This window comes from Trachypithecus francoisi, unplaced genomic scaffold (genome assembly GCF_009764315.1).
Source record: "Trachypithecus francoisi isolate TF-2019V2 unplaced genomic scaffold, Tfra_2.0 Lachesis_group0, whole genome shotgun sequence".
NCBI classification, from domain to species: domain Eukaryota; kingdom Metazoa; phylum Chordata; class Mammalia; order Primates; family Cercopithecidae; genus Trachypithecus; species Trachypithecus francoisi.
The window spans coordinates 108,843,711-108,987,889 of NW_022681453.1; the positions used below are offsets into that span (position 1 = coordinate 108,843,711).

Below are 144,179 nucleotides of genomic sequence, written 5' to 3' on the forward strand. Positions count from 1 at the left end.
CTTGTATCTGCAACCTACATTCACAGCTCTCTCTTGCCATATGAAAAAATTTAACATTCCTTCAATGCCTCATTCTTTTTCACATTTCTTCCTTTTACCTGTGTTGTTTGTTGTATCTCCCTAGATATCATTCAACATTCTTTAATTGAAAAAGAGGTTACTATTTTTACAAAATTATTACAAATGTTACCTGAAAGGCATCACCTCTATCCCCTTATATGATTACCTCACCTGATTTTCTATGGTAAGTTTTTTTTTTTTTGAGACGGAGTCTCGCTCTGTGGCCCAGGCTGGAGTGCAGTGGCCGGATCTCAGATCCCTGCAAGCTCCGCCCCCCGGGTTCCCGCCATTCTCCTGCCTCAGCCTCCCGAGGAGCTGGGACAACAGGCGCCGCCACCACGCCCGGCTAGTTTTTTGTATTTTTAGTAGAGACGGGGTTTCACCGTGTTCGCCAGGATGATCTCGATTTCCTGACCTCGTGATCCGCCCACCTCGGCCTCCCAAAGTGCTGGGATTACAGGCTTGAGCCACGGCGCCCGGCCTCCATGGTAAGTTTTATGTGAATATATTTATTTCGGGTGAAAGTGGCTGTTGTTCTAGCCAGACTCTCAAAGGAAATGTTGACCCTCCAAAACTTATAAATCATTCACTGGAAAGTAAATCTTTTACTGACAGAAATTGTATTCTGTTTGTTTATTACAAGAGTCTGAGAGGAAGGTATTCAGGACATACTTGTCAAAAGCAAAAAGAATTCATTAAATAATCATGTAGGTGTGAATCCATTACACATCAAAATGAGTTGTACTAAATAGACATTGTTTTATTGGCTCAAGGAAGAGGTGATTGTTGAGTTGGGGCACTCAGGTAAAAACTCAAAAGAGGCAGAACTTGAACAAGGCCTGAAGATACAGGCAGAAATAGAACATGAGGAGCTGACAACAAGTTGAATTACACGCAGAAGACAACAAAACCCAAAAAGACTGAAAGGCTGGAATGAACTTTAAATGCCCGTGGGAGTCAGTCTGGATAGATGTGGAGTGTTGATGTGTACTCCTTTAGAACAAATTGCATTTATTTTGACAATTCCTCAGTTTTGTGCATTATGAAGTCTTATGGAGCCCTCTCCTAAGTTAAATCATATAAAAATTGCATTTTTGGATGCGTAAACACCACTGATAGTCTTCTCAATTCTTTAACCTTTTTACAATTTTTATTTTCAAGACACTGACAGCATTGATGACCTATGTCTGTTCAGCACTTTTTTCATGAGACTGACATGTTGTCCCAGCGATCACATCTATCAACAGCTCTCTGATTTATCAGCTTAATAACAGGAAATCACTGGGTAGCCCAGCTCTACTTTGCTTGAACACTGACCTGTGACCTTAATCTGATGCCTTTCAAGCATCTTTGTTTTTCCATATAAGACCAATTAAATTGAAACATTTTTAAGAAATTATATAACAAAATATGTGATATTTAAACATTTAAAGTTAATTTTTCTCTCAAATGGGTAAAAAATAAAAGATCGATTTTATTCAAAAGAAATAAGCATAGATCACTTCAACAATAGAGTTATTAAAGCAGTTGACTTATGCTACCTAAGAGCCATTTTTAAAATCAATGTCATGGCTGGAGAAATGCACTAAGTCCAGTTTTTATTTGTTAATGTATCATGTATAGGTAGTAGGATGAGAACTGTAGTCGGCATTCCTTTGTGTAACAAATGTCTTTTACAAATCTGCACTTCTGTTTCTCAGAATAATATTATTTATTTTCAAATTCACTATTTAATTCTACTTCCTTTAGTATAAATGAAATTACACTAAAAACTCATAAGCTATTGAATTTTAAAAACAAAAATATTTGAGACTTTATATATAAGCACATATTATTTTAAATATTGCTGTATTACAATAAAAAATCACATAGGAAATAATCATTTTCATTTTTGCTGAATACATATTGCATATTTTTTTCTGTGACTTTAATGGTAGGAAATGCGGCTATAGATTTATGGAAGAAGTGATACACATGCGCACACGCGCACACACACGCACACACACACGCACACACACGTGCACACACACACACGCACACACACACACACACAATATCAAACCACAGAGAAATGTTGAAATGGTTTGACTGTGTCCTCTTCCAAATCTCATCTTGAATTGTAGTTCCCATAATCTCCACATGTCGTGGGAGGGACCTGATGGGAGGTAACTGAATCATGGGGGAGGTTACCTCCATGCTTTTCTCATGGTAGTGAATGAGTTCTCATGAGATCTGATGGCCTTTTCCCCCTTTGCTTGGCGCTTCTCCTTCCTACCATCGTGTGACGAAGGATGTGTTTGCTTCCCCTTCTGTCATGATTGTAAGTTTCCTGAGGCCTTCCCAGCCCTACGGAACTGTGAGTCAATTAAACCTCTTTCCTTTATGAATTACTCAGTCTCAGGCAATTCTTAATAACAGCACGAGAACAGACTAATACAAATGTTATACTTTTAGACACTCAATATCAATTTGATGAGAACTATTATATTACATAAATTGAAAATAGATTTGCTTTAATAATTTTTGAAAATTATGCAAAACTTCCATTTTGCATGTAATGACATGCAGTTTCACAAAACCGTGTGAAGAATCACAATCTTCAGATTTAAATATCTTTGTTGAAATTATACAGAACAGCCTTCATGTCAATCAAGGCAGTGTGTTATAGATAGTTATCAGGCTTCCCTTGTACTTTATGTGTAATTCACAGCTTATTGTTGAATCATTCAGAAAGGATATAGGCTCATAAAATGAAGGGATACATATACTGCAAAAGACTAGAAATTAAATCTACCAGAAGCAGCTCTAAAAGTGTGTCTAGTCTAGGAACAAAATAAGTGCTTCTTATCCAGTTATTCAGCAAGAAGTTATTTCTTGCCCTGTTACCTGCCATGACTTCTTCATATAAAATTGGCTAATAGCTGGTTGCTGCCCTCAAGTAATTTTAAATGATTACAGTGTCCAATGATACAAGTATTCACAGGTTGCAACAGGAATAGAAAGCAGCTGGAAGACTGTTAGAGCGGCTTCCCATAAAGGATGACAGCTTCTACGTTTATATTTTAGAGAATTAATAAAGTTAGAAAAACCTAGCAAATAAAAAACAAATACAAAACATCTTGTAGAAGAGCATATAAGAAAGTTTTATGGTGGCCTAAAACTACATTATTACTATACTCAGGAAACTAAATGCATGCAGCAAAGTGTATGTATAAATAGATGGGGTTGGAATAGGGGTCAAAGGTAAGACTACAGGTATAGGCAAAGGCAGGATTAGGAAATGCCATTGAAGTATATTACGTGAAATAACGTGGATTGTAGCAGTTAGTCTCCACAGATGGCCCCCAAAAGAACCATGACTCTCAGTATTAATATTCTTCTAGAGTTTCTTTCTATTAAATATAAGCTAATCCAGTGGTTCACTTGTAACCAAAGAAAATATAGTGAAAGCCATAACATGTTCCTTTTAAGGCTGCATTGTCAATAAATTTTGTGGCTTCTACCTCAGTCCCTTGAGGTAGTTGTTGGTATGCTTCTTCTTAGAACCCAGAAGCTCTGGTATGAGAAGCCCGAGTCATGTAGAGAGGCCACAAAAGGGGATTCAGTCAACAGCTTAAGCTAAGAGTCCAGCCACAGCAGTGAGTCATGTGTGAGCCACTTTGGGTTGTACACCTTCCTGAAGCCTTCAGATGACTATAATCCTGGTCAACATCTAACTGCAACCCTATAAAGGATCCCAAGCAAGAACTGATCAGAAGAGCTTTGTCAGTCCTTGGGAACAATGAGAAATAATAAATCTTTGTCCTAAGTCACTCAGCTTTAGAGAGATCTGCTTCATAGCAACAGGTAACTGAAATAGAATCCACTTATCAATTTTAAATCTGGACTGCACTTAGGAAAATCACTCCAGTTGTGATAACAATGATAAAACAAAGAAGACATCAAAGGCAGCCATACTAGTTATTGCAGAAACTTGGATAAATATGATGAGGGTTTGAATGTAAGACAATGGAATGGAGTAGATCTAAGAGATAATAAGACATATAATCCACAGGACCTGATGCCTTGATATCTCACAGGATCTTTGTGTAGAGGGAATGGTAAGCAAAAGTAAGGGTCCAAGCTGGCTTGCAGAACAGTATATTTTACTTCTTCCTTTTTCTTTATTTATTCATTTATCAGATGTGTATTGAATCCTGATATCTGTGAGAAAGGTAAGCGAAAAGAAGAAAGTTTACTGGATCTCGTGGTTCTTACAGTGTAGTGAGAGAAGACAAAATTTAATTACGTCATCTCCTAAAATCACTGAGGTTACTATTGTAGAGAAAAAGAAACCAGTAGAAGCAGATCAAGCCATAGGGGTGGGGGGTGGGGTAGAAAGTAGACAGAGGACTCTGTGACTAACTAGAGGGATTTCACAGATGATGAGCAGTTAACTGAACCAGTGGGAACAGTCATTCTACATTCTAGAAAGAAAAATACAATAAACACAGGGTGAAACACACTCAGGGAATTAAAAGAAGAAAAGGGACAATAAGTATTGCAAAGAGAGAGGTGTGGGGGGAGAGTATGAGTTAAAGCTCAAGTGAGTAGGCAGGGGTGAAATCTTCCAAGCCTTGCCAGCCTTTTAATAGACTTTGTATTTATTCTAATAGGATGTGGAACTCATCAAATGGGTTTGAGAAGAAGCTTGACACCAACTTTGCTCACCACTGTATCATTCTGGCTTTAGTGTAGAGGACAAATTGTGGAATGACAAGAGTTTATGTGAGGATTCTGGCGAGTGGTCATTAGAGTAAGAGTGTTACAGCACCTGACATATGCTAAGCAGTCAATAAGTCAATAAATGTTAGCAATCAGCATCGTGCTCATCATTGTCATCATCATCATTGTTGTCATCATTGTCATCTTCAATTAGATTCACGGAGAGCAGACAGATTCAAAACACATTCTGAGATAATATGAAAAACGATGGTCATTTGACTGTGGGGTCGGGGTATAAGAAGTAAAGAAGTAAAAAAAATGACTGCTTGGCTTCAGGTACATTCTACAGGATCAAAGGTGATAACCATTTGTAAGGGCAGATCATGATGAGTTCTGTTTGGAATATGATGAGTCAGAGTCTCCCTTTAGAAATAAAAGGGAAATGTCAAGTAGGATCTTGAATATCAGAAAGAGTAGAATGTGGCTAAAGAGAGAAATGTGTGGTGGCAGCTGGAGCTCTAGATATAAGTTTGTCTAAGTGGACGGTGAATGGTGAGGAAAAAGTTTAAGCTTGAGTTATTTGCAGGAAATCTAGAACTGAATGACAAATAGAACAGGCTTAACCTTGAAAGAGAGAGGACATGGGAGAGAAAAACTAGGTATATGGGCTGTCTGTAAAGAGAAGAGGTTTTCCGGGAGGAGGGTGCTATCTACACAGCAAGTATTGCGGAGAAATAAGGAGAGATATGATTATTGTTGAACATAGCAGGAAAATATTGGTTAAATAATAAGGACAAAGGCCACATTAGATAAAGGTAAGAATTGAGTCTGATATTAAAAAGTGGAGAGAGAAAGACTGAGGCTCTTTCCAGGTGTGTGGCTATAAAGGGGAGGGGCAAGAAGTTGAGTAAGAAAAATCTTGTTGTTGTTTTATCCTTTCATTGCTTTTGCACATTTCCAATATTGGAGAGTGTGCTTTAAGGTTGATAGAAAGGCTCTAAGTGAAAAGAGGCAATGAATAAACAGGAGACAGGATAATTAATTGCCAGTGTCCATATAAAGTATAGCTTTATTGTTTCCAATGTCAAATGCAGTTATTTGTTTAAAGTGCTGACAATGGATTCAATTCCCATATTTGAATCCTCACTTTGCCAGTTGCTATTCCAGTGTAGCCTTGGACAATTTACTCAACCCCTTTCATGCTGTAATTCCTCACATCCAAAACAGGGGCAATAACAGTTTCTGTAGGAGAGGAAGGTATGAGAAATAAATGAGTAATTCACAATTTAAATGATGACTTTAACACAGAACTTGGCATATGAGGGGCTTTTGTAAATGACAATTTCTATCATTATTTCTTCTTGCTAAAAACTGTCAGAGATATAACTTGCTATTTATTCCTCTTTGAGCTAAGCTCATAGTTAGAAGAAAATTTATTTTTTTAAATACTACTTATGACATCTCAAATATATTGCTACTGAACGCTCAAAATATTGTAAACATAGAGTCTAAGAAACTCTTAAATGCAACATGGTATCTCTTAAGACAAATCCCTATCAAACATTATTAACATTAACTCATACCACAAATTCTCTATCCACTACTAGTTGGAATACTATAATTTTGGTATTTTAATACACCTAAAAAAGTTGTTCTGTGTTTCTTACTAGTTCACATAAAGCCTGGTATACTCCAGGCTTCCTTCCTCCATCCTGTAATGACACCAGCTAGACAGAACTTATGGCAACCAGGGTCACTGTTGGAGTCGAAGAGAGGAACGGAGAAAACCAGCCGGCTGTTAAATTGTCTGGCTCAGAAATGGCACACGTGACTTCTAATGGTCTTTCCACCAAAACTAGTCACACAGTTCTGACTTGACATCAAGGGAAAATTGGGAATATAGGAAACACATAAAATATTTGGTGACCACCACCCCTTTCTGCCATATTTCTGAACATGTGTATTTTATTACTTCACATGTTATTTAAATGATAGAAACATGGAAATACTGGCGTAATTTTTGGATAGTTAAATCTTGTTTTCCTAGCTTTTCTATAAGAAACACACTTTATACTGTAATTATGAGTTTTTTAAAAATAATAATCACCCTTGGTTGTCTTATAATTAGAAATAAAAATGGCTGCATTATTATTTTCAACACTAAAGGACAAGTCTAGTGCCTCTTCTTTTTTATCTGCCATCCAATGGTTTGGTTAAAAAGAGTTGGTAGAATTTAGACATCTAACACAAGTTTTTTCTTGATATTTGTATATTATTAAACATGAACATTTAAAATATATGTCCTCATTTTGGTCCTTTTTACTGCACACAATTACATGAGGTAGTATATTGTTTTTCAGCTCTCCTGAAACTATTAATAGTTTATAACTGTCCTACTGTTCCATCTATTAAAATGTTATCATGACATGTCAGCATTATGCTTGTTTTCTAAACAGAAAAAAATTCATATCTGCACATACATAAAGCTTAGTGTTAAAGCAGATGTTATTTCATAATAGGAAACGGTGACAGGAGTGCAATACTATGAATTCAGGGGCTGATGGAGCGGTGAGAAAGGTCCCACACATGTATTCAGGGGATGATGGAGCAGTGAGAAAGGTCCCACACATGTATTCAGGGCTGATGGAGCAGTGAGAAAGGTCCCACACTCTATTCAGGGGATGATGGAGTGGTGAGAAAGGTCTCACACATGTATTCAGGGCTGATGGAGCGGTGAGAAAGGTCCCACACATGTATTGAGGTCTGATGGAGCAGTGAGAAAGGTCCTACACATGTATTGAGGTCTGATGGAGCAGTGAGAAAGGTCCCACACATGTATTCAGGGCTGATGGAGCAGTGAGAAAGGTCCCACACATGTATTCAGGGCTGATGGAGCAGTGAGAAAGGTCCCACACATGTATTCAGGGCTGATGGAGCAGTGAGAAAGGTCCAACACATGTATTCAGGGCTGATGGAGCAGTGAGAAAGGTCCTACACATGTATTCAGGGTTGATGGAGCAGTGAGAAAGGTCCCACACATGTATTCAGGGGATGGTGGAGCAGTGAGAAAGGTCCTACACATGTATTGAGGTCTGATGGAGCAGTGAGAAAGGTCCCACACATGTATTCAGGGCTGATGGAGCAGTGAGAAAGGTCCCACACATGTATTGAGGTGTGATGGAGCACTGAGAAAGGTCCCACACATGTATTGAGGTCTGATGGAGCAGTGAGAAAGGTCTCACACATGTATTCAGGGCTGATGGAGCAGTGAGAAAGGTCCTACACATGTATTCAGGGGATGATGGAGCAGTGAGAAAGGTCCCACACATGTATTCAGAGGCTGATGGAGCAGTGAGAAAGGTCCCACACATGTATTGAGATCTGATGGAGCAGTGAGAAAGGTCCCACACGTGTATTCAGGGGATGATGGAGCAGTGAGAAAGGTCCCACACATGTATTCAGGGGATGATGGAGCAGTGAGAAAGGTCCCACACATGTATTCAGGATGATGGAGCAGTGAGAAGGTCCCACACATGTATTCAGGGGATGATGGAGCAGTGAGAAAGGTCCCACACATGTATTGAGGGCTGATGGAGCAGTGAGAAAGGTCCCACACATGTATTCAGGGGGTGATGGAGCAGTGAGAAAGGTCCTACACATGTATTCAGGGGATGATGGAGCAGTGAGAAAGGTCCCACACATGTATGCAGGGGATGATGGAGCAGTGAGAAAGGCCCTACACATGTATTCAGGGGATGATGGAGCAGTGAGAAAGGTCCCACACATGTATTGAGGTCTGACGGAGCAGTGAGAAAGGTCCCACACATGTATTGAGGTCTGATGGAGCATTGAGAAAGGTCCCACACATGTATTCAGGGATGATGGAGCAGTGAGAAAGGTCCCACACATGTATTCAGGGGATGATGGAGCAGTGAGAAAGGTCCCACACATGTATTCAGGGCTGATGGAGCAGTGAGAAAGGTCCCACACATGTATTCAGGGGGTGATGGAGCAGTGAGAAAGGTCCTACACATGTATTCAGGGGATGATGGAGCAGTGAGAAAGGTCCCACACATGTATGCAGGGGATGATGGAGCAGTGAGAAAGGCCCTACACATGTATTCAGGGGATGATGGAGCAGTGAGAAAGGTCCCACACTTGTATTGAGGTCTGATGGAGCAGTGAGAAAGGTCCCACACATGTATTGAGGTCTGATGGAGCAGTGAGAAAGGTCCCACACATGTATTCAGGGGCTGATGGAGCAGTGAGAAAGATCCCACACATCTATTGAGGTCTGATGGAGCAGTGAGAAAGGTCCCAGACATGTATTGAGGTCTGATGGAGCAGTGAGAAAGGTCCCACACATGTATTCAGAGGATGATGGAGCAGTGAGAAAGGTCCCACACATGTATTGAGGTCTGATGGAGCAGTGAGAAAGGTCCCACACATGTATTCAGGGGATGATGGAGCAGTGAGAAAGGTCCCACACATGTATTCAGGGGATGATGGAGCAATGAGAAAGGTCCCACACATGTATTCAGGGGATGATGGAGCAGTGAGAAAGGTCCCACACATGTATTCAGGGGATGATGGAGCAGTGAGAAAGGCCCTACACATGTATTCAGGGGATGATGGAGCAGTGAGAAAGGTCCCACACATGTATTGAGGTCTGACGGAGCAGTGAGAAAGGTCCCACACATGTATTGAGGTCTGATGGAGCAGTGAGAAAGGTCCCACACATGTATTCAGGGGCTGATGGAGCAGTGAGAAAGATCCCACACATCTATTGAGGTCTGATGGAGCAGTGAGAAAGGTCCCACACATGTATTGAGGTCTGATGGAGCAGTGAGAAAGGTCCCACACATGTATTCAGGGCTGATGGAGCGGTGAGAAAGGTCCCACACATGTATTGAGGTCTGATGGAGCAGTGAGAAAGGTCCCAAACATGTATTCAGGGCTGATGGAGCAGTGAGAAAGGTCCCACACATGTATTCAGGGGATGATGGAGCAGTGAGAAAGGTCCCACACATGTATTGAGGTCTGATTGAGCAGTGAGAAAGGTCCCACACATGTATTGAGGTCTGATGGAGCAGTGAGAAAGGTCCCACACATGTATTCAGGGGATGATGGAGCAGTGAGAAAGGTCTCACACATGTATTCAGGGCTGATGGAGCATGAGAAAGGTCCCACACATGTATTGAGGGCTGATGGAGCAGTGAGAAGGTCCCACACATGTATTCAGGGGATGATGGAGCAGTGAGAAAGGTCCCACACATGTATTGAGGTCTGATGGAGCAGTGAGAAAGGTCCCACACATGTATTCAGGGCTGATGGAGCAGTGAGAAAGGTCCCACACATGTATTGAGGTCTGATGGAGCAGTGAGAAAGGTCCCACACATGTATTGAGGTCTGATGGAGAGGTGAGAAAGGTCCCACACATGTATTGAGGTCTGATGGAGCAGTGAGAAAGGTCCCACACATGTATTGAGGTCTGATGGAGCAGTGAGAAAGGTCTCACACATGTATTCAGGGGCTGATGGAGCAGTGAGAAAGGTCCCACACATGTATTGAGGGCTGATGGAGCAGTGAGAAAGGTCCCACGCATGTATTCAGGGCTGATGGAGCAGTGAGAAAGGTCCACACATGTATTGAGGTCTGATGGAGCAGTGAGAAAGGTCCACACATGTATTCAGGGCTGATGGAGCAGTGAGAAAGGTCCCCACATGTATTCAGGGGATGATGGAGCAGTGAGAAAGGTCCCACAGATGTATTGAGGTCTGATGGAGCAGTGAGAAAGGTCCCACACATGTATTGAGGTCTGATGGAGCAGTGAGAAAGGCCCCACACATGTATTCAGGGATGATGGAGCAGTGAGAAAGGTCCCACACATGTATTCAGGGGATGATGGAGCAGTGAGAAAGGTCCCACACATGTATTCAAAGGATGATGGAGCAGTGAGAAAGGTCCCACACATGTATTCAGGGGATGATGGAGCGGTGAGAAAGATCCCACACATGTATTCAGGGGATGATGGAGCGGTGAGAAAGTTCCCACACATATATTGAGGTCTGATGGAGCAGTGAGAAAGGTCCCACACTTGTATTCAGGGGATGATGGAGCGGTGAGAAAGGTCCCACACATCTAAGGATTAGTTGTCACAGACAGTCCCTGATGTTCTGAATGTACAAAATGCAGTGTTGGCGATAATATAACCTATATATCTGAGACGCACATTCTCAAAACGAAACATGCTGGAAGCTAGCCAGAGCTTTCTAATAGGAAATGATGGGTCACCAGAAAATAGTCTCTAGAAGCTTATATGAAAAAATCATAAGGAATATGAATAAAAATATTATCGGATGATAATATTTATGAGCAACAAGTGTTTCATTGTACACCATCATACATTCATATTATTTTTCCTCTTTAAAACATTTCCATGTAACAAAAAATAGAGCATTGCATATAATTTTTCTACTGAATAAAAAAGTGAATAGTATGTTTGATCTTGCTAAAAAGTTGTACTTTCTGATTGTCAAAACACTTTATTTTGAAAGTGTCATGAAACACTTACAATAAGATTGATGTAGGTGACCCCAAGGCTTGAATTAATGATTAATTTAGCTTATAAAAGAAAATGATAGAAATTATGAAGCCCAGGTATTAATAATTCCTCCTGGCAACAAATGAATTAATATTATAAATGCTTGTTCAGAATATAATTTTCTACCATGCTAAGCTAAAAATGAGTGACATCACATGTAGGTATACAGTTTGGTGTTCTAAGAGCTATTCAATGGTTCAGAATCATTATTGTGCATGCAATTTAGGTACTCTTTGCAAGAATTTTAAAAATTATGTACATCTTATACATAAAGTATATATGATATATGTTTTAGACAATTAAATTATATATATATATATATTACACACACACACACATCTATATTTTATCCAGGATATTTTAACTGGTATCAGAGTGAGGAGCACAGAGAGCGAAAGGAGAAAATGTATGGTAGGAAAAAAGGGCCAGTGTTGTTTTGTCTTTGCTTATCAAACTAAAAGCTCCTCACTTAGCCTGAGTACCAAAATAAGAGTAATTAAAATGTCTTGACCTCAGTCTCCCTTAGGCAGTGGTCTTCACAATATGTGAAGGTTAACAGTGTGACAGTAATACATCAAGCCATTCAAACAATATATCTTACAACAATGGACACTGTTCCTGTGAAATAGACTGGAAAAATACAATAGCATGCAGAAATTATATTAAAATAGTGGTTCTTCAACCCGACGAATATCAGGAGTGTTATTTTCTCAAAGACACCATCAAAATTAGAAACATCTATCTTCAGCCAACTCTCAGTTATCTACATGTAGATTATCCACTATGGATGATCTGCTGCAATTTTAAAATTTCAAATAATTTCTTCTTATCACCCATCATTTTTCTGAATTAATCATCCAGTGCTTCAGTAATAAATCAAAAATCTCACTAAAGCAAAATACAATGGCTTATGGGATGGCCGGGTATAAAATGCCTTATCCCAGATCCCAATTGATTTCAAACTTTAGTATAAATTATTTTTATTACCCACTATTTTGTAATATTTACAATATTTCTTCTATAATTGGTCAAATAATAAAATGTGAAATGCACTTAACATAACTCATGATACATGTATATACATTCACATATACTTTTGACTAACATGAACTAACTCTCCCAGTAGAAACATATCTTAAGATAGCTGGAGAAAACCTAATACAAAGGGAAGCCAGTTCCTGTAGGTGTCTTCTATCTTCAATAAACTTTGTTCTTATGCCTCAACAAAAATATAAAAATTGTGATGCATGTACTAAATATGTCTTGAGTTTTTCTGTGTGCCAAACATTAATCTAGGCATTAGGAATTCATGTGCTTGTTTATCAAACCAATAGAATACCTTCTCTTGATGAGTTTATTTTCTTTTTGAAAAAGACTAGAAACAAATAAATTAATAAATGAATGAATAAAGTTACAGACACTCATAAGGATTGTAAAGAAGATAGTACTTGGGATTGTATAGAGATGAATGGAAGAAACGGTTTATCTAGGAGAGTCATAGGATACTGAGGAATAATATTTCAAAAGGCCTAAAGGATTCGATAAGCCTAAGGATTTGTGTAGATGGTGATGTGTACAGCATTCCTTAGTTAAACTACAATATCCATTTAATCTTGAAAACTTGAAACTAAAATTATTGAAAACTAAATTTTCTTGGAAACTAAGCTTTCCCTCATTTCCACGGAAAAGTTAGTTTTTTTATATTTTGGCTATTTCGTTTCCACTAGAGAAAGGGTAAAGTTTATATTATTGTTATTTTAATTGTTATTTATTGTTATTTTTTGGGGGGGAACACTTTTTAAGATTTGTTAGGAGAATGCAAGTGACCGCTGTCTTTAAGGGTTGAAATTGTCTTCTCTTTCTAGGGAAGAAGTTAGGGTACCTTGAAAACTCAAATACCGTAAAAGGATGAAGGCATATCTGAGTGGCCAGGGGTGCGCAGTATCCTACCCAATCACAGGTCACCCCATACCACTTGATCCTGCCTATACCATTGAGCCTCAGGTGCTTTCCTTGTTTCCCCAGCTGGAGTAGTCTTGGATATAGGCCATGCTATTCCCATGGAAGTAAATTCCTGGTCACAGCCTCCACTTCCCTGCTGTCATAAGTGGAGTACAGCCATGTGATGTGGTGATGGGCAAAGTCAGTGGACCTGTGCACAGTTCAGACTGGGCCTGTGGATGCTAGGGCTGTAAACAACCATGAACTAGCCAATTTGCTTAAGCTAGGCAGTGTAAAACTTGTCCAAAGAGGGACAAAGGGTAGCTCTATGAAGAATTGCCAAAAACTGATTGAAAGAAGAAAAAGGGCTTTCTTCGAAGAAAATTCAACCAGTGACTTACAAACTTTTCTGACAATGACTGACAGTAACGCAGATAATTTACATCACACCGTAGTGTGAATACATAATACTTTCACACATACTTACATACATTTATGCATAAAGTACAGCTGAAATAAACAAACTATATTTCCTCTTACTCCCTGTGACGCACTCTGGTGTTTCCCTTTGTAGTATATCTTATTCTTTTTATTTAAAATAAAATTGCTGATCTTTGTAATCTATAACTGTATTATAAAATAAATTTAGTAAGTAATAACTAACATTAAAAAAACTCACTGCATCCCTGATGGTAATGCACATTACTTTGTGAATAATTTGTTTTAGTCATACACACGTCCATATACATGCATGTATGTGTATGTGTATATGTACTGAGTTTTCTTATAATATAAAATATCAAAAAATAGGTTGAATGTTTCTGCTCTAAACTGTGAAAATTCAAATTAGAAATTGAGGGGAAAGAACTCGGTGAGTAAGCCTGAAGACTTACACTTGAATGTAAAATTTTATCATGTTAGAATGAAAAATCGACATTTTGCAAATATTGATTATTATGCTTCTGCATTGTACTTATCCACTTATTTCTCCAATATTCTTTGATAAAATCACTTTTGAAAATTCCAAGTGGATTCAGCCAAGCTGAGAAAAGCAAAAAAGAGCTATTTGAGTCACATATAGACACAAAAAATGGCAGATATGATGTGTGTATTCAGGAGTTTAGATGTGATTGAGGTTGTTGGTGGGGATGGAAGAGGAAAGAGGATTAGATAAAGAAATGAAAAACCTGAAGGGACTTAATCTGGTCCTTTTATGCTTACTTTAAAGTTTTTGTTCTTATTCTCGCTCTTGTTACTTTTAAATAAAAAAGGCTTCTAAACAACTAAGGATGGCACAAATGTGCCACAGGGCACAAAAAGAAAAAAATACTTAAAAAGGATGGACTTAGGATTTGGGGCAACAATATTAATTTATTTACTTTAAAAATTTTTATTTACTTAGGTCTACATTGTTTTTCAAAGTATAGGTGATAAATTTCATTGCTTACCAAGAGCTTTGAAGAAATTGTAAAGAAATTGTTCTGAAATATTTGCAGATGAAGCTCAATTAAATAACACTTTTAGAAATATCATCTTTCTTAAGAATTTCTCTTTATCCCAAAGTCATAAAGACATTTTATTGCTTTTTTCTAAAGTTTTAAAGCTTCATTTTTTACCTTTAAATCTTTAAGCCACATAGATATTATTTTTTAGCATTGTATTACAGTAATTTTCTCTATTTTTCATCATAATTTTCCTAATACTCTTATTATTGTACTATAATAGTGGTTGATATAGACTAGATATTTGTCCCTGCCTAAATCTCGTGTTGAGTTCTAACCCCAGTGCTGGAGGTAGAGCCTGCTGGGAGATGTTCGGATCATAGGGGAGGATCCCTCATGTTTTGGTGCTGTCTTCATGATAGTGAGATCTTGTGAGATCTGACTGTTTAAAAGTATGTGACACCTCCCCTACACCCCCAACCTTGCTCCACTCAGGCCATGTGACATACCTGCTCCCCTACCTTCTGCCATGATTGGAAGTTTCCTGAGACCTCCCTAGAAGCCGCGAAGATGCCAACATCATGCTTCTTCTAAAGCCGGCATAACTGTGAGCCAATGAAACCTCCTTTCTTGATAAATTACCCAGTCTCAGGTATTTCTTTATAGCAATGCAAGAATGGCCTAATACAATGGTACTCTGACATATATTAAGATTTTATTGATGCATGGCTTTATGTCTGTATTGTCTATTCTTTTCCATAGTTCTATTTATTTATTAATCAACAGCTATCATAGTCTTAATCACTAGGACTTAACATGTCTTGGTATTTTTCTTAGATATCTACAGTTGCATCACAGATTACTCCAGGATTTAATGATTTAAAACAACAGTAAGCATGTATTCTCTCTCACATATTGGGCAGGTCAGAAACTCTGCAGTGGATTAGCTGTGCAGTTTTAGCTCAGAGTCACTTACGAAGTCAAGAAACTGGCTGGAGCTGTTGTCATCTGCAGGCTTAATTGGACCAGAGGATTTGCTTTCAACCTGGCTCACTCACATGGCAGGCAAGTTGTTCACTGTTGGTGAAGAGCCTCAATTCCTATCCAGTAGGTAATTTTCTCATGGTTGCGTGAATGTCCTTACAACATGTCAGCTGGTTGGTCCCATTGTATGCAACCAAGAGAGCAAGAGAGCCAGAAGAAAGCCCTTCATTTTATGACTTACCCTTAGCAGTCACAAAGCACCACTTGTCTATATTCTATCCATTCAAAGTGAGTCACTATGTCCAGCCTCCATTTACAAAGAATATTTACTGCACACGTATAGGTTTCCTGTTATTTTGAAATGATCATGTTTCTTTTTCTTTTGAATATGTTAATATAACGGCTTGCCTGGATAGGTTTTCTAATATTTCACTATTTATGGGTTTTTTCAGGTTTCCTTTTTTTTTTTTTACTGCTAAGTTTTGGTAAGTTAAATATTGGGGTAAATTATCCATATATTATTGCCACAAAGTGCAACTTTGTGCTCAGTTTTTTTTAAATAAATGTAAATACTCTTTATAAAACACCGTCATAAGAAAAATAAGCATAAACATAAGGCCCCAGAAATGGAGGATAGAGAACATTTTTCTTTGTGTTAAGAAAAAAATAAAGATATCTTTTCTTAGCTTTCTTCTTTTTATAGTAATATTCTTACACGCATATACTTCTCTTTGGGTGACAAAATGGCTTGACATGCTTTCTTCTTTTTTATTTGTTCATTTGTTAAACCACATATTTGGAGAAGTTATTATTTTTGCCATAGTATAGATGAGGAAACTGAACTTAAATGATACTTTTACAGCAATGAGTGATAAAAAGGCCTTCAAAATAAAACTATCTGGTGGGAATATGATGATGTTTTTATTACTTTTATTCATTATCTTTTATTTATTAACCACAAGATGAATTCCAATAATGTGACAATTTGTAGCTGCTCTTAAAGATCAATAGAGTGTATGTCTTATTACATTAAAGAACTTTTACAGAAAATTTAGGACCAATTCATGACTTCATACCAATGGCATTTAGTAACAATGCCATGTAGTACTAGTAGCTATTTGTTATACCATGCAATGCGATATGAACATTGGGGCTGAAAAAAGTCTACGGTAGTTACCATAACACCTAAAGGAAAAAGATGTAAGCAACTATACTACAGCCTCCAAAGGGTTTCATATAAATTAGGTACTTTGAAATAATTATTTGATACATGAATAGAAAGAAATATAGATTTTACAGGTAGATGTACTTTTTTTTTTTTTTTTGAGACAGACTCTCACTCTGTGGCCCAGGCTGGAGTGAGCGGCGCCATCTTGGCTCCCTGCAAGCTCCGCCCCCCGGGTTCCCGCCATTCTCCTGCCTCCGCCTCCCGAGGAGCTGGGACCATAGGCGACGCCACCACGCCCGGCTCATTTTTTTGTATTTTCAGTCTAGATGGGGTTTCACCGTGTTAGCCAGGACAGTCTCGATCCCCTGACCTCGTGATCCACCTGCCTCGGCCTCCCAAAGTGCTGTGATTACAGGCGTGAGCCACCGCGCCCAGCTGGTAGATGTATTTTAATAAATTATTTTTGCTATTCATCTTTCTAATGAATATTACACTGCTGAAATTTTATAAGTCTGCATCTGCATCTACATTTCTCTCTCTCTCTCTATATATATATATTTGTGTGTGTGTGTGTGTGTGTATATATATGTATAAATCACTAGGATATGGAAAATAAGTCAAATTTTACCCACATTGCATTGAGAGGTGTATTTTTTTATCTCTAGTCTCCATGTTATATCATAACCAAGTATATCTGAAAAGAAGTGTCCCAAACCAAACTCACAAACAAACGAAGAGGAGTAAGCCAAAAGGAAAGTGTTTTAATGCATGTATAAAATAACAAAGCCAGATATAAATTCAGGAATATTTATACATTTTGAGCTCCAACACAGAGTACATTGTATTCATCTCACAGATGGTATATACAGCACCAGCGCTATTTGAAGAAGCCTGATACGGTTTGGCTGTGTCTCCACCAAACCTAAACTTGAACTGTGTCTCCCAGAATTCCCACATGTTGTGAGAGGGACCCAGGGGAGGTAATTGAATCATGGGGGCTGGTCTTTCCTGTGCTTTTCTCATGATAGTGAACAAGTCTCATGAGATCTGATGGGTTTACCAGGGGTTTCCACTTTTGCTTCTTCCTCATTTTCTCTTGCCACTGCCATGTAAGAAGTGCCTTTTGCCTCCTACCATGATTCTGAGGCCACCCAGCCATGTGGAACTGTAAGTCCAATTAAACCTCTTTTTCTTCTCAGTCTTGGGTATGTCTTTATCAGCAGTGTGAAAACAGAATAATACAGTAAATTGGTACCAGTAGAGTGGGGTCCTGCTGAGAAGATACCCAAAAATGTGGAAGCAACTTTGGAACTGGGTAACAGGCAGAGGTTGGAACAGTTTGCAGGGCTTAGAAGAAGACAGGAAAATGTGGGAACGTTTTGAACTTCCTAGAGACATGATGAATGGCTTTGCCCAAAATGCTGATAGTGACACGGACAATAAGGTCCAGGCTGAGGCTGTCTCAGATGGAGGCGAGGAACTTGTTGGGAGCTGGAGTAAAGGTGACTCTTGTTAATGTTTTAGCAAAGAGACTGGTGGCATTTTGCCCCTGCCCTAGAGATTTGTGGAACTTTGAACTTGAGACAGATTATTTAGGGCATCTGGCAGAGAAATTTCTAAGCAGCAAAGCATTCAAAAGGCAACTTGGGTGCTGTTAAAGGCATTCAGTTTTATAAGGAAAGTAAGCACAAAAGTTTGGAAAACATGCGACCTGACTATTCGATAGAAAAGAAAAATTCATCTTCTGCCAAGAAATTCAAGCTGGCTGCAGAAATTTGCATAAGTAGCAAGGAGCCTAATGTGAATCCCCAAGACCATGGTGAAAATATCTCCAGGTCATGTCAGAGATGTTGACAGAAGCCCCTCCCATCACAGGCCTGGAGGCTCAGGAAGAAAAAGTGATTTCCTGGGCCAGGTCCAGGGTTCCCGAGCTGTATGCCTCTGAGGGACTTGGTACCCTGTGTCCCAGTCACCCCAGCCATGGCTGAAAGGGGCCAATATATAGCTTGGGCTGTGGCTGCAGAGGGTGGAAGTCCCAAGCCTTGGCGGCTTCCATGTGATGTTGAGCCTGCAGGTGCATAGAAGTCAACAATTGAGGTTTGGTAACTTCCTCCGCCTAGATTTCAGAAGATGTATGGAAATGCCTGGATGCTCAGGCAAAAGTTCCCTGCAGGGTCAGGGACCTCATGGAGAACCTCTGCTAGGGCAGTGTGGAAGGGCAGTGTGGGGTTGAGCCCCCACACAGTCTCTACTGAGGCACTGCCTAGTGGAGCTGTGAGAAGAGGGCCATCATCCTCCAGACCCCAGAATGGCAGATCCACTGACAGCTTGCACCGTGCACCCGGAAAAGCTGCAGACACTTGATGTCAGTCCAGGAAAGCTGCACCCTGCAAAGCCACAGGGGCAGAGCTGCCGAAGACCATGGGCACCCACCTCTTGCATTAGCATAACCTCGATGTGAGACCTGGAGTCAAAAGAGATCATTTTGGAGCTTTAAAGTTTGACTGCCCCGCTGGATTTCGGAATTGCATGGGCCTTGTAGCACCTTTGTTTTGGCCAATTTATCCCATTTGGAATGGCTGTATTTACCCCATATCCGTACCTCCATCGTATCTAGTAAGTAACTTGCTTGCTTCTGATTTTACAGGCTCATAAGCAGAAGGAACTTGACTTGTCTCAGATGAGACTTTGGACTGTGGACTTTTGAGTTAATGGTGAAATTAGTTAAGACTTTGGGGGACTACTGGGAAGGCATGGTTGGTTTTGAAATACGAGGACATGAGATTTGGATGGGCCAGGGGCGGAATGATATGGTTTCGCTGTGTCTCCACCAAATCTCATCTTGAATTGTGTCTCCCAGAATTCCCACATGTTATGGGAGGAACCCACAAGGAGGTAATTTGAGCATGGGGTCCAGTCTTCCCCCTGCTATTCTTGTGGTAGTGAATAAGTCTCATGAGAGCTGATGGGTTTATCATAGGTCTCCGCCTTTGCTTCTTTCTCATTTTCTCTTGCTGCCACCAAGTATGAAGCTCTTTTTGCCTCCCTCTATGATTTTGAGGCCTCCCCAGCCATGTGGAACTGTAAGTCCAATTAAATCTCTTTTTCTTCCCAGTCTTGGGTATGTCTTTACCAGCAGCATGAAAATGGACTGAAATGAAGGATATTCAGATTGGGCAAGATTATGTGAAAGCTCAGCCAAATGACAAACCTTTTTTTTTTTTTTTAACTTTTAAACATGCAGAATTTATTAGATGTGAGTTTGCATGTATTGATGGGGTTGTAATTTCTGCTGACAAACTTTTAAAAGCAGTATGTAAAGGCACCTTACTTGATGGATTTAGTATCACTCCATCATGTGATTCATATGCCAAGGAGCAACTGTGGAATCTGACCACTATCTTAAAGACACAGGCTCCGGAAACCTGCTCCCAGGTCTGAGTCACCGAAGCAAAGCACCTTCTGGTACTTTGATCTCATCTTGGCTGCCTTGTTCCCTCAACTTATTAATTAATTGCATTAGTCAGTTTGAGAAATCTGAGTTTTAGAACAGTGGTTATAATTCAATAACATACACAACTGGAATGAACTATGATTGATGATATAATTAGAACAATAAAAAATGACCAAAACCATAGAAGATCATTACATTTCTACCTGAATTTATCAAAATCAGTGTAACTATATAACTTCTCCTAGTTTAATGGGAGTTGTATCTTTGCAGTTGCAACATTTATCCAGCAACAGATTAATAGTGAACAAATTATGGCACTGCAGTTGGCAAGACTGGAACACCTACTGTTAGGTACTAGTCCATTTACTGAATGTCACATTTTCTCATAACTAACCCTCAAAGGAGGCATTGATAACTATCAATATACTGCATATGCTTATAACTTGTATGTAGTTTAAACATGCCAATGAGACATGCATTGTCTTATTTCCAGCACAAAGAGACTCCAGCCTTTTTGTATATTCACAGAGTCAAGCTGAAAAAATTACATCTCTGGGACTTCATTCCTCACATGCATAATGAATGATTTCTCTGTCAGCAATCAATCCAAAATAGAATTGGTATAATGTACACCACAGCCAGACATGACGTGCAGACAAATAAACACTAATATTCATTTATTTAATGAACTTATGAGTCAATGTGGACACTGGCATATTAGAATGAGATCATTCCTGTCTATGTGCTTACCATGTGTTTTCTTTCTTTATTTTTCCCTTCCGCTGAAAGGAATGTGCATGAAAAGTAGAACTGGTCAAAAAAAGTATGGGAATTTTAAATCTCCTTATAGGATTACAGTAATGCATAACATTTACTAGGATTACTGTAGAGGAAAGAAAAACTTTGTCTAATTTCTAAATTTTGGAATGACTAAATCAATAGGCAAATATATGAAGGATAATTAATTTTTGAATTGCTAACTATATATTGTTTCAGAAATTGGAATGAGAACCAATAAAAATGCATTATTTTATTCTTTTTATTTTTTCTAAGTGAAGATTCAAAATAAAAAAGAGCATGAAAATTATAAATTTAATTGAATGGATAACACTGACATCATATGAAAAAGAAACAATTATAAAACAAATAATGAGAATGAAGTATTTCTCTTTTCTATGGTGGTTAATTTTGGTGCTGTCAAATGCTATACATTCATTGGATAAAATGAAACATTTATGAAGTCTAGCTCAGTGCCAAACTAATTCTAGTTCAATTTTTTGAAAGTAACGAAGCTGGATAGCACTAAATGTCTAAGACATAATTTTCCAAAGTATTAGGCAACAAAAATGACATGAAATATCCTACAATGAAAACATTCCATGGTGAAATAGACTTGTGAAGCAGTGTATACTTGATGTTTTTCTTAAACACTGCAATATGTCATTTAGCCAAGAAAACACTTTAACTTTATTTTACCTAGTTGGACCACAATTTTTTTCCTTTTTATACCAATCAGCAATATCCTACCAAAGGAATATTCTTTTGAGTACATCCTATTTATTTTTTAAGTAGGTGTTTGAAGATAAGGTTACATCAAGGTTGTTTTCTAGAATGTTGAATAATTTTTGCCTGTTTAATAAATTCCTTAAACAAATAAATATGTACTGTTTCTGTATTTATTTATATACATATAACATATAGCAATGGTATTTACACATTCTATGTATATTCCTAAATTGTTGATCTCTTGTCATAGTGATAAAAGGCTTTTTCAATCTTTTAAAAAATTACTTAATATGTGCTTTCTGTGAGTCAGGCACTGGGCTAAATTCTGTATAATTACATTTAATTAATTCCTCACATTGAATACACTTGATGGGAAAGATAACACCATTTTACAATGAAGAAATTGGAACTTAGGGAAGTTAAATAGTTGTGCAAATTCAGCAGTCAGTAAAGGATGAAATTAGCGTTCAATCTGATCTTACCCCAACGTTCTAACCACTGTGCTCTCCTGATCTCCAACCTTCTTTTAATCTCACAGAGTTACAATCAGTTGAGGTTGAACAGATGCCTGGATTTCCTACATGTTTTCATCACGCACACTTCCATCTATGCTAATGATGCTTTCTTTGGCAAACGTCAACTTCAACTCCTTTCCAATTTTACAAAGTAAAATTACTCTTCTCTTGCTTAAAGTAAGTTTTGACCCAATAACTTTTGCAAAACTAACAAATTATTCCTATTTCTTTCCACTTTTCAGTTAGCACTTCAAACTTTTTAAAACAGCTCTGTTATGGTGTATGCTTTTGATAGCAGTAATAAAATTGACAGTTCTGGATTCCCAGAATTTGATTTCCAATAAGTACTCACAAAAGGTTTCTTAAGTAAATGAATGAACGGGTGAGATAATTAATAGATGAATAATATTAACCAAATTTGCTGAAAGACAATCTCTTCTGCATCAATTTTAGTGTCTTGGAGAAACAACCATGTATAAATTGCATAGAAATGAGCATGGCCCAGGCGACAACAGACAGGTACTCATGCACTTTTTGGGCTCTGCAACTCCACATAAATGTCGTTATTTCTCTAAGCCTTATTTTCTTTATCTGTAGTAGAGTCAATTCATACATTCATTCTGTTCAGGAATCAAGGTTTAATTGGGGAGCTATTTCCTACCAAGTACCAAATAGTAACTACTAAATGATATATTACAAAACACAGATACATTTTTTAGGGATAATTAGGGTAAGCTGTTTTTTAAAATTCAAAGGTGACTAATTGCATGCCCATGACATGTTTGGCAGGTCACATTACCAACTCAAAAGGTTTATTTGAATTTACGATATTTTAAAAATAAGCTGGAAGAGAAAATCAAAGTAATACAAATATTTCTTAGGTTTAATAGTATAACAATAAAATATTCTATCAACAAAGAATTAGGGGTTGAGGGGAATATTTAGAAAGACCAACCTTTGCAAGTTTTGATTTATATTCTCAGATACATTAGAATTCAGTCTCACACACACACACACACACACACACACACACAAACCAGAAACAACTTTGGTCTTTAACCTTACCAACATAAATCTAACATAAAGAAAGATAAATAATTGGTAGATATGAGTTTTCAAGGAAAAATTGCAAACAGGTCCTCCTCTTTCTTGATCATATTACAACCTTCTTGCAGCTAAGAGGAGCTTTTTCCAGTTTGTTAAGAAATCCTTTGCTCATCTTCCCTCTACTCATTTTCACACCCTATGATCCATAGGAAAGAATTTGCTCACTCATACATGCTTACACCTCTCTCCAACATTATTATTTTGACTTCAGTGAAATAGGGATTGAATCTAACAATTCAGAAACCCAAATGCCTATGGCATTACAATAACTTAATGATTTATAAAATGTCTTTCCCTAGCCTCAAAGTGCTTAATGGAAATAGAAATTCTTTGCAGAGTAGGAGGTCACATCATTGTCCCCCATTCACCTGGGGCAGCTGATAGAAGAGAAACAGCATTGCTTTTGCCCAGCAAAATTTTAAATAATTCAAAGAACAACACCTTAGGTCATGGTTTGATGAAATCTTCTATAGTAATTAATTTCACAGATGGCAAATATGGAATATTATTAGAAATTAATGATTGAACAGCTATGATAAGATTTCCTAGGAAAAGAGCAATCAAAATACATTTTCCAACTTGTCTAGATAAGTGGCATTAAGAATCAAAAGAGGGTTATGCTCCTGTCTAACCACTACAAAAACAGGAACAAATAATGCTGTTTGTGTTCATGTAAGTAGACATTGCTAGTATTTACCAATATTCAGTTATTTATCACTTATTAGTACAAAGAGACCTCATTCTCATCCTGTCTTGCAACTGGAAGAGTCCACGTGACTAGCCATGTGACAGATCTGATCAGCTGTATGACAAGTAACATGTGTCGCCTTCAGATGAAAGCAGTGAAGAACTTTGTGTTACTTCCCTAGTGTTCCATCCTGTTATATGACCTACTAAAGAGGCCTGGAACCCCGAATGGCAACATGGAGAACAACTTCCCTAGAAAGGCATCTGTGGCCATTGTAGACATTAAATGAGAGGTAAATTAACCTTTGTGATCCAAAGCCACTCAAATCTTGTGGTTGTATGCTACCACAGGACAACCTGGCTTATTATGAATCATATCACAGATATATTACAATTTTTTAAAACCTATCTCTAATAAAAATGCATTCACACAGTTTTTGAACATGTCAAAATATTTTTTAAAGTGCTGAAAATAAAAAAAAATATTTCAAATGCAAGCATTTGAAATTTGCAAATTTTTTTAGTGTTTCATCTTCTTTGTATGTCTTCATTAACAGGATAACTCAACATTGAATGCAAGAAATACTTTCAACAAATGTTAGTAATATTTAAAGTCATGTAACTTCATCACAAAGCCAATTGTTTAGAATTTTCATGAGCAGGGTGCAGTGGCATGTGCCTGTAATCCCAGCTACCGGAGAGGATACGGCTGGATCATCAATTGAGTGCAGGAGTTCGAGACTAGCCTGGGAAACATAGCAGGACTCCCACCTTTTCACACATAATAGAATAAATTACAATTTTCATCATCTTTTTCTGCCAGATTTAAAAATCTTTTACTTTAAAAATTTCAGAAACCATGTTAAGAAAAAAATAAGTTTTGATTAAAAGAGGAGATAAATTTTATGACTGAAAATTAGTTATGAAAGTTAAAATCTCAATTAGCTATAAAACTTTATTAAAGGTGAGAATTATCTTAAACATCACAGTTTCCTGAAATTTCTCACTCTTTTAATTGTTCACTTAGAGTTTATTGTAAACACCTATATTCTTAGGCAATTCTTTCTTCCAGAACCCATTTTTGCTTGGTTATCCAGTCTTCTACTTTTATCAGCATTGAAAAACTTAAAACCCCAGGGCTAAGAACACTTGTAAAGAGACCTACCTACCCTTTTCCCAAACATCTGATGTGTTGGGTATTTATATTATCTGGTATTACAATAGAAACAATGTTCTTGATGAAGATTGTTTCAATAAATGACTTTTCCAATTATCAGACTCCTTAACTTCACTTTTGTACTTAATGTAGTGTAAAGCTGTTTATTGCTTCTTTATTCCAGGGTCAAAAACATTTTTCCATCTCTATATTTGCAGCAAATATAAGCAGGTGGAATATTTACTATGTTGTAAATATCCAATATATGCAATAAACTCAACCTCTCTAAAATGTTTATTTGTGATTCCTTTATGAGCAACCTAATGATGCTGAACCAGTATTTAAAGACTCTCTTCAATGTAAATGCCCTATTTGGTGCTCCCTAATTTAGTTTCACTGATGCAGAAGTAAAATCTAAAGACTATATCATAGATAATGCAAAACACTTAAACACTGTTTTGAGGGGAACAAACGACTGATTTTTGATATGTATACAATTCTAACTGCAGGAACTGTAGCTAGAGAGTTGCCAATCAAGCATGCACATTCAGCAGCTCTAGGAAATCCTGCAAACCCCAGTTAAATCGAGTCTGGTTAAGATAACTCTTATGAAATATATAAATTTAGAGACCTACCCCCACCCCAGCATGTAGGGTAGCAAATCTCAGGCATGAATTTTTTCTTTACATTCACCCATGATTAGCATCTTTTTCCCATTAGAAAGCGTATTGTGAATGCTAAAAATCGATTCTAGTGTTCTACACAGTGGAGTATGTAAAATGGTCTAGTCTCTCTGTAAAATGAAGGAGAGAGAGAGAAAAAAATTCAACTTGGCTCATACACTGCATCCTTTTAATTTTCATTGTTGGATATAATTTATAAAAAATACATAACAGTACAACATGTACTGTATATCATTTATACATAGTTTTAAATACATATATTTGGTAAGATCAAAACACTTTTTCTACTAAGGGGACATTTCCATATGTTTTTGAGAACTCTGTTCATTACATGAATGAAAAAGTCAAAATATTCCTCTTTATTATTTGTGAATGAAAAAATCATTCAAAAATTGACTGTAACTGAAATTTGTATTTCCATTGTTCTTTACAATTTATAAATTGCTTTGGTAAGAATGTATCCCTTGTATGAAATGTAGTGTCTCAAAGCTGATGTTTCTTCTACGGTCCAGCTTGTTCACAAGGAATAGGGACACAGTGATTGAGACTTGCCTTTCACTAGTGATCCCACCACTTCTTACTAGCACAGCCATGGGTACTTTACCCTGGAGTTGAGCTCTCATCTGCAAAATGGGGGATAATTAGGTTTACCTTTTAGCATTATTGTGAGAAATGTATGGATTAACAAATGTAAAGTCTGGTTCAGAGTAAGGGTTTAATAAAACTTAGCTAGAAGCAAGTCTTAGTTGGTTCCAACAATTTTATGTACTTCTGAAAAATGTTTGGAAGGATTCTTGGAGCCTACATTTTATAATGGCTATGAAAGGAATATCCATGGAACTGTTTAGTGAGAGTTACAGAGATCACAAATAGATTAAGCAAATTATAAAATTGTGGGTAGATAACAACCTGCTGTCCATCAGCAGTCTCTCCTCATTGGGGTATCACAGAAGCCCTTAACCAGGAAGGACAAAAGTAGGGATTTTGCCCTTGGTGAACTGGCCTTGCTGCTCATTATCTCAGATATATCTTTTTCTCTCAGGAAACCAGGAGCACACTGCGGATGTTTTGGTCATTTCCTTGTATTAAAACTCATTATCAATTGCAAGATATATCAGATCTCTGCATTCGAAGTACAGAGAGCGGCTCTCAAGACAAACTCAGTGTGCATATTTACATTGACTATTCATATGAGTTTAAATTTGCTGCCCTCCATATTCGTGCACAAGATAATTTTCTGGAAAGTGGCTCATCTTGAAAGACTGTTTCAAAACCCCTTCAGCTTGGAAAATCATTTTTATCAAATAAAGGAGAGTATTTTGAAGCTGCCTTGGCTTTAAACAAAAAAGAATATCTATCTACTAAAATATTACTAAGTGCCTCAGCTTTGTTTCCTTCCCTAGTTTTGCTATAGCTTCATTTCTCTGTGCTTTCCATCTCAAGTGACGATACCATTTGACATTAGAAAATACACACTTTCCATTATATGTCGACAATTTGGAGTTTCTTCTATTTGATGGTTCATGCACACTTCCCTGTACAATTATACTTTTCAGAAAGTTAATTTTGAAATATGACTTATATAATCTACTTGGACTATGTAATAAATACGTTTATTCTATGGATTAACTACTTAGAAAATATATTTCCCTTCTTTTGCTAGTAAACTGAAGTCGTGATTGTAACATGGAATTGTAAAGAGAATATAATGATATTTTCATGGTTTTCAAGAGTAAAAGGATGTAATAAAGAATGTTGATTTGTCAGGGAAAAAACAAAAAAGCCTATCTAACAATGGTGTTTATTAAATGCCTGCATATAATTTTGAGGAAATGGCATAAAACCTTTAGAAATGTTGTGTGTGTGGGAAAATTTTTAGTAACATTGTAAATATTTACCATAGATTTTGAGTAAAAAAGGGGTAAAAACAACTGTAGGATTATTATAATCCCAGTTCAGTGAAAAAATGCAGATAAGCCTTGATACGGTTAGGCTTTGTGTTCCCACTCAAATCTCATCTTGAATTATAGAGTCCCTCACCCCACAATCCCCATGTGTCAAGGCAGAGGCCTGGTGGGAGCTCATTGAATCACGGAGGTGGTTCCCCGGGCTGTTCTCGCGGTAGTGACCGCACCCTCGCGAAATGTTCCCGCGGTAGTGGCCGCGCTCTCGCGAGGTGTTCCCGCGGTGGTAGTGGCTGCGCTCTCGCGAGGTGTTCCCGTGGTAGTGGCCGCGCCCTCGCGAAGTGTTCCCGCGGTAGTGGCCGCGCTCTCGCGAGGTGTTCCCGCGGTGGTAGTGGCCGCGCTCTCGCGAGGTGTTCCCGCGGTAGTGGCCGCGCTCTCGCGAGGTGTTCCCACGGTGGTAGTGGCCGCGCTCTCGCGAGGTGTTCCCACGGTGGTAGTGGCCGCGCTCTCGCGAGGTGTTCCCGCGGTGGTAGTGGCCGCGCCTCGCGAGGTGTTCCGTGGTAGTGGCCGCGCTCTCGCGAGGTGTTCCCGCGTGGTAGTGGCCGCGCTCTCGCGAGGTGTTCCCGCGTGGTAGTGGCCGCGCCTCGCGAGGTGTTCCCGCGGTAGTGGCTGCGCTCTCGCGAGTGTTCCCACGGTGGTAGTGGCCGCGCTCTCGCGAGGTGTTCCGCGGTGGTAGTGGCCGCGCTCTCGCGAGGTGTTCCCGCGGTAGTGGCTGCGCTCTCGCGAGGTGTTCCCACGGTGGTAGTGGCCGCGCTCTCGCGAGGTGTTCCCGCGGTGGTAGTGGCCGCGCTCTCGCGAGGTGTTCCCGCGGTAGTGGCTGCGCTCTCGCGAGGTGTTCCCACGGTGGTAGTGGCCGCGCTCTCGCGAGGTGTTCCCGCGGTGGTAGTGGCTGCGCTCTCGCGAGGTGTTCCCGTGGTAGTGGCCGCGCTCTCGCGAAGGCTGACGGTTTTATAAGGGGCTCTTTCCTCTTCACTGGGCACTTGTTACTGCCACCTTGTGAAGAAGATGTGAGAAGACGCCTTGCTTTCCCTTCACCTTCTGCCGTGATTGCAGGTTTCCTGAGGCCTCCCTAGCCATGCTGAACTGTAAGTCAGTTAAACCTCTTTCCTTTAAAATTATTCAGTCTTGGGCAGTTTTTTATAGCAGTATGAATATGGACTAATACAAACCTTTTGGTAAATATTTGGAATTATGAGTTACGTTGCATCTTGTGATTACTAGATTTTTAAAGATATTTAACAGTTTTTAAATATACATATAATTATCTTAAAATAATTTTTAGGACAGGCGCGGTGGCTCACGCCTATAATCCCACCACTTTCAGAGGCCGAAGTGGGCGGATCACTAGGTCATGAGCTTGAGACCAGCCTGACCAACATGGTGAACCCCGTCTCTACTAAAAATACAAAAATTAAAATACGAAAATTAGCCGGGCGTGGTGGCCCATGCCTGTAATCCCAGCTACTCAGGAGGCTGAGGCAGGAGAATGGCTTGAACTCAGGAGGCAGAAGTTGCAGTGAGCCGAGATCGTGCCACTGAACTCCAGCTTGGGAAACAGAGCAAGACTGCATATAAAATAATAATAATAATAATTTTAATAATATTTTCTAAAATCTAAAAACATTTGGAGAAATGTTTGACCGTTTCTGGTGTATGAACATTCTGCCACAAGTTCCATCAAAGTAGGTCAAAACCAGATGTGTAACTTTTCCAGAAAAGACCAGCAGAAGTTTTCAAATTTTCTACTCAACAAGAAATATCTGGAAAATTCGTTTAAATGGAAGATTCATAAGCCCCATTCCGGATTCTGATGAAGTCAGTCTAACATAGTTCCCAGTAAGTTGCCTTTTTTAAGAAGTACCTCAGATGATTCTGTTGCAGGTGGCCACTAAAGAAAACTGGACTGAAGCTGACATTTAAACTGTGCTTTCACTTTTCTAGTGATTATCTTGTACGTGGTAGACCCTGCAGCATTTGGAGAAAGGGCATTTTTAGCAGGGATATAAAGCATGCTGACCTAAGTGACTCTTACCTGAAGTTCTATAACACACTCAGATAATTTTTTACAGTAGTTGTGGTAGTAGCCATCATAGTAGGAGCAGTAGTAGCAGCAGCACTAGTAAAATAGTCCCTACTTACACTCAGTGGATACATCCTAAGACTCTCAGTGGATGCGTGAGACCATGGATGGAACCAAATCTGTATACACTATGTTTTTTCCTACACATACTGATACATTTTGGATTTTCACCCCCTCCAAATTTCATGTTGAAATATGACCTCCAGTGTTGGAGGTGGGGCCTGATGGGAGGTATTTGGATCATGGGGGTGGCTCTGTCATGAATGACTTACTGCTGTCTTGCAGGTAATGAGTGAGTTCTTGCTTGATTAGTTCCTGTGAGAACTGAATGTTAAAAAGAGTCTGGCACCTCCCTCCCTTCTCCTTCTTCTTTCCTCTCTCACCATGTGATGCTTGCTCCCCTTCTCTTTCCATTATGAGTGGAAGCTTCCTGAGGCCCTCACCAGAAGTAGATGTTGGTGCATGCTTCTTGTAAAGCCTGCAAAACTGTGAACCAAATAAACCTCTTTTCTTCATAAATTACCCAGCTTCGGTTCATGTTTTATAGCAACACAAACAGACTAAGACCCTTACCTATGAGAAAGCCGAATTTATAAATTAGGCATAGTGGAGAGTAACAGTAACTAATAATTCAGTTATTATTAGTAAAGTATTATTAATTAAAATAAAGGTTACTTGAACACAAACACTGAGATTCTGCAACAGTCGCTCTGATAACAAGAATGAGTGGGTAGTATATACAGTGTGGCTACGCTGGACAAAGGGGTGATTCACAAACTGGGCAGAATGGAGCAGGAAGATGAGAGATCTCATCATGCTACTCAGAAGAGCATGCAATTTGAAACTGAGGAATTCTTTATTTCTGAAATTTTCCACTTAATATTTTCTGACAGTAGTAGACTTCAGGTAACCAAAACACCAGAAAGTGAAACCATGGATAAAGGAGAACCACTGTAATGTGAGCTGCTTGTACTTCTACAGCGTTTGCTCTGGAAAAGGTACTGCCCTGAGCCACCGGTAAAGAGTCATCTCCATTAAAATAACAGAAAAGAATAACGCATGGTAGTTTTATGCTCTGCTGTCTTTCTGCTTGAGAAACAAAAAAACTAGAAATGTCTGAAGAAGTCTCTGGAGAGATTTATGGGACACATCCTTGAGAGCATCCTGATTAATTTAGGACATGGAGGGAGAAGTTACTGGGGTAGTTTTTGACACAGATGAACACAACATATCCCTAGGATTTTTTGTCCCATCATTCTTAAAAATATACCACTTCACAATAAGAAATGAATTGAGTTCTGAGGTATTCTCTATAACTCCTGAAAGTACTAGTAACTCAGGTCCTCAGTTTGTGGATTATCCAGAGCCTTTACTCATTTTCCTTCTGCCCTGTGAGAAAATGGTCTTTGGCCATTTTATTCACTGTATTTCTCCTGAAAGGCAAGTAAGGGGTGGACACCACTAAGGCAACTGCCATCTGCCCTATGTCCTGATCTCAGATCCTTTCTCTCTCTCGCTTCTTTCTTCCTTCCTCTGTCCCCTTAAATGTAGCACATTTACTAAACTAAAGCCAGATACTAACACAATTAAAGTTTTCTGTTAAGGAGTGAAAGTCAGGTTGTGTGGGACAAAGCCAGTCTAGCAGCTGTGACTGGATATTAGACAATCCAGCCTAGAGCAAGAAGTTTCAAGTTATTCCCCTTATGATTAACATGAAAATTGGCTTGACATTGAATTTGCATTTCTTCATCTAGTTAAAAGAGGTAAGGGGAGAATTGTCTCCCGATACAAATGGACTCCCTTGCTCTCTTCCAGGAGGATACACACTCACACAGTTTTTATTCAACTGCTGATGGAATGAACATGGACACACTGAATGTAACAACAAGGAAACGTAATAGCTCCACACTGAACCGAGCTTCATTTTGCAGGTGTTTAACTCTGGGGCTGTCAATCTGCTTCTCCTGAAAACTACCATTCTTCCCTCTGGTTTTGAATATACAACTTTTCAAGAATGAGGGGCTTTTCTCTTCTTCCAAATATCTGGTACTCTTTTGACCAACAGTTTCTTTATAAAAGCTTTGAATTAAAGACCAGGAAATGTTGGTCTTAAATTTCTGCCATTTCCATTTCAAGTAGTTCAAGTACTGAGACATATTATTCATGGGTTTACCAGAATGTTGGCAAAAGAAGAATAGTACAACAGATATTCTAGCCGCCTTAGAGACTCTTCTAGAACTTTTCTCTATCCAAGTAACTAAAATCGTGCCTTAATATTATATAAAACAGCCAAGCACCAGCTTTGTGAAAATGAGCACAAAATTTGTAGTTCTGGCAGGACAAGGGGATCTTGGTTGGCTTTTTTTTTTGGAACAGAATCAACATTTTCAATTTTATCCCAATGAGTTCTAGTATCTAATATTTACCAAGCCCATTGAGTATAACACATACCCTTTTTAGAAAAGTCAAATTTAACTGTTAATATTCACATTTTCAGCATGTTTTCAGCTGTATGTGCTGGGAGCTAGGCTAGAGATGGGATAATAGGCCAAATAAACATTGTCACATGCCACATGTCACATGAAGTTTGTGTTTCACAGTGAAGACAGCCTGCTCAGAGCTCTGTGATATTTAATCAGCACTCACCTACTAATCCTGGAAAGACTGTTTTCCTTAAATACCTGTGACTGCCTGCTCATGGAGTTCTGGTATGGAGGCACACTTGGCCCTTGTTAGGGCAAGCTGAAAGTGTCAGAGGGTTAGTGACTCCAGGAGCAGCCCTTCACCAATGATGTGTGGTGATTTGGTGGATGCAGAACACCTTTCTGCTCTTGGACGGGGTAACAGTGAGGTATTGTTCTACGCTGTTTCCCTGACCTATGAGAGGAATTGTATTTTACTTGCCTTCAATTAAATCTATTCAGTAAAGCACCCTTTACAGATTTCTTCCCTTCCTTTTTCTACTTCCTTATTCCCCTGACTATGCTTCCTAGACTCCCCTTTTCAAATAAAGTACTTTTTCTAAAATCCTTGCTTGGGACTTGATTGGGATTGTATATCCGGACCTCAGGTCTTGCTGTTTAGTGGAATTTCTTGCTTTTCCTCCACATCATTTCCCATCCTCTCCGTCTTCAAGTAGTCTCTCTAGCAGGAGAGACAGGATTCATCCATGGTAGTTCAGAGTTCCCCAGAATGCAAAAGTAGAAGCTGCCACTTCTTAAGGACAAGGACTGGAACTGGAAGCGTGTCACTCCTACCACATTCTGTTAGTTAAAACAATCCGTAGAACCTGCTCAGGCTTCAGGAGAGAGGATGACACAAGGGTGTGGATACGGGAAGGCAAGGTTCTCTGGGGCCACCGATACGATGAACTCCCCGTGGTGGGAGTGTGAAGAATACATCCCCCCAAGTCAACAGAATAAGAAAGAGGGTAGGAGGAAATTCTAATACTTAGCAAATGATTTAACTCACTCTTTCATCATGCATTGACAGGCAGATATTAAAAATAGGCCTAAGATAATTAACTACATTTTTCTAGCTCTTTCTTCAATTTCTTTACAAGAAATTGTAGACTATCTCACATCTGCATTATGCTAGGCACTCACCCTCATTGAGTACAAGCAACACAGTTGTTTTATTTTGTTGTTGCTTGGCATAATCCCTACAGCAAGAACACCTTTGTACATGCTTCTCTGCCTGAAGATCATTGAGCTTTTTGATTGATCATCATCTTCTACTTCCATAGTCCATATCAGTGTCAGTTCCTTCAGGGGCACCTTCTCTGGTCTTCCTGATTCAGCTCTCGTACCTCTTCTTTGTAATCTTCAGCAGAATCCCATTTTACATTTGTTTCTGTTTTCCCACTACTTCTAAACTCCTTGAGAGCAGTGACCTTTGTATCTTTTGATTCACAATTGCCTAGACCCTACCATAGTACTTGTCATGTAGTTGGCATTCCATGCATATTTACTAGATTAGTAGGTGGGTAAGTGAAATAAACAGGAATGGTGGTTCCCGCTAGTTACATGTTCTGTTTCTTCGTGGTTATTCTCTAGAAAAATACCTTTAAAAAGTTATCCTTTCTCCATTGTCATTTATGTAGCAACACACAATCACAAATAAATAGCCAGGAAGTGTAAAAAATCCCCGAATCCTGTTGTTCTCAAACCACAACTTTTAAAGACTCTCTGAGAATCCCTTTGCTTCCTCTTATCTTGTGACCTTTATGCCTTGAATTCAGGGCTTACTGCCACTTATCTGAAAATCTCATATGTTTTAGATAGATTCTAAATTTTTTTATTAATTGGATGTATATATTTAAATAAACCATAGTTAATAACTAAAAATTACAATAGAAATGACTCAAGATGTTTCTGCATTAACCATAAAATTAATAAATTTACATCCAATTATTCCTATAGGATATATATATACTTGAAAATGTAATTACAAGTATAATTACACTTATATAAATTACCCTGTGACACAATCTGGAATTTAATCTTTCAAACTAATTTTTACACGTCAGTTGCTCTCCACCAATAATCATATTTTGATTTGTTTAACTTGCTCAGTCTATGACTTTACCATATTAGGTAGAACAGTGAAAGATATCAGTATAATTTTTATAGGATTACTTTATGTAAAATACATGCTACCATTATATATGTGTGCATTGTGTGTGTGTGTGTGTGTGTGTGTGTGTGTGTGTGTCAACTGATTACCTTAAAAATTAAAAAGTCAAAGTGGCCCCAAGTTAGGTTATATATAAATTGATATGTATCATACATAGAATTCCACATACAATTTTCCAAATATAGCACAAATTAGTGCCTTCTAGAACTTTGTTGCAAAAATGTCAATTGAGGATGGCATATTTTAGATGAAATGTAAGTAGCCAATATTTACATACTTTTCAATTGATAGGCTCCCCTAACAAATCTCTGCTCAGCATTTGCCAGAGAATATAAATTTTTTCTCAAGAATGAATATTGCCTGTCTTATGAAAATGCTGTGGCTTGCACAAAATCTTGCAAATCCAACAAAGTTATAGTTCTTAGGAGACATAAAATTTGTCATTCCAATCCTGGAACTGTATATGCTTAACCTTTTGCAATGGGTCTTACATCCTTGAGAGAACTCAGCTCACTCAAGAGCACACTTACATTTTAGAGGGCAGCAGTGCCCTTCCCATGTAGTCATAATGAATTGCATGTCTGAAGGCTCAGAAGAAGTTAACTGGCATAATTATCTATCCAAGAGGCAGATATGTTGTTGGCATAATTAAACAACTGCTAATGACATGGAAAAAGGGTAGACGCCCAGCAGTAGCAGGCAATATTTTAGAAGCAATATCATCTTTTTTCTTTATTTTTCCGTTATTCACTGAAGTACAGCACAAGACTCACAGCATAAACAAAAGTGAAAAACACTGTCAAATCTTCCTCTTGGTTTACAAAGGGGAATTTCTGAGTTTTTAATATAACAAGTATGTATAATAATTTTCGGGCCGGGTGCGGTGGCTCAAGCCTGTAATCCCAGCACTTTGGGAGGCCGAGACGGGCGAATCACGAGGTCAGGAGATCGAGACCATCCTGGCTAATACGGTGAAACCCTGTCTCTACTTAAAAATACAAAAAACTAGCCGGGCGACGAGGCGGGCGCCTGTAGTCCCAGCTACTCGGAGGCTGAGGCAGGAGAATGGCATGAACCCGGGAGGCGGAGCTTGCAGTGAGCTGAGATCCGGCCACTGCGCTCCAGCCTGGGTGGCAGAGCAAGACTCCGTCTCAAAAAAAAAAAAAAAAAAAAAAAAAAAAAAAAATAATAATTTTCAAACATCCCTTTTTTGTTTTATTAAACCATCTGTCCAGAATTCAGAAGAACACTAATATTTTTCAATATGGTTTAAAATTCACATGCGACATTTTAATTGAAGGAACCAAAAATACTTCCCAAACCACTGGCAGGATTGGGGACAGTGTTTAAAATGATTTGAAAATTTTTCTTCCATGCCATCTGTTGGTTTTCTTTCCTTTATATAGCAATTTCCCTGCTTAGTACTAGAAAACTAGTATTGGTTTTTTCAAATATAGGAAACCCAGCTGGAGATGACCAACTCTAACTAGAGAGCAGTATACTGCTTAGTGTCTTTTCACTTAGCGCCTTTATCATTATTCATATGTGATTCTTTTATGTAAAATGTTTTTCCTTAAAATGCCAAATTCTAGCTCCATTCTATACCAAATTATTTGTATTTGAAATTTTTGGTGTTAATTAGGGTTTCAAAAGCTTCAGTGTACTACCGTCTCTTACATAAAGATTTTGGAATCCAAACTTCAAATCACAATGACTCATGTAGTCTTGTGCAAAGATTGAATCATTCTGTTAGACAAACTGAGCTTTGAGCTAGAGTTAAGTAAACAGCTGTTAAATATTTAAATGTTACAGTGATAGCATTTCACATATTTATTTGCGGCTTGGGGATATATTGCTAGATCGACGAGCATAGCTAACAAATTAGCCTTGCAGTTTAATATCAGTGATTCTGCGTATTGCTTATCTGAGCCAGCACACCCCACTTACGACCTCAACAGGAAAGTATGGTCAAGCTAAAGTTACCTTCCAGATTGGTTAAATGAACACTGTATAAAAAGCAACGTACGGGACACCTTCATGAATGATAACCTATATTGTGTTATTATTTGCTTGAGCTCAACTTCCTGGGATTTCTCTTAATTTTCTTCTAGACTGTATTGGAGTAGAATCTCAAGATGGGTAAATAAATTCAAGTCACAAATAGTCATGAGAAAAACAGCTTGCAAACTTCAAAGAAAATAGATAGACATGAATTCTAAAGTAGCAATTATGTCTTTAAGGTTTAAAGATTTCTAAAGCCTTAAAGTGGTTCAAATCAATCTATGGAACTGACTTTAGAATTGGAACTATTGTAGAAGTGGAAGCTGGGCTATTATGCGTGTTCTTGGACATGGACATCAACAATCTCACAAGTAAACACAGCAACGTATACATCTTTGTTCAGGTGTTCTGTCATCTTCTTACACAAGTTTTGGAATACACACATCCACATACAAATACAGTTTAATGAGTAATAACTATAAATGTGACCTACTTTACTTGATGTACTTATTGTTTTAAATATAGGTTTATGCAGAAAAAATACACGTAGAAAGAATTTATACTATTTTAAATTTCATTATGTTTGATCAAAATGTAGATTGACAGCTATTTAAGGTAAGGTTACCAGATAAAATACTGGACACTCAGTTAAATGTAAATTTAAGATAAATAAAAGTTTATTACATGTTTATTGCAATTGCTTATTTCGTGTATTTACCTATATTAAATATTGTTTATGGTTTACCTGAAATTTGTATTCAACTGGACATACTGCATTTTTGTTTGCTAAACCTGGCTATTCTAATCTAAGGTTTTACTTAGTAGTAATATTTTAAACTTATAAATAGCATGTAAGTACCATATAACTTTACATTCCCTTTTGAAAGAAAATCTTATCCTACAAGGTATAGGATTTTTAATGTAGTCCCATTAATAAGAAAATGTTCAGACCGATTAACTGCAGAAAGATGAGAAAACTAGCAGACTGCAGCTATTTTACTAATTATGGAAAAAAGATTGGCACTTTGGCAAACCTTAAATAATAAAGTTGTATTTTGAGATGGTGGTCACAGTTTCTAAATGCTAGTTTGTCCAATGTGAACAAATGATCACTAAGATTCTGGAGTGGGTGAGTCTCCTCCCTCCCTCCCTCCTCCCGTCTTTTTCTCCCTTTTTTCCTTCATTCCTCCCTCCCTCCTCCTTTCCTTCGTTCTTTCCTTCCTCTTTTTTCTCTCACTGTAATAGCCTCCAAGATAGCCCCAATGCCCTGTTTTTCCAGTTATGCATGTGTTTGTACAGGTTTCTCTCAAGTTGTATTAGGATTGTTTGATTTGACCAGTAGAATACAGCAACAGTAAGGGTACATACATCGCGTCCATGGCAAGGTCTTGAAAGGCATTGTGGCTTCTGCCTCATTCTCTTTGATCACTAGTTCTGAGGGAATCCAGCTGCTGTCGTGAGAGGTTCACATGGTTGGGAGCTAAGGTCTCCTCCTGGTAGCCAGAGAGAAACTGAAGTCTTCGACTCATAGCCATATGAATGAGCTATCTTCGAAACAGTAAAGTCTAGAGATAATTGCAGTCCTGTCTGATATCTTGACTACAACCTCATCAAAGACCTTGAGCCAGAGTCACCCACCCAAGGCAATCTGAAGTGGCCAACTCTCACCGATTGTGTGAGATAATAAATATTTGCTGTTTTAAGCCACTGAGTTTTGCAGTAATTTTCTATGTGGCAAAGTATAACTAATATACTTAAAATAAGCTATAAAAATGGACTTTTGGGAGAAAATAATAAAATATTGATGCTAACGTCTTCATTTTCTCTAAATACTTTTCTAGAGACCATAAAACACTAGAGCAGAATATACACTGTCTATGCAAAATCTAGACCACTTCTCTAGTCTCATCTAAGCAAAAGTCCAACTTTGGACTTTTTAAAATTGTGTTATAAAGTTGTAAACATACAAATTTGTAGCAGACCGAATGCCATACAGCACAAATGACACACTCAACTTTCATGATTACCATTTTGTCCCACAACTTCCTCCCTTTTCTTACAGGTGGGATTCTGACGATTTTAGGTAACAGCCTCTAACCCCTGTGCCTCGGGGTCATTCTCCTGTTTCTTACACAGATAATGTATCTCATTTTTGACCTTTCAGTGTCCTAAAATGTCAAAAACCAATGTAGTTCATATAAAATGAAATACATTTAAATCCTCCCAGCATTAAGATAGCAGTAAATGTATGAACACATTTACATGATCTTGATATTTAAGACAAAAGCAGAAAACAAATAAAACTTACTTGGTACCAGATTAGCATAACACCCTCCTTCTTTATTTTTTTATTTGTCATTTTGGTGTCACAAAATACTAATTTGGCATCAACAGCATTTCTTTCCATTTAGTGATATTTTCTTATGCAAAGGATCATTTTCTCAGATTAATGTTTCTGCTTGTTTATACGAAAGATTATCTTGGGACCACTTAATCACATTGTTTTGCCCTACTAAGCTTAATCCACTGGCATTCATGCTTACAAAGTATAGTCATAAATATGAAGGCCTCAGATTTACTATAACATTCATGTTTTATTCAACCATACTACATGTCATAGTGTCTTTCTTATAAATTTAAAACATTGCCACATTTGTGATTCATCTGATTTTAAACACATAAATGTACTTCTTAATATTATAAGACTCCTTTTTAGTCATTATAGAATTCTTAGAAACTACTACGTATGTTAATTTTTTAAAAGATTGCAAAAATACCTAATTACTAAGGGTTGGATATATTTTTAAATTAATTTTGAAATTTTTTTGCTGAAAAATAAAAGGCCATTGTGTTATGCTTTCATAAAACCAAAGATGCAGGTATATTTAGGCAGTATACTTCTTGAAACAATGGTTTGTTTCTTTATCAACTTTTACACTGTTCAAAGGATTCTGACATTTTCAGTTTCTCAGAAATAAGGTAAACTCCTTCTTCTACTGCTGACTTATTAAATGAACAAAACTCCCTTATAGCATAGTTATACTGTTGACTTCATGAAATATCTATAAATGGCTATTCTTTAATTAGTTTGAGAAAACTTAGTTCAAAAACAGTAAGAGAGTTTCATAATTTCACTAATGAAAAGCTAAGATTCTACAAAATAAATAATTGCAATATTTTAAATATGTATAATAAGCCTTTACAACATTTTAAGCATTATTTTTCAAATAACATATACACAAAATGTTCCAGCTGGTTTATTTATTGGCTGAACAACTACTAAGCATGCAGTATCTGTACTTTAAGTATGAGTTAAACACTGGGGTTGAAAAGAAAAATAATTATGATTACTGTTTTTACAGAGATTTGCATAAATAAACTGATGTAAATCATCAAAATAGAACACAGGCTCCATCCAGGGAAAAATGTGCCATTTAAAATTTGCTTTATTATTTTAATATCAGAAACCCAAAATGATAGGGCTAGTGGAGTTTCCTATAATATTAATCTGCAAATATTGAATCTATAAAACTTTACTTACTGTTGTGAACTTTTAGGTTTATCTGTTATGTAAATAATAAGTTGTGGGCACATAGTTAAGCCTAGAAGGAAGTTAGTTATAATTACACCTGAATTCTAAAATAATCTAGATCCAGCATGCATGGGTGATACTGTCAGAAGGTTCTGATATCCATGACTTTGTATTCATGCCTGAATAACCATGTTATTTCTACATTTCTTTATGTTTAATCAACATTTATTAAACAACATTTTGTGTTTTCAATACAAAATTTTGTTAAATAAAAACCTGAATATGATGCTCAGCATATCATTTGATTACTTATCTGTGTGTATTATGAATAGTTCATAGCAGGTCTGCAATAAATGTTGAAAAAAATAAAATGATTGAATAGCCAGAGGTAGTTCATAAAAAAAATTTGAATAGCATATCTGAATTCTGCTGCTTATTGAAATTATCAATTGTGTCTCATAGTTAATAATATATTATAGCATAGAATATTATAATATTATATCATATATTAGAATTATATAATTCTATATTAATATAACAGAATATTAATAAACTAAATTATGCAATAATAAGCTATAATAATAATTTAAACTATAATAATAAATCTTCAGTAAAATTCAGAGATAAACACAAAGTTTATTTTTTGGGTGTGAATGTAAACATTTTTGTGATCAGTAAAATCTACTCAAGTATAAGGAAGAATGGTGATGATTAGATAGAAAATTACAATACTGTTGATAAAACTGATGAAGAATGACTGAAATCGTAGTCTTTTGTTAAGATGTAATTGTTTGTTTTGTAGTAATTCCTAGTTTTAATTTAATTGAAGATGAATAATATATTGAAAAGGGAACACAAAATGTATCCAGAGTAGTAAAATAAATAACTGAGATATACATGTGGGAATAAGGATAGCAAATGATATTAGTCATCTAACATTCTCCTCTGAGTCTGACTGACCAAGAGGTGAATTCTCATTTTCCCCAATGTCCTTAACAGTTCTGCTGAGTTAGCACCTATTGGTATGGAGCCGAACACAATATTATCTAACAGCGCCTTAAAAAGAAATAGAAGAAAATGAAAATAGGCTTCTGATTAAAAAAGCACAAAGATTATGGAAAAGGGATAAGTCAGTGTAAAAGCAGCTGGCATTTGTGAGATACTCTGAAAAGGGAATATTCAGTTTTTACGTAGTTGTGATCACTAAATGACGATGTGTTTTCATACTAACTGACTGAAAGGACAAAATTACCTTTTATTTCATATTAATATTGTAAAGTAAGGGCAAAGTTAAGAGACTATTACAGTTTCAGGGAAGTGGCCTTAGGAGATTTACACTGTCCAAGGTAGTGGGTGGAAACCTTGATCGATTCTACGGAAGAAACATAGAAGGTATTTGGGGTTTTGAGTAACTGTATCTCCAAGCCTACCTGGCAATTCTGGAAAAACCAGAGACCCGATTGTCTTCTGTAATCAACTAGGACAGATCCCCTTTGCCTCACCTCTGTGCCTAATCACGTCCTACTGGTGCAGTGAACAAAGGCTCACTGTGTTCCCAGTGTCCCCATGTCCTGGGCAGGTTGTCCAGGAATCCGAACCGTCTGTGCTGCTTGTTACTTTGATTGCTGTTCTTTTTTTTTTTTTTTTTTTTTTTTTTTTTTTTTTTTTTTTGAGACGGAGTCTCGCTCTGTCTCCGGGCTGGAGTGCAGTGGCCGGATCTCAGCTCACTGCAAGCTCCGCCTCCCGGGTTCACGCCATTCTCCTGCCTCAGCCTCCCGAGTAGCTGGGACTACAGGCGCCCGCCACTTCGCCCGGCTAGATTTTTGTATTTTTTAGTAGAGACGGGGTTTCACCGTGTTAGCCAGGATGGTCTCGATCTCCTGACCTCGTGATCCACCCGTCTCGGCCTCCCAAAGTGCTGGGATTACAGGCTTGAGCCACCGCGCCCGGCCTGATTGCTGTTCTTACCCTCACCATGTCCCAAAGCAATTGGGTCAGTCCTGAGTCAGGAGCAGATTAGGAAGGCAACACCTCTATCCTCCATAACCTGACAGTGTTCCAAATGGGCAAGATGCCATGTTAGCAGATGGCAAAAGACCAGAGCCCTGGAAGAAAATAAATGTGCCCCCTGATTTATAGTCATATTTACTGTTGAAGAATGTTGAAGTTGCAGTTTCTGTAAACCTTGTGCCTCTAAGTTTATGAGGATGATACACTCAGTTCTACTAAGAGCTCATTAAATTTAAATCGGACCAAGAGAGGCTATGAAATGTTCTACTTAGTTTGCTTTTAACATTTACTGCTTTTATGGAAGACCCAAATTCTCCTCCGGAAGGATAACATACATTTTTCTGATGTATGCCAAACCATTCCATATTATGCTATCATACCAAACCAGATAATCAAGAAGTAAAATTTAGAATGTATTCTTAAAGCCATAAAAGTTTTATCTATTGAACCAATAATTATGTAGCACTAGGAATTGTTCTAAGTGCTTTAAAATACTGTCTCCATCCACATAAAAACCCTAACAATGGATATTCCACAAATGTTAGAACACAGCTATTCCTTTTGTTGCTTTTTACCCACGTAAGAATAAGCACTCCCTTCTTTCCACCCCTGTGAGCACTAGGCACAGAGCTTGGACACAGCACATACCAAACACTGTATTGTTCCTAAGACCCTGAGTGTGAGTGACGTGTGTGTGTGTGTGTGTGTGTGTGCCCACTGGTCTGTGAGTTCTGGGATGGTAATGCTTGCTATCTTATTAATGTTTGGATCCAGAAGAATTAATTAATATATGATAGGTATATATTAGGAAGTCAACAAATGTTTTCCTAAGGAGAGACTTAATTTATTACTTTCCTCCTACACCGTGTTGGAATTTGGAATTGAATCCTGCAGTCTTATCACTCTAGGTGAGAAGTCAGAGAAGAAATGTATCTGTGGACTAGAGACACGACTCTAGGCAGCTGGGGCTGAAGTGCTAAAGCAGCTGGTGCCAGATGGTCAGTCCCACTACCATGAAGGTCACCATCAGCAGCTCACAAGGGGGAAGTAAGGTCACGGAACCAGCTTCAGGAGGTGACGCTTCCCGTATGGTCACTTCACTTGGCTCAGCTCAAAAGAATATTAATCTCAAAGTTCTATCCAAGTATTTTCTGCCCACTAATAATAGTAGTCAAATGTAAACTTAATCTAATATATAAACTTTTAGTTTATCTGAAGTTTTATGAAATGTATTTGTTTTACAGAAAAAAACTCACTTTTTTTTTGTTTCTGTTAGACTATAGTGTTAGAATGTGCTAGAAAAGCAAAAACCAACTCCTTAAGTAGTAAAGTATTTTCATAGTATCAGGACTCTAAAAAGCATTTTTTCTCTCCTTTTATCAGTGAAAATCTACAAAATCTTTAACAATCAAAATTGATGAATAGTGCGATGATCTTTAAAAATTCTCGAAGATGATTTCAAATCTTTCATATAGAATTCTTTAAAATGTCCCTTAAAATTATATTTTCCTAAATATTTCTCCACAGTACAAAAATATACAATATAATGATACATTTGTCTGCTTTTCTCTTTTGGAGGAATCCACAGCGTTAAACAACTATGCTCCTTACGGGTTGGTCTTACGTGATGGAGTCATTACAAAGATGTTCAGTGTGAATGTCTGGAACCTGTTGGAAGACTTGAAACCAGGTATGTGGGCAGATGGAACTTATGAGGTCTTCTATATTTTAATATTTCCTGCTGAATAGACACAGACTACTGAAGCAGAAATACCACCTGGTTCCTTATTTTATACCATAAACATAAACTGAGAAAAAACGCATCCATTTCACAGCATTAAAACTAGTTATATAACTGAAATTTAATCTATCTGTCTATCTATCTATCTATCTATCTATCTATATATATATATTGCTTACACATTCTCCTGATAGTATCTATTATTTTTAAACCTGTAAATTCTAAAAATGCAAGTAACATATTTACATTTAAGGGTGGGTTTGCAGTGTCTAAAACTGAAGAGGAGAGGTACGTACTAATCAATGTGACTGATTAAGATGTTTGTGCTAAGACAGTCATTGAAAAACCAGATTCTTGGAAGAAATCTGAAAAGGAAGCCTGCTCATTTAAAGAGATAGCTTTAAAATCAGATTACTTTGCCAAAAAATATAACTGTAATCTTTAAACAACAAGACAATTACAATAAGCATTTATCCTAATTTATAGGGAGCTACAAAATGTATTAAATGTATTATTTAATAATGATTATCAGTTTTGTGGGTGGTATTTGATAAAACACACTTTCTTCTCTTAGTGAAATGGTAATGTATGAAATTGCTTTCCTGACATCACAACTGGGAATTGTTCTTCCATTTTCTTCAAACCCCATGAAATTATTCATGAATTAAGTTATATATTTTGCAGCCACAGGTCTATTTCTGACAACCTCCTTTGCTGTCCTTACGTTTGCTGTAGTCTTCAAAATTTTAAAGTACATCCAGGAACCCTCCACTGTCTGCTCGTCATTATCATATTTTCACCATTTCATTGATGGCTCTCCAGATTATATCTATCATTTTACTTTCAACATGATATTTTCCCCCTTCCCCCTCTTCCTGTGGTCTCCAGGACTATCAGTTGCAAGTGAGGGTTTTTTTTTTTTTTTTTTTTTTTTAGGCATTAAAGGTCAAAACTGTTCATCAGAATGCATAATAAATGTCAGAAAGCCAGGACACAGCAGTGGAAATAGCCCCGATGCAAAACACACCTAATAAGAGAATCACGTAAATCCCGCATTGTGAAGGGCATTTGTATTATAGAATGCTAATGCTCACTAATCAATTTCGACTAGCACAATCAGGCTGAGAGTATAGAGTAATAGTTAGCTCACAGGAAAACATATATTAGCACAACACAACATATTTAATGTGTCTCTATGTGTTGCTAAATAAGCAATTAGGTACACTGTGTCTTCTTTCTGGAGTCTAATTCCTCTTCTGTGATGCTCTCACCATCATGGTGAGAACTTCATTCATATACAACTGGATATGCACCCTTTAACCATCCAGTGATACCTGAAATATATTTCTCTCTACCTATATAAAATCGGTATTCTGAAGTTCATCACTCTTACATTTCCTTTAGAGATTCTGTAAACCTTAGGTTCCTAAAATCTTCAGTTTCCCTTCCTTTGAAATCTACTAATCTATCCTTCTACCTACAAGCACATTTAATTATATATTTTAAAAGAGAGAAAAGCACACAAAATCAATAAAAATCACCCCTGTCATCTAAGCCTGCTTCCCACTCTCTCGTATTTGTTTCCTTTTAAATTTCAAAATTCTTCAAGTTGCATGTATCTTTCCCTTATGGTCTAGTTTTGTGACCAAGCACTTGAATGAAATTCTCTATAAGAAAAAGGGTCACTTTATTTTTTTAGACCCAGTAGTCATGTCTTCTTCACCGTCTATGAACTCTGTAGGATGCAGATGTCTGTCGATCATTTTTGCATTCTTTCCATATCTCCCCAGAGTTCCAATCTCTGTAACCATCCCAGGCTCCTCACTGTTCCCTGGCTATTTCCTTTACTGGCTACTCTTGTGATTCTTAATTGTGAGTATACTTTATATCTGAGGCACATTGAATTTTAAAGCAAGAGGGTAATTTAGAGGTGATTTTCTCCAGGAGATACGCTGTCAAGGTGGTACTAGTTAAATACTCAAATAACATTTGCCAGAGCTACAAACCCCTAACCTCTTTCACTTAACACAGTTTTCCAAACCTTTTCAAAAAGCAGATTTCTCCTCTCCTCTCTTCAACCACATTTAAACTTTCTGCCTGTGTTGTAACGGTCTAAACACTCATTTATGTGCATAAACACAAACACTTGACGATCTTCGTGCTTTTCAGTTTCATCCTTTCTTATATAAAAGAATTAAAGGAAACAGAGGTATTAACAAACCAGTAAGTATCAATTTTACCCAAATAATTGATGCTAACTGGGAAACTGGGACTAAAAACTCATACATGCCTAAGCTCTTTGTCTTTATAACAGCTCTTTTATTCTCAAACCAGGTAAGCTGAACACCTCACAAACATGACGGAAACATGCCGGGTCCTCTCCCAGTGGCTTTCAAAGAAAACGTGAGGGAGATTTTGCTCTGGCCAACTCATTTCTTGGGTGTTATAGGCACTGAGATTTGGCTTGGGGCACAAAAGGTGTATCTGTTCTTGAGGAACTCATAGTCTATTAGGAAAGTCAGAAACGTAAACAGGTACGTTAAGCATAGAATAGAGTTCATTAATTTGGTCATGTTAAATTTATGAGTGATTACTACATGCTTAGCAGTTTTATCTTAGGCGTTGGGTATACCATGCTGAAGAATACACACACACACACGCGCGTGCGCACACACACACACACACTTGCTACATCATGGATCTTCAAAGTTCCAGAAAAGACAGGCATTGAAGAAGTAATTACAGGTGTGAAAATGTTATGAGAGGACAGTATAGGTCCATGGGTAGAGTTGCTAGATTTAGCAAATAAAAATAACAAAGGTGCCCAGTTAAATTTCAATTTCAGATACACAATGAATAATTTTAGTATATCCAGGTCCTATGCACTCCTGTATTTTAAGTAGAACATCTAATTTGGGAAAGTCAGAAGGCAAAATACACATTAACTATGTGAAGGGGTGGTGATCAAGAAAAAAAAAAAAAAAAGGACAGAATCCTGTTTTAGGCAAATTGAATGGCAGGTGGAAAGGCCCAGGGTTAGAAAAGCATGGCTCATGCAAGTACTGAAAAGGAGTTCCATGTGGCTGGGGTGTGGAGTGTAAGAAGGATGAGAATAAATTTATAAGGGTAGAAGAGGCCAGATTATGCAGGATCTAGGCTGTGTTATTATCGATTTAGAACTATAGAAACATTAGAGATGTGGCTGGGTGTGGTGGAAGATCAGATTTCCAAAAAGGGTTCTGGGGTGGGAATGTTGAGTTTGGCAAGCTCCTGTGGAGCTGTGTGTGCCGTGCACGCCTTTGGACCACTTCACAGAATGGTTAGTAAACATTGTGATCACTTTATTGTAGCATGATTGGCAATAAAAATGCTGTGGATATTTAATGATACAACTTGATGTGTTTGGAGATAAATGCACATCATGAAACTACCATAGTATCATCACTAATGATGTCGTAACTGTCCTCCTGTCGCTCCCCCACTTTTTTAACTTTTCAGCTAAAAGCACTTAATGTAAGATCTAACCTCTAAGCAAGTTTTTAACTGTACAACACAGTGTTGCTAATAGACCCTATAAAGTGTCTCTTAGGATCTTATTTATTTTGCATAACTGAAACTGCGTACCCTTTGACCAACACTTCCCATTTCTCCCTGCCCCCAGCTCCTGGCAGCAACCCTTCTAATCTCTGCTTCTATGTGTTTATCCATTTTTTAGAAACCACCTATAAGTGACATCTTGCAGCATTTGTCTTTCTGTATCTGGCTTATTTCACAGAATATTTGTAATATGCTAAATACAATTGTAGGCATACTAATAATGAAATGATGTATGAACATTGTTAATAACCCTTTAAATATTAGCAAGTCTAATAACATACATTTAAAAAATATTGATAAGTATGAATGACAATTGTTCAAATCATTGTATAATTTAAATGTATGATAAGTATTGAATAATATTTTTACGTATTCTTAAGATAATATGAAAGTGTTCATGACTTGTATTGGTCACAAAGACACATATATTGCTAAGTACTGTGACTTATTACCTATATTCATAAGTAAAAGAAGTGCTAAATATTAAAGATCATGAAAATAGAAATGTAATCTTTTTTCATCCAAGATCACAACCATGTGAACTTGATTCATCGACTCTTCGGAAGCCCATGGACCTCAAGTCAAAGTGCCCTTTTCCAGTTATCTTCATCATACCAAAGTGGACTGAGGAGGCTCCACTGCTCGACAGACTCAGATGGGGCTCGTTACTTACCCACATCCGTTTACCCTTTACTAGCTGGACATATTGATACCTGGCTCACAGTCATCGTTTTCAGCTCAAGTCTTGCCATCATTTTAGACATTTCAAAATCTCCATGGATGACTAGCCATGAACTCCAGTTCTCAACTCTTTGACCTCGCATTGGGTGGACTTTACCTTCATCTTCATTTGCTTTAACCTACTCCCTCCCACCCCTTAAGACTATACCTTGCAAGTACCCTGAAATTCTCAGGTTACAAAATTCTGAATACAAACATTTAATCATCTGGTGATCAAATCCCGTCTTCCAATTTCTCTTGGTTACTCCCTGCTTTCCTATTTTCTGATCCATCAGGTTCATTTACATCTGTTCTCACTATTGTCACACTTTTGCCTCTACTTTTCTATCCACTAGTCAGCTACTCTCATGTAAATAGCCTCCGTTTTCTCTTTCCATGTTGTCTTGCTATTCCATTACTCAGGTAATGTCAACTGTCTGCCTTTGCCAAAGGACATCCTGGTTCCTGAGTGCCCCGGAGGAAAACATACATGTTTTGTTTGTTTGGTTTTGTCGTGTCACTACAGCTTAAGGGCCTTCCACCTGAGCTAGTTATGGAGGGCTTCTCAGCAGTTCTGTGTTTTCCTTATCTGCTCTCTCTTCTGTTCTCCAGGGGGATCATCCTCCTGTTTTTTTAATTGGCCTAGTAGCACCTTATGCTTTTACTGAGAAAAAGAAGAAACTAGATGGCAGCTCCTTTCCTCTGTGGTCAAACCTATAGACTCACCTGCACTTGCATCATGCCTGTCACTCTCTCCTGTTCCAGCGGGACTGCTGGGCCACTTTCAGAAGACAGACTCCCCTCCTGTGTGAGCAAGACTCTCACCTCCGCCTACATCTTTGGGTATCCTACTGTGTTTATTCTCCCCTTTTTCTCACGCATCTTTAGTAAAATAGATACTTCTCTTGGTGTCCTTGGATTACAAAGAAATCTCACGTTTTTACCATGACTCCTTAATTTACCACCCATTTCTCCTTCAAAATAAGATTGTATGGATGAGTGGACTAACTTTGTGAACCTTATGTTTTCTACTTATTTACATCTTATTTACTTCAATTTTATTTTTAAAAGAATTTTGCAGTATCAAAGTGCTTGAAGAGAAAAAAATAGTCATTTTTACATAAAGTACATCATCACCTTGCTATTAAGAATTTCAACCGTGTTTCTGATGCGCAGACTAATGCATGAAAGTAAATTTATTTCCTAAGTTAGATGAAACAACTCTTTTATAGCCGTGATCCCATTTCCAAAGAGACGATGCAATTGACTCAGTGGTGCCCCAGTGACCTGAGAGGTTAATACAGATCAAACATGCAAGTAGTTTTTAATCTTTGTTGAGCAGTTGATTCACTGCCTAATATAGAACTCTAGCAACCTGCATTAGGCACAGGCCCACCTGTTCATGTAGAAATAGTTAAATTTATCCACATTTTCCTTCTGTTATCTTATCAAGTCAAATCTAAGTCCAGATTCAGATCTGAGCCTTACTGAACAAGGGGCTGGAGCCAAGACATACAACCTCTTGATAAGAAGCTATCATAAAATTATACATTTGGGAGAGACGAGAGTGGGCAGTGGGGACCAGTGAAGAAAATGAAAAGTAAGCTTATAGAAAGGTCCTTTTGCAATGTGTATTTCTTTCATTTCTATCCCATTATTATGCATAGTAGGTTATAATCTACAGGCATTTACATAAATGCCTTCATCACACCAAAGTGGAATGACCAGTCTCTCTGGCTCTACAGGGCCAGTGGGGCGGCTTCTTTGCCCAGTTTGGCAGAAGCAGTTACTAAGAACCAACAACTTACAGTTCAGTATTATTGGGTACTCAATATGTGGCTGTCAGGAAGCAAGAATTAGGTATAGGAATATAGATAACTGGCAGAAAGAGAAGACAAAAAGAAAGCATAAAAGGATCAAAGTAATTATATAGAGAACCAAATGTAAAGAATGTGATTTTCATGACAAAACGATACAAAAAATTTCTTTCAGGGCCATTAGTATCTGTCCCAATCTATTATTATTATTATTATTATTATTTTGAGAATAATGTTGTATGGACAAAGTAACAAGGTTTTTTTTTGTTTTTTGTTTTTTTTTGAGATGGAGTTTTGCTCTTTTTGCCCAGGCTGGAGTGCATGATCTCGGCTCACCGCAACCTCTGCTGCCTGGGTTCAAGCGATTCTCCTGCCTCAGCCTCCTGAGTAGCTGGGATTACAGGCATGCCCCACCACATCTGGCTAATTTTGTATTTTTAGTAGAGACGGTGTTTCTCCATGTTGGTCAGGCTGGTCTCGAACTCCCGACCTCAGGTGATCCACCCTCCATGGCCTCCCAACGTGCTGGGATTACAGGTGTGAGCCACCACGCCCAGCCATATTGCCAATCTTAAAACATACTTGTTTTGAAGAACATGCTGAACCATACTTTCTGTCAATATCTGATCTAATCTCCTTCGGATCTTGTCATCTCATACAGCTCATACAGTCTTCTGGGATATTGTATCCACTGTAAGGTTCTCGGTGTGACCATCAAAATGACTGGTGGAGGTTTTAAATAAGAGACATGGTCAGACCATCACACCCCACCCAACCAGACCTGAATAGGTAAGTCCGCAGTGGGTCGTGGGCATTTGTATTTTTAAAAAGCAGTTATTTAGGCAATTCTAAGATGCATCTAGCATTGAAAGCCGTTGCTATTTTAAGATAAAAATCATTCAGATCGTATTTATATCAAGTTGTGATAGGAAGATCTTGATTCCAGGTCCAGTAAATGACACACAACTATTTCATCAGCATTTTAAACAGCTTCCATGGTCTCTAGCAGTTTAGTCTCTTCCTGCTTTACATTACACACACTCTTTTTTTTTTTCTTTTTTTTTTTTTTGAGATGGAATCTCGCTCTTGTCACCCAGACTAGAGTGCAGTGGCACGACCTCAGCTCACTGCAACTTCCTCCTCCCTAGTTCAAGTGATTCTCCTGCCTCAGCCTCCTGAGTAACTGGGATTACAGGCATGCCCCATCACATCTGTCTAATTTTGTATTTTTAGTAGAGACGGGGTTTCTCCATGTTGGTCAGGCTGGTCTCGAACTCCTGACCTCAGGCAATCCTCCCACCTCGGCCTCCCAAAGTCCTGGGATTACAGGCATGAGCCACTGTGCCCAGCCTACACACACTCTTAATAGAAGAAATGAATAATCAAAAAATATTGTTGGGAAAAAAAAGTTTGCATCTCATTTTAAAAATACTTAACTATTTCAATAGGCATGTTGAACCTTTTTTTGGCTAGTGTTTTCAGAAACTGCAGTTGAATGAGTACAAAATTCACCACAGAATAGAGGCTGCTATCTACCCAAATACTGCTGTTTGTTGAATCCACAGCAGGTCATTTTCATGTATTGTTTCAACCAGCTATAAATACATCCCAAAATATGGGCAGAGTTAAAAAATAGATGTTCAATTTGTTTGTTACAGCATTTTATTAAATTGAGTATTTATTCCCCCAGTTGAAAGAGGTTCAACAGTTTAACAGATATTTTGCACCTAGTATTATTGTGAAACTAGTTATGCTCCCTAAAATCTCATTGATTTCCTGCTAAGAGTTATTAAATATCAGCATGAATTTCTTGACCACCTCGAGGGGTGAGGACGAACTATTTCTTGTCAGTTCACTACTTCTTAGACATGTGAAAAGCCCTTTACTCATCAGTGACAGCTTTTGTATATTTAAGCACATGGATTGGAATGACAATTTTCTGTGGAGACACAAAATACTTCCAATTCAGATTTTTGAAAAATAAAATGGCCTCTATCAGTTAGAATTGTTAATATTGTTAGAGAAAATGTAAAATTCCACTAGATATAAATGTTTAATTTAAAAATAGTTGGAATTTCTTAGTGAAAAATGCAATTGATTGAACTATATAGTGTTTATGGCTGGTTACTATAAAATATTGATGTTTTCATATTGATATAAAATGTCAGTAACAAAAAGGGATCTATGTAAAATTCTATGTGCATGTATGCATATATCTGTATTAGTTTACTTATTAATGAACATAGAGATCTTTGGTACTAATTCTTGTCATAAATGTGTGCTTAATCAAAAAATTGCTTATAACTTAGGTTTTATTCTCAATGTTTTAGACTAACATCTTACACAGAAGTAGATCAATGTTGGCAATTTTAACACATCATCACTTAAACACATCAGGTTAGAGCTTAATTTCTGTAGTTAGGCCTTTTATAACCAACACAAGCAAAATTGATAAAGACTGTATTCTTAACAATGTAATGGACCAGGTACAGTGGCTCATGCCTGTAATCCCAGCACTTCGGGAGGTTGAGATGAGAGGATTTCTTGAGCCTAGGAGTTCAAGATCAGTCTGGGAAACATAGGGAGACCACATCTCTACAAAAATGAAAAATAGTGTAATGATAATATTCAAGGATTTGGCAAAAGGCCACATAATAAGCGGGTGATACGGTATAGAATCATTTATAGTTATTGCCTCCAAATAAAATAATGAGAGCTTCAGCAGTATCTTAAGCAATGATGATATTACCTGTGATATGATGAATAATATGCTAAAACAGGGACTGTGTATAGTCCAGAGAATTACAGGTAAAACCCTAGAGAAAAGTTAATTAAAACACTGATTACAGTGTATTTTTTATGCCAAATGGAATGGCCTTTCCACCTACTGACATATCACTATTACTAAAACAAAACCCCTTCAAATGAGTTGCTCCACGTTGAATATCAAATGAACACTTATTATGAATCTAATCATATAACATTGGAAATAGCTATTCAGTACAATTTGCCAGGATTTAGCTACATGATTCCCATTACTATTAATAAAATATGAGGCTAAATCGCCTGGATGCATTTGACCTTAAGAACATCATGTTTCCTACCTTCATGAAAAAAACACGACAATGTACATCTTTTTCCCCAATAGACAGAGAAAATAAGTTCTTATCACTGCAACACAGTGTGATCTAGTTTTTACAGCTTCCTCTGTGGAGGAAAAAAAAAAGATATACAGGTAGTTCATTTAGAAGAGCTTGATTGCCCTGAATAAAAAAGTAGTTCAGGTAATAAAACAAATCACCTTCACCTGCTTTCACTGGAGCGCAGGTTAAATTAAAAAAAAAAAAAGTTTGTAACCCAATTCCATTGGTATTTGTATCACTTTGAATAAAAATGTTACCTAATTTATATGTGTACAATTACACAGCTTATGCCTACGCTGAAAAGTGAGTCCAGACACAGCATTCTGAGGTTACTATTCACCTTTTACGTGTTCTGGACTCTCATTTTCTTCCCCAAAACACATGTTTAATGGGAATATTGTTCACGGCTTTGAATTAAACCCAGAAGTAACACAAATAACTGGTACCGTGGCATGTGATGACATAATTTTTTACATGTATTTTCCCATTTTATGGTGATTTATCTGTGTTTATTCCTTAACCCACTGTTTACCTGCTGTCAGTGAAATCTAAAAAACAAAATACATGGGGTTGGAGAATTTTAAAAAAGAAATGGATGGTACACTAACCTTTATATACATGAGTTTGTAAAACCATGATTAAAATGTAGTTGCATTGATATTTTAGTAAGACATTCTTAATTCCCATAAACAAAAAGAAGGCTGTACTGCATGAACAGTTACACTGCACACAAGAAGTACTTGAATTAATTCTAGTTTACTGATTTTTTTTTCACCAGTAAACTAGGTAACTAAGATGACTTGCAAACTAACTTAATTAACAATTGACAAAACTGATTACAAGGTCTTTGAGTATATTTTCAACCAAATGTGGCTATAAAGAGTACATGTGGTTTTTTTTTTTTTTTTTTGAAAATTTTCATCATTTTTAGAGAACTGAGTTTGGTTTTGTTAAAAAAAAAAAAAAAAAGGCAGGTTGAAACATAATAAAATTTTAAAGCGTTTATTTGAGCAAACAGCTCTGAACCAGAAGTAGGTAGGGAGTTCCAACAAGGGAACACCATGAGGAGACTTTTATTGGGCCAACACAGAACTAAAGCAAAGAAAATATTTGTTTGGACCGGGCGCAGTGGCTCGTGCCTGTAATCCCAGCACTTTGGGAGGCCGAGGCAGGTGGATCACGAGGTCAAGAGATGGAGACCATCCTGGTCAACATGGTGAAACCCTGTCTCTACTAAAAATACCAAACTTAACTGGATATGGTGGCACGCACCTGTAGTCCCAGCTACTCTAGAGGCTGAGGCAGGAGAATCACTTGAACCCAGGATGTGGAGATTGCAGTGAGCCGAGATTGCACCACTGCACTGCAACCTGGGCAACAGAGCGAGACTCCATCTTTCTCTCTCTCTCTTTCTCTCTCTATTTGTTTGGTGACAGTTATATAGTGGCCTTATTTGGTCTATCCCATTGGCAAGTCCCTAGTTATATAATTATACATTTGTAGGCTGCTTCTGATTGAGCTTAAGTTTGTTTTTCCTTTATTATAAGCATTTGTAAGAAATAGCTCAAGTTAAGTTTTGCCTGTTTGCAATTTAAGCAATCTAAGGTTATTTTCAAAGCTTAACTAGCTTTACCTCCTCAAGGGACTGTTCAGGACTTGTTCGTATTTTATTAAAGGTTGGTGCAAAAGTAATTGTGGTTTTCCCATTACTTTCAATGGCAAAAACCATAATAACTTTTGCACCAACCTAATACTTTAACAGTTGGAAGACCATTTTGGTATGTGGTAGAGAACACATCCTTGCAAAAAATTATTTTTTGTTTGAAAGTGATTAAGACAAGAATCAACCACAAAATTTAAAATAACTTGAGATTTTTTTTCACCTAGTTATCTTTCTGAATGTAATAGTTTGGTTTTGCAGAGACAGTTCAATATAAATTTTGATTTTTGTCTTCTATTTGGAAATTCTATTGCCTATTCCCTGTCTTTTCAATTTGTATTACAAGCTTACCATTTAGGAAGTTCAGAGTATCACTATTCTTTCCCCCATTATTTGAATAAACCCCTCCTTTTTTTTCATGCCATTTAGGCTAACTTTATTTTTTCCTCAATATTTTAAATAGCTAAACTCCTTATGAAGGAGAAAGCATAATGAACTGGAATCAAAAATGTTCATCCCACTTTTAACTCTGTAATTAACAGAGTAAACCCTGGTCATATTTGATTTGTTGTTCGTTCATTTATCTTGTTTTCTTGCCCTTTTTTGTTCTTAGTACCTGCATAGCACTAGGCAGTAAAAGAATAATAACACGATGTCCTAGAATGAACGCTGTGAAAGCAGTCACTGAATCCTGTTCTGTGCCTGGCTTTCCAGCTCACAAGATGGTCTGTGGCAAGACATCTAAACTCTTTTAAGTCAAAGTTGTCTTATATGCAAAATGAGTAAACTGGGTTAGGTTATTTCTATGGCAAATATTAACGATAATATCTTTTTTTTTTTTTTTGTCTTTTAGAGTGTCTTGTTTTTCTTTTTTTTCCTTTTTATTATGCTTTAAGTTCTAGGGTACATGTGCATAACGTGCAGGTTTGTTACATATGTATACTTGTGTCATGTTGGTGTGCTGCACCCATCAACTCGTCAGCACCCATCAACTCGTCATTTACATCAGGTATAACTCCCACTGCAATCCCTCCCCCCTCCCCCCTCCCCATGATAGGCCCCGGTGTGTGATGTTCCCCTTCCCGAATCCAAGTGGTCTCATTGTTCGGTTCCCACCTATGAGTGAGAACATGCGGTGTTTGGTTTTCTGTTCTTGTGATAGTTTGCTGAGAATGATGGTTTCCAGCTGCATCCATGTCCCTACAAAGGACACGAACTCATCCTTTTTTATGGCTGCATAGTATTCCATGGTGTATATGTGCCACATTTTCTTAATCCAGTCTGTTACTGATGGACATTTGGGTTGATTCCAAGTCTTTGCTATTGTGAATAGTGCCACAGTGAACGTATGTGTGCATGTGTCTTTATACCAGTATGATTTATAATCCTTTGGGTATATACCCAGTAATGGGATGGCTGGGTCATATGGTACATCTAGTTCTAGATCCTTGAGGAATCGCCATATGGTTTTCCATAATGGTTGAACTAGTTTACAATCACACCAGCAGTGTAAAAGTGTTCCTATTTCTCCACATCCTCTCCAGCACTTGTTGTTTCCTGACTTTTTAATGAATGTCATTCTAACTGGTGTGAGATGGTGTCTCACTGTGGTTTTGATTTGCATTTCTCTGCTGATCAGTGATGACGAGCATTTTTTCATGTGTCTGTTGGCTGTATGCATGTCTTCTTTTGAGAAATGTCTGTTCATATCCTTTGCCCACTTTTTGATGGGGTTGTTTTTTTCTTGTAAATTTGTTTGAGTTCTTTGTAGGTTCTGGATATTAGCCCTTTGTCAGATGAGTAGATTGCAAAAATTTTCTCCCATTCTGTAGGTTGCCTGTTCACTCTGATGGTAGTTTCTTTTGCTGTGCAAAAGCTCTTTAGTTTAATTAGATCCCATTTGTCAATTTTGGCTTTTGCTGCCATTGCTTTTGGTGTTTTAGACATGAAGTCCTTGCCCATACCTATGTCCTGAATGGTATTACCTAGGTTTTCTTCTAGGGTTTTTATGGTATTAGGTCTAACATTTAAGTCTCTAATCCATCTTGAATTAATTTTCGTATAAGGAGTAAGGAAAGGATCCAGTTTCAGTTTTCTACTTATGGCTAGCCAATTTTCCCAGCACCATTTATTCAATAGGGAATCCTTTCCCCATTTCTTGTTTCTCTCAGGTTTGTCAAAGATCAGATGGCTGTAGATGTGTGGTATTATTTCTGAGGACTCTGCTCTGTTCCATTGGTCTATATCTCTGTTTTGGTACCAGTACCATGCTGTTTTGGTTATTGTAGCCTTGTAGTATAGTTTGAAGTCAGGTAGCGTGATGCCTCCAGCTTTGTTCTTTTGACTTAGGATTGTCTTGACAATGTGGGCTCTTTTTTGGTTCCATATGAACTTTAAAGCAGTTTTTTCCAATTCTGTGAAGAAAGTCATTGGTAGCTTGATGGGGATGGCATTGAATCTATAAATTACCTTGGGCAGTATGGCCATTTTCATGATATTGATTCTTCCTATCCATGACCATGGTATGTTCTTCCATTTGATTGTGTCCCCTTTTATTTCACTGAGCAGTGGTTTGTAGTTCTCCTTGAAGAGGTCTTTCACATCCCTTGTAAGTTGGATTCCTAGGTATTTGATTCTCTTTGAACCAATTGTGAATGGAAGTTCATTCCTGATTTGGCTCTCTGTTTGTCTGTTACTGGTGTATAAGAATGCTTGTGATTTTTGCACATTAATTTTGTATCCTGAGACTTTGCTGAAGTTGCTTATCAGCTTAAGGAGATTTTGGGCTGAGACAGTGGGGTTTTCTAAATATACAATCATGTCATCTGCAAACAGGGACAATTTGACGTCTTCTTTTCCTAACTGAATACCCTTGATTTCTTTCTCTTGCCTGATTGCCCTAGCCAGAACTTCCAACACTATGTTGAATAGGAGTGGTGAGAGAGGGCATCCCTGTCTTGTGCTGGTTTTCAAAGGGAATTTTTCCAGCTTTTGCCCATTCAGTATGATATTGGCTGTGGGTTTTTTATAAATAGCTCTTATTATTTTGAGGTACGTTCCATCAATACCGAATTTATTGAGCGTTTTTAGCATGAAGGGCTGTTGAATTTTGTCAGAGGCCTTTTCTGCATCTATTGAGATAATCATGTGGTTTTTGTCTTTGGTTCTGTTTATATGCTGGATTACATTAATTGATTTGCATATGTTGAACCAGCCTTGCATCCCAGGGATGAAGTCCACTTGATCATGGTGGATAAGCTTTTTGATGTGCTAATGGATTCGGTTTGCCAGTATTTTATTGAGGATTTTATTTTATTAAGGATATTGGTCTAAAATTCTCTTTTTTTGTTGTGTCTCTGCCAGGCTTTGGTATCAGGATGATGTTGGCCTCATAAAATGAGTTAGGGAGGATTCCCTGTTTTTCTATTGATTGGAATAGTTTCAGAAGGAATGGTACCAGCTCCTCCTTATGCCTCTGGTAGAATTCAGCTGTGAATCCGTCTGGTCCTGGACATTTTTTGGTTGGTAGGCTATTAATTATTGCCTCAATTTCAGAGCCCGCTATTGGTCTATTCAGGGATTCAACTTCTTCCTGGTTTAGTCTTGGGAGAGTGTAAGTGTCCAGGAAATTATCCATTTCTTCTAGATTTTCTAGTTGATTTGCATAGATGTGTTTATAGTATTCTCTGATGGTAGTTTGCATTTCTGTGGGGTCGGTGGTGATATCCCCTTTATCATTTTTTATTGCATCTATTTGATTCTTCCCTCTTTTCTTCTTTATTAGTCTTGCTAGCAGTCTATCAATTTTGTTGATCTTTTCAAAAAACCAACTCCTGGATTCATTGATTTTTTGGAGGGTTTTTTGTGTCTCTATCTCCTTCAGTTCCACTCTGATCTTAGTTATTTCTTGTCTTCTGCTAGCTTTTGAATATGTTTGCCCTTGCTTCTCTAGTTCTTTCAATTGTGATGTTAGAGTGTCAATTTTAGATCTTTCCTGCTTTCTCTTGTGGGCATTTAGTGCTATAAATTTCCCTGTACACACTGCTTTAAATGTGTCCCAGAGATTCTGGTATATTGTATCTTTGTTCTTATTGGTTTCAAAGAACATCTTTATTTCTGCCTTCATTTCGTTATGTACCCAGTAGTCATTCAGGAGCAGGTTGTTCAGTTTCCATGTAGTTGAGCGGTTTTTATTGGGTTTCTTAGTCCTGAGTTCTAGTTTGATTGCACTGTGGTCTGAGAGACAGTTTGTTATAATTTCTGTTCTTTTACATTTGCTGAGGAGTGCTTTACTTCCAACTATGTGGTCGATTTTGGAATAAGTGAGATGTGGTGCTGAGAAGAATGTATATTCTGTTGACTTGGGGTGGAGAGTTCTATAGATGTCTATTAGGTCCGCTTGGTGCAGAGATGAGTTCAATTCCTGGATATCCTTGTTAACTTTCTGTCTCGTTGATCTGTCTAATGTTGACAGTGGAGTTTTGAAGTCTCCCATTATTATTGTATGGGAGTCTAAGTCTCTTTGTAGGTCTCTAAGGACTTGCTTTATGAATCTGGTGCTCCTGTATTGGGTGGATATATATTTAGGATAGTTAGCGCTTCCTGTTGAATTGATCCCTTTACCATTATGTAATGGCCTTCTATGTCTCTTTTGATCTTTGATGGTTTAAAGTCTGTTTTATCAGAGACTAGGATTGCAACCCCTGCTTTTTTTTGTTCTCCATTTGCTTGGTAGATCTTCGTCCATCTCTTAATTTTGAGCCTGTGTGTGTCTCTGCATGTGAGATGGGTCTCCTGCATACAGCAGACTGATGGGTCTTGACTCTATCCAGTTTGCCAGTCTGTGTCTTTTAATTGGACCATTTAGTCCATTTACATTTAAGGTTAATATTGTTATGTGTGAACTTGATCCTGTCATTATAATATTAACTGGTTATTTTGCTCGTTAGTTGATGCAGTTTCTTCCTAGCATCGATGGTCTTTACATTTTGGCATATTTTTGCAATGGCTGGTACTGGTTGTTCCTTTCCACGTTTATTGCTTCCTTCAGGGTCTAATATCTTATAACATGCTGTGTGGTCAGCCTACACGCATTCCGGAGAACATGAGCTTTTTTCCTCCAGTCGTTTGATTTTACCATCTACAATAACCATGTAAAAGGACACAACATCGAACTGAACAATGAGATCACTTGGACTCGGGAAGGGGAACATCACACACTGGGGCCTATCATGGGGACGGGGGAGGAGGGAGGGATTGCATTGGGGAGTTATACATGATATAAACGTTATGCACATGTACCCTAGAACTTAAAGTATAATAAAAAATAAAAAATAAAAAATAAAAAAAAAAAAAAAGGACACAACATCTTTAAAAGGTGTTCGGTATTTGTGCTGATGATGCCATGATAACTGAAGAGCCAGCACAGCAGGAGAGAGTCTACTTCAACAACTAGTCTTTTAATAACATGCTTATAATGTTAATGCTATCTTCAGTGGCTTTGAGAAACTTTTCTTTCAATAATATGGTGATCTTTTAAAGACTGCATTATTTAAAGTTTAATACTATGGCTCATAAAACTCTGTGGAAACTGACACATCGAACTCTACATTATCACAAAGAAGAGATTCCCATCAAAGCAAACCGAAGAGAGACAAGAAAGAAAGTGGATGGTGCAGATGATGAGAGAGATTTGCAGTGTCTTCAGATGACCTAGTCTAGAGAGCCTGTCAAATCACTTCATCTAAAGCTATATGACCTTGTGTCTTGTGGTCATCGTCTCTCCTATAAATTGGTACATTAAAATACTTGCTTAAAGAGATAAACATCTTAGTGTTACTCTGAATCTCAAAACATAGGCAAAAGTGAGCATGGCAAAATTGTCAAGAAAAAAAATCCACTGATTTATCACATTAACTACTTAAGCCCTTTAAAGTAATTTTTAATTACAAAGAATATAATGGTCAAAATGTAAATTATGTACCATTTTATATTTAGTGTCTTCTAATGTAAACTATTTCCCCCCACACAAACATAGTTTTAATGTTAAATAAAGGCATAGAAGCACATAATCCTTCCAAACCTACTTCCTATTTAACTTGATATTCCATTTAAAACGGAAGATGGAATTGAAAAGACTGTGAAAATATGAATCAAAAGACATAAAACTAATATGCCAAAGGAATTTGTTAGCTAATTTACATGTTCCTCTATTATAGACATTCAGGGCCAAGATTTTTTAAAAGTGTTTTAAATAATTTTTATTTTATTTTATTTTTAAAACCACAGAACATGTCCCGATTTGTTTTCCTGGAGAGCACGTGTTTTCAGAATGGAAAAAATTAACATATTGCTTTAGTATGATAGAAAAATAGGCCATTTATCATCTTGTTTTAAGGGAAAGTTCACGGATCAGCTCCTGCATGCTGGTTGTGTGTGGGTTTCTGACACTTTGCATTGCTAAATAATTGAGAACATTAGCTCCCAAACCATGAAAAATTCATTTTAACATGATGTATTATTAATCAATTTAATTTAAAGTGATCTGGAAGGTTCCAATTTCAGTTGTGATGCTTGAAGATAAATTCAGGCAGTGTTTGGTTCTTATTAAAATTGTGTAACTCCTTATTGTCCGATTTTCATTTTTTTATAAGTGGGTCAAACATTAATGAAAGTGGCATACAAGATGACAGGTTGACCATCTCAGTCTACAAATTCATATACCTGTGTGTATTTATAAGGAGCAGCTCTAAGAAATTTAGTCCATTTTTCATCGATTAGCAATATTGTCCTGCCATTTTAAAAGTTTACACTGATGCACACATATGGACCAGATATAAATACTATGTGCAAGTCTTTTTCTTTAGTGCTGACAAATTACTGATTAGGCTGACATTTTGCCTCCACAACTTGGTAGAGATTATGAAGTCATTATTAAAATATTTAGTACTTACGATATAAAGTTAGAAGAATGATGATTGCTAATGAGCTCCTATGTCACCATGCAATATCAATCTGAGGTTAAAAGTAGGGTCCCATTAACACATACATATGCAAAGTCATTGTGACATCTAGCCTTTTTCAGAGTCTTTCAGACGTTTCTGAGAGGCATACATTTCTCTCCCATAATTTCCCTTACCCTTAATTTAGTCTCAAGACTTTGGATGCTTGTGAAGGTCCCGTTTTTGTTGAAGTCCCATTGTCTCAGAGCTATCAATATGGGGACGCCTGAAGTGAAAAAGGTGCACTGGAGCCTTCGATGTACTACTGGCCCCTTGATACATCCCATACATGAGAAACACAGGAGATTCTGGTTCCTGTTTCACTTACAGAGATCAAAGACATACTGCCTTGTTCCCTAATGATTTACGAGCTCAGGGAGAGAAAAATAAGAGATCTTTTCGTCTTATTTTTATGTAATCCTTTAGTACTCATCATTCTCTAAGCTCATAACAGCCATGATGTCATGAAGACCTGGTGAGGAAAGAAATTCAATTGATAAGAAGCATTTTCTACCCACTATCACCCATCTGCTTTCACAAAGAGACAGTGCAGTTGTGCCAAGCTTGTGTGTCAGTCACTTCCCTTAGAATACGTTTTGTTTGTTAGTCCAGATGATATGCCACAAACTAACTGAACTCTAGCAGTAAACAAAACTCTGTTATATACAATTTGAAAATAGAGAGATGAGTGTTAATTTTATAATACTTTGAAAGCTAGGAATAAAATATTTATAAGCATACAAACAAAAAGCACCAAAATAGGCATGATATTGTTTGGCCATGTCCCCACTGAAATCTCAACTTGAATTGCTTCTCCCAGAATTCCCCATGTTGTGAGAGGGACCAGGGGGAGGTAATTGAATCATGGGGGCTGTTCTTTCCTGTGCTATTCTTGAGATAGCAAATAAGTCTCACAAGATCTCATGGGTTTATCGGGGTTTCTGCTTTTGCTTCTTCCTCATTTTCTCTTGCTGCCACCGTGTAAGAACTGCCTTTCACCTCCTGCCATGATTCTGAGGCCTCCTCAGTCATGTGGAACTGTAAGTCTAATTAAATTTATTTTTATCCCAGTCTTGGGTATGTCTTTAACAGCAGCATGAAAATGGCCTAATACAGTAAATTGGTACCAGTAGAGTAGGGCATTGCGAAAAGATACCCAAGAATGTGGAAGCGACTTTGGAACTGGGTAACAGGCAGAGGTTGGGAGAGTTTGGAGGGCTCAGAATACAGGAAAATGTGTGAAAGTTTCAAACTTCCTTGAGACGGGTTGAATGGCTTTACCTAAAATGCTGATAATGATATGGACAATAAAGTCCAGGATAAGGGGGTCTCAGATGGAGATGAGAAACCCGTTGAGACCTGGATTAAGGTGACTGTTGTTACGTTTTAGCAAAGAGGCTGGTGGCATTTTGCACCTGCCTTAGAGATTTGTGGAACTTTGAACTTGAGACAGATGATCTGGCAGAAGAACTTTCTAAGCAGCAGAATATTCAAGAGGTGACTTGGGTGCTGTTAAAGGCATTCAGTTTTATAAGGAAAGTGGAGCATAAAAGTTTGGAAAACGTGCAGCCTATGTGATAGAAGAGAAAAACCCATTTTCTGGGGAGAAATTCAAGCTGGCTTCAGGAATTTGCGTAAGTAGCAGGAGCCCGTAGCATGTGGTGACACGATATGTTAATCCCAAAGACCACGGTGAAAATATCTCCAGGCCATGTCAGAGAACTTCACGGAAGACCCTCACTTCACAGATCCGGAGGCCCAGGAGGGAAAAGTGGATTGGTGGGCTGGGCCCAGGGCTCCTGTGCAGTGTGCAGCCTAGGGACTCGGTGCCCTGTGTTCCAGCCACTCCAGCCATGCTGAAAGGGGCCAATGTACAGCTTGGGTTGTGGCTTCAGAGGGTGGAAGCCCCAAGCCTTGGCAGCTTCCACGTGGTGTTGAGCCTGCAGATGCACAGAAGGCAAGAATTGAGGTTTGGAACTTCTGCCTAGATTTCAGAAGATGTATGGAAACACCTGGTGAGGCCCTCATGGAGAACCTCTGCTAGGGCAGTGCAGAAGGGAAATGCGGGGTCAGAGCCCCCACACAGAGTCCCTACTGGGGCACTGCCTAGTGGAACTGTGAGAAGAGGGCCACTGTCCTCCAGAACCCAGAATGGTAGATCCACCGACAGCTTGCACTGTGAGTCTGGAAAATCCACAGACACTCAATGCCAGCCAGTAAAAGTAGCTGGGAGGGAGGCTGTATCCTGCAAAACCACAGGGGTGGAGCTGCCCAAGACCATGGGAATCCACCGCATGCATCATCATGACCTAGAGTCAAAGGAGTTCATCTTGGAGCTTTAAAATTTGACTGCCCTGCTGGATTTGGGACTTGCATGGTCCTTGTAGTCCCTTTGTTTGGGCTAGTTTCTCCCATTTGGAATGGCTGTATTTACCCGATACCTGTGCTCCCATTGCACCTAGCAAGTAACTAGCTGGCTTTTGATTTTACAGGCTCATAGGAGGAAGGGAATGGCCTTGTCCCAGATGAACATTTGGACTGTGGACTTTTGGGTTAATGCTGAAGTGAGTTAAGACTTTGGGAGACTGTTGGGAAGGCATGATTGGTTTTAAAATGTGAGGACATGAGATTTGGAGGGACCAGGGGCAGAATGATATGGTTTGGCTGTGTCTCCATTGAAATCTCAACTTGAATTGTATTTCCCAGAATTCCTACATGTTGTAGGAGTGACCCAGCGGGAGGTAAATGAATCATGGGGTCGGTGTTTCTTGTGCTATTCTGGTGATAGTGAATAAATCTCACAAGATCTGATGGGTTTATCAGTGGTTTCTGCTTTTGCTTCTTCCTCATTTTTCTCTTGCCACTGCCATGTAAGAAATGTCTTTCACTTTCTGCCATGATTCTGAGGCCTCCCCAGCCATGTGGAACTGTAAGTCCAGTTGAACCCATTTTTTATTTTTATTTTTTCCTAGTCTCTGGTATGTCATCAGAAGCATGAAAATGGACTAATACAAGGCATTTTCAGGCACATACTTACACAGGATAAATATACCTTTGGTGAAGGGAAAAGACAGAGGATGGCCCATTTCCATTGAGTGTGAAAGGCACAAGTTGCATGGACTTGATAACCCTATAATCTTCTGTCCCATTCACAGGACATACATACATTCTACATAATAGTATTCATCAGTATTATCACTGCAGAGAAATAAGAGTCAAACACTTTAGGCTTATGCTACGTTCACAAAAATTACTTGCATGCCAGCATTTATGCTACCTGAATATGGATCAGAAATATCCATTGTAACTGTAATAATGTATGACATATTTAAATGATGGAGGAAGAGTTGGATATCTGTGAACTGGTGTGGTGGAAAAAACGTCTTCCCAATAGCAAGGCATTTTGTCTGAAGAACTATGGTAGAAAAAAATAAAAATAATTTAATAAGGTTCAGTTGAAATAAATTTAGATGCGATCACACATTTACTCAAGGCAAGATAATACCACAAGATCTCCTTTGCTCTAAACCACCTAATAGAAAAGCATTTTGTTATTAGGATTTATTATCTGTGCTATTTCAGTTTATTTTGTATGTTTCTATTACTGCATGTATTACATTTACTTTCTGCTTATCTAGGTGTCTCTTTAGCTAGATTGTATGCTCCTAGAGAACAAGAACCATGTCTTACTCATCTTGGTACACTGCCTGGCCATGATAGAAACCTTGATATGTGTTTGTTGAATTAAATTGAACTTCAAGGTTCTATCTTGTCATTTGGAATTCCATAATTCAGCATATAAACTATTTATAATTTTGGCTCTTCTTGGGTTTCAACTCTGCCAAGTTTTGTTCATGGCCATTGGACTTTGTCATCCAAAAGAATGACTCAACACAATGGAAGGGCATGTCCCTAAGTACTGTTCATTAATGATAACCTCATCATCATTAAAAAAAAAATCCAGTTCCCTGGATGGAAGGGTAATTTGCAATTTGTCTTCTTTTAAAAGTAGGATTTATTACACTCACTCTGAGTTGTTGAGCCATGACAATAGTTTTTTCTTCATAAGACCAAAATCCTACTTCTTATTAATTCAATTTTAGATATGATTTCCCTGAAACATCACATTTCACACACCTCATCCAATAACAATAATTACAAGTGGTTACAGAGTGAAGATTGTTATAGCCTTTCAGCAATATGTTTATACCATTAAAGACATGTATGTTCTCATATATCTTAGAGCTGACATTCGTTTGGGGCATAAATCTGAAGTGTCACTCACCAATAAGCAGAAACATTTCTCTTCTTCTATGTAATCGGGTGTTCAAACTTACATTAGGCAAATAGTAAACTAAAAAGTATTTGGATGCAAAAATAAGGCATAGAAAGATTAAAAAATAGGAATCTAATATCAGTGGTCTCAGGTTAGAAGACAACTTAGAACCTGAACTTAAAATGCAGATTAGGTCTGTGAAATTGTCAAGTACGCACAAACACATTCACAGGCATTTTCCTACCACTAAGAAATCCATTTCAACATTCTAAATATTTAAGTTTATCCATTTCATCTATGAGGTGATAAAAGCATGCCTTTAGTACTCATAATCTTCATTGTTTAGTCTTGATCGTTTAGAATAGACACAATATATACACCATCTGTCCTGCTGTGTGCTGTGTTCCATGTATAACTTAGATTAGTGCAAAGATCTGATTAATGGCAGAATACAGCATCTAAAAAAAAAATCACAAAGAACACTGGTATGCTTGAGATGCTAAACACTTAGGGCCTCACTGACTTTTAGGCAAGAGTGAGAAAGTAGAGACTTGCTGGAAATGTTTGGTTTTGCCTGCAAATTTCTAGTAGAAACAAAGCAGCCCAAGAAAAATATGCTGAGATAATGATTTTGTCTAAACAATGACAAAACATGTATGTGAAAACAGAAATTTTGCCTTTTGTCCAGTCTTCCTCACTTTGAATAAACAGAGTAACAGACTCCTCTCAGAAATTGATGTAAAATGGATTGCTGGGAACACATGTTTGGGGGAGTAACACTTTTGCTAGAAAGAGATCTGTACTCTATCATATGTCTTCACTGAAATCCAATAATTTAAAAGATAATAACCAGTTGTTTCACTTATTTAAGGCATATTCTTATCTGAACACTGTGCCAATTTTTTGTTGTTGTTATTTTGCTTAGGTTTTGATACAGTCCTACTTTTATCCCCCTTTTAAAAATGTGAAGGCTGAAGTTCAAAGAGTTTTGTAATATGCTCAAGGTCATAACTTACTAAGGAATACAGCTTAGTTTGAAATTCAGGGTTATGTCCCAGATACTATGCTTCAAGTTACTGCACCTGTTCCTCCTCAATAAACTACATGCTCTTATGTAGGCTTTATATCTGGTGAGAATTTAAAATGTGAGTTTTGTTTTGACAGCTAGAGAATGGTCTGAGAAATCTCTATTCAAAATACTGTGGAACATAATGGATCATATGGTAACTGATAAGGAAAAGGCTGATTATGAGTAAGCCATTTTGGAATACAAAATTATGAAAAGGCTAGTAATGAGTAGGCCACTTTTAGGAAAAATATCTTTATGGAACTTTCATTCAAGATGCCTTTTTAAAATTAAAGATATTCTGCTAAGAAATGTGGAAACTAAGGGAAAAAATTGCTTCTGAAATGACCGACTGGCAGCATGACATAATCTTGTAGTTGGATCTGATCATTATTTATCTTGATACCTATAATTTTACTCTCCAAGTGAATATAAAGTTCCATGAGTCTTTAGGGATTTCCACATTTCTCAGTGTATGCTTAGTTTTGTGTATAGCAATAGGTTCTGAATATTTCTACCATAAAAACTAAAACAAAATTTGAAGCTTTCATATGTCAAACTTAGTCTTCTAAACATTTTTGACTAGAGAACTCTATTGTCATTCAACACACATTAATACCCCAGTGTCCAGTCTAAAATTTTCTACACTCTGGTGTATTATAATTCATTTTGAATCCCTGCAATCTCCCAAATGTTACTCTAAACTGACAAAGTGCATGAATAACTAGTGACTTCAGTGGGCAAGGGGAAGAGGGGCAGGCTTAGCAAACTGGCAAAAGTTTACTCTAAATTATCAACATTTTGATATATTCAGATACCTACAACATTTAAAATATTCTGTAACCACCAAATTTACATAAATATAGAGAATGAGTATTCATAGCAATTTTATCTATCTTTTATTTTCCATGATATCTTAACTAACCCTCCCTGCCATACTATTTTATCATAGCTCTTTCTCCAATTAATCAGTGATAAACTTACATCGTCTATATATTTGTCAAATGTATTTGCACATTGATGTATGCAAGAACGTGTTTTTCCAGGTACATTCTATTTTTTTTTCTCTTACTGAAGTGAATAGATTTGCTTAAATATATTTTTTGAAGCTTTGTTAAATGAGATACTTTTTGTAAGGTTAATAGTAAGCTAAATTAAAGTGATTACAGATTTATTCACTATTCTTGAACAAAATCTACAAAGTGTTTCATAGGCTTCAAAAGAGTTGAATCTTTTGGAAATTATCTGTATTTGGAGCAAAATCAGGCAATTGGCAAGGACAGACAAAACATAATTTTGTCCATGAATTTAATAGCAGAAAAACCATAACTGCATCTGAGCTGTTACCCATGCCAACTGAGCCCGCATTTCTCAATCCCTTCCAAATATTATCCACAGGAAACTTATCAAGGGAGATTGGCATCAATGTCCAAATTAAGCGAAATATTGAATCTATTCTCAAGCAAACATTGACTAAGATAGTTTTGATGGTAGGCATATTATACTATTTTTGTTATACTTTTCGCTGTAGGGATAATGCCTGTCTTATTATCTCATTCATTTTATAACATCAGAGGTGTTCAATCTTTTGGTTTCCCTGGGCCCCACTGGAAGAAGAAAAATTGTCTTGGGCCTCATAAGATGTAATAACACTAGCAATAGCTGATAAGCTTAAAAACAAACTAACAAAAAAAATCACAAAATAACTCATAATATTTTAAGAAAGTTTACAAATTTTTGCTGGGCTTAATTTAAAGCCATCCTGGGCTGCATGAGGCTCATGGACCATGGGTTAGACTAGCTTGTTCTGCATCATGGTTTCTTTTCTAAAAGGGTTCTGCTGATTATAACACATGCTTCCTTTAAAATACTTTGAAAAGTTAATGCACCTATGTTTGTAGGTATGTATAATGAAGAAAAAAATAATAAAACATAATTCCAGATAACAAAGATTATTACCCATTGTTCATATTTGGTACATTAATATTCCATCTGATTTCCCTCACTCAGACACTGACACTTTTCCTATTGCTCTCCATGTCTCTCATCAGAAGTGTGTGCAGTAATGGTAAGATGCATCCTTTGGCTACATTCACATAGGCATTTTTTCCCATTTTTATGCCATTTCCAGCATTAACTCTGCTTCAACATACTATATTGACTTTTATTATGTGTCTATCAGACAACTGTCTGGGCACTGGGGATTTAATTAAAAACGTAACAGTGACAGTTCCCATTCCTATCTCATTGAGCAAATAAAAGGTATACTTTAAAAAGAAACACCCAAACAATATGTAAATTGACAAGAATAGACAGCAGGAATTGCTATGCAGAAAAACAAGACAAGCTGTTGTAAGTGAGCAAATGGAAGACTACTTTAGATCAGGTGAGAAAGGGAGGTCTCTCTATGTAAAATGTAAACTGAAAACTGAATATCAAGAATCAGGTGACCATGTTAATAAACATCAGAGAAGGAAAAATGTCCAGGAAGAAGGAATTGCTAGAGCAAATCCTACTGCAACCAATGTAATTGGTGTGTCTAAGAAAAGAAACATTGCATGGTTGGGACACAGTGAACACAAGGGGTAAAGTAGCTCAAAATAAACAGAAAAAAACCCCAAAAAACTCAAGATGGTCTGGCCATGGTCTGGCCAGTTTATGTGGGGTTTTGTAGGCCAGAGTAGAATGGGAAATTTATTATAAATGTAATGAAAAGTCACTGGATGATTTTAAGCCAGTTGGATACATGATAAATGGTTTCAAAGAAAATCATTCTTGACTACATGTATGAAACAACCACAGGTCAAAACCTTTGCAAAAATGTCCAAAGAGACTGGACCTACAAAGAGAAGATGAATCAGCCTTCTATTTTCACACAAATCACTTTTGGATCATAAATTTAATTAGTGCCAATAATGATTATCATTACAAGTAGTAGAATAAAGAAAATATCTTTGGGCTTGGAATCAGAATACCATTACTGGTATTTTTTGCTTACTTGTGTGACTATGAGTGAATCATGTTTCTTGAAGACTTAGTGCCCTAATTGTGAAAAATGAGATAACTGGATCACCTTGAAGAGGTGTAACCACTCCTTTCCTCTTGTCCTATTCCTTATCAAATCACTTACCTGTGGGCCATTTTCTTAAGGGAAAAAATGAAATATGAAACAATCACTGCTGTCCATACAAGGACTACAGATATCACGGCAAGTTCCCATTCTCATCTGTTTACCACTATTGCTACAAATTGAGTTGGCAAAGTATTTAATCCAAAAATTAGTTATCATCATGGAGAGCATTCCTGTGACATTTACATTTTAAAGACATACCTGACTGTGGATGTTTCACAAAACTTACTTGCTTAATAACAAAAAGGAAAATCACATCGATTTATTAAATTTTTACTGACAGTAAAATTCATATGGTGCTAACTTGACAAGGGAAAATTAATGCTGTGTTCTGAAATATTCTAAGTGTTTTGATGTAAGATACTCAGATAAATATGAATATAATCAATACTCAAATGAAATTGTATAATAAAATATAATTCTTGGTTTGTGTAATTTTTATGTTAAAAATGCATATTACCACATACAGACATCTATTATACTCATTTTTAAAAAGCTTATATTAGGAAAACACAAATAACTACATGGAAAAGACAAGACACAATTGTTAAACTATGGTTTAACATAAGGGTGCCAAAAACCTGCAATGTATTATAGAAACATAACAAGCAAATCATTTTCAAAATGCAGGATTATTTTCCAGATATAATTTGCCCATATGCATCACCTGGCAAAGCAAGAAAAGTGATTCCCTCAGCTCCCCAACCCCCTTTCCCATCGGCTACTTATAAGAGTGCTTTTCTTTTCAAGGTTGCTTTTGACATTAAGAGTGTGGGTAGAGGAACAACAAATAGAAGATGAACATGTGGACTCTTGCCTAGAAACCTACGCTCTCCAAACCTTCACAACCGTAGTTCTTAATGATAGTTTGGGAGACCTATATGTAACCGGGACGATCTGCTGTTTTTAAGCAAAGAAATAGAACATGTTGAAGGACTTTGCTAAGTAATAGAAAGAATGATGGACTGATGACCAGATTTACTTGACTGCGTAAATTTGTGCATTTCCTTTAGATATATGACCTTTCTACTCTTCTTCTGCAATGTCAAGGGAATTAACTAAACTACATTTCAGTTCTTTGTACATTCCAAAATCATATGTATCTAGAATGAATCATGCACTAAATCATCAAGTAAACATTTATTGGCTCCAATCTTTCTCTCTGACTTCATCTCCAATCTTTTACTCTACCCTTCAGCCACATTAACCTTGTTCTTCCTGGAACAAGCAACCTTGTGCTCAGATAAGAGCCTTTTAACCTTATATGAGAACCTTAAGAAGCTTCTGGCTGGATTTTTCCCAAGGCTCACACCTTATTATTTCAATCTGTGTTCATTTGACACTCCCTCAAAGAGGCCTTTCTCAAACAATTGAACATCGACCTCAACTCTACCTAAGGCACCTTTATTCTTTCATCCCTTTTACCACTCATATTTCCCTCAACATATGCCATTGTCCAAAGTTGATTCCCTTCCCCATTTCATCCTGTCAGAATGAAAGCTGTGAGAAGAGTTTCAAGCATTTCCATTTTGAATTCTATGTCAACTAATATTATGCCTTATTATATGTAAGTACTCCATTATTCTTCAAACAAGACAGAATATTTGTATTTTATATCCCATTCTCATATTCACATATGCCATGTTCACAATCAAGCCATAAAAATTCTGAATTATCTTAACTTTTTCAGTTTTCTCAGTTTTCTATATCAGAAAGCTTAGCACCATCTTCGATTCTTTCCCTCACTCTTCAATGTATTCTACCATTATGTTTTTTGATAGTTATTCCCAACCCATATGCCTGCATTTCTTTATCTACCTCTAAGCAACTTTGAGTCTCTCATTTTTTATATTCCCTCAATGATAAAGTAAAATGTGCCTAAGACCATAGCTTTATGTTCACGCTTGCAACTATTTTTTTTTTTTTTTTTTTTTTTTGAGACGGAGTCTCGCTCTGTCGCCCGGGCTGGAGTGCAGTGGCCGGATCTCAGCTCACTGAAAGCTCCGCCTTCCGGGTTTACGCCATTCTCCTGCCTCAGCCTCCCAAGTAGCTGGGACTACAGGCGCCCGCCACCTCGCCTGGCTAGTTTTTTTTGTATTTTTTAGTAGAGACAGGGGCAACTATTAAAAAAAAAAAAAAATGTTTGCCCTTACTAACCTACGATCAACTACGCCTCTTAGTTTTCAAGGTCCTGAAATGTCTGGTTCACTTAAGCTTTCAAACATCCTAACTCTAATCTCAGTTTAGGTCAATGACATTACTATTCTAAGAGTACATAGTCATTTTATTTTCTCTACTTGTATTTCTTCCAAATTAACTGCTTTACTCTCAATTATCCAAACTGAACACCTTCCAAAGCCTAGCTTAAGACTTACTTTCATACATATAACATAATGTTCTAAATTCTCAGTGATGTATTCCTTCTCCAAAATCCAATCACACTTATAAACTAAATAATATATACCTAATAAATTTTATTCTCTGTTGTCATTATTTTTATGGCCAGTTCTATGTGAATGCGATTCTCCCAACCCAGTTGATGTGGTCTGGATGGAAGGTGCTGCATTCTGTGCCTCTTAGTAGCACAAATTAAGCATTGTGTATGTGGAAGTATCAATAAGAGATACAAACTTTGCTGTTTAACATTCATTTGCCTAAAACCTAGAGAGGTAAAATACACATCTATGGTTATAATATAACCAGTAGCAGAGTCAGAACTTAAACTCAGATGTCTTAACTCCTAGTCCAGATAGCTTGTCATCTTAGATAATCTCTCATAAATCATGTAATTCAAATACTAAACTGTTTCTTAAGGATAGTCCTAAATATCAAAGGAAATAATAATATGGCGTGGCATATACATTTTCTCAGAGCAAAATGTTGACATTACTTAATACTTGAAGCATGTTGGATGAAAGGAAAAGTCACCATGTCAAACATTAGAAATAATCACAATCGCCTGATACTTGGCATCTACTCCTCAATATAACCAACACGCAATAATGGCTCTGCTGTGTTCAGTTTTGTTTTACAGACTCTGCCAGTGCTTATGATGATAGTTGTTGTCAAACCATACCTTGTACAGAAGTGGTGGCCTGCAGTTGAAGTACCTATGTAATGGAGTAAAATTAGTGGTTAAGAGGAATACAGAACCCTCTGGGAATGTCATTTCAATATAGCATTTTGGAGAACTTAATCTGGGTCAGTCTCATTGTACTGAAAGCTTCCCAGAACCAGAAATTGCTCTAACAACCTCTCTTTATGGTTCAGAATCTGAGAGAAAAGAAATATAAATGCCTCTTTGTCAATCGTTTTTAAAAATAGATTATTTGATAATAACATAGACATATTTTTAAGTTCCAAGTACTACAAACATCTATAAAATACTGATTTTGCTGAATTATAAATTAAAAAGAGACTCACTGTGGGCATCTAATTTTCCTGTACAGAAAAAAACTTTGCTGAATGATCTCCTTTTGAGATACGCCTCCTATCTGATGTAGTCAAGTCTGAACACGTTTAAGAAACAAAATCTCATTGACTGTGATAGGCATGATAATGGCCCCCCAAAGAGGTTTATGCCAAGGGAATTAACTAAACTATATTTCAGTTCTTTGTACATTCCAAAATTGTATGTATCTAGAATGAATCATGCACCAAATCATCAAGTAAACATTGGCCCCAGGCTCTCTGTCAGACTCTCCAAAACTGTCAGAATCTCTAAAACTGTCCGAATTTCCAAAACTTCTAAGTATGTTGTCATACATAGTAACAGGGACTTTGCAGATGTAATTAAATTTTAGGGCCTTGAGATGAAAAGATTATCCTGAATTATCTTGGTGAGTCCAATCTAATCAGATGAGTTCTTATAGGTGAAAATGAAGGCCGGGCGCGGTGGCTCACGCCTGTAATCCCAGCACTTTGGGAGGCCGAGGTGGGCGGGTCACGAGGTCAGGAGATCGAGACCATCCTGGCTAACACGGTGGAACCCCGTCTCTACTAAAAATACAAAAACTAGCCGGGCGAGGTGGCGGCGCCTGTGGTCCCAGCTCCTGGGGAGGCTGAGGCAGGAGAATGGCGGGAACCCGGGGGGCGGAGCTTGCAGGGAGCCAAGATGGCGCCACTCACTCCAGCCTGGGTGACAGAGCAAGACATTGTCTCAAAAAACAAACAAACAAAAGTGGAAATGAAATGGAAAACAAGGGCATGAGAGAAATTCAAATTGAGAGGAATTTGATCCCCAGCTGCTGGCTTTCTAGTTGAAACAGAGGTACCAAGAGACTAGAAGTGTAGCAGCTTCTAGAAACAGTGAACAGCTCTCAGTTTGCAGCCAGTTAGAAAGTGGGCAAGTCCTGCTAATCTGTTACATTAGTTATAAAAAACTAATACACTAACCTAGTAAGCATATGAGTAAAAGGGAATATTTAATTTTCATGAGAAAGAGAGCTGCCCCACCTGAATGCACAATTACAGAAATGCCATCAAGCATCATCTCCTACACAATTGCCAAGTTATGTGTGTGGATCAACATATGGCAACCCAGTGTTTACCACTGGGGACATAAGATTGATAACTGTGGTTTACCACCTTTAAATGGAAAAGTAATTGAATCCAGGACCAAGCTAAGATATAAATAAATATTCACTTGAAAATTTTAGGCAAACATGGATAATAAAAAAATCACAAGTAAAAGAAGTAAAATTGCTCTCAGCACATGCAAAGACTTGTTCTAAGTCGGAGCTCAGGTATATTCAGCTCAGCATTTTCTGTCTTTCAGAGACACCAAGAGTTATGTTTGTTCAAGCATTCATGTCTTCTTCGTGTTAACCGAAAAAATTCAGAAGTTATCCTCTCATATTGATCAAATTATAGAACTGCCTTCTGAGAATTTATAGAAACATTTCTAAAAATTTTTCCTTGTATTCTAGGCTATGACGAATTCACTTATTTTACTACCATTGTGCAAACTAGAACATGTAAAATATTTCATTAGCTTGTTCTGATACCTTAGGACATGACAAATTATGCTTTTCAATTTATTTATAATCTTAATGATTTTGCAGTTTTGTGATAGGTTTTTTTTTCTTGTCAGAGTAAAGGTTTAACTTTATTCCTTTACCTGTAAAGCAAGAATAATATTAATATCTGTACCATAAATTTATTGTGAAGCTTAAATATGGTAATGTATGGGAGCCATGTACAACAGCGCCTAATAGTTGTAACGCCATCATAAATTTCAACTCTTGTTGGTTCGTTATTGTTGTTAATTGCTCATCCTTACTTAATCTTTTATCATCTTCATTGCCCTTTTTTAAAAGCCCATTTCAAGAGGCTTCCCATATATATTATATGTTACAATTGATTATTCATTTAATTTTTTTCATTGCCCAATAACCTTTTAAACTCCAGGCATGTGCTAGATATTGAAGCAAGGAAAATGATTTAAACACAAGCTTCCTTTACCTTCCAAGTGCTCAGGGTCTAGCATCTTCAAATTAGAATGGCCACTACAGTCACGTAGTGTGTCATTCAATCTGATGTAGTTAAACTACAATAGCCAACATTTTCCAAATCTCGGTGTTTTAAAAAATTTACAAGATAGGCCGGGCGCGGTGGCTCAAGCCTGTAATCCCAGCACTTTGGGAGGCCGAGACGGGCGGATCACGAGGTCAGGAGATCGAGACCATCCTGCTAATATGGTGAAACCCCGTCTCTACTAAAAAATACAAAAAACTAGCCGGGCGACGAGGCGGGCGCCTGTAGTCCCAGCTACTCGGGAGGCTGAGACAGGAGAATGGCGTGAACCCGGGAGGCGGAGCTTGCAGTGAGCTGAGAGCCGGCCACTGCACTCCAGCCTGGGTGGCAGAGCAAGACTCCGTCTCAAAAAAAAAAAAAAAAAAAAAAAAAAAAAAAAAAAAAAAAAAAAAAATTACAAGATAAAGTTGTAATGTTGCCATGTTGACTGAGTCCCGAATGCTACACAACTCATCTCACCTTATAGGAGCATATGCTCTAACCCTGCAACAGTGGAGAAGAAAACAGGCAAAGCAGCATTTCCTCTCTCATTATTTTGACCAACACAAAATCTCATGGATATATTCAAACTCAAAAAATGTGAAGTATAATTTCTCATGGGTCAGCAGCAATAGAGCCAGAGATATTTGTGTGTATACTTACTATCCCACATGTGTACTTATTCCTCCACAATAACAAATAATCCTGAACATAAGTAGCAATCTGGCAAACAAGAGTTGAACCTTTCTTGTGGATCTATTTTGTATAACTGGTATTTGGAGGTCATAGGGAGAACACTGAATGGTCTACATTATTTTAAATATTAATAACACTTCAATTCTCATGATGATAAGTACAAATACATCTAGAAAACTTGGTTTCACAAAGAGCGGATATTTAATGAGCAAGTTTTATAAATAAGTTATATTTTTCTTAAAAACTAAAATGTATATTGTGTTAAAAATATGTATCAGATGTGTGATGATGTAGCCTTCTGACATCTTGCTACACTAGTTACAGTTTATTTTTTCAATCTTACAAATTACCATATATTTTAAAGCAAAAATATAAATATTTGTTAAAGCAGTGTATTCTGTATCTTTCGTTGAAGTAATTGTATTTCAGTGTCCAAACCAATAATATAATTTTTGCAAAATTCATAAAATTGAATATTCTTCAGCTAGCTCAGGTGATAATGGTACTTAGAACGTTTATATTCTATGCCACTCAAAGATAACTTTGGCATCTAGAGGTTGCTGTCCCCTTTTGGGTGAGTCACTTTCATGTGTCTCATGACTGAGGAAGGAGAGAATCTACAAATATTAATTTCACTATCTCACTGGCAGAAATGAAAACCGTTATTGAAGCTTAGTCTGATTTCTCCAATTCAGTAAGTGTCTAGATATCTTCAGATATTGCTTCAATGCAATTTTATATTCAATTTTAAGTATTCCAGAATGTTTTCCAAGGACAAACTTCTTGTTAACTATTAAGGTACCACGGGTATCAGCTAAACAGATACACATAATGAAAGTTTGTTTTCAGGTTCTTTGGATTTTAGGATTGGTATCATGCTTCAGAAAATGAATATATTCTTTATATAGAAAAGTTGCTACACTTGTCCTAATATCCATTCATCTATTTCTCATACCCTGAATTTGTGGAGTAAAGCCAATTTTAAAATGAATTTATTCTTGCTAAAAGTTTGCTGGATATTTTTCTGTCAAAGTCAAACTATGTCTACTATATGGTATTATAATACCATGAGCCTAGTTTTTCTAAAATGCTTCTGCTGTTATTTCGCCAATGTGTGCTCGTGAAGTGATTATTCTACAAGAAAACATTCCTGAATAGTTTTACAGAGTTAGGAGTTGTGGGTAGACTCCCTTGACAGCCTCTGTATTCTATCACTTATTCTTTGGCAAAGCCTCATACTTCCTGATGCTTAATCTTATTACCATAAGATGTAATTTTATCACTTTGTACATGGCTTTTTGCATCTCTTTTCCACTCTGAACTATTTTACTGATCTCATTTTAAAAGTTGTTTTATTATGCCATTAATTTGTTCAGAAACCTCTGGGGTGTTTCAGTTACAAATCTCATCCATGTTGAAAGCTCTTTGGGGTATAAAGAAGGCGTGTTTTTCACATCATAGTACAGTTTCAGATTCCTGGAGACCTTAGTTTTAACCCCAGATTCAACATTTAGGTAGGGCATTTAAACTCTGAAGTCCTATGTGTAAAATAGCGATAATGTTTCCCTCAAATGGTTCCTTCCTCTAGGTGCTGTCATAAAGAACAGATGATCCATTTTCAGAGAGAATAACCAAACATCTGGCACACAGCAGACACCTGTCATGTTAGTTCTGTTTCTCTACTCATCTTATTTACTACCCAAGACAAGTTACAGCGCTGTGTCTTTAAAAAAAACAAATTCGACAATATACAAAATTTTGCTTCTTTAATTCTTCTATTTCTTTTTCATCTCTCTGTATATGATTTCAATGTTGTAAACGTATATTATGCTTGTGTGCCTAATATAGACTGAATATTATTGTATATACTACAAGTTTATATAAACAAAACACTCTACAGACTTGTATGTTCAAAACCATGTAAAGTTTCATTTGTGCGTAATTTAGTTAACTTTAAAGTCAGTTTTGATAATAATAGATTCTTGCCCTACATGGTAACTTTAGCACCCAGTCTTACCATCAAATATGTACCCTCTTCCATTTTAATAGTCAGTCGTACCTCTAAGGCAATATATTAAACTAATAGAATATACTAAACTTAACAGTATATTTAGTTTAGAATATACTAAAAAATTATATTGCCTAGCGGTGCAACTGTGTGTGAAAACGGAAGAGGGCACGTATTGAATGGTAAGCTTAGGTGCTAAAATTGCCATGGGAAGACTTTAAGTAATATATATAGCTTGAATTTGTCTTTCCCTCTACACCCCTCATCTACCTATATCCCTATTAATAAATCTACACTACTTACAATTTCACACTTACGTGTTGCATAATACCTATACAGATAAAACCTGGACCATGCTACTACATGAAAAAAAAATGCAATATGATTCATGCTGAGGAACTGATATGAGTCTTAAAGACTCAGATACACTCCAGAGATGACTCAAAAAGCTTCACTCCACTTCACGCCAAGCTTCACTTTCTGCAGGCGGTATGGTTTCTGGGTAATTTTTCCCTCGTGTTTCTTTTATCAAGGTCAATTATTGTGTCCCTACCTTCCTCATTATCTATAGTGTTTCTCAAAACAAGGACAAACATCTTTTACTTTAGAGAGTTTTACTTCTAATAAATGCAAGAACTCATATAGAAGTAGGTCAAAGTTTATAACAACAAAAATGCTACAAAAACTTTAGAAGTCTTATAAATGTCTTTACAATTATATTTAATTCCCCACAAACTACTGTTTTCTATTATTTTAGTATCATATACTCCATAATTTTAAAATTTTCTACAATGAAATGTCATTTATTAAGGTATGAATTAAAAAGTGTTCAAATTTTTCTCAGCTATGACTTGTATGACTTCTAAGGTAGAGATACTTCCATAGTTCAATGAAGGACTTACTTTTTCAGTAGTTCTGACACAATTTCAAATACACCTGAGTTACTTAAAACACCTTGGTTTCTGTATCCAGAGATTCTTATTCAATAGGTCTTGGTTGCAGCCTGGACATCTGTATTTTTAACAAGCTCCCATGATGATTGCAATACACAAAACGATGTTATATCTGGGAAACATTGCATTTTGCTGTTAGTATAGAACAATCGCTGTCACCTGTTTGACACTTGACAGGTCCTCATTTAAGGTATCAGCAAGGGGGAGTTTCATAATACGTCTTCACATCCAAATTTATGTTCTTTAAAATGTGCATGTAAGCCAATCCTTGTTTCTCTGGTAAACTGAATTCAGCTCAAAAGTGTAACTATTCTAGACAGTTTAGCAAAAGTGGGTAGCAGTGGTGGGATCACACTAAACTTCCTTTTTCAAACAAGAAACAGTGTTGTGAAGATGATCAAAATTCGGTTTCTTTGAAGTGATTTTTATCCCAGCCTACATAAAATGTAGAACTTGTTAGATTTAAATGGTGCCAGGTTATAATAAAATGTTCTGATATTTCAAACATATCTATCGTCTATGAAACAAAAAAAATTTCGATTATTCTTCATTGTTTCATGATGAGAAAAAGTTGTCAACCATTGCTTTATTTCACAGGTTTCTAAAAGTTACTTAATCCCTAAAGTGGAAAGCAATCATTTTGTGGGAAAATGTACAATGAAAACAAGCATTTTACTAGATTTCTTACAGTCTAATAGCTACTCAGTCATGATTCCCATTTTTTAAAATAAAGAATTAAGAAAGTAACATGCATATCAATTTAGTTTAAGAGGACTTTATATGTGACATTATTAATGTCTATGACAGCTTTTATAAACCAAAACAAGTTGTGCAGGTATCTGAACTGTACAATTCATGACGTTTTGAAGTTGACTATTCACTATGCATGAACACAAAGTTCTAAGCCATGCAGGGCTGCAAAAAAACTGAAAACAATTAAAGCAAAACTCAGATACCCCAGAGACTGTTATCCAAATAATCCTACTTTATAGAAAGTCATTGCAGTAGTTTAGCCAAAAGGGTACATCAGTTTTCTAACTTGTAATTAAGATTTGCATTATTAATGCCAAGGCTATTCTTCATAATTAGGCATAAATATATACAGAAAAAGAAAATCTTATTAAGTAAGTTCACTGCCATGTAGAAAATAATAATGTTATGAAGAAAACATGTTATAAAATTATCCCTGAATAAGAATGCTCATATATATGCATAATTTTTCTTAAAGACTATTTTATTATGATGAAGTAAACTTAGAGTCCACTGTCTTCCTAATAGATCTTGTTTTAAACAACAGACTTGCATCATTATAATTTTCAAAGAGGCATTTATTTTCACTATTTTTGATTATTATGCTTCTTACCACAAACACTTCTCTTAAAATAGAAAGTAACAACATCGGCCTGGCGCGGTGTCTCACGCCTGTAATCCCAGCACTTTGGGAGGTGGAGATGGGCAGATCACAAGGTCAGGAGTTCGAGACAAGCCTGGCCAACATGGTGAAATCCTGTCTCTACTAAAAATACAAAATTAGCCGTGTTGGTGGCGCACGTCTGTAGTCCCAGCTACTTGGGAGCCTGAGGCAGGAGAATCGCTTGTACCCAGGAGGCAGAGGTTGCAGTGAGCTGGGATTGCACCACTGCACTTGCACTCCAGCCTGGGCGATGGAGTGAGATTCCGTCTCAAAAAAAAAAAAAAAAAAAAAAAAAAAAAGTGATAACATCATGAGGAAGATGTTACGACGTTTTGGAAGAAAAACGGAGATAACATACAATTTGTTTCAGAGTAGAAACACATTGTATGAGCTTTAGTTCTATTTTAAATAAGTACATTTCTACACATATTCCATATATGTGGCATGCAGACTGGCTCTGTCCATTGCAGATGTTATTAAACTACTGCATGACACACTCATAATTGGTCTTAATCTCAAAACCATTTTTAGCAAAATACGATAAACAGCTGTTATTCATCAACTAAGGTTGACAACTTTTGTGAATTGAAATCTATGGCCAGATGTATGCTACCCTCTTTGATCATTGAGAAACACTTGCTTTATCAATAGATACAATGAGAATCTACACTTGAGTCAAGGTGCAAAATACTGTTAATGATAATAATATCTAACCTTTATAATATTTATTATAACATTAATTGAATGCTTGCTATTTACTAGGCACTGTGCTAAAGACTTTATATGGGTTATCTAACTGAATTTAATTAATCTATTCTATTCTATAATTCCTATGTTTTTGTCCATATGGTCCACATTAACAAGATAACAACAAAATTACCTTGTTTTATTTATTGTGTACACCTCACTGTCTGTGCTATTTGGCAGACTGTAGGGTCTACATGTTCAATGTGATAACGAACATATTGTCCTTAGAGGTTTTAATTCTGATGAGATATGACTAATCCACAATACAGAAGTTGCACATGGAATAGTTTGAAAGACAAAGAGGGGCAAGACCAAAATTATCTCAAAATAATAATGACAATCATTTAGAAAGGAGGGAAGACAGAACTGCCTCCACACTTTAGTGATAAACCTACAGAGGAGTAGAAAGCCAAAGAGAAAGAACATGATGAAAAATAAAGTAGGCTAGGATCATGAAATTAAGTGTACAGGTCCAACTACTTAACTAACATGGGCTAACACAGCTCAGAGTAATGAAACTTCAATGAATTTCGTCTTGGACGCATTGTCTTGCATACTGGTAAAAATTACAGTTATAATTACCTCATATTAAGTAATATCATCTAAAAGAATCTTTTTAATGTATGCCTTCTCATTTTCCATCAAGTTAAAATCATAAGTTACATATTTGTAATAAGACAGTTTCAAAATATACATGCAAATACATACAAAATAGTTTATATATATAGTTATTATATTAACTAAACTTTTGAATGTAATCTGTGATTATTTGGAAGGTTTAAACCAATAAAGGTACTCAGTATTGTAAAAAAAAAAATGTGAGATTTTGTGATGATAGTGTTTCTGTATTTGATTCAAATGTTCCTAAACCAACTATTTATTTTTGTGGGGGAGGGTGTGGGGCATATTTTAGTGTTTTGAACAGAGGTTATTTGTTATACTTATTAAGTTATTAGGGTATAGTCTAAACAAATATAATGAGTATCATCTTTAAAATTAAATAGTCCTTATTTGAAGATAATTTTTATTCTAAGCTCCAAACCAATGGCAATTGGCAGGAACTTGCTAAGCTCACATGGGACATTTGAGCTTTAGTGAAGAATGACTGCAATTTGCTTTCTGAGTAGAGTATGGAAAACAACAAGCTACAAATAGATGTAACTCTCATTTCCCAAGGTAAGATGCAAACTGTTAACACAGAAATAAGTTTCCTAACTCTGGAATCTATGTTCAAGTGAAATAAACTGAGAGGCTAAAATTCATTGCTTAGATGTAATTGATGAAACTTAATTTTAATATAGATGTATATAACAAAGGGAAGTGGAAAGATGAATTGCCAAGTTACTTCATAAGAAGCTGTATCACAGCTTGTATTTGTATGTGTCATACAAACCATCAAATCTGAAAACAGCCTTGTCTTCTGGGGATAATGTATGCCTTTTATTAAAAAGATAGAGGCAAAGTATTTTATGGATACTTTTCTTTATCAGTAACACTATGAATTTAAGATTTATAAGTAGGGAGCGTATAGGCTGAAGAGTGCACGTGCAGTAATATATTTGGAGAAAATGCATCTCAACAAGAAATCACAGTTCAAGATGATATCTTCCTATTGTTTTCAAATATCCTGTTCATAGCTAACAAATTACTTCCCTTCAAAACATGTAGTAGTGAGCCTAATTCAGAGTTCCATCTCGACACCAACCTAGAGCTCCATCATTTTCTTAACATAGTCTGCATTCTTGCTATGTGGAAATTCTTTGCTTTAAAATATGTGTTATTGCGTGATAGTGGATAACTTTTCTGCTACATTCTTTGAAGATCCCCTGAAGGGAGCTCTTGAGGCGATTCTACATTTGAAATACCAGCTAAGACCACAGTCAATAAGCTTTTACTGCTTATATTTCATTACCAGCTTACAATGCATGTTATGCACTGACCTGCGTTCCCAAATCAATGTATAAGGGACAAACGCTGAATGAATATGAGCAGGATGTATAGGCAAAAGTCCTTCCATTTTTCAAATGTATTTTCTGACTTCAGGGCAATAATATTTTCCACATATAGTTTTTTTAAGTATAGTTTTTGAAAACAGATTTAATATGCCATTTTGTTTTCTTTCTTAAATTGTACCGTTAAAAATTAAAGTGGGCACGGGAAAGTTAAAGATTGAAAAGTTTTTTTTAAGGCAAATGCATTGTTTAAGAAAAAAGTGTTTAATATATAATACTATTTATCACTGATAATATCTATAAGCAAAAAATAATAAAATACTTACTGAATACATAAATGGATGGATGGAAAAATGGATGGATGATGGAAAGATATATAAAAACAGTGGCCAGAAAGGTAAAAAATAGAGTGATCAATTAACATTAACTTTCTTGAAAAAAAAGATCTAGAGCTGAAGACAAAATGTAAGGCACATTCTGAAAATTACAAGTAGCTCAGTTTACCTGCGAAACTGGTTGTGGAGCAATGAATGAAATTGGGTGTAGGGGCAGAAAAGTAAATACAAATAAGATTTGGTAAATTTACAATCACTAAAATTACACTATATTATATGGACAATGTTCCTTTACAACAAGTATTTTCCTTTACACATTCAAACCATTTTATTAATAAAAGTTAAAATTATAACGCACGAGTAATGAGACCTACAAAGGCACAAGTTGCAGGTTGGTGATCCAGTAATTACAAAAGAGAAGCATAGAACAAAAAATGGTTCTCATGATCCACAGTATGTTTACTGGAAGAAACTCTTAACTGACTCTACTGCCTGAAATTTTTGTCTACTCTGGAGGAATATTGATATTGTATCTTAATTTAATTTTCTAAGGTAAAATTCTAATCATTTCATCCCATTGCTTCTAATTTTTCATATAACTGCCCTTTGTTTTACTAATAAAACCCATAATTCCTTGGAAGAAATGCAACAACTTTAAAGATTTGGCTATATTTTTAAGCCTTTGTCCTTTGTATGCAACAAACATGATGTTCATTTGTCATCTCCAAAACCTTTACTCATCCACAGCACAGGCTCTGGAATCCCTCTGCCTAATCACTCTCCTGGCTTTACCATAACCTTAAATGAGTTGTCAAATTTTTAAATCCCCATTTTTCTCATCTGTGAAATGGGAAAAATAATTATAATAACTTCTTTATATGGCTGTTTTGCAGACTTGAAAAATTCATAATAATTAATTAGTACCATATCTGGCACATTCATTCAGCAAAAATGTATTAATTGCCTATTATGTGCAACACATAATTTTAGATAATTGAGATTCAGAAGCAGATAAAATAGTAAAAATCTCTGTTTTCATTTATTCTAATAAATAAAATTGTTAAATACTAATTTGTATTAATAATGCTTTTTAATATAAATAGTAATAATAATAAATGATTCTTCAAGATTCAGCTTAAACATCCTTTTCTCTGGGAAACCTGCCCTCATTCCTTTCTGATCTGCTACTGTGACCTTCTGTTATGATTTGAATGTTTGCGTTTCCTCCAAAATTCATGCTGAAACCTAATACCCAACCCAACAGGATTGGGAGGTAGGGCCTTTAAGAGCCTCCGCCCCCATGGATGGGAGTAGTGCCTTACAAAAGGGCTGAAGAGAACTAGGAAACCTTTTTCCCCTTCGACTCTGCCCTGTGAGGGCACAGCATCAAGACACTATGTTGGAAGCAGAGAGCAACTGTCACCAGACATCAAATGCCAGCACCTTCATCCTGGACTTCCCAGCCTCTAGAACTGTGAGAAATAGATCTCCGTCACTTACAATTATTCAGCCTGTGGAATTTTGTTATAGCAGCAGGAGTAGACTGAGTCTCCCTCCCATCTGCTTTTTAAGGTATCTTCTATCTTAACACCTTTTATCATAGTACTCATAACCTCCACAGCTACCCTATGATGCTCAAGTGAAGGGACCAAGGCTTATTCCCCCTTCTCTTGCCAGCCCCTGGCATGTGTATGTCCCACAGCTGGAACTTTCTAAGCATTTGATGAATGATAGTATATGCCATTTCAACACTGAATTAACAGAATAATCATAAACCTATGCCACACTACTTGTATTTTAAACTCCCCTTTTTGATACCATAGCCCAGCATTTTGTCCTAAGCGATTATTTAGACTTAATTATACTTGGAAAATTACCTTAACATCTGCCACTCTAGGATCAATGTAAAGAAAATTGGCCTCATTTTGAAGAAGGAAACACAATGGCATGCAACCTTTAAGGGTTTAAAAAAAAAACAAAACCTAAAAATCCCTTAAAAAAGTGTATTTTTGAAATAGATTGAGTAAAGAATACAACCTTCATGAGTGCTGAATCTTCTGCTTGTCTTGTTCACTAATATCCCTAGAACAATACCTGAGATATAGTAGGTGTTCAATAAATACTTGTGAAAGGAAAGAAGGAAGGAAGGAAGGAAGGAAGGAAGGAAGGATATGAAGAACTAGTTTGCATTAGTAAGATAATCTGTGTTCTTCTGAGTATAGGTGAAACTAGTCTAAAAATATGTGTTTATTAAATGTTTATGAATACATCCTCAGAAATATGTATGTTAAAATCAATATAACATATTACTATATATCGAATGAATTTATATTTAAATATGACTTCAGTTGTTATAGCTTTTATTCTTTAAAAATTGGTATTTCAGTTTAAATATAAGGATGTACTCATTTAGGATTGATACTCAAGGGTAAAACAAAATTTGTTTCATTAAATCATCAAATTAATTAGTATCAGATCATCCAGTTTCTAGTCACCTTTCACGCATGGAGCTGATAGTAGTAGCTCATTTTTTGTTGGCCTTAGAAACTGACATATATTTATGACAAGAAGTTTCTAATCTAGAAACACAGGAAAATGAATAGTCACATTGCAGAAGGGATATAAATATGTTAATGAACTAAATCTCTCCACTTAAATCAGTCTTTTTTTGCTACTCTTTCTACACAGAGAAATTGATTCAATATCTAGATCGAACTCTGTGCAAAGGAGAATAAATTAAATGAAAATAACATTTGGAGAGTAAGAAAAAAATGAATATTAGAATGAGTGGACTGTGTGCTTTTCAGAGCCTTGGAAAAATGCCTGAGTTTAACAATTATGTGATAATGCAAATTCTATTTTTGTATGTAACCAAATATCTAATTTGTGGGTAGGCTTTCCATACAAGTCACACAATTCTTGGATGTCAAAAACCTGATCTATATCTCTTTGCTTCAATTCTTTTCCTAGGGTCAGGTAGATAAGGTGACAGACTGTGCAGTTTATGTAAACTAGATAGCAATGGTGCCCATTGGCACCATCCCAAATATGGGTTCATTTTTCAGGTGTTGGATTTATAAGAGAACTAAAGAAACTTTATTTTTATATAAAAATTTGATTTTTAAATATTTGAAACTAGTTAAAAATTTTTAAAGACACTTGGCAGGCTGGACTTGGTGGTTCATGCCTGTAATCTTAGCATGAGAGACCAAGGTGGGTGTACGGCTTGAGTCCAGGAGTTTGAGACCAGCCTGGGCAACATGGAGAAGTCCTGTCTCTATAAAAATTACAAAAGTTAGCCAGACATGGTGGTGCATGCCTGTACTCCCAGCTATTTGGTGGACTGAGATGGAAGGATAGTTTGAGCTCAGAAAATTGAGGCTGCAGTGAGCCATAATTGCACCACTATACTCAAAGCAAGACCCTATCTGGGAGACAAAGCAAGATCCTATCTCAAAAATGAAACAAAACAAAAGATATTTTGAAGACAAAATAATATAGAACTGAAGTGCAGTCTCTGGCCTCACTGCAAAGAGATTGGATGTTCATGCACTGATAGGGTTTGGCTGTGACCCCACCCAAATCTCATTTTGAATTATAGTTCCCCTAATCCTCATGTGTCATGGGAGGAATCAGGTTGGAGGTAACTGAAAAATGGGGGCGGGTACCCCCGTGCTGTTCTCTCGATAGTAAGTGAGTTCTCACAAGATCTGATGGTTTTATAAGGGGCTTTTCCCCTTTCCTCAGTACTTATCCTTCCTGCCCCCATGTGAGGAAGGATGTGTTTGCTCCCCCTTCTGCCATGGTTGTAAGTTTCCTGAGGCCTCCCCAGTCCTGTGGAACCATGAGTCGATTAAACCTCTTTCCTTTATAAATTACCCAGTCTTGGGCAGTTCTACATAGCAGCATGAGAACAGACTAACACATGTACACACACTAGTACCAAAATTTGGGTTTTGATTTTTAAAGCTTCACAGACTCTCAGCTTTCAATTACAGGTCTTACACTTTAACTTGGTTTATTTCTCTGCTTTTTGTTTTGAAATATTCTCATGAGCAAAACAGGGTTCCTAAGGCTTGGCTAAAATGGTCTAGATGGCTGAATGTTAACATATACCCAGTAAATCAATTATGTGCTTCTTGTCTATAAAGCCAGAACTAAGCTACTTATTGAGAATAAATAGCATACTAAAAAGCTAAATCAAGAAATATATTAACATTTCTCTATGCATTATGTGCAACCCAGGACAGTTTTAGTAACAATTACAAGAAAACCACTTAGAAAAAAATTTATCAGTGCAACTCATTCACTCCAATTGAAATGACTATGCAGTTGGCAAAGAAAGCATTGATATGCCCTTGATTAACATGCCAGATTTATTTATAATCTGCAACTGTAAACAAATAATCCCTTCTCTTCCAATGCCTTATCAGGGATGCTCTTCTGCAGTTCTGCCCAGCCTGTCTTGTCACATGCTCTGACATCTGCCAGTTCCGCAGCAGACATTGCCACTGTGAAGTCTAAGTTTAAATCACTCCATCCTCTGGGAATATCCTGCACAGAAATTTCCCTGACACATAGAAAATTCCGAGTCTCTCATGTAACCTTATATAAGTTCACAAAGTAAAGTATCCTGCTTTTTCAGGTCACTTATTCTCATTTACTGCATGTTGTCAGGGATTATTTGGTTTATTCTAACAGAATTGGGTATGCTTTTTTTTTTTTTTTCATTATGAATGACCTGTGACCACCATAAAGTCATCTGAACTGTTGGCAGTGTGGCACATCAGATATGCCAGATGCACATCAGTTATGCGTCTTCCCCACTCTTAACACACATCAAATGAAAAACAAAATCCAATTTGTATGCATTCTTGGAACAGAATATTGACAAGTAGTTTAAGCACTATTTATGAGGAAAACGACATAAAAAGTTTTTGAATTCCAAATTAAATTGTTAAAAATGAAAATAACATGACTGTAAACTCAGGGTTCTTAACAGTACCATAAGCATCAATATATACAAGCACCAAAAGCAGCAGTACATTCATCAGAGGGAATATTAATCTGTTTTGATTTATGTTTCTCATCTGGAAGCTGTTTTGTCCTCATTCCTTCCAGTATTCTGTTCAACTCTTTTCCCCTTTATAAATCTGAATATATTCTCTATTCATCCATTGCATAGTTTTGTAAAGGGGAACAGAGTTGAACAGACAAAACTTGTGTTCCAACATCTATTAAAAACGTTGAATACTAGAAGGGATGAGGACAAAACATATCTGAGCCTTGAAATTATGTTAAAATTCTCTCTTCTACTTTTTGCTATTTTTAGAACACTATTTTCAATACTAGCCTTTCCCCAGCTTATTCCATCACGTACTTCCCACATCTTTCAAAAAATTGTTCAATTTTTTCAGTGGCTTACAAATTCAAATTCTTCTTCTTTATTTGACTCTGAGTTTAAAATTATGCCAAGTCTACCTATCCTTAGAACAAACTTTATTACCAACCTTTTTCTCTTCTGTTTCTTAGCCTGGATCTCATTGACAGAATCCTCTTTATTTCCTTAATTCCTTATAGCCACTAAGTCTCAAAGAGAAGCTGAACGACCTTTGAAGGTCACTAGGATGCTACGTATTAGATGCATTGGCCTTCTTCAGTCATGTAACATTTACAATTTGGACTGTTCCTTGAAAACCCATTTTCTCCATGTCCTCTTCCTACTTCTGTAATTGTCCCTTCCCTGGCTGTTCTTTCTTTTCTATTCAATGCAGACATGCCCTAAAGTATTCACTTTATTGTCTTTTTTTAACAGATTGAACAATCATAGAAGAGTATTAGGTTGAGTCTCCTAAAGAAGCTTTTTTTTTTGTTTTTTTTGAGACGGAGTCTGGCTCTGCGGCCCAGGCTGCAGTGAGCGGCGCCATCTTGGCTCCCTGCAAGCTCCGCCCCCCGGGTTCCCGCCATTCTCCTGCCTCCGCCTCCCGAGGAGCTGGGACCACAGGCGCCGCCACCTCGCCCGATTCATTTTTTGTATTTTTGGTAGAGACGGGGTTTCACCGTGTTAGCCAGGATGGTCTCGATCTCCTGACCTCGTGATCTGCCTGCCTCGGCCTCCCAAAGTGCTGGGATTACAGGCGTGAGCCACTGCGCCTGGCCAAGAAGTTTTAACAATAAAATGCTGCAACTGTTCTCAAGGCCGAGCGCTGTGGCTCATGCCTGTGATCCCAAAATTTTGAGAGGCCGAGGTAGGCTGATAGCCTAAGAGTTCAAGATCAGCCTGGGCAACACGGCAAAACCTCGTTTCTACCAAAAATACAAAAGTATTAGCCAGGTATGTTGGTGCACGTGTTATTCCAGCTACTAGGTAGGTGGGAGGATCCCTTGGGCCTGGGACATTGAGGGTGTAGTAAGCCATGAGTACGCTGCAGCCTGGGCAACTGAGTGAGAACGTGGATCAAAACAAAACAAAACAGAAAACAACAACAAAAAAGTCTATGTATTCTATATATGCATGAATTAGAGACCTAGAGTAGCATTGTGCTTGACAGTGGGATCCCCAGCTTGCCATTAAACCAGGTTTAGAATCCAACATGGCCACATATTAGCAGTGACACGTAGGGCACGATACTTCACCTCTCTCTGTCTCAATTCTCCTACCTGTAAAATAAAGATAATAAAAGCACATCCCTTATTGTTCTGAAAATGAAATGACTTAATATTTGTAAGATGATTAGAATGGTATTAAGGGCATTGTAAGCATGCAATAATAGTATACATGTTCAACACAATAATAATAATAGGCCGGGCGCGGTGGCCCACGCCTGTAATCCCAGCCCTTTGGGAGGCCGAGGCGGGCGGATCACGAGGTCAGGAGATGGAGACCATCCTGGCTAACACGGTGAAACCTCGTCTCCACTAAAAATACAAAAAATGAGCCGGGCGAGGTGGCGGCGCCTGTGGTCCCAGCTCCTCGGGAGGCGGAGGCAGGAGAATGGCGGGAACCCGGGGGGCGGAGCTTGCAGGGAGCCAAGATGGCGCCGCTCACTCCAGCCTGGGCCACGGAGCCAGACTCCGTCTCAAAAATTAATAAGAATAAAATAAAAAATAATAGTGAACATATTCTTGTTATACATATTCTTCTTTCCAAATTGACCTTTTCCCTAACTTGATTTATTTTGGTCCAAATTAGTCCCCAGGCTGAGCTCTGTAACCAACTTTTTCATAAACAGTAATTTCACTCTCTTGCTTAAAAATTTCCAATGTGCTAATTTTAATTGACACCCCTGAAGAGAGCACTTTTGGTTAAACCCCTTCCAACAATCATCCAGTTGCCATGTATCTGTGTCCATTTTTTTTTTAATCGTTTTTGTTTTTGTTGTTTTGTTGTTTTTTTTTTCAGGCCGCTCATGTAAGCTGTAAATGCTTTCAGAGCTGGGACTCTACCTTTTTGTTACAGTAGTTCTTAGGCTAAGAATTCTGTCTGACCTACAGTACAATATCAAAAATACTGTCTGGATAAATGAATAAATCATTTCTTTATATCATGATAGAAATAATCATTACTTATTCCAAACAATGATTCTTTATCTCATACCTTTCTTCATATATCTTACTTTCTAGCTTATATTGAGATCGTTTGTGAATACAGTTGACCCTTGAACAACATGGGGGTTAGGAAAACATCCCTCCTGTGTAGTTGAAAATCCACATATAACCTTTGACTTTCCCAAAACTCAAGTACTAATAGCCCTCTGTTGACTAGAAGCCATATTGATAACATAGTCAGTAAACATATATTTTATATGTTATATCTATTATATACTGTATTCGTACAATAAAGTAACCTAGAGAAAAGCAAATGTTATTAGGAAAACCATAAGGAGGAGGCGAAAAAGGAGGAGTTGGTCCAGGTGTCTTGGGTGGGAGACGCTGAGGAAAATCAGTGTATGAGTGCACCCTCCTAGTTCAAACTCGGGTTGTTTGAGGGTCACGTGTATATCTTACTTTGCCTTTCAGCTTCTTAAGCTCACTGAGATCAAGACCAAATTTTATTCATCTCTGTTCATCTTTGATAGTACTTTGCAAGTACTTATTTCATATATTAGATTATCGATACATATTCGTAGACTAGATGAATTGGTAAATGTGTGCAAAATCTCTCTATAGCCAAGCGAATAGCTAATTAGTATTAAAATATATTAAATGTCTTTTAATGGCTCTAGAGTTATAGTTCAATATCTTCTAGGAGTTAGACTTCAAAGCACACAGGTGTTAGATTTGAAACAAACCATTGTATTCAAAAAACCCACCAAAAATTTATTGCCCACCAAGATAGGGCATATGCATTAAATCTGTCAATGATTTTTTTTTTAAGAATCAAGAATGTTACATAAATGAAACGTAAATATAAACATGACACAAAAGCTAGTAATAATCATTGTCTTTAAATCAGGAATAATTAAACATGGCAATGCTTGAAGTAATGCTGATCAGATTATTACTATCTCCTAAGGCAATCATCTAGGTTGTCGAAAGCACTATTTCATATTGCTGCTCATTCACGTTTAATGGAAAATAAATGACAAAATAACCTATGGAAAAGCATTTTCAAGCATTTTTTTAAAGTTTTGCCATAAAATTCATGTTTAAAAAAATTACTTGCAATTATATATATTTTGCATAGTTTATCTTGAAATAAGAGTATAGAATTTTCAAGTTATCTGAATCATAAATTTTCTCTTAAACATTGTTTTAATGAGAGGTTATTGCAAATTGGCTGATTTAATTTACATTTCATGGTATTATTTTGGTGAATGTGTCAGAGACACTACAAGCATAACCCAAGAACTCTTCTTCAACAAGGAGACTGAAATGTGTCCAAGGACATTCAAGATTCATTTAGAAATTCAGGATCAATTTGTTCTACATAGAAAGACTTTTTTTACATAACATAAAACTAGTTTTTATGTTTAAAATATTTTAAAGTATTTTTATTTAAAAAATAAAAGTGTAGATTTCAAGTATTTATAAACTTCTTGTTTAAATACATATTTTTCAGTTGAACAATTTTACAGGGCTACATTAAGACATTTCTCACTGCATATTCAAAGCTGTGTAGTATGTGGCTTATAATATCGATTACTTCTTTTCTTTTAATATTCCAAATTATTCTGCCTTTATTCAAGCTACAGCATCTCTTTGATATACTACTAAAACAATGTCTTCATTTGTTAATGTCTGCTCCATGGTCAGTCTTTCCTATTTCTGTCCCCACCACCCTCCATCGTTAAGCACAGTCTAAGCAATGCTGATATTATGTTGTGATCTTTCATTACTCTGGTGGAAACCATAAATAACTCCTCACAATTACCTAGATAAAATAATGAGAAATCTTTCAGCTGCATATAGCAAAGAGGCCATGATTTAGTTTTCTCTTCAGCAGCATTTGCTGCAAGTTCTTTTGAATAGTTTGCTCCAGCAACCAACTTCACAGGTTCCTAAACATGTCAAGCAGTTTCATGACTCTTGCATTTCCATATTCTGTCTCTAGTTTTTTTGAAATGCCTCCTACCATTTATTGGTTTGGCAAAGTACTACTTATTCCTTGGAACCAGCTGAAGATAGTTCATATCTCCGAGGAATTGCTGGACATATGTAGGCAGAATTGAAGGCTTTGTTCCCTATGATTCTAAAATATTTTGTATGAACTAACTTGTTTTACTAAACTTACTACTCTGCACTGTAACTGTTTGTATTCTTGTGCATCCTACCAAAGCCTGAGCACCGTGAAGTGTGCTACTGTATCTTACTCTTCAAATGTTTCTTAAATAGTAGGATTGATGGATGGATGATACTTGATCTTTTATTATAATGGTGACTATACATTTTGTGTAAGTTGACACATTTTAAAGAAATAAATATACCAATAAATCACTAATACTGTTACTATGCCTTGGTAAATCAACACGTCCTACAACATTTGAAATAACTGACATCTCAGCAACTAATTTACTTCCTGAGTTGTCTCCATTGTTGAGATCAATTTAAAGATCTCCTTTGAAACATGGATTTAGGAAGATGCAGGAAAGTAATGAGTATAGATGTTTATTTTTCATTTTGTAAGGTTTATTCATCTAATCACAACATGGAAGTTAAAAATTATTTAACTGTGCTTCTAGTATTTTTATTTTATGCCTAGAAGGCATCTCATATTATACTGCAAGCTGCCAGAATGTGTGACGTTTCTCTAGGTATATTTCTAAGAAAGAGACATTGACAGAAATGGAGTAGCAGAGGGTGACTTTAAAGTCAACCACTCAGTCACAGATGTGCTCCTAGAAATGCATTAGTGTCCAGGAACCAAACTGCATGCCACTGAGTTAAATCCTAGAAAACTGATACTGATGATAATGTAATCAACTGAAAACATGTCACGAAGTTTGGTTATCAATGATTCTTGGAGTCATAATAGCAGCATATTTTCATTAAGAAAAAATACATATACAAGCTAGTACCATTTCTACTCATAAGAGAAAAAAAAAAAACACAAGCAGTTTGCTAGATCTATTTTTAGTATAAGACTCTGACATGCATGTGTTAGACAAAAGGAGAGTAAACATCTATGAACTTTGGTCTTCGGTTTTTCTCACATAGGGAGAGCATTCGCTGAAGTGTAAAACGGAGAAAATAAAAATAACTTCAAAGAAAGCTGGAAGCAAGGAATCCAGGAGATTAGCAGGGATAAAATGAACAATTGGGAGAATGCCTACAATATCACAACTCTTTCATATCACATCAATTTTCCTCAGGTAATATTCAGTAGCAATTTCACAGTTTCAGAAGCCCAATACTTTTTTTCTGTGTGCAGGACTCTTGCACAGAAAGCAATAACTTCTCAAAAACAACCATCATGCAATCTCTTTTGTCAATAAAAAGCAGCAATGCCTGAAGCATGACATCTAAATATGCCTTAAATCACTCATGGGGCTATCCTATTAACAGTGCAATGCAGGCATAGGACCTTGTTTTATGCCAGTATCACGGATTTCATTCTTAATTTAAACAGGTATTCAGAAGATTTCCCATGAGTTATTTTATGACTATTTCTTTCATCATAAGTTTGCATGTAATTCCATAGACATGAATTTTCTGAATATGGCCACAAGAAATTGAATTTTCTGAATATTTTCTCAGACTTGATGTATCCTTAGTATAACAGGAGCAGCCCAACCTGGGTCTACTCTGTTGATGACAGAATGTCAAGTTACCTTGTAGGAATGACAGAGTCAAAATTGCCAATCATGTAGCCCAAGCATGCACAACAGAAAAAGTTTTGACCTTTAGCAACACCCAGAACCCATGATTCCTCCCTGTGGAACCAAGAAGACCAGGATATGACCAGAACCTAAACCCTGAAACCTTTTCCAAACTCAGGGGTCCATTGGCCCAAAAGGTCAGGAGCTAAAACCCTCCTCAACCTGCCTTACTGTAAATGGTCAAATTTGAAGTCCTTCAATTAGACTCTGCCAGACGAACATTTCTTAATCCTTTCCCTCGTCCTCTGGCCTCTTAGAACTTTCCCCAGACCCTAAATTAGTAAGATAGATGTGAGTTGCATCGTCTGTGTCCTTGCTGGCCAGCCTGGCAATAAAGACTTTCTTTTCGCAAAAATCATTGCTATAGTGTTGATTTCTATCTGTTGTGGGTAGTGAGCTCATATTGCTCAGTAATATTACCAGATAGTGGGTCACTACTGATTCTCAGATTTTCACAAGTCTTTAAAAGCTGGAAGCAAAGACTGTGTACTACTCTACATCTAGCTGATTATGGGGATTATGGGGATAATAAAAGAACAGTAGATACAAACAAATTTGTTCAAATAGACAACTTGAGTGAAATCCATGGTTTCTTTGACCATGTGGTTCTCTGTATTTGGACAAACCATGGTACAAATGACATTGTGTGAAGATGCTTGGCCACTGGTGTACATTTCTAAGGCTCAGAGTTTTTGCTGAATCCATTGGGACTGGGAAACCAATTTAGATGTAAGTGAATTCTTTGTTTTAGTTCAAAGTTATCAGTTGGTGTTACTAGCTTGGAACAATAAAGTAAGCTCACTAAGAAAGTGGACAACTATTTTAAGACTAAGAATAGGAAGAATTAAGATAATTTGGGAAGATAGAAAAGCAGTCAACAAATATGACAAGTACTTTGCATTCTTCCACATGAAGGAGATAGAAATATAAGATAGTCTTATTTTCAGGGTTAAAGTAAAAATACAGATACTATGAAACAGTACAATGCAATATGAAAAGTAACAGAATCCAAGTGCCTATGAAGGGCATAGAAGATAAACGATTCAAATCTGACTTAGAAGGATCACAGCATGTGCTACACTAGATAACAATGTTTGCACATGAATCAATAATTTGAACACTAGCAATTCTGACTTTATAATATTTTACCTAAATCTACTCTTATCTTCCCCAAAACAATATAACTTGTGCTTTAGAAAAATTTCTCAAAGAGACTAAATTACTTTCTAGGTTTTTTGCATTGGTTTGTGCCATTCACACTGCTTGAGTTCTACTTGCAACTAGTTTTTTTTTTTTTTAATCCATCTTCTATGTTATATAAGTGCCTCATTAATTCACCAGTAGCTCTCTAGATAATACTTAGCTGCTTTCCTTGTATGCTACCTGGGCACTTTATATTCATTTCTACTTCATATTTTATCATCAACTTAGCTGTAGGCTTTCTTTTACAGGCAGTATAATTATTGAGGATAAGGATGTACTTCATTCTTCTTTATAATTGGCTCAGGGCTTGATATATAGGAGATGCTCCATAAATGTTTTTTAGATGAATACATGTCTGCATGCGTGGGAGTACTCAAGATTATTTGAGTAGTTAGTGACCTCCACAGTGTGATACGAAGTTTGCCACCCTTATCTATTTGTCTTTGCTTAAAGCCATTCTTCCTGGTTTTGAAATAGTCCTATCCTTGAACATTGCTTACAAAAACTACCCAAGCATCATCAGGGAGGATTTTAGTGAGTATAGAAAACTTTCTAACACAAAGTAGGATGCAAAATTTAAAGTAACTCATAGGTTGCCAAGACAACATTTCTTCAGTCTCACAGTTTTACTGAAATCTGATTCTGAAAACCACTTTATCTAGAATTTCATGTTCTACCTCACAATGCTTGATGTTTATTTTAATGACATCCTCAGTATCTCTTTACAGATATCATCTAACTCAGTGATTCCGTCTCATAATGCCCGTGAACTCTGGAGGAGGGGTTCTTATAATATTTGATGCTACGGTGCTACAGAACATCAGAAAAAGAAAAGAAGAAGAAGAAGGAGAAGGAGAAGAAGAAAGCGAATGATAGTTACACTGATAAAAGAATGCTAAGAGAATGGTGAATCCTTTCTGTTGTTGAGCCCACTTCAGAAATGAACTATGATTATCCAGGCTATGATTTTCTTAAGGTCGAGTGGAATCAAGACATAAAATAAAACTAAAATAAACCACTGGCAGCAGCCACTGAAATTTCCAGTTCTCAAAACAGCTTTCTATAACCAGAGTAGGATTTTTGCTTAGATTTTCAATTCTGTCTAGCCTCCCCAGGTAGACAGAGGCTAAGGGGTTGGGCAATTGAGATAACTGAAAGGAAAACATTTTACAAGAAGTAAAGCTAGTAACTAGCATGTAAGGTTTTTTTTTTAATTTGATAATCCAACTATTTTTAAATTAAACCTAATATACAGAGATGTGTAAAAATGTGACTCACTACTGATATTCTTACTATTTTTTTTGTTTAGAGAACACAGCTATTTTTCATTAAACTGTTATTGTGTTTATCTACTTGTGTTTATTACGGCTGTCTAACATAAAATTTTAAGTGATTAAATTTAAGTTAGTTGCCTTCATTTTAATTATTTGACCTAAATAAACGTGGGCTTTTGAAAGGGATTCAGATCCCAGGCAGAAAAAGGATTACGATATTAATGATGTTGCTAATGTCACAGAAAGGAGATTTCAGATTTCACTGTAGCTTAGTCTCTTGTGACCTTCGGGATGCTTTATCATCTGTAGTGAATTTCAAAAATGACCACAATAATTCATAATCCTTCCATCAAAACATGGGAGGGGGGATTCCTTTTTTCCACATATTGAATACAAGTTTGTCTTCAGACTGGTTTTGATAAAATAAATGAGTCAAAAATGCAATTGCACCTCTGAATCTAGACTTCAAGAGGACTTGCAATTTTTATTAAGTTCTTGGAACTCCTACCATCTGCTGCCATGTGAACAAACTCTCCCTAGACTGTTGGATGAGGAGAGACATGGTATAGCCACCTTCATTAGCCATTCTAGTAGAGAGAAAAACATCAGATGTGAGAATAAGACCATTTTAGATATCATGGCCCATGACCAAGTCCATTAGTGACCACAGAAGCATGAGCGGGCCCAGCAGCAATCAGCTTAGTCTGACAAGATCAGCAGGAATGCTCAGATGACCAACAGACTCATCAACAATGATAACGATTAGTTTTAAGCACCACCTGTGTGGGTGGTTTGTTACATGTCATAAACCAGCTGATGCAATCTTCATTTTTACATTCAATAACCATACTGTTGAGCACCAATTTATTTATGGTATGTAAGCCATTGTATTAAGAACTGGAAATACAGAAGTGAACAAGTCATAGTCACTGGCTTCAAAGTAATCACCACCTTTTGGGAAATACATTTAAGTCAACAAGCATCTTAACACAATACAGTAAGTACTACGATAGGGACAAACAGAGGTTTCTATGGGCCATCCAAGTGCTCCATCCAAGATGTATCCATAAAACTGTCCATCTTAATTATGCACGTATAAATGCATTCTTATTTACAGACTTGTATAAAGTCAAAATAGCCAAACTGACATTCTGTTTAAATGCAGCGTGCTGAACTAATACTCTTCCTTTCTCAATTATCAAATAAAAGAATAAAAAAATTAATTATATCACATTCTACTCTTCCTGGTTAGCAAAAACAGAGCTCTTTATAATCAGGCAGGGAGAGGAAAAAGCCAACTTTTATTCAAAACCATAATGCAGGTTTCTAGTATTACAGAAAGTACAAAATCAAGGCCATGCCAGTGGAATTTATTCCAATTTGACTTAGATTCTCTAGTTCCATGGAATGAAACTGTTTCCCTTGAGTAGATGCTCTTCTTTCTTAATGATTTAGAAAGAAAATAAGAAACAGTTTTCTTTGATGGGGAAAGTGAACTCATGATGATGCTCACATAGGGAACTGGATTTAATTCACTTATCCCTCCATGCCTTGACTCTAAACCAATAATGTCCAGGAAAATCTCATTGTTCTTCAGGGAAGATCTCCATATTCCCCATTTATGGTCAAGTGTCTGATCTGGTTCCAGAAGAGCCTCACGATATATGTTTGGTGAGGCTGGGGTAGGGTTAGCATTTCCTATTCCTAATCATTGTGTGGGGTTGTAATGAAGTTAGTACTAGAGAAGCAAAAGCTTCCTTGTTTGTCTCACTGGATTTGGGCAGTAATGATAAAAGCATGTGCAAACATTGGTCTCACCCCACTCCCATGATGACAAACACAGAGATTAACAATCTGTAAATGCAGGATTCTGACTCACTTCCTTACACAAAGATTCAATTTCTATGCTCAGTGTTTGAAGTTATTCCCATCAGCTAACCTGAAGTAGAAGATATCTTTTATAGATGTAGATGCAACTTAGGAAAAGATTGTGTTCCCATGGTTAAGGGACACCTAGGGAGCTGGAGATGTCAAGTATTTTACCATATAAAAACTATTTTCAAACAAAAGGTTAAGCCCTCTGAGTTATTTTAATTAGGTTGAACATTGTTTATAGAATTTCACATCAATTTCTACCTAAGGTAGAAATCAGCTAGATTCTACTAGGTACATGTTGTTCAACCTTGATAGCAATAGTCTGTTGGGAGAGGCAAGTCTGAATGTCAGGAACTTTTTAAATTTTTAGCTCTGTATAGAATGAGACATTAATATTCTTAGACTCTGCACATAAAGATTCTTTAATGTAAATAGGAAATATAAGCATTTATGTATAATTCTGGTTGTGGAAACATTATTCTTAATGTATAAAGTAACAAAAGGGAAATATAAAATTTTATTGTATTTGTACAAAAAGACCCCTGTCATGTATTTTTTCATGTTATAATTAAACACACATAAACCTAATAGTAACAGAAAGAAATTCATGCCAGCTACTTAACTACGTTATCAGTTGACAATCAAGTGGCTCCTCTTGTAAATCAAGTAGGGGAACACTCTTTTAACCACAATTTCTTCTAAGTAATCTCTTCTAATACACATCCCATTATATATAGTTTATATTTTTTATTGCTTTATTCTTTAATGCTGGCTTATGTACTGACAGTGTGGAAAACCTAAGGACATCTTCGTGGTGTGATACATGTGATGTGAATTACTTAGTAACTTTAATAATATAGTAACTATTCTGGTTTTTGAAGTGAAACAAGTTGATATGGCCAAATAATTGCCAGGAGCCGGAAACACTGATGTAAAGCTTGACATTCTCTAAGTGATGTTGATGTTATACAAAAACCTACAGCAGTCACGGTTTAAAAATATCAACTTGAAAACTCTGTCTCATTCAATGTGCAAATCCTATAGTAAACATTTGATATGCAGCTAATCTTGAAGTTTCTTGTTTTGCTTCTTCTCACATCAGCAAATGTGTAGTCAATATAGCATGTGCAAAGACTCATATACAATTATGTATATAACAGATTGTAAATATCCTTTCACTTTTCTCTGATTAACATATTTTTATGTGCACAGAATATTCAAGAATAAACACATGATACCCAAAGAAGGTTACAGATAGGAATAAATCATCTTTATTTTAATGAAGCAAACTTCTTCTTGTACTTCTAACCCTTGTGCTCAAATTAAAGAGTAAAGCAAAGCACTGCTTAGACAACGTTCATAAATTTATACACATACGCAAACACACACACTCACATGCTTGGATTCACTTGTGTGTCAGCCCTCTGCCAGAAAATGTCCAGGATGCAGGGGCCATGAATCGAATGATGTAACTACTCCTGGGGGAGACACCCTTTCTCAGGTGAGTGTGATGAGAGAAGTGTGCGTAGGTTATCATGGGGAGGCCGGGGAAGGAATGAAACTCAACCTGTCGGAAAGAAGAGTTGGGAAGGAAATGACATACGAGTCAGCACCTGGCCTAGTGCCTGGCTAGGATAAACAGTAGAGAAATTTTTGTCTAGTTGATTTTTTTTTTTTTTTTTTGAGACGGAGTCTGGCTCTGTGGCCCAGGCTGGAGTGAGCGGCGCCATCTTGGCTCCCTGCAAGCTCCGCCCCCGGGTTCCCGCCATTCTCCAGCTCCCCTCCCGAGCTGGGACCACAGGCGCCGCCACCTCGCCCGGCTCATTTTTTGTATTTTTAGTAGAGACGGGGTTTCACCGTGTTAGCCAGGATGGTCTCGATCTCCTGACCTCGTGATCCGCCCGCCTCGGCCTCCCAAAGTGCTGGGATTACAGGCCTGAGCCACCGCGCCTGGCCTGTGTAGTTGATTCTTGAAGGTGCATTAAAGCAGTTACATGTAATTAGTAGGGACCTTCATACTTCCTAAAAATTTATTGCTACCCAGTAGGTGTACACACACACCTGAACCAGTTGGATCATATCCGACTTTTACTAAATGCAAAGCTCTCTGTAATATTCTACATAGCCTGTTCTATTTCATTAAATACACTCATTGAGATCTACTAAACGAATTTTATAATTTATTAATGAGTGTCTATCGACAGTTTTAAAAATACTGTTCTTGGCCATGGAGAGGCATTGAAAGTTGTGAAGCATAGTGGTGTTACTGTCACGTCTTCAGAGTTTTTTCTGGTATGTGTGTGGACACAAGTCTAGGTAGAGAAACAAGAGGCAGTTGTAATACTTCTTTCAAAAGGTAATATTAGACAAATTAGAGCAGCGTTAGTAGGAATTGAGAGGAGAGTTTTAAAACCCAGGAAATATTTAGCATGTACATCAACAGGACTTTGTTATTCAAGGGGTATAAGTAGCTGGAGACTTGCAAAAGGACGAAGAGAGAGACAGACCAAAGATAGAGCCCAGTTTTATAACATGACTGACTTAATGAACGCTGATGTTGCTGAAAAGGTACAATAAATGTGAGAGAACGATCCAGGTTAGACAGGTCAAATTTGAAGCATCTATGTACTCAGAGACACAGAGCTGGCATTTGGCATTTGGATGTTAGATCTGAGGTTGTGCTAGGAATTCTGAGAAAGAGATCTAACTCTGTAAGTCATCAGCAAACATGGGTTATGTATAAGTGTGAACAAAAATGACATCAACCAAAGAGATACTGCAGAATGAAAATAGCAGACCCTAGTTGCCGAACTCTGAAGAAAGCTAATATCTACAGACCAAGCAAGAGGAGTCTCAAGAGAAGACAGTGTGGAAACTGGAGAATCAGGAGATTGTGACAATTCAGAAAACCAATGAATGATTTCCAGATTTAAGGAGGGATAAACAGTGTCAAAGGCATCAGAGAAGGCTGTTAATACCTGACCAATGAAGGTTCATTGTGTTCAGAATTACAAAGCCATTGAGGGAAAGAGAGGCATTTCTGCAAAAACACCTGGGAAAGAAGCCGCATTGCCATGGGTAGAGTAGCAGGCATGGAGACACTGCTTACATAGTACTCTAGTGAGAAGTTTGAAGGTGAATGGAATAGAAAAAATATACGTAATAAAAGAATCCTATGGAGTCAAGGGAAGGTTCTTTTATTGTGATGGTTTGTTTTGTTTTCATTTTTGTTCAAACACGACTAAGATTTTCTACAATACATTGGGGAAGGGAATAAAACTGGTGAAGCAAGGTCTTAACGTCACCGAGAGAGGATGTTTTCTCATAGCAAAATAGACTCCTCTACATCTCAAGGTGTCTTTAGTGTCCATTGGAATTCCTGCTATACATTCAGATTCTGAGTAGCCTCTGACTCAAGGGAGGGGAACATAGATCCCACGTCCTGATACAAGGAATGTATATTCTACTCTTAGACCAGTAGAAAATGGCAAAAGAGAAATCATGCTATTTTCAGGGCCCAGGTGTCAAGAAACAGGCGGCTTCCATTTCCCATCTCTTGAAACAGTCAGTCTGGGAGCTTTTTGCTGCCATGTGAGATGTCTAAATGCTCTGACAGGTTCATGCTGAAATGGGCAGGTGTAAATACTGAGGTCAACCGTCCCAACTAAGCCCTGCCTTCCAGCCATCTCACCAGGGCATTGAGTGTGTGAGTGAAGCTGCTTCACTCTTCCATGTTATTTCTTCAGGCTGGTGAACAATAATTGTTGGCCTTAGTCAATGACCTACAGAGTACACAAAACCACCCAGCTGAACCCTTACCCACAAAACCATGAACTATGATAAATAGTTTTTGTTTTAAGCTGCTAAGTTTTAGGGTAATTTGTTAGGCAGCAGTGAGTAATGGAACACATGCTATAAAAAATACTGACTATTCTATTTCACGTATTCACTCATGACTCAGATTAACTAATTAAATACACATGTTGTAAACACGTACAGAAGACATTTCCTGTTCACCCCTCAACTATCTTATTGGTAATTACACACCTTACCTTTTTATTGATATGGCACCTAAGAAAAAAATAATGATAGAATTTTTCAGTATTTGATTTTGTTTCGTTGAATAATAATATATGCCTATTTTATTTTAAACATTAAAAATGCAACATTTAGATATTTAGGTTAGATACCAAAGAAAATGAATAATAATTAGAACATTAATTTTTTTAGCCATATCTATACTTTTAAGTAATGTTTCTTTATAAATAGTAATAAATACATATCACTGCATATCGATAAATATTTCCTTGTTGATAACACATACTTCAAACAGACTCGTGGAAATGAATTAATAATCTCAGACTGCACAAAATTATCATGAAACCTGGTTACATCTTCCAAATAATGCTGCTGCTTCTCACAATACTCATTTTGAAAAAAATATACATATCCTGGTAAGAGGCTTGATTTTCAAAGTAGATTACTTAGGCTTTTTTTTTTTCATGGAAACTGGGGCCACTTGAACAATGTAAATCATATAAAAAGCTCCACTGTAATCCCAGCACTTTGGGAGGCCGAGACGGGCGGATCACGAGGTCAGGAGATCGAGACCATCCTGGCTAACACTGTGAAACCCCGTCTCTACTAAAAATACAAAAAACTAGCCGGGCGAGGTGGCGGGCGCCTGTAGTCCCAGCTACTCGGGAGGCTGAGGCAGGAGAATGACGTGAACCCGGGAGGCGGAGCTTGCAGTGAGCTGAGATCCGGCCACTGCACTCCAGCCCTGGCGACAGAGCGAGACTCCGTCTCAAAAAAAAAAAAAAAAAAAAAAAAAAAAGCTCCACATAGTCCGTTTTCTTTCATTTTTGTGCAGTTTCCTGCAGACTATAATAACAAATTGTTTTATGACTTAAATAATGTTGAGTGTGAGCATTTTCACCATGGAAAGTTTGGGCACAAACCACAGGAAGCTGTGATGCAGTAAATGAAATTTTTCCCATTGAGTCAGTGTTATCTTTAGTGTCCCACAACATGCTAGGACTCATCCTGCTGCTAATGTGAATTCTTTTAGGGAAAAGCAATTAATAAAAAAAAAAAATAGAGTCTATATCTTCATTTTCAAGTTTTCCTCATCTCCTTAGTACACTGATGATGAAAATTTGTGTATATAAGTACAGGTATGAGTTTTGTAAACATCTCTCAAGGGACAAGGGGACTGATGGGTAAATGAGAAAATCTCTTTCTACAACTGTTCAGAATGTTAGATGAGCTGAGATTAGGTATTTTAACTAGTGGCAAGTAAATTGATTATTCCACATGATATAATAAATTTAAGGCACATAATTTCTGTGCAACCATCTTCTAAGATAAAAGGCAGTTATTTTGACATTAAAAGCAACAAGTTTAGGAAATTAAAAGTTTGTTAAAAATGAAATTCATATAAAATTGCTTATGACATTATTTCTGCTTACATTCTATATTGGGTGCACACTAATTTGGCTAACAGTATTATGGGCAATGCTATTATTTATTCTATTATAGTTTAAAACAAAATATGCTTTTGATTGTAATTTTTATTGCTTGGAATGCAATGAAAAAATGCTGGAAAAAATGCTATAAAAAGCAATTTTGGACTGAACTGCCCTTTTATTAATTATTTCTCTGCTTAATAAAAACTAATTAATGATAAGTACATTTGAAGAGATACTTTTGTGTAAGTGATCAGACATAGAATAATTTTTTCAGTGTATAATTTACTGTAAATATCTGAGAAAACAGAAACTTTTCACAATACCTGCTTTCCACACAGTAAAGAAATAGCTTGAATTTCAAAGGATTACATACTATAAAGATTTTTAAAAGTTAACCTTATGTAAGCAATTTTAACAATAGCAGTACTAGAAGAGGAAGGCTAGTCTCTACTAATGTATGTAAGAATTCTTACTCTGTTCTTTTTCATTAGTGAATTCACAATTCACTGATTTAGTTAGATGAAGCCTAAAAGCAAAGGTTCATAAATCCTTTATCCAGTGGACAGATACTTGTTAAGTGCTTAATATGTATTAGAGATAGAGTCATAGAAAAACATCTGAAGTATTTAACCTTGGGAAACTTAGTCTTTAATGGTGAAAATATAGATTAGAGATAAATAAATGAAGTGCAGTGTGTTTGGTTGCAAGTACTAAGAAGGATATCAGAGCAGGGTAAAGGGTATTGGTGTGACGGTTCTGGGAAGAGGAGTATTCCACCTTAAATGGTTTAATCAGGGAAAATCTCTCTGAAAAGGTGACTGTTGGGTAAAGCAGAGTGAAATGAGGGAATGAGCCATGTAGATAGATATTCTCTACTAAGGAAATAGTAAGGAACAATGACATTCTGTGTTCTTACTAAGAAAATAGGATATGAGACCCAGCCACTTCAACAGATGAACCAAGGGAGAGGAAGGTGATGAGGGCACAGACCTAGAAGGCCATGGTGAGAACTTTGAGATTGATTCTTGGGAAGATAAGCCATCACCATGTTTTGAGCAGAAGAGTGACAGTTTGTCTTTGGTTTTGAAAAGATCACTTTGGCTCTTCTGAATGATTAGATACAAAATGTGGATTTATGTTGGTCGTTAATAACAAAGAAAAGTAAATCTCAATTTCTCATGTTGTGAATCATTATTAGAAAATGAGACAAATCCAGCTCCAAGATTCAATTTAATAGGTAGTTTTCAAGATATTTGCAATACATTTTATGGATATAATTGTACTCAATCTTGAGGTCTTGTCATTATCATAAGCCCTAATGTCAAATATGAAAATTAGCATTTCTCAATGGGGAATTCTGAAAAGTTCTTGGGTGATCTTCCATTAGCATCACTTTTACTTCCATTTATAGTCTTGCATGTCTTTCAAGGTCTAAATTGCTATTCATCTAGCTCTCATCCAGCAATGAGTAATTTCTAATAGACGGATCCTCAGTTAGCTTCTGCATAGCAAAAAGCATGTGATGTGCTAATTGAATCTCAATTAGCTTACATCATATCTCTTACAGAATTTCAAAACATGATTGTTACCACATTAAAGGCTCAGAGGAAAGAGGACAAGTATTTTTCTTTATGGTTTACTATGAACAGGGATCATCTACCTGTATAGGAATCATATTTTTTATTGTATCAAAATGGAAATGAAGCCTATTAAGAAATAAGGTGTCCTCTTCCATGGGCTGTCAGAAAATACCATGGGGCACAAGATACATTCACTTTGGAGTACAGATACAGGTGATATTACCGTCCACAAGAAGCCACACCACAGGCTCCTTCTCTTCTCACTTCAGACTCTGTGATTTGCTTCAACTCTAAAAAAAATTAGAATAAATTATGGCCTCTTACTGGAAAATCACTCATCTGGCCTTACTTTAATCTCTCTTAGACTTGAGTTCACAAAGAAAACAGAGCGGCATTCAGGTAGACAACAGAACACCAGATAAGTTGGGAGCAAAGATAAAGCCAAACAAATTTATAGTAAAACAGGTAGAGAGTCTTTAGAATCAGATGAGATGCAAACTAATGGCAATTTACATAGTAGGTTGCCCTCCCGAGTAGAATTCCAAACATGCTATTTCTTTAAAAAAAAGACATTGTAAAAGAAGAAGAGTATTATTAAGATCAGCAGCCTACATGAAGTTTTGAAATTCTTAAGGAAAAGAGATACTGTGCAGGCCTCAAAATGGTCACTACAGTTCCTTCATTTCTTCCAAAGTTTTCACTGAAATGAACAAAAGATTTTATGTGAAAAATCAGATATTTCCTATAAATAAAACTTCTCACTATAACAAAAATAATAAAACAAATAATACTAGTCCAGGTGTGTTTTTTTAATCTCATGAATTATAGCCAAGTTAAGTCAGAAAATGTGAGATGAAGAAAGGATTCTACCTAACATGTACTTTTCAGTTTAACTAGTATATATTGAGTACCTATTATGTGGCAGGCATTATGCTAGGTTTTTGGAATACAGCTTTGAACAAGCAGTGCTTGCTTCCATGAAGCTCACATCTACTGAAAGACACATCATAAAGAATTCAATAAATCAACAAAAAATAATAAAGAATATTTCAGATTGCAACAAATGCTGAAAAAAGAGTAGAAATAGAGAAAAGCTGTGAGAGTTACTTGTTGAATTGGGGCATATTTTGGATGCAGGAGTCAGGGAAGGTATTCCTGGAGTGTCAGTTAAACTGAAATAGAAAAGACAAGAGGGGGTCACTGAGAGGTGTTCCTGGCAGAGGACACGGAAAATGCAGAGCCCCTAGGAGAGACAAGTCTTCAGGAGTAAAGAGAGCTGGCATCGCTGGAACATACAACGTGAGGGAGTCAGTAAATGTGAGCAGGATGGAAACTTGGATTTTATTTTAGTCTGTGGAAAAGCTCTGGAGAGCTTTATCTGAGGACAGGCCTGCTTTGATTGATGTTGTGTAAAAGTTACTGTCTGAGCTTTCTGCGACCAAAGTTTAAGTGGAGGCTTGGTTAGGACCATAGTTTAGGTGAAAGTCAAGGATGTCCTGGATTAAGAAATTTAAAGAGAGTATTAGATAAAATATTTTAAATAAAATAAGAAATAAAACATTTAAAAAACCCTTGAACACTTTCAAACCATCCACTAATATATGTAAAATTAAAGTGCTAATTACAGATCATTCTGAGCCTTTGATTAATATTGGCTCCCTAACGAGTCTTATTAAGCAAATATTTGTATCATTAAGATTAATTGATATTTTTTTTGGACAAACAGGCTTTTTACAAGCATATGCACCAAGCATAAGAGAAGGATCATGTGCAGAACATTATCTCAGTTACCTAGATGCCTTCAGAGCCCTGGAAACTAGGAGCAGAATCTATTCAAAACATGATGCAAAATTAGAATTACCTGTTCTTGTCTTCATCTTTAATAACACTTAAAAACTTGATGACAATGATATTGACAATGAAGATTCTGCTATGAGATCCTTTCGATAAGAGAATAAACGTGGTGGTTTAAAGGGTGTTAAACATCTTAAATTTTGAATTGTTTTCTTTTGGTGGCAATATGTTGAGGCCAATTCATTCATTAATTTCTTGTAGTTTCTCTTCTGATGAATTGCAAAAAGCCATTGTGCTAGGGGTTCAAGATGAGGCCAAGGAGTAAGGCCATAAATTTAATGTGATACTGATTCCCTCTGTGTGTGTGCGTGTGCATATGTGTGTGTGTGTGTGTGTGTGTGTGTGTGTATATATACTATGTTAGCTGGCAGGTGAGACAAAAGGGGAAGAAGCTATTATAAATTGTATCGAGTGCTACCTGCTGTATCATTTCCTCACCTACTTAGATCATTTGATCAGAATGAAGCAATTCACAAATTCCAAACACATTTACCAGACAAGGTCAAGGATATCATTTAGTGTAATTTCTATTCAGATGGCAGACTATAAAAAAGAAACATCCAAATAAAGGAAATAAAGGTAGCCAGTGTATGTCTCCTGACCTGCCCCAAGACTGGCTCCCAGAAGGACAAGCAAGAGTCAGCATACAGAAGTGAGTGACTGGCATAACAGGTTTGTTGAATGACCTCAGAAGCAGCCCTCTTGCAAAAGATGAGGAAGTTTGGTGGTGGTTGGAAGAAAGCTTCCTCCTCCGGCTGCATACTAAATCTCAGTAAGAGCAGCCACTCAAAGAGGAAAAACAATAACAACTAGGACATAATATTTCAAGGACTATGGATCAGATCCTAAAAACTGTGTTTCTAAAAATTTCTTTGCCCTATGCCTCTTGGGTGACATCTGCAATTTTTTGATGTAGAATACGCCCAGCACAACACATTACACACATGTGTTCATGAATTAATAGAGATTGAAGAATGCTTCATATTTTTCCCTTTATAAATGAGACAATTCAAATCTAGAGAGGTTTTTCACCTTACCTAAGGTATCACAGTTGATTAGTGATTACTAGGCCTTAGGACTTTAAGTTAATAAAACACTGTTTATACTAAACTAAGCAACTAATTACCATTATGATCACTATGATCAATAAAATAAGGCGTCTATAATATTCATTTTTTTAAAGGCAAGGTCTTTCTCAGTAACCCAGGCTGGAGTGCAGTGATGCAATCACAGCTCACTGCAGCCTCCACATCCCAGACCCAAGTGATCTCCCACCTCAGCTTCCCGAGGACCTGGGACTACACAGGAGCCTCAACCCATCCAGCTAATTTTTGTATGATTTGTAGGGATGGGTTTCACCATGTTGACCAGGCTGGTCTTAAACTCCTGGATTCAAGTGATCCTCCCACTTTGGCCTCCCAAAGTGTTAAGATTGCAAGCGTCAGTCACTGCTCCTGGCCAATATTCACTTTCTTAAGTTTATATGTAGTGTGTTTATCATGGTATAAAACTTATTATTTTATACATTTACTCATATAAATCACTCCAAGACTTTAAAAGATAATGTTGGCCGGGCGCGGTGGCTCAAGCCTGTAATCCCAGCACTTTGGGAGGCCAAGACGGGCGGATCACGAGGTCAGGAGATCGAGACCATCCTGGCTAACACGGTGAAACGCCGTCTCTACTAAAAAAAAAAAATACAAAAAACTAGCCGGGCGAGGTGGCGGCGCCTGTAGTCCCAGCTCCTCGGGAGGCTGAGGCAGGAGAATGGCGGGAACCCGGGAGGCGGAGCTTGCAGTGAGCTGAGATCCGGCCACTGCACTCCAGCCTGGGCCACAGAGCGAGACTCCGTCTCAAAAAAAAAAAAAAAAAAAAAAAAAGATAATGTTTATTTTTAGCAAGGAACAAAGAGTGATTTTAAATATCTATGCACAAGGAGTAATACATCTAACACTTTAGGTTTTTAAAAGTAGTAGGCTTTCACTTTGTACACCTTACTCTTTCTTAAATATCAGAATGTCAGTCTTTTCATATAAAGACAGTTTACTTTTTGATATTTCCTGTAGAATATTAGCAAATATACTTCACTGTGTGTTTGTTTTCAATTTCAGAATATAATGGTGAATTTCTTAGGAATATTTTAGTTTAGGAGTTGGGCTCCTAATAAAAAGGCTAGGTACATAAATATTATGCATTTCTCTTACTATATTTTCTGGTGTAAAATCAGAGATTGAACGACAATGTTTACTTAATTATATGGTTCTTGAGTAATTATTATTATTATTATTATTATTATTTTTTTGAGACGGAGTCTGGCTCTGTGGCCCAGGCTGGAGTGAGCGGCGCCATCTTGGCTCCCTGCAAGCTCCGCCCCCCGGGTTCCCGCCATTCTCCTGCCTCCGCCTCCCGAGGAGCTGGGACTACAGGCGCCGCCACCTCGCCCGGCTAGTTTTTGTATTTTTAGTAGAGACGGGGTTTCACCGTGTTAGCCAGGATGGTCTCGATCTCCTGACCTCGCGATCCGCCCGTCTCGGCCTCCCAAAGTGCTGGGATTACAGGCCTGAGCCACCGCGCCCGGCCTTGAGTAATTATTAATTGTTGTTGTTTTTCCCTAAAATTACGGTCATGGGCAATTTAAAAAGTTTTTGCTCTCAAAAAATGCATTCTGCTTTCTTTTGTTTTACTCCTATTTTATTTCCATCTTTGAAGTATAAACATAATGAAAATTTCAACACCTATAGGGTAATTTAAATCACAGTGCATATAGAATGCCTAGGCACAGAAATAGTTAAATTTGGATAAATAGTACTTTCTGTTAGTTTCTCAGCAGTATCCCACTGAAATCGTGCTAAATATCATGAAATCATTTAAGCTGGAAAAACACATGTGAGACCTAAGAGTCCTCCACAAATCTTCCACAAGACATGGTGCTCAAGCAGGAGGCCTAAGTAGACCAAACTGCCTTTGCTTGCTGGTTTGATAAAACATTCAAGAGTATTGTCAGGGTCCAATTTAGACTGTTCTATTTTTACTTTGAGTTTCCTTTATCAAGAGTAATTCTAACTTATAGCACTTATGAAAACAACACAATGTTTTCAACATGTCATTACGTGAAAAAAATTATTAATAGAAGCTAGTTGTATCCATGAGATTTTGTCAGCTGCACAGGAATAATAACTAAACAGGATTTTCTTTTCTCATCATAAAAAGAGACAGAGGAAACAGGTAAGACTTGATATGGGAGCTTCACAATATCCTCACAAGGTCTTCTTTTTACTTTCAATTCCACCCTCTGTGGAGTTTGGTTTTAATCCTCATGTTCACAATATGGCTGTTCTGTCTCCAACCATTGCATCCACACAGGAGAAAAGGGAAAGGCCAAGAGCAAAAAGCAAAAAGCAGATTCCAGCCAATTCCTTGTCCTTTTAAAAGTTTTGTAAGAACACCCACTGAATGACATCTAACTATATCTCATTGATTAGAATTAGATCATATGACTACACCTGACTTTAAAAACGTTAACAAGGTGAGCATTTTAATTGAGTACAATGCTAAACTGAAAAAAAAAAGTCTTAGTTAAGGAAAAAGGAGCAGATGATATTGTTAGATGACTATAATTTGCCTCTCCTTCCTTACTAAGAGAATGTTTATTTTGTTTAAAAGTTCATTAACTTCTTTGTTATAGGAATCTTCACTATTCCTACACATGTATTGCTTAGTAAGCCGTTCTTTTTCATATCCAAAATGAAATACTTCACATAATTTTTTTAAAAAAATATTCTTTTCTTCCTCACTTTCTGCAGGCATGGCCACCCCATATCTAAAATAAAATTGCTCAACAGTACTCTTTATTTCATGACAGGGGTAGAAATAATTTTCTGAAAGGGGAATGAATAAAGGGAAACTTCATGTTTTCTTTACTTGGGCCAGAACATTAAAGCTGGAAATCAGAAAAGAGATCAAAACTTTAGTTTAGTCACGTGGATTTAGATAGTGTCATAGATCGGTCAACTTCCAAACTATCATAAATTGGCTTCTCATCAGGGAACAAAGTAGTTCCTCTGTGAGGGGCAGAACAGCCACGTCTCTGTCTCAATTACACACATGCAACTTCATAGAGAACTATGCTGGTCATGGGTGGAGATTAATTATGGTAAACTTCTCAATGAATTCAGGGTCAAAGATGATAGCCATAAATTGATAAGCTGCATACTTTGTTCTTGCTTGAAATTGGCAGCTGGATTTACTGTATGTATCATGTTTCTGGTTCATATTTAGACTGCATCTAATATTATAACTTTAGTTTGGGAGATTTCTCTCTATAATATACTGGCTTCCTGTCCATTTCTTTAAAGAGTACAAACACTCAAGGAAAGCTAAAAGTAGTCTTAGGAAGTAAAGGAAAAAGATAGCTACCAAAGAAAGTTATCAAAGGGCATATACCATATGAATACTAAGACCAAAAATCCAGTAACAATACCAAAGAGTAGTAAATTACAGAAAAAAAATCTTATGATAGAAATGATGTTGAGAAAAACATAATCCAAGCCTGAGAAATATGTGTAAAACCTGTATGGATCATCTTACCATTGTGCATAACAGCAGGTAAAGGATCACATGTCCACTGAGAAGCTTCACTAGTGCCCTTAGGTTTTTTATGTTCCATTTTAAGCTATAAACTAAAAAGCCTTAATATGCTCTTGGCATTCACTTGTATTTGCTATTATAGGTCCAGAATAATACGAAATACCTAAGACAAAACAACATAACACTTCCCTGTAATTCATATCAAGAATCATACTTGCACAAATAAAGCTCATGCTTTATTACATTTCAAATGAAAGTCTCTTTCAGTTTTAAAACATCCTTTCTAGCTAAAAGGGCTCATTCAATATTTAAACAGCATCAACTTTCATCTTAAACTTCAAATTCTAATGTCTATTGTCTGAACCTAGACAGTTTCATATTTAGAAAAACATATATTGAGCAAATGTGCATGTAATTACTCATTGTCGATTCCTCTCCTCTCTCTCTCCAGCTATCATTTGAATCTAAAGAAAAGCTATGTAACTTACTCTTTAAATTGGAATTAGTGAATATCCTAACATGCTTTATCTGTAATTTAACTAGGCATAGAAATACATATTTATTGACTACTTTCTATGGACAAAGATAAATAAAAAATTGCCCCTGCCACCTAGCAAGTGAGTCTGAATAATAAGTTAGTACTCTAATAAAAGGGTAAAACCAACATTATTAGAATGAAAGCAACAAAAAAGTCTCAACTCACTAGATGAGACAGGGAAAAGAGAGAAAATAGATTCTCAGTACTGTACACTTTACTATGTGGGAGAATGGAAGACCAAGAAAGAAAAAAGTCTCAAGAACAGCTGGTGTCCTTTTTGGACTAGGGGAAAAATGAAAAATATCTCCAGGCTATTCAAAACCCCAAGTAAGGAGACTCTTACATAGTCATGGCAGACATCTCTGAAGAGAGAAAGCTTGCTTACAAATGTAGTTTATTTCTAGGGAAGATGGGCTATTAGACTATATCCAACTAGATGGGCTTTGACATAAGACTTAGGGTATTGTATCTTAATTACAAATAACTTTTTATGTTCCCCCAAATAACTGATTGCTAGGAAAATTAAGCAAATAAACTCTAAAGTATTATTCTGTAAAATAATCTCTAAAACATTTGGAGTGACATGATTGTTTTCTTTATGGGTAAGCGCATTTAAAATTTATATATATATATTAAAGTTTAGATATAATTTTCATACTATTTGATTTGGTTTTATGTTTCTAATCTATTCAAAATTATATTTAAATCATTTTAATTCTTAGTAATATATTGCCAAATTTTACAAATAAAATTAATTTTAGTTGTTTATCCTGCAACTTACTAATCTAGCTGGCTTTTGGGGTAGATCCCAATGAGATATCTTCATTCATAATCCTGTTATCTCTGAATAAAGGCAGTTTTGCTTTTGTTATTAAACATTCAATTCAATTAGTCTTGATTGGATTTATGTATCCATCACGCAAGATAAAATAGAAAACATTTTCATTACCATAGTTTTATTTTGCAACCTTCTAGCCAACCCCAAACCACAAAGGAATTTATTGTTGAGATTTCTATCACTAGATTTGTTTGACCTGTTTTTATAATTCATATATGTGAAATGATACAATATTTACTTGTTTGAATCTGTTGCCTTTTCTTTACATTTTTGAGGCTCATCTATATTGTTGCATGTTCCAGTAACTCACTTCTTTTGTTTTCCTGAGTAGTAGTTGATTCTATGAGAACAGCACAATTGGTTCATTTATCCCGTCTTTGTGTTCATGTGTACTCGCTGTTTTACTCCTGCTTATAAGTGAGAACATGCAGTATTTGGTTTTCTGTGCCTCCATTAATTCACTAAGGATAAAGGCCTCCAGCTGCATCCATGTTGCTGTAAAGGACATGATTTCATTTTTTTAAAAACAGCTGTATAGTATTCCATGGTATTTTAACAATATTGTCTCTTCGAAAACATGACTATTTATTTAGGTCTCTTTATTTCAGAATTCTTTCATTTCTCTGCCTTTTTAAAAATAGTTCTCAGTGTACAAGTCTTAGATATCATGTTTAAATTTATTCTTAGGAATTTGAGGTTGTAAATACTATTGTAAACTAAAAATAAAAATATAACAAGGAAGCCATGTGATTTTTAATTTAATACTCACATTTAAATAGATTCTGTATGTTTCAATTTCTTGAAATTTATCAACACATTTTATGAGTAGGAATATCGTCTCTCTTGGTCAACGTTTTCTACGATCTTGAAAAAATATACTTTCTGTAGTTGCACAGCGGGGTATTATATAAAAGTTAATAAAGTCTAAACAATTTGCTTTTTTTGTCTACTTGTTCTCTAAAATACAAAAAAGGTATGTGAAATTCTCCAATTATGATGGTAGATATGTCCATTTCTTCCTTTTTTCTGTCAATTTTTTGCTTTGTGAATTTGAAGTTCTGTTACCAGGTAAAAACATACTTAGGATTGTTATATTTTCTTGGTAACCTGACCCTGATATAATTGTGAAGTCTCAATCTGGTGACAGATATTCTGCTGGAAGTATTCATGTACCTGCAACAGCTTTCCTATACTTCCGTGTGATACAGTTTTCTCTACCCTCACTTGATGCCTCCTTGTGTATGTATAGTTGAATTCATGACGTATACGTACTACATACCTGGATCTTGCTTTATATTCAACCTGGCATTTTTCTTAATTGGCATGTTTATTCTATCCCTATTTAGCATAATTACTGATACAATTGTATTTAGGTGTATTACTTTATTTTATTCTATTGATTCCATCTGTATTTTGCTCATTTGCTTCTCTTTTCCTGTCATCTTTTGCATGACTCAAGTGCTTTATCATCTTCCAGTTTATCTCTTCCATTTCCATCTTGGCTATAATCTCTTGTGTCATTTTTATGTACTGTTCTCAAGAGCAATATATAACCAAATTAAATATTCAGATGAATTATGTATATTTATAAATTGAAAAGTAAATATTTCTTTAAATATCATTATCATACATTGTAAACAATAGTTTACTTTCAAGTATTCTGTTTCATTTCTCTGTGTTCTTTTTTTTTTTTTTTGAGGCGGAGTCTCCCTCTGTCGCCCAGGCTGGAGTGCAGTGGCCGGATCTCAGCTCACTGCAAGCTCCGCCCCCCGGGTTCCCGCCATTCTCCTGCCTCCGCCTCCCGAGGAGCTGGGACCACAGGCGCCGCCACCTTGCCCGGCTCATTTTTTGTATTTTTAGTAGAGACGGGGTTTCACCCTGTTAGCCAGGATGCTCTCGATCTCCTGACCTTGTGATCCGCCCGTCTCGGCCTCCCAAAGTGCTGGGATTACAGGCGTGAGCCACCGCGCCCGGCCTCTCTGTGTTCTTGAGACCTTCTATTCTACTCCTCTACGTGGTAGAAACCACACAACACATTGCATCTCCCAGTTACTTCCACCAAGCTGCTGCTGTAAGGGGTGAATCAATCTAATCTACAGTTGTACTCCAAGTGTGCTTTGTTGTAGCTTTAATAGATTCAGTTCACTACCAAATCTTAATTCCAAAAGTCAAAGGAAACCTCTGAATGATTTTCTGCACATAAAATCCTTAAAGTCACCAAAAAAATTGTAGCTCCCAAATTCACTTAAATGTTACGTAATGATTGGGGAAAGTGCCTGTGCTAGATACTTTCTTTATGTGAATGTCTCTGTCACCTATTTTTTTTTTTTTTTTTTTGAGGCGGAGTCTCGCTCTGTCGCCTGGACTGGAGTGTGGTGGCTGGATCTCAGCTCACTGCAAGCTCCGCCTCCCGGGTTCCCGCCATTCTCCTGTCTCAGCCTCCCGAGGAGCTGGGACCACAGGCGCCGCCACCTCGCCCGGCTAGTTTTTTGTATTTTTAGTAGAGACGGGGTTTCACCACCTTAGCCAGGATGGTCTCGATCTCCTGACCTCGTGATCCGCCCGTCTTGGCCTCCCAAAGTGCTGGGATTACAGGCTTGAGCCACCGCGCCCGGCCCTCTGTCACCTATTTTAAGAATTTTTTATTTATCCAGTCATCTCAGGTTGCTATGCAGGTGTTGTCAGTGAAGTAACATGATTCCAGTCTCAGTGTGAGGTATACTTATTGTCTGTGAACTTTAAGGAATAAGTGAATATATGGGTTAGAATATCTGCAGAATGTAACAGTTAAGAGCCATGGGCTCATAACTCAACCAGTTGCCATCCAGTTCTCATCCTGATATTCATAATTTGATCTCAGAATACTTCCTTCACATCTTCCAAGTCTCAGTTTTCTCAGCCCAAATGAAAAATATTATTACCTTTTCCACAGCATTAGTTTTCTAAATAAATGTTATATAGATGAAATAATAATAATAGAATTATTGTTAAACTCTTAGCTATAGTCAGGCACTGTTAACCTACATACAATTTGCTAGTGTTAACTAATTTAATTATCACTATTATCTATTGATAACAAACAGAAAGATACCTAGGACATTATTTGTCATATGGTCAAAACCCCAAACTTGTAATCAGTTATCATTTTAATACCTCAAAGTGTGGCGGTTTGCTTAAAATCACACAGAAACTAAGTCACTTCTTAACTAAGGAGTAGTTAAATACAACAGCATCACCAGCAAACACAAACACCCATATGCTTACATACACATATACACACACACACATACACACACACACATATACAGATATATGTATAGAATTTTCAAATACTTAACAAAATATTTTATTGAGTTCTAACAGTTCTGTGATATAGGAAAACTGGACTTATAAAACTTATTTTTAAAACAAATAAATGGAGAAATGTCTTAGTTTAGTAATTTACAAAACATCTCATAAAAAGTCCATGGCAGGTATCATACATATCAACAGACATCCGTGCTGAGGCTTCTCTTTTCCTCTAATTATACCCAGCAGTTTTTCCTATATGAAAGAAGTAATTTTTCCTTCATAATTTTTTCATTACATTTCCCAAAACCTCTCTAAAAATATCACTTGCCTAGAATGTGTGACAGTGATTTGTGACACTGAAAATTCATCACCTTCAGATGATTTTTTTCACTTGATATTAGAATGGAAATTAGGGTTTAATATATTACTGGTTTTATATATAACTTCCCACAAACAAAGCAGTAATAAATTATTGTACAGGCATAATAAGCAACTGAGGGCTGTAAGTAATCATAAATAGTAATGACTATCTTCACTATTAGCATTTTAATAATAATTTATAAAAACATAATGAAGTCCTAATCAATCACAAGTACACCATCAAAAGAGATTCGTTTTGGTAAGGACTTACTCTAGCTGAAGTAGAAGTTATTCTTTCAATCCTTGTGAAAGTGCCCCCCAAACGTTCTCCTTAATTTAGGAAAAGGTTATATGAATGGATGTATTCAAATCCAGAGTTTTGGCACTTTCTTCTTACTAAGAACAGAAAAAGAAACAGCTGGAATTCAAAACATTTAAAAGCATATTCTAACATATATGAACTACTCAGTTTTTGTCAAGTATTTGAACTGTTGTCTATTTGGAAATTGGTTCTCTTGTAAAATGAAGCTACTGAATTTTTGAATGCCTTGAATTGGGAGTATTGCTTTGCATTATGATTTAAAATCCTTCGTCTATGTGGAGTTTTAAAACAACTAGGGAAACAGATGCCAGACATCTCATGTTGCTATTCTCAATCAGAGATCATTTTTAGTTAACTGTTCTTCATCTCCGACTGTAATAAATGTGCTTTCACATGCATTTCTGGTCACAAGAATTGCAACCCCTAAAAACGTGAAGCAGGCTGAGATTTGCAAATGGCCCAGACGTTGTTATGCAAAGAAAGTCTCTGTCTCGCCTAAAAGAAAGAATGTAGGTGTTAATTAGGAGTGCATTTAGAGAGTTCTCTAAGTTCTAAGAAAATACAGCTTCTTAAAAGAACTCATCCTGAACCCATCAAATAAACACAATGTGATATTCTCAAAGAACAGGTTGCAAAGGCTGTAGTGTCTCAAAGACTATTGTCTTTGCCTTGTATTTCCATGTTTGAGAAAAGCATTTTCTGAACAAAAAGGAAGGTATAGACTTCTTCATTTTCTACTAACACCTATTGACGTCTTTCTAAATTTTAACTTAGGTGAACAGAACAGGCCCAGTGAGTATGAGAAATGTTAGGCAACAAAGCAGATGTGGCTGAATGTGCAATGTAGTTCATTAAATTCTGCACATGAACTCAAGGAGACTTTTATATAGATTTAGCACAACTATCTCTACCCCACAGACTAGAGAAATGGGATATTAATTTTTAAGTATTATTTCTTTAATTCTCTCAAGTTTCTCCTTCCTTATTAAAATCGTATTTACTAACTTATGATTAGCACTTAAACTACTGTTCCTGTGCCTACACAAAATCATATTGTACCATAAAGCATGACACAAAACTTTCTCACTCATTCTCCTGAGAATTTAGTTACTGAAATGGCTAAAAAGATCATATCAGGACAGACCTGCCTCTATCATCTGCATGTAACAGGGATCCAAAGCAGTATTTCATCCTTCCATTGCATTTTCCATTTTAACCTTGCTTGTATTTACATGTATTTGCATTAATCCATGTGCACAATGCAAAGTCCGAGGAATCATCACTATGCTGACGCTGACTGCTAAGTTAGAACTGTATTTTGAGAGAGGAAACGCCAGCCTGTTCTGGAATTAAAATCTTGATTAACATTTAACAAGTTGTTCTACACCTTCTTCCTGCAACCTCTTGTCAAAAGCCACGTGTGCCTTGCTATTTTCAGAGTGAATTTGTAACAATGGGCTAATCTAATTGTTAGTTATTTGGTTATAGCCATCTGTGGTAGGCCAATTAGTGAGCAGCCTGGAATTCAGTTGAAGCACTTTCCAGACACAGTGTATTTATAACTTGATATTTACGGGGAACTCTAGTAAAACTCTGTCTCATAAAGGACCAAAGTTGCTGGTTCTGCAGTCCACAGTAGACTGCACATAAAGGCCGCTTCATCAATCATTCATGAACACAAGAGGAACACTCAAGTTTTCGGGACCATTTCTTTTGTCCTCATTTTAGCAAGATAATAGTCACAAGTAGTATACTAAAGAAACCAGTTCGACTCATTTTCATTCAAACCTGCCTAGGGAATTAAACATCAGGCTGGAGTATTTTATAAGCAGTTCCACATAACTATTCCAGCTATAAAAATGTTTTCAAATAATTTAACAAAATTTGGATCTCATCTGAAGCTGGGATTCTACTCCACAATGAAACAAAAGAATGAAACAAATGGGAAGCCAGCAAGGAGAGGAAGCAGAGTTGTGGAGGCAAACCAGTAGGAACAAGGGGATGTGCCTGACTTGCCTCCCTCCAACTAGTCATAGTCACGTTGTCAACTTGAGGATGTAGTTTTTTCCCAATGTGGAAGCTCAGCCATTTCTTTAATCCTGCAGACACTGGCCAGGCTATAAATAGAGATTACGAGATTAGTACACATTTGTAAGACTACCCCTTCTCAACTTGAGGAGGGAATTAGTCTACAGGGAATGAAGTACTTCTGCTTACTAGGTTGATAAATACACTTCATCCACATAAGTTCTGTACAACCATTGCCATTGAGATATTACGTAATTTAAAAAGACACTCATAATAATGTGTTAGAAATAACTTATATCTGATTATTAATATATTTTGATGAAATATGAGTTATGACATTATAAAATTATTAACATCAATTGAACATCAGCTATGTCCCAAACACTTTGATTACATTTTCTGATTTTACCTTTACAACAATACTATAGGATTGCTAGCATATCCCTCTTTTATAAATGAAGAAACTGAGATGATTATAGGTTAAGTAATTTATTGAAAGTCACATAGTTAATCGTAGGTAGATGTGGAAATTAAATCCAGGTCATCTCTTCCTAACATGTAAATTAAAAAAAAAAAAAAACTTATATATTTACATGTATGTGAGGTTATATATACATACATTTATAAGGACACGGCAAACAATAAAGACATAATATGGAAACATAAGCCTCATGAAATATTGATGTTCTCAGTTGAAACACTAATTAGCCAAAAGATTATACTGTAGAGTCAGGTAATGGGGAAAATTCTATCAGCATCCCTGTGGAGTTGAAAAAAATATATGTTCATATTAGGATTCAGGACCCCCATTGTAAGTGCAGCAAATCAAAATATCAATGGACAAACCCAATACTTTTATTTTTAGAGTTTCTCTAGTGATGCTGACGTTTTATTAGATTTGACGACTGTTGCTCTAGAAGTCTGAAAGCTCTAGTAGTTTCCATAGGTCTCACATTACTTTTAATAGAAGCAATTACTATTCACCAGCACCACAAAACAAGTAAAAATTCAGGGCTATTGCTATTAATATTGTGCTTTTTAATATGATTCTCCTTTTTCTTTTCATATGACTTAGGGATGCATTACATGATTCCTATTCAGCCACATGTGATGTTGGTATAATTATAAACTTTCTGTGGGTCAATTTTTTTACCTATAAAAGAGAGATCATACTACATATATCATTCTTTTATTGAGAGAGTTGAGGAAAACTCACTTGAAAATGATGTTTAGTAAAAATTCACTTAAAAACATGTTTAGCAAAACATAAAGGCTAATGCAATTACAAGTAGTTATGACTACCAATTCATAATAAAATACTGAAATTAAAATATATACCAATTTCACTCATTTTTCCAAGACAGATGCTTTTGTGTCCTGATCATCTTTTTCCAGGATCCTTTTATGAGCAGACTATGAATGTTAACTTCTTCTGATAACAGATAATCAGTGTTTGTCTTAATGAAAAAATTTCTATAAAAACTAAACTGAAAAAGGAGATGGCAAATTCTATTTAGTGCTCCTACTTGTTTCATGTAAGTCTTTACTGATTTCTCTTTGGCTGTAGACAGTAAGTCTTTTAAAAAATTTTCAATACTTTATATTTAAGAAAATTTTAAATATACGATTAAAAATGAGCCCCCATTAAAGTAATTAATGTTTTCAGACTTCTGTGGTATCTCTCAATCTCCAAGTCATTAATGATTATATTAAATATCATATTTTTAACATTGGTATTTATATTGAACATTATTGAATAGCAAGAGAAAGTCATTTCAAATTCATAAAGCTAGTTAAAACTCAGCACATTTGGTATAAGTCTTGTTATAAAATATCATGTAGGTTATAGTGGAAATAAAGTAAACTTTCTCAACCAGAGAAAATGGCAATTACAACTGAAGATATATTTCAAAGTGCTAAGCCTGGATCTCCACTAAGGAGAATGTGATATTCTCTCTGGGTTGAAAAGATGAAGAAAAGCAAGTGGAGACATATCAGTTATGCAAAACAGATGTAAATGTTCTAACACGTTTATGACACAAAGCAAAGTGATTATCTCCTATTGCGTAAGTGTGTTGTGATTGGGGAAAATAAAAAACAAAAAATCCCAAGAAGAAAAGTTTAAATCCTAGATTCATTCCCAAGTGTGTCACTAATTATAACATTTTCATGACTTTGCCATTGATAATGGGGTGTACAAAGCTTTATTGGGAGACAGTCCTTCATGTGCTCTCATTTCTGCTTGTTTGTGAGCAAAGGTACTGATGATATTTGTTTCAAACTATCTTTTGAAGAAGTTTGTATAGTGAACAGGCTTGGAAAGTAGAAATAGTCTCTGCCTCTGGAGCAAAGGGCAGGTTTGCTCATAGCCTTTGAAGCTAAGGATACTGTCTCCCTCTGGAGCAATGGGCAGGCATGCTTATTGTCCAGTGTAGCCATGGAATTCCTCTTCTGTAGTGAAATGCAGGTGTCCTCTGAATCTTCCCATGTGTTCCTGTGGAAACTGGGGCCCCAAAACACTGACACAAGAAAAATGATGATGGCCCTGCTACTACTATTGCTGTGAGTAATAACTACTTTGTTTCTGACTTCAGAGTCTCATGTCTTCTGCCAGCATCCGTTACACTGTGGCAGGCTAACTTGTTAGCTGGCAAGTAACAGGAAATCTCAGACCCTTTCCAGTTCTTGGCACATTTTCCAGGTAAATGCAACTTGATATCTTAAGCACACACAAAAATAAATTTGAAGTTCACACTTATGAAATAAGATTTCCTAAGTTTAAATTCAGATGTTGTCAACAACTAACTGTGTGGCCTTGAAAATGGCTCTCCAGGACTCAGTTTCATAGTCGGTGAGATGCATGTAATGATGTTCTTCTTGTGTCTGTGATAAGCTAAATGAGTGGATTACTGCGATAAGCTAAATGAGTACCTGTAAAGTACTTCAAATAGTGTCTCAGATTTCATAGATGTTTAATTAATGCCTGCTATTAGTATTATTTATTATAAAATTGGGAGAGATAGGAGTCTCTCCCAAACAAACTATAAATTTTGCCATCAATTATCTATGCTACCATTTTAGTGCTTTTTTTGTTTTGATATTTACCTTAATAATTATAAACAAATCAGGAACTATCCTTTTAAAAAAATCTTTTAAAAATATGTTACATAGGTTTTCTTTAGGCTCAGTTGATCAAAAGGAATAGAGACTTATGCAGAGTTTAAATCTTTGCTCTGCCCCTTACAAATGGAACAGAGATCTTAAACAGTAAGATTACCAGAATACCCCTAGGAACTAGAAATGTGATTAAAGTTGCCGTGTATACCTGGTTTATTGAAGAAAATGAATTCCTTGGGGTATAAATACACAACCGTGACTTAAGCTGCTTTACTTATGGTATAACAAATTCCCCTTTCCACTCTTTGGTGGCATTTTACCAGACTCCATAACTTTTTGGATGCGTTCAATAATAACATTGTCCAATGATATAGCTAATTCAGTCTTCAGTGTCCATCCTTCAGCTCAATTTAGATTTGATTTAGATTTGTGGTTAGATGGCCTTCGATGAAAAGAAGAACAGTCGAGCTTTGCCAAACCTTCTTTGTGGATAAATTCCTCCAGTGCTGAAAGCAGGAAGGGGAGATGGAGAAGCAGATATAGCACATAATTGGTTGTACCTCAATGTGGGATGTGACCTTAGTCTCTAATTTAGTCTAGTTTCTCATGGGACTAATGGGCTACCCACAGGTTGTGACATGATGTTCTTGGGGGTAATTTTAACCTTTACCCTTGCTTTTGCTGATGCCAAGGGCTGCCTTCAAGAAAAATAGTCTAATTCTTCTTAAATGTTTCCACTAGTAGAGGTCTTCACTTCTTTCTATGTGGTGATGCTGAGGTCACGCCAATTTCTGCACTTTAACCTATATCTTTGGAATTGTAATTCATATGTTAGTGTTTCCCTATTTAGGGCAAATGAAGAGCAATTTTCCAACAACAGTATTCACCCCACCTCCACATTACCAGAGCATCTCCAGGCAGGAACATTGCCTCTCCCAACAATTACTTGCCTCCCCAGGTGCGACCCAATCTTTGTTCTTCCCCAGACTTCTTATGAAGACTGACATTGACTGTGTGTGAGGCTGTGGAATGACAGCAAATAGTCCTTGGCCAGATGATGCAGGTGTTTGAAGCCTCACAGGCAGCAGTTTTCAGCATATGGGTAATTGACTGATTTTTAGCTTTAGATTTCATCTGTCATTCTTGAAGAGTTGAAAGAGTCCAATCCAACATCCTCATTCAATTGTATCACATTAACAATATAATAAATACTATTTTAGGCCCAGCGCGGTGGCTCAAGCCTGTAATCCCAGCACTTTGGGAGGCCGAGACGGGTGGATCACGAGGTCAGCATATCGAGACCACCCTGGCTAACACGGTGAAACCCCGTCTCTACTAAACAAATACAGAAAACTAGCCAGGCGAGGTGGCGGGCGCCTGTAGTCCCAGCTACTCGGGAGGCTGAGGCAGGAGAATGGCGTAAACCCGGGGGGCGGAGCTTGCAAGGAGCTGAGATCTGGCCACTGCACTCCAGCCTGGGCGACAGAGCGAAACTCCGTCTCAACAAAAAAATAAATAAATAAATAAATAAATAAATACTATTTTAAACATTAGATTGCTTAATATATAGTATGATGTTTGGGGCCACTTGTGAAAAAATTCAAACTCACAACAGACACTGCAAAATACTTTACTAATGTTATTTTCCAGGTATTTCTCACAATCAAAGACCCATTTTTCTGTTGTCTTTTTGTGATTGGCTGTAATTGCACAGAATCAGGGGAGAGTGAAATATGACCATCCCTTTTGTTTTTCTGGGATGCTTAATAACTTTTGTTTCAAATGCACAACTCTAAAAAGTATAAGATTATAAATAAGTTAAACAGAACAAAATCACACCTAGTGCCTCAGATTAGAGCAGCAGCTTTGACCAGAACAGGCAAATTTCAAGCAAATAATTCCTCTCCACTGAAATAGTACATCATATTTATAAAACAATTTTGAATTTGCAACATTTAAATATATACCTTCTGTTATTAGAAAGTGAGAATCCACACCTACACACACATACACACTAACATCATCACACACAATTTTGACAGAAATTTTCTAAACTGTTTAAATTCAATATAAATAAAATCAATAATTCTGTTCCTTAAAGTAAAAATGTTCTTATTACAGTTTTTTGGCTGTTTGTTCTTTTGTACCTAAAGCACTAACTAATAAATCCTGAGGTCAAAGAAGCAGAATCTATGCCTCAGGGTTTAGAAACAGAGTAGGTGATATGAAGGTGGATGCAGTAAAAAGTGTTTATCAGAATGTCAGTTGATATTCTGCTAGTGTGTCTTCCAGTAATTTTACTCAAAACAAATCTAATTCCCAGCAAGGACTGCTAGATGTAAAGAGACATAATCCATTTTTTTGTTGTTTTGTCTGAATGGTATTTCTCCTTAGGTGTTCAGCCACAAAAGCTATGAGCCTTTGGCTTTGATGTCGGCATGACCTTCCTCAAGCTGTGCTGATATCTACCAGACTGCATCATCTTCACACTAGGGAGTGTATCATTATGCTTTTATTCTCAATTGATGCAAAGTGGCCCTGTTATAACAGGAGGCCACACAGGGAGCATACAGAGTAATTTATTTTGCTTTCATGTTGTCACTCTGTGAGTGTATCAGGCAAAGTTTTGCTGAAGAGATGGGGGAAAGCTCACTTTTTTTTTTTTTGGCCGGAGTCTCGCTGTGTGGCCCAGGCTGGAGTAAGCGACGCCATCTTGGCTCCCTGCAAGCTCCGCCCCCCGACTTCCCGCCATTCTCCTGCCTCCGCCTCCCGAGGAGCTGGGACCAGAGGCGCCGCCACCTCGCCCGGCTAGTTTTTTGTCAAATTTTTTAGAACCCTTAGAAGGATGTAAAACATAGGCTAAATTCTCATAATATGATTGACTGCAAAAAGTTATCAACAAATCTCAAAGGAGAAAACATGACGAATGAATGAATGCGTGTCTGTGAAACATGAAATGGTTGCTAAGTCATCTAGTAGCTCTGGACAATAAAATATGTCTTTTTGATAGACATTGCCCACATTTCTAACTGCTGTATTATGCCACTGTAGACTACACGTCATCAGACATGATTTTGAAGGCCAAAGGAGTAATATTTCATGGAACCAAAGCCAGAAAGTAATTTAAAAGTCAATAACTCCCACCATGAAAATACTCTTGACTTTTCAAAAGCAAATAGAGGGAATACGTTAGACTTATTGCCAATGCTTTCTAAAGAAGAGGTGTAGCCTACATTTGTTGTTTTTGCTTAACTTCTCTTAATGGACTATAAAAGACTTTTAGTATTTAGTAGCTTGGAGAGCTAACATTCCTTTCCGCAGAGATTATTAAATTCTTAAAGAAAAATAAAGAAACAAAGACAGCCTTTTTTAGTGGTCCCAAGAAGGAAGCTCCCAGAAGGACAAGGCTGATCTTTAGTGCTTTCCCTTCTGTGTGATCAAAGCCTGAGCTAACTGGCCTGTAAGGACGAAGCCTGATCCATTTTAGAACCCCCATGGAGCCTGCCTTCTGGAGAGGGGTGAGTAGATTAAAGAGAAACTGAGATCAGTTGGGAATAAAAAATTACCGTCTAAAGGAGCACTTTTACATTTAAAATAATAAAATACCTGACAATACAAACTTGGAGTTTGGTACACTTTAGGTAGAAATGTTAAAGCAAATAAAATTGAATCACAAAGGGTTACAGAAAATTAAATATATGAAAGCAAATTTCATAAATAAAACTTTCAGCAATTAAATAATTTCTATTAAACAGGAGGACTAAAAACCTCATCTTACCTTCTGTGGTGGTCTCTTAGGATCAAGAAATTATTTGGGGGTTTTAATATCAGGACAATTTTTCAGTACCTGAAGATTCATTTTTCCTATACAACTAAGAAGGCTCAATTTTATTTTACTCTTTAGATGTATTTTATGGTTAAGAAAAATCAGAGAAAACATTTCATCAGATCACAGCTAGGGAACCCAAGGAAAATTTCAGTGCTAAAAATAGTTTTGTTATAATTCAACCAGGAATAATAGTTTTCTTGTTGAAAATATTTTCCCTGTGCTAACAACAACAAAAAAATTCCTGCCTACTCTTGAAACACACCTGCACATGTATATACACATTCTTACACACCTCACATTCATACTCACATATGTTGAAAAGTCTAGTTACAAAGAGTGACAGAAAAAAAGTGTGCAAATAAAAGACCTGCTTTTCCCGGGCCTCACAGAGGCCTTTCCCATGACTTGGATCTCCCAAGATTCACACAAGAGTTTTGTTCCTGCTGCAGTTTCTGCCTTGGCCTTATTCATATGGACACCTCCTCCCCGACACACCTACTTGTATCCTAAGTCTTTTCTTTTTTCTCTCCAAAACCTTGCTTATTATCTCTCTGATTTCTGTCATATTCCAAATTTAAACCGTCATCACAAAAGGCAGTGGAGCTCACTTTGCAGTTATACAGATCTGAACTGAAATTCAGGTCTAGAAATAACTGAATAGTACTTTTCAAGCTATTTAACTTCATAAATGAGCAATTTCTTATATAGATAAATAGTTATTGCATTAGAATTAATGAGAATTAAGTATAAAAAGATGTGTTAAACACCCTGGATAGAAAATAAAATACACGTGTTTGTCCACAGTCACTGTTATTATCGCATCTAGATATTTCCCAAATTCTTGACTTTACTCTGGTTTTTCTCTCAACATATATTTAACTGTATAGTGGGCATTTTAACTAAGATTGGCCTATTCAAAATAGAACATATAATTTCCTAAACCAAATCCACTACATTAATTTCTGTCTTTTTTTTTTTCATTAGAAACAACATTTTATTAAAGCAAGGAGTCTTTTTAAAAACGATTTAAAAGTGTCAAAAAGCACTGAAAGTTAACAGAATATTTTATTAACAAAAAGAAATATTTACTAATATGGGCATAGCATAACTTAATTTTTGTATATTAAAAAAACCCTAATTCTAATTTTACCCTTTTTGTACATCATTCATGTAACATTCTACAGTAGAGAATTTATTAATATGCCCTTACATGTATACATTTAGGCATACACAGATATGTAAATATACAAATAGATAATATGTTTTAAATTTCACATTTTAACTATAGTTTTAAAATTAAATCTATTAGATAAAATAATATGTATGTCAAAATAAAATTACCCTCTGAATAAATGGTTTCAAATTTCCTAATAAACAGAAAACCAGCAGGATATTTATTGTCCGGTATACATTTTGTGTTTCTCTGCATTAAGCATTTACATTAATTATCATCTTTAACCAAAGTAATCAACCTTCCTTTTCTTTTTTTTTTTATTATACTTTAAGTTCTAGGGTACATGTGCATGACATGCAGGTTTGTTACATATGTATACTTGTGCCATGTTGGTGTGCTGCACCCATCAACTCGTCAGCACCCATCAATTCATTATTTATATCATGTATAACTCCCAATGCAATCCCTCCCCCCTCTCCCCTCCCCATGATAGGCCCCAGTGTGTGATGTTCCCCTTCCCGAGTCCAAGTGATCTCATTGTTCAATTCCCACCTATGGGTGAGAACATGCGGTGTTTGGTTTTCAGTTCTTGTGACAGTTTGCTAAGAATGATGGTTTCCAGCTGTATCCATGTCCCTACAAAGAACGCAAACTCATCCTTTTTTCTGGCTGTATAGTATTCCATGGTGTATATGTGCCACATTTTCTTAATCCAGTCTGTCACTGATGGACATTTGGGTTGATTCCAAGTCTTTGCTATTGTGAATAGTGCTGCAATAAACATACGTGTGCATGTGTCTTTGTAGTAGAATAATTTATAATCCTTTGGGTATATACCCAGTAGTGGGATGGCTGGGTCATATGGTACATCTAGTTCTAGATCCTTGAGGAATTGCCATACTGTTTTCCATAATGGTTGAACTAGTTTACAATCCCACCAACAGTGTGAAAGTGTTCCTATCACTCCACATCCTCTCCAACACCTGTTGTTTCCTGACTTCTTAATGATCGCCGTTCTAACTGGTGTGAGATGGTATCTCATTGTGGTTTTGATTTGCATTTCTCTGATGGCGAGTGATGATGAGCATTTTTTCATGTGTCTGTTGGCTGTAGGAATGTCTTCTTTTGAGAAATGTCTGTTCATATCCTTTGCCCACTTTTTGATGGGGTTGTTTGTTTTTCTCTTGTAAATTTGTTTGAGTTCTTTGTAGATTCTGGATATTAGCCCTTTGTCAGATGAGTACATTGCAAAAATTTTCTCCCATTCTGTAGGCTGCCTGTTCACTCTGATGGTAGTTTCTTTTGCTGCACAGAAGCTCTTTAGTTTAATTAGATCCCATTTGTCAATTTTGGCTTTTGTTGCTGTTGCTTTTGGTGTTTTAGACATGAAGTCCTTGCCCATGCCTATGTCCTGAATGGTATTACCTAGGTTTTCTTCTAGGGTATTTATGGTATTAGGTCTAATATTTAAGTCTCTAATCCATCTTGAATTAATCTTCGTATAAGGAGTAAGGAAAGGATCCCGTTTCAGCTTTCTACTTATGGCTAGCCAATTTTCCCAGCACCATTTATTCAATAGGGAATCCTTTCCCCATTTCTTGTTTCTCTCAGGTTTGTCAAAGATCAGATGGCTGTAGATGTGTGGTATTATTTCTGAGGACTCTGTTCTGTTCCATTGGTCTATATCTCTGTTTTGGTACCAGTACCATGCTGTTTTGGTTACTGTAGCCTTGTAGTATAGTTTGAAGTCAGGTAGCGTGACGCCTCCAGCTTTGTCCTTTTGACTTAGCATTGTCTTGGCAATGCGGGCTCTTTTTGGTTCCATATGAACTTTAAAGCAGTTTTTTCCAATTCTGTGAAGAAACTCATTGGTAGATTGATGGGGATGGCATTGAATCTACAAATAACCTTGGGCAGTATGGCCATTTTCACGATATTGATTCTTCCTATCCATGAGCATGGAATGTTCTTCCATTTGTTTGTGTCCTCTTTGATTTCACTGAGCAGTGGTTTGTAGTTCTCCTTGAAGAGGTCCTTGACATCCCTTGTAAGTTGGATTCCTAGGTATTTGATTCTCTTTGAACCAATTGTGAATGGAAGTTCATTCCTGATTTGGCTCTCTGTTTGTCTGTTACTGGTGTATAAGAATGCTTGTGATTTTTGCACATTAATTTTGTATCCTGAGACTTTGCTGAAGTTGCTTATCAGCTTAAGGAGATTTTGGGCTGAGACAATGGGGTTTTCTAAATATACAATCATGTCATCTGCAAACAGGGACAATTTGACTTCTTCTTTTCCTAACTGAATACCCTTGATTTCTTTCTCTTGCCTGATTGCCCTAGCCAGAACTTCCAACACTATGTTGAATAGGAGTGGTGAGAGAGGGCATCCCTGTCTTGTGCCAGTTTTCAAAGAGAATTTTTCCAGTTTTGCCCATTCAGTATGATATTAGCTGTGGGTTTGTCATAAATAGCTCTTATTATTTTGAGATATGTTCCATCAATACCGAATTTCTTGAGCGTTTTTAGCATGAAGGGCTGTTGAATTTTGTCAAAAGCCTTTTCTCCATCTATTGAGATAATCATGTGGTTCTTGTCTTTGGTTCTGTTTACATGCTGGATTACATTTATTGATTTGCGAATGTTGAACCAGCCTTGCATCCCAGGGATGAAGCCCACTTGATCATGGTGGATAAGCTTTTTGATGTGCTGCTGAATCTGGTTTGCCAGTATTTTATTGAGGATTTTTGCATCGATGTTCATCAGGGATATTGGTCTAAAATTCTCTTTTTTTGTTGTGTCTCTGCCAGGCTTTGGTATCAGGATGATGTTGGCCTCATAAAAAGAGTTAGGGAGGATTCCCTCTTTTTCTATTGATTGTAATAGTTTCAGAAGGAATGGTACCAGCTCCTACTTGTACCTCTGGTAGAATTCAGCTGTGAATCCATCTGGTCCTGGACTTTTTTTGGTTGGTAGGTTATTAATTATTGCCTCAATTTCAGAGCCTGCTATTGGTCTATTCAGGGATTCAACTTCTTCCTGGTTTAGTCTTGGGAGAGTGTAAGTGTCCAGGAAATTATCCATTCTTCTAGATTTTCTAGTCGATTTGCGTAGAGGTGTTTATAGTATTCTCTGATGGTAGTTTGTATTTCTGTGGGGTCGGTGGTGATATCCCCTTATCATTTTTTATTGCATCTATTTGATTCCTCTCTCTTTTCTTCTTTATTAGTCTTGCTAGCGGTCTGTCAATTTGTTGATCTTTTCAAAAAACCAACTCCTGGATTCATTGATTTTTTGGAGGGTTTTTTGTGTCTCTATCTCCTTCAGTTCTGCTCTGATCTTAGTTATTTCTTGCCTTCTGCTAGCTTTTGAATGTGTTTCCTCTTGCCTCTCTAGTTCTTTTAATTGTGATGTTAGAGTGTCAATTTTAGATCTTTCCTGCTTTCTCTTGTGGGCATTTAGTGCTATAAATTTCCCTGTACACACTGCTTTAAATGTGTCCCAGAGATTCTGGTATGTTGTATCTTTGTTCTCATTGGTTTCAAAGAACATCTTTATTTCTGCTTTCATTTTGTTATGTACCCAGTAGTCATTCAGGAGCAGGTTGTTCAGTTTCCATGTAGTTGAGTGGTTTTGATTGAGTTTCTTAGTCCTGAGTTCTCGTTTGATTGCACTGTGGTCTGAGAGACAGTTTGTTATAATTTCTGTTCTTGTACATTTGCTGAGGAGTGCTTTACTTCCAATTATGTGGTCAATTTTGGAATAAGTGCGATGTGGTGCTGAGAAGAATGTATATTCTGTTGATTTGGGGTGGAGAGTTCTGTAGATGTCTATTAGGTCCGCTTGGTGCAGAGATGAGTTCAATTCCTGGATATCCTTGTTAACTTTCTGTCTCGTTGATCTGTCTAATGTTGACAGTGGAGTGTTGAAGTCTCCCATTATTATTGTATGGGAGTCTAAGTCTCTTTGTAAGTCTCTAAGGACGTGCTTTATGAATCCGGGTGCTCCTGTATTGGGTGCATATATATTTAGGATAGTTACCTCTTCCTGTTGAATTGATCTCTTTACCATTATGTAATGGCCTTCTTTGTCTCTTTTGATCTTTGATGGTTTAAAGTCTGTTTTATCAGAGACTAGGATTGCAAACCCTGCTTTTTTTTTTTTTTATCTCCATTTGCTTGGTAGATCTTCCTCCATCCCTTTATTTTGAGCCTATGTATGTCTCTGCATGTGAGATGGGTCTCCTGAATACAGCAGACTGATGGGTCTTGACTCTATCCAGTTTGCCAGTCTGTGTCTTTTAATTGGAGCATTTAGTCCATTGACATTGAAGGTTAATATTGTTATGTGTGAACTTGATCCTGCCATTATAATATTAACTGGTTATTTTGCTCGTTAGTTGATGTAGTTTCTTCCTAGCCTCGATGGTCTTTACATTTTGGCATGTTTTTGCAATGGCTGGTACCGGTTGTTCCTTTCCATGTTTAGTGCTTCCTTCAGGGTCTCTTGTTAGGCAGGCCTGGTGGTGACAAAATCTCTCAGCATTTGCTTATCTGTAAAGGATTTTATTTCTCCTTCACTTATGAAACGTAGTTTGGATGGATATGAAATTCTGGGTTGAAAATTCTTTTCTTTAAGAACGTTGAATATTGGCCCCCACTCTCTTCTGGCTTGTAGAGTTTCTGCCGAGAGATCTGCTGTTAGTCTGATGGGCTTCCCTTTGTGGGTAACCCGACCTTTCTCTCTGGCTGCCCTTAAGATTTTTTCCTTCATTTCAACTTTGGTGAATCTGGCAATTATGTGTCTTGGAGTTGCTCTTCTGGAGGAGTATCTTTGTGGCGTTCTCTGTATTCCTGAATTTGAATGTTGGCCTGCCCTACTAGGTTGGGGAAGTTCTCCTGGATGATATCCTGAAGAGTGTTTTCCAACTTGGTTCCATTTTCCCCCTCACTTTCAGGCACCCCAATCAGACGTATTTTTGGTCTTTTTACATAATCCCATACTTCTTGCAGGCTTTGTTCATTTCTTTTTCTTCTTTTTCTTTTGGTTTCTCTTCTCGCTTCATTTCATTCATTTGATCCTCAATCGCTGATACTCTTTCTTCCAGTTGATCAGTCGGTTACTGAAGCTTGTGCATTTGTCACGTATTTCTCGTGTCATGGTTTTCATCTCTGTCATTTCGTTTATGACCGTCTCTGCAGTAATTAGTCTAGCTGTCAATTCTTCCACTCTTTTTCAAGATTTTTAGTTTCTTTGTGCTGGGTACGTAATTCCTCCTTTAGCTCTGAGAAGTTTGATGGACTGAAGCCTTCTTCTCTCATCTCGTCAAAGTCATTCTCTGACCAGCTTTGATCCGTTGCTGGCGATGGGCTGCGCTCCTTTGCAGGGGGAGATGCGCTCTTATTTTTTGAATTTCCAGCTTTTCTGCCCTGCTTTTACCCCATCTTTGTGGTTTTATCTGTCTCTGGTCTTTGATGATGGTGACGTACTGATGGGGTTTTGGTATAGGTGTCCTTCCTGTTTGATAGTTTTCCTTCTAACAGTCAGGACCCTCAGCTGTAGGTCTGTTGGAGATTGCTTGAGGTCCACTCCAGACCCTGTTTGCCTGGGTATCAGCAGCAGAGATTGTGGAAGATAGAATATTGCTGAACAGCGAGTGTACCTGTCTGATTCTTACTTTGGAAGCTTCCTCTCAGGGGTGTACTCCACCCTGTGAGGTGTGGGGTGTCAGACTGCCACTGGTGGGGGATGTCTCCTAGTTAGGCTACTCAGGAGTCAGGGACCCGCTTGAGCAGGCAGTCTGTCCCTTCTCAGATCTGAACCTCCGTGTTGGGAGATCCACTGCTCTCTTCAAAGCTGTCAGACAGAGTCGTTTGCGTCTGCAGAGGTTCTGCTGTTTTGTTGTTGTTGTTGTTAACTGTGCCCTGTCCCCAGAGGTGGTGTCTACAGAGACAGGCAGGTTTCCTTGAGCTGCTGTGAGCTCCACCCAGTTTGAGCTTCCCAGCGGCTTTGTTTACCTACTTAAGCCTCAGCAATGGCGGGCGCCCCTCCCCCAGCCTCGCTGCTGACTTTTCGGTTAGATCGCAGACTGCTGTGTTGGCAATGAGGGAGGCTCCGTGGGCGTGGGACCCTCCTGGCCAGGTGTGGGATATATTCTCCTGGTGTGCCTGTTTCCTTAAAGCGCAGTATTGGGGTGGGAGTTACCCGATTTTCCAGGTGTTGTGTGTCTCAGTTCCCCTGGCTAGGAAAACGGATTTCCTTCCCCCTTGCGCTTCCAGGTGAGGCGATGCCTCGCCCTGCTTCAGCTCATGCTGGTGGGGCTGCAGCAGCTGACCAGCACCGATTGTCTGGCACTCCCTAGAGAGATGACCCCAGTACCTCAGTTGAAAATGCAGAAATCACCGGTCTTCTGTGTCGCTCGCGCTGGGAGTTGGAGACTGGAGCTGTTCCTATTCGGCCATCTTGCTCTGCCCCCCCCCAATTTCTGTCTTTAGTCTTAAACCTTTAAGACGTGTGTTCCTCTTCTTTTTATCCATCATTTCTGCTGTTTCATTAGTAACCAAGTAATGAAGCCTTTTCTGAAATAGGTCCACATTTCACATAGACTACTATAAATAATCCTATCTCGACTTCTGAGCTTTGGAGTTCCTTGACTTTGAATCTTTGAAAGTACAGCTCAAAGAACATTCCCTTGATCAAAGAGTTCTGATGACCAAAACAACTAGTGGTTTTGAGCAAAATGGGATTTTGCCACTATCTTTAAAGTCTTCGTGAAATTTTTTTCTCAAACTCTAGCAGACAGAATCATGCCTTCAGTTATCTGAAGATATGCATATCATACTTTCGTATATTTGTATTGATAAATATTTGCTAAATTAGGTTGCATTGTAAAAACCTGACGTCTAAATACCCTTGAATAGCAAAAAGTAATCCAGGCTATCAGTCTATCAATTTTTAACAGACTCTTTTCTTACATCCAATTGTTTTAACTCAAACAAATAAATATCTTCCAATATGATTATTATAAAAGATTAAGTAGAAATTATTTTTTTTAAAGTTTGAGAATTTACTGTCGTAATAGATAACCTTAATAGAATTCATTGACATACTTTTATACAAGGAAAAAAGAATAGCTGGAAAGGAATGGGGAAAAACAGCCCCACTTCAAAGATAGATTCAAAGTATATCAAAATGCTTTTAGTACAAACCAAATTTACTCAGGTTTATAAAATCTTTGGACACATCAAGATCAAAATAGAAGTAATGAATCAGATTTTGTATTCTGATTTTACTAGAATAAGTGGCACCAAATTAAATCCTCGGCAAATATCTTTGGAGGTTTCAAGGGCTGTCTCATTTATGCTCACAAAATAAATGTATTTCTGCAGATTTTCTGCTATACTGCTGGGCATAGCAGTTTCCTCATGGTTGTATTCAACTTCTAAGGCCAAAACCTCACCACACCAATATTGCATGATACCATTTCCTGATTTATGTCTTGCTTTGTCACTTAAATACCTTACATTAAGACAAATACCTTACCTAAATGCCATTACTTTCAATGGCAAAAACTGCAATTACGTTTGCAACAAACTGATAGCATCTCTCTCTTTCCCTCTCTGATTTATAGGTTATATTCGTTAAGTTCTCATGTGCAAAACTTCATTCCAGAAGGACTTCATTCCTCAGATAAATCACCTCATGCAGATGGACACCTGTGTGGTAGCAGTCATTCATTTATTACACATATATTGAATTCCACACTAAACTCAGCTAGGAAAATCATGCTACAGATGAAGACATCAGGAATGTTTATCACTCAGGGCAAACAAAAATGGAAGAATTATGCTTACAACACATTCTATAGGTTGTTTTCACTTTGGTTATTCTTGGATAGAGAGTACTAATAGAGATCATTTGGTCTGTGAGAATTGTATTCAATCAATATACCACACCATAAGTAGAGGTTTGCAATGTTAGCTGAATTCCAGCTTGAACAATTCACAAGTTAGATTTCTGAACTAAAGAAGAGTTTCTGGTAATTGAATAGAAATTATATTTACTGTGAAAGACTCACGTGTTTTTGTCTTTGGAACATTTGGTTACCATTCAATAAAATTTGAATCACAACTATCACCATTTTTAATGCAAACAAGATACTTAAAGGTTATAACTAGACAATAATCAATTTTAATGAAATTGCATCATTCTGTACTTATATAAAATTGACCATACAAACATGTATCTGTGTCACTAACAGAAATCATGACTTCATTCAGTTTTTTTCCCTATAAACAGTAAGTATAGATTTTAATTAATCTACCTATACCTACTATTAAGTGTGCCTCCAATATAAACCTGTACATATACCAGATAGATTTTGAAAACACAGCAGTCCAATGACAATAATTCTTTAAAAAATTCCCTATCATACTCTAGTGATTTTTTTCTCTGTCTTGCTAGCATGGCACTAACTGCCCTTTGTTATAGACTATATTCATAAGGATATAAACAGGTTGAACAGCCTCGAAAGATAGAGATAGAGTATCCATCCAGAGCAAAAGGTAGATTTGCTTATAGCCGATTTCCTTCCAGAGCTAACAGCAGGCATGTTTACTACTATTCATAAAGAGTTGGGTTTCCTACACTCATGGTTCTCCTGAAGTGATACCCACTATGTGCAGTCATTCATCTGGGCTCATCTGTGTCGCTTCTATAAGACTTGGATTCAAGGGCAATTGAAACACTCAGGCATGTGTATGTTGACGATGTTTGCTGTGCTGGGAGTAACAAAGATCTATGTCTCTCACCTTAGAGTCACATGTCTTCTCTGAGGATCCATGAAATCATGACAGGCTTACTTGTTAGTTTGCAAGATGGGTAAAATCTAAGACCCTTCATAGTTCATGAAAGTTTTGGAGATGAGTGGGGATGTTAACAGAGACAGAGCCTGTTAAAGGAATTATGAGGATCTCACAGGCAGAATAACAAGATTTGAGGGAAGTTCATGGGGATCAACAGTCAACATGTTGACCTAATTATATTGTCTACCAGGAAATAAACAATCCTCTATTTTATTGTCTGTAAACATTGTTTCATAATATTGTGGAATATTTTCAAAGACAGCTGTCCAAATTTTATACCAAAGTATTGTTTTATGTTATATGCCCCTTACTAACTGTAAGTGGATAGAGAATTGTTATTCACCTGGAGAATTGGAAAAAGAGGAAACAGCATATGGTAGAAGTCTCCACCATAGTGAAAGATTCACTCAGAAAATACTCTTTCAAAATATAGTACTACATCTTCTGTCGCAGGTGTTCACTTTTTGACGTCCCATTTTAAACATGACAGAGAATAATTATTTTTAAAACCATTTTCCTTTTGCTCTTAAGCGTCAAACCCAACTATGTTTCGTAGCTTCCTTTTTGGTTAGGTATGGCAGAGTGACTGATTCTGACCAATGGAATATTGGAAAAAGCTATAGACACAATCTACAGGCCTATGGAAATTTCTGGAGAATTTCCCAAGCGTTTTCTCTCTTCTGAAATCAGTTGGCCTAATGTAAACGGTCCAATTGAATAGTTCACAGCACAAAGGAAAATATAAACAAATCTTTTTTTTTTTTTGTAAAGAGATAGTAAATATTATACATTTGCAAGACACGTAATTCTTCAAACACATATTTTTCCTTGTTTACTTTGTTTTTCACGCTTTAAAAAAGTGAACAGCATCCTTAGCTCTGGGGCCATACGAAACAAGCTGGGGGCTGGATTGGACCCATAGTAGGAGAGAGCAGAGGCATTACAGAAAAGGAACCTATATCACTGCAGGAAAGAGAACTTTAGAAGGTGATGTGAGCAGGTAAGCCTCTGAGATTTGAAGTTCTGTGTTTATTCTTTTTTTCCTTCTAGTAATTAGTCTAATATTGTTATGGTAGTATTTCTGACAAGTTAAATCTGATAACAGATTTCCCCATATATCACAAATAATGTGTTTAATTGAAGGGGAAAATGAATTAATTTTACACTGATTAATTAATATTTACCTTTAGAAAATACAGCTGAGATAATACAGCAAAGTCTCAGGATACAAAATTAATGTGCAAAAATCACAAGCATTCTTATACACCAATAACAGACAAACAGAGAGCCAAATCATGAATGAACTCCCATTCACAATTGCTACAAAGATAATAAAATACCTAGGAATCCAACTTACAAGGGATGTGAAGGACCTCTTCAAGGAGAACTACACACCACTGCTTAATGAAATAAAAGAGGACACAAACAAATGGAAGAACATTCCATGCTCATGGATAGGAAGAATCAATATCGTGAAAATGGCCATACTGCCCAAGGTAATTTATAGATTCAATGTCATCCCCATTAAGCTACCAATGACTTTCTTCACGGAATTGGAAAAAACTGCTTTAAAGTTCATATGGAACCAAAAAAGAGCCCGCATTGCCAAGACAATGCTAAGTCAAAAGGACAAAGCTGGAGGCGTCACGCTACCTGACTTCAAACTATACTACAAGGCTACAGTAACCAAAACAGCATGGTACTGATACCAAAACAGAGATATAGACCAGTGGAACACAACAGAGCCCTCAGAAATAATACCACACATCTACAACCATCTGATCTTTGACAAACCTCACAAAAGAAGAAATGGGGTAAGGATTCCCTATTTAATAAATGGTGCTGAGAAAACTGACTAGCCATATGTAGAAAGCTGAAACTGGATCCCTTCTTTACTCCTTATACGAAAATTAATTCAAGATGAATTAGAGACTTAAATATTAGACCTAAACCCATAAAAACCCTAGAAGAAAACCTAGGCAATACAATTCAGGACATAGGCATGGGCAAGGACTTCATGACTAAAACACAAAAAGCAATGGCAACAAAAGCCAAAATTGACAAATGGGATCTAATTAAACTAAAGAACTTCTGTGCAGCAAAAGAAACTACCATCAGAGTGAACAGGCAACCTACAGAATGGGAGAAAATTTTTGCAATCTACTTATCTGACAAAGGGCTAATATCCAGAACCCACAAAGAACTCAAATAAATTTACAAGAAAAAATAAACAACCCCATCAAAAAGTGGGCAAAGGATATGAACAGACATTTCTCAAAAGAAGACATGCATACAGCCAACAGACACATGAAAAAATGCCCATCATCACTGGCCAGCAGAGAAATGCAAATCAAAACCACAATGAGATACCATCTCACACCAGTTAGAATGGTGATCATTAAAAAGTCAGGAAACAACAGGTGCTGGAGAGGATGTGGAGAAATAGGAACACTTTTACACTGTTGGTGGGACTGTAAACTAGTTCAACCATTGTGGAAGATGGTGTGGCGATTCCTCAAGGACCTAGAACTAGAAAGACCATTTGATCTGGCCATCCCACTACTGGGTATATATCCAAAGGATTATAAACCATGCTACTATAAAGACACATGCACATGTATGTTTATCATGACACTATTCACAATAGCAAAGACTTGGAATCAACCCAAATGTCCATCAATGATAGACTGGATTAAGAAAATGTGTCACATATACACCATGGAATACTATGCAGCCATAAAAAAGGATGAGTTCATGTCCTTTGTAGGGACATGGATGCAGCTGGAAACCATCATTGAAACAAACTATCACAAGAACAGAAAACCAAACACCACATGTTCTCACTCATAGGTGGGAACTGAACAATGAGATCACTTGGACACAGGAAGAGGAACATCACACACCGGGGCCTATTGTGGGGAGGGGGCAAGGGGTAGGGATAGCATTAGGAGATATACCTAATGTAAATGACGAGTTAACGGGTGCGGAACACCAACATGGCACATATGTACATATGTAACAAATCGGCACGTTTTGCACATGTACCCTAGAACATAAAGTATATATATATATATATGTAAAATACAGCTGAACCAGCTGAAGAACAGGTAATGATCTTTAAGGAGACACAACACTCCTAAAAGATTCACAACACAGTGAGATAAATTCATTACATTGCCTTTATTTTACTGTGAGTTCCCAAATGGCAGACTTATCCTGAAGTATTTTTATTAAGTTATTTCCACATGCTAATTACTAACATATTATAATATGTGTGGCAGAATATAAGAACTCTGATGGTTACTTCCTTAGTCTTTGGAACATGAGCAATGTCTATATTTTTTTTAGAACTCAAAAAAGTTCATTGTATGTGCAGCATTGACGTCTTATTTATCCACCAGCTAAAAGTAAGAATCATTTTCAATGAATGACAACTTGCCAGGCTTTTCCAACCACTAAAAAATGCCCTTCCAAAAATGGGAAGCTACATAATATTTTAAAATCATAATATACTTTGTGACCTAGAATGTGATTTCTGCAAAACTTAAATGCTTATAAAATGTGGAGATACACCATTAGCTTTAAATCACATATGCTGTAAAGCAGTATAAATCCATTCAGGGCTTCAGTGCTTTAGACTTCACATTACTTATATTTTTATACTCATATTATTCTGGTTAGAAATAAATCAGTTAGAGTGATAGGTTGACATCCAGGATTGGCTAAAATATTATGCCCAAGACAAACATGCTTTCTTGAATGTGGTCAAGGAGGTGAAGTGTTGGGTATTGTTCTATCCCACAAGGTTAAGGTAACTTGGAAGATAAATGAAATTATCTTGACTGAAGGCTGAGGGAGAGCAAAAGGACAGCTTGCCAGCATGAATCTTGTTGTTAGTGTAATATGCAATTGCTTTTAACTCATCTTTGTATTTTTCAAGTGTTCCTGCTCTACTAGTAAAATCACAGTCAGTGTGGTGCAATTAACTGGCTTCTTACTACATAATTATATTTGATATATAATCTCAATTTTCTAAGTTTTTTTTTATTTTCTTCTTCTTATTTTTTTTTTTTGCAATTGGTCATTTTTGTTAGGATTTGTAGCTAGTAGTTTATGAAATAGACTTTGGTGGCACCAGGGGGACTTTGGTGGTATTAAATAGCCAATGATTATAGTAAAGGTGAATAATATCTCTAAGCTAAACTTTGAAACATTTCCCCAGATTATATGTAGTAAGATGGCACCTATGGAAGAATTACACATACATTAATATTTGTATTACAGATACAAACATTAGAAGATTTTCATTTTCTATAAATTAATAAACTTGGAGGTATAAACATATGAATTATTGTAACGATTAATAACCATATACACCCCAATAAGGAAATGTGATAGGTCCCAAATCAAACTCACGTTCAAAGTGGTGCTGCACACTGCATGCCTTTACTCTACTCTTGGTGTTTGAGAGTGGCCTGGAATTGCAGTTCAAATAAAAATGATGCAGATTCCAATTTGCTAAGGAGAATAATCAGAAGAGTAAACTTTACATGCATACCACATGGATGAGGAAATTAACACACAGAGGGCAGGTGTCTTGCCCAGGTTCAGAGCTCTTGAAAGGGAAAGATAAACTCCCAGCTCTATCTTTTGTCCTCATAACATAATCTCATATGCCACTGTCCAAAGCAGGTGACATATCTAGAAAGAGTATATGGTTTCCAATATATCTTATTGCTATATATACCTTATTGCTTTATATTATTTAGATTCCACTAAAGCATGTGTTTCAAAATCTGAATGCACTGTGTGGGTAAAATGAAACCTTGCAGCAAACATGTGAGACACAACACCTGAATCTAATCTATTGCCTAGGAAGCTATATTGTAAAAGTACACACAAGCAGATGCATCAGTGTTTACTCTTCACTTTTTTATCAAATACCGTATTTTGAAAATATGGCATTCAGGTCATAAAAATCCAGAAAAGGTCTAAAAAGGCAAATTGAAGTGAAATATTTAGATAAGCTTAAAGGACACATAAAATGTCATAAATAGAAGTGTTTTATATTTAAAAATATCATTGATGGACTAAGAAATATCAAGTAGTAATACACATTAAAATGCAAAATTAGCTTTTAGTTGTTTATTTGCACAGTTAGATTCAAAAATTGTGAATTAGGCGACTGCAGTATTCTTCAAAAGGAAATTTTGAATTTTGATTGATAACTGTAATCAAACTTGCTGGACACTTCAACAGCTTTTCAGATTTAAGTCATGAAGGCATCCTTATTTAAGACATCTAAGTAATAACATCAAAAGATCTATTTTGATCAGTTTGTCTTGGAATGTTTCTAAAATATTTTCTTAAATTTCATTTCATTCATCCAGATTTTAGAAAGACACTGTGGTTCAACTTTGTTGTCAACTTCATTATGTTTATTAATCAAATATATATCACAAAATATATTTGATTAATAAGAATTATACATAATTTATATATAATATTAATTTATAATTAATAAGCATTATATATATAATTTTTATAAAAGAAGTATGGTCTTGCTCTGTCACTCTCCCAAGCTGGAGAACAGTGGAGCAATCATAGCTCAATGTAACCTCAAACTCCTGGGCTCAAGTGATCCTCCCCGCCGTCCAGCCTCCCAAGTAGCTAGTGCTACAGGCATGTACCACTATGTCTGGCTAATTTTTTTTTAAGAGACAGGGTTTTCCTATGATGCCCAGGCTGATCTTGAATTCGTGGCCTCAAGCAACCCTCTCACCGTGACCTCCCAAAATGCTGGGATATCAGGAATGAGCCTGGAAATCTATTTTTAGTCTTCAAATTGCTTGATGACTAACCAAAATAAGTGTGATCACTTAAGTGAGCAAGTAAAAGAAGGAACTTGGAGATAAAGCTAAAACTTCAGTGTACCTTATTGCAGGGGTATAGAAAGATACTCAGGCCGGCTTGGTAGGAGCATGTTTGAGAAAGGGAAAGAGACAGGAACTCACACTCCATTTGATCCAGTGGGTATGTAAAGTTTACTAAAAGGCTGAGAAGGAAACTAAATTCCCTATAGCTATGTAGCTATATGTCTCAGATACATGTACTAGAAGCTATTAGGCACTTTTTCCCCCTATGTCAAATCTTTCTCTTGCTGTACCACGGAATGCATTGTAACCATCATCACAGTGTGGGAGGGAAAGCCAGAGCATGTCATCACAGAACAAGTTCAGGCTTCTGGTAATACTGAACTTCTATTTCTAGTTTTACCACTGGGGTTTCAATAACAAATCAAAAGTAAATCTCCTTTGGTGGAACCCGAAACCTCATCAATTTTATGACTTTTGAACTTTGGGTTTTATTAACAATAGAATTATACATAATGACAATAGACAACTATTGAGGTGAGTATGGCAAGTTCAAATCCCAATTTCATTCTTGCTAAATACATAATAAACAATTGAATTGAAACTACTCAAAATACCATTGCTTATGAAGAAATAAGTATTAGATTTTCTTTCACACCTCTACTCTTCACATCCTTTATTGCTAGTTGTCTTTTTCATTTTCTTTCAGACTCCATTCTCTTCTTCCATGTCATAATTATGATGGCTATGACTTACTGTGTGAGTAACATGTGTTGAGGCT

At 36.8% G+C, this 144,179-nt stretch overlaps 1 long non-coding RNA gene across 2 annotated transcripts; it reads left to right on the forward strand.

Moving 5' to 3' along the window:
- Nucleotides 1-28,920: 28,920 nt before the first annotated feature.
- On the forward strand, nt 28,921-97,833 carry LOC117083669. Of its 2 annotated transcripts, XR_004437157.1 has the most exons (6): nt 28,921-29,060; nt 43,812-43,923; nt 50,770-50,897; nt 82,775-82,892; nt 94,660-94,814; nt 97,253-97,833. It is a non-coding gene; the product is annotated as an uncharacterized LOC117083669 (long non-coding RNA). The 2 variants fall into 2 exon arrangements; XR_004437158.1 differs by lacking the exon at nt 82,775-82,892.
- Nucleotides 97,834-144,179: the final 46,346 nt, after the last annotated feature.